Below are 139,580 nucleotides of genomic sequence, written 5' to 3' on the forward strand. Positions count from 1 at the left end.
CTGTCCAAGAATATCACTATATGAAAAAAAACATCATCTCAAAATTATTAAAATCTCTGTGGGAATTCATGATTAATTTTAAGGCCTGGCAGATTAAAATACATTATTATGTACACTCTAGTGCATCCTTTCAGATATTTTCAGAATCTGATTTTGCTCTCTTGATACACACCAATGATTCTACATGTATCTAGTAGATTGCAAGGAATAGATTAGCATTAAAGAGGCAGTATTGTGTTGTTAGGTTGTTATGTGTAACTTGTGCTCATACATTAAGAAAAATGTAGCTGGCATTCCCTTGGACATGACCAGACCCCTTAAAAAAAAGAGAAAGTTATTAATAGGTGGTTGTAATGCATTTGTAGAGCACCTCTGAAATTTTGACCTTTAGTACATTAACTGGCTGTTTTTATCCAGCTCCCAAGCAGAGTAAGATCTACACTAGCCTGCTTAGGAAATGGAAATAATGGACTTATTAGTAGGACTTGTTAAACCTTGCAATTCCTGAACATTCTACCTTCATCTCTGGACCTAGCTTTGCAACGTGTCTATGGGTCTAAACAGCAAAATCAACAGCACTCAACATCAAGAAGACAGAAAAATTTTTTTTTTATTTGGGACAGACTGACCAAATTGATCATTACTGCAAAGTCATTCCTTCACAGTTTAGCTTTGTAAGTGTTAAGGTTCCAGCTTCGGCCCCAGCAACTGTTGTATTTATGACTAGAAGTCTGAGGACCCATCTAGCATCAATTTTACATCATTCAGAAACATCCGTCCTGACAAGGTAAGAGAGAGCTCCTTAAGCCTTTTTAATGAAGGCCTGTTTTCTCACGTAATTCTAATGTAATTATCTTTGACACTCTTCTATGGTCCACCTACAGCTTGGTATCAACCTGTCTGAGTTGTGGGCACATAAACAGGACAAAGGACTTCGAAAGCATTATGGCTGACATAACCAAATCCCTCTGTCACTGCACAGTCATAGTTTATACGCTCAGAGCCCCGACTGGGCACAAGACCAGGCTGGAGTTCACGCCCAGTTGACCAGTCATCACAATTCCCATCTTTTTCACTGCCTCTGTTATGAAGATGTCCCCTCTCTTTCAAGTATTTCCCCCCCAGATACTGCACGTTCAGCTTTACCGAAATTATACTGTTTGTTTGCACCCATGGTCCCAGCAATCAGAGCCTCCCGCAGCAGAGATCTCTCCAGGTCATTATTTAATGTGGCCCCAAATGCCACATCATCTGCAAACTCTATCGTAATGATTTTATGTTTTCTTCCATGTCACTGATAATGTTAAACGATACACAGCCAAGAACCCATCCCTGCAGAACCCCACTAGCAACAAACACAGTCAGTGGTGACTGTTGCTTATAATTACATTTTCAGACGTATCTTTTAATGCATTTAACATGTGCCACATGCTGTAGTGTGTATTGCTGTAGTGTGTTAATCAAAATACTTTGAAGTACCAGGTCAAATACTTTACAAAAATTGAAGTATACTACATCAGTGTAATTATCAACTAAATTAATAATCTCATAAAAATGTTAGGAAGTTAGTTTTACAAGAACTGTTTTCTATAAAAACATGTTAATTGTCACTAATTACACTACATTGTCTATTAATCAAATCCTCTGTCAACGATTGCATTTCAAAACTCTGCACTGACATCAGACTGTGAGGCCTGGAGCTGATGTGCTCATGGTATTTACTCTTTTTTAAATATCAGCACAACGCTGCCTTTCTGTTTCTCCTCTGCAACACCCGGATTGTTTCAAAAATTATTGAAAATCACTGCTAACAATCCAAAGAGGTCCTTGGCCAGCTCTAAATAAAACATTTGATGATTTTAAATATCTAACTTTCATAATGGCTGCCTACCATCAGCCTTACATGCTGTTGGGAGTCCTCAGAAATAGTTCAGCAGCAGTTTTATATCATACGAATATAGACCTACTTTTTTCCCCAAATTAAAAAGAGAAAGATTTCTTTAATGCTTCCACCCTTTTATATTGTAAATGTTTATTTTAATGTTTCCATCTTATTCTTTAAAAACACCCTCCAGTTTGGACCCTTTTTATTCTTCTAAGTCTAAAAAGATTCTTCTTTTACTTTTCTTTTAACTCCTTTATCTGTAAATTTCCTCTTTATGTCCACTAGCTTTATTATTCAGTTTTCTGTATTTTTCTGCTTTTAAAGTATGTTCATTGCTATAGGCAACTCATTTTTTTAACTTTTTATTTTTGTTTTGGTATTTATAGCTGTTATATTTCCATGCTTTCTTAGCTCATACAGCCTTTCTTTCAGATTTCCACGAATTTGGTGAGGTAACTATTTCTCAAACAGTTTAAAGTTATCATTTATATTTTTCTGCCTAAATTACGTGACTCAGATATTTTAGGCTGTGTAAAATCCACCTTTTCTAAAGCACCAGACAGATGTATTGAGGGTTCCGGCTGTATTCTGTTTTCACATAACATGCACAGCCAATTTACAATCCTGAGCAGTTGTCAGATTTTATTTCAGACATAAATTTCTCTTCTGTTAGATGAACTCCAGTATAACTTTCACCATGTTGGATACAACTGGCATGGGTTTTTTATTTTTCTGGAAGTTATGAAGTTGTCATCCATGCTTTTAAAAAATTCCAAGGACATTTTAGTTCTGTCAGCCAGATACTTCCTGCACACGTCAATCAGATTGAAATCTGTTCCTCTGATACAGCTTTTTTCCTCCTACATCTTATATGTAGAAAGACGTTTAAAGGACTGGCCGTCCTGTTCTCTTGTGTAATTTGGTAGCCCAGAGAAGCTGTCAATTGTTACTTCATCTTGTTCCTTATCTGCTATACCTTTGATCATAAGTATTTGAGATCATTTCCTTCAGAGCTGCCAATGACTCAGAAGCAAGTACCGGTGTATTGATGCAGAGTGCTTTTCTTTCTATTCCTTTGAGTGCTTTTCTTTCTATTCCTTTGCTCATCTGGTTCTTCCTTAAAAAAAAAATTAAAAATCTTAACATACCAGGCATGAAGTTCTTTCTATTTCATAATAACCACTAGGTCAAATAAAAGAGCTATTTGGTAAGAGGACTGGGATTCAGAATCACAGGTTCTGTTGCTATTCATTCACAGAAAAATTTTCTACATAGCTTTACTTACAGACTCAGGACATTCCCAAACCAGGGCGACTGCCCAACATGTGCTTTGGTCTTATTGTGCAAAGACATAAGTAATAGAAAAGTGCAAGACAACGCAGAATCAGACTAAAGTGAGGGTAAATTACACAGTATTATTTTCAAAGGTGGCTCCCTCTCTGAGTGCCTCGGTCCCTGGTATCTGAGCAGCATGAGGGTATCTTCAGTCAGAGGCACTGTATATCCCATTCCCACCGTAATCTATTAAGATGACTGTAATACAGACTCTTGGGCTGGACTCATTCCCTTCTCTCTCAACCTGAGGTGTCCTCAAGGTAGAAGTCAAGCATTGGCCATGTGAACTCCACCTCCAGTCCCTACTGATGAACCCAAACTTAGTTGTGAGACTGTTTTTGCTAGTGTGGCTGTTTTCGCCCCTACGCTCCAATGCACCTGCTTCATAGAAGCAGAAATGGCAATAACAGTGGGTATGGAAAGAAAATACTGTGAGGGCTCTGACATCCAAAGGGATGAACACTGTAGAAGCATGATTATTAGACGTGCTCCCGCAGCTCCAGTGGGACCTTCTGAAAAATGTATAATGTCGCCCGTTGTGAGGCTCAGGAGCACTGATGACACTTAGCGTCTTGCAGGAACTGACCTATTGCCACCCATTAATATTTTTTTTTTGCTTTCCATTACCTTGGAGATAAGTTATGATGTCCGTATCTTACCCAGTGCAGCTCTGAAGAAAATCTCTCCCTCCTCTGCCTTTCTAGTTGCCTGAACCTTGGAGTTCAGTTGGGGAGCCCCAGCATTTTGGATGATCCCCACTGCAAAGCAGGTAGAAGGGGCAGGGCAGCTTTTTATCCTGTCACCCTCCCAAAGAGCAAAAGGGGGAAAGAACCTACACCTCTTCAATTGGAAGAATAATGTACGTATCCCTAAATAAAGATTGGAGAAGCTACTCTGCAAGGCATCAGATCAAGGGTTAGAACAAATTTGTGACAGCCTGCTCACTAACCAGATCTGAGTCTTGCATCCTTACTACAGTTGTTAAATAAAAGACAAAACAGCAGGTTGATGCGCTGTTGTGGTATCCTACACCACAGGGCTCATCTCCTCACCAACAACCACAGGAGAACTAGAGAGCCAGGAAAAAGGATGAAACAGTAGGGCAGTGATATAAGGTCAGTTTATACACAGTAAAGAAAACAGAATAAAATCAAAAAGCAGACATAGTGGTCGCTTCTTGGGATGTGTCTGAAGTTTTGCTTTTGAGCTATACTGCAAATTAACTGAAAAGCTCTTTTCTTTCTTTTTATTTTCTTGTTTGGTTATGTGGGTCAGAAGCTGAAGCAATATATACAAGAATGTAAGAGGGAAAGCTGAACGTAATCAGCCACAAAATGGAAATGAAGATTTGTCAGAGAATCACATGACAATCTGCAAATAATGCTTACAATCACTTTGATTTATACAAAAATAATTCTGGCATTGATGTATATTTTATTGCCCTTGAAATATTTTGAAGATTATTTTTTTTATTTAAAAAAACATACCCTGCAAGATCTCAAAGAGTCTGCAGTTTGGCTTTCTTGATCCACAATAAAAATGGCTGAATTTTTTTCTGTGTAGAAAAACCCAAATCAACATACCGCACCATCTGTCTGCTGCATCTCCAGGACTCTCTCCACTTCAGACAGACCTCCTCTTCCTGCCAAACACGTGAGACCTCATCTTCTCCACCAACCTGCCCATGACTGGGTGGGAGGTACCACTATTTTGTGCTGCTGCCCTGCACCAAAATTGAACCTGTTTCATCTGCCAGGTGGGAAGAATGAAGTTTAAATATATAGCATCTGCAGTGACTCAATAGGTGCATTTAGTGCTTAGCAGCTTAAATATCTCCACAAGGAGTTTCATCCTGGGTACTTATCTGTCAGTGACCCAAATGGACTAGAGAGGAGGGATTTGGGCATGGTGGAGGTCAGGGGGTGGATGTTACAGTGCTCGTGTCAGGAGGTGATAAGAAAGCTGATGCCGTGCACTTTCCTGCTCATCAGTGAACTGATTCACTTTGAATGGTTCATTTATTTATGTGACCATCTAGGGGGAAAAAGTCTTTAATTGCAGGCTCCATAATGTGTTCTTCGCATTAAATTCCAAAGTGCTGATTTCAGTTGATTCTGTTTAGAGGTCCATATAGTTTTGTTGGTGAGTTGTTCTCTTTCTTTAACTCTCTTGGTTTTGGTGACATTATATTTTTTATAACAGCATAAATAACCTTTGGAAAGCAGCTAAATTTTACTAACCCCTTTGTACAGAGGAAGAAGAAGCTATAACATTAAAAAAATAATGTAAATTTGCCCTAGTATGGTGTATGTAGGAATAAAGTATAAATAAATATAGGAATGACAAGGGAATTCTGTATTTTGGAGTACAGATCACCTTCTCAAGCCCTAGTGTTCATAGATGAAGATCCATATTTTTAACAAAGGTAGATACATTTCCTTCTCTTTTCCTGAGCCAAACTTGGACACAGCACGCAAGACTCTGTTCTCAGAGGTGGTCTGATTAGTTGCTTTGAAATTCCTCCCATGAGAGCTCGAATATCAAGGAACCGTGCAGTGCTGTTTCCTCATCGCTCTTCCTACCCTTCAGCAAGCTGGGTTTTCATCCCTCAAAGACATCATCTTTCCGTGTCTTTCCACTGCTCCTGTAGCTGTTCTTGCAATACCCAGGAAAAACTCTGCAAAAAGGCCATCCAAATACTTGCTGTATTTTTCTGCAGCCAGAGATCAGTCACCAGACTGCAGAGAGACCTCCATGAGGACTATGAAGCAAAGATCAGTCTTGGAAGGTCAGCTTTTCCCAACGTTAGAGAGGAGTTCTTCAGGAAACAAAGTCCTGTCAAGGATTGTTGTGACACAAGGGTGTTTATTGATGAGCAGACTTGCTCACATCTCTTTTCCAGAAACCCAAATGTTGTATATGACATGTGACTTGTCTTCTAGGTTGTGTACTACACTTAACCCTCTTCCAAGGGCAAGATGGAAAAAAAACAGTAAGGTGATATTGCTGTGCGGCTCAAGATTTTAAAAGCATAATAACTGTACTTTTTAGATAGTCAGGACTTAGTGAACCATTGAAAGTGACCCAGTTCATTGAGCGGAGCTGAACAGATGGAACTCCAGCCTTGCCATGCTTGAGTGACTGTCTGAACAATACAAAATCTTCCTTCAAAGCCGACTCCAAAAGCTTCCTGCCTCATGCATGTAACATTTGGGGATGTTCTGGTCACTTCTCAGTTCAGCTCACTATGTTTTGGGGTATAGTAGGCAACAGACTCTTCGCATTGGGCTATTGCTTGGAGTTTTTCATTAGGGCTTTTAAAATTTCAGCTGTTTTGTTTCGGATTTTTTTAAAAAAAGAATCATATAGTGTGGTCTTTGTTGGAAAATGTCTCACCAGGCTCTACCTCCTGAAATACAATGGCTATTTTTCCTTCTTTCATTTGACTTGCCTACCACCGAATACTGACAAAAGGTATTTACTGCATGTTTGTGATTTACAGCAAGCCTCCTGCTCAGTAACTCTGAGGGACACAGCGGCACAGCGGCCCTGTGGCTACCAGACAGAAACCACCAGCACCACCTGTGAGCTGGCTGCGACAGTGGGGAGATGAGGGGGAAGATAAAGTAATTATGGGGAAAGTAAGAATAAATATGGTCAGAAAGCTGCCATCACTTCCTACGGGACAAGAGCAGAGAAAGATGATGGATGAAAGGCTTTGGGTAAGGTATTGATTTGCTAAATCAGAGCCGAGCATGGCAGAGACCTCCTCTTGGAGCTGTAGTACTGCAAGTTCTCCTAATAGCAAACTGTCCAGGGCTCTGGTTCTTGCGGACTGACAGCAAGACGCAAGCTTGGGTGCAAGAAGCAAGTGCCTGTAGAAAGCTCTCTACTTGTCTTGGTTAGAAAAGTTTTAGGGTCCCAGTGTTTATTTCTTTTACGGTAAACTGGGAGTTTATGGCTTGGGAAGAGAAGGACCTGTACTACTACATCAAAGGGTGACAATGAAAAAAAAAAATAGTGAGCTGAAGCCATGCAACATGGAATGTATCAGATCAGATAGCCGTGACACAGATAGGGAAATACTCATACCACTGTGCAAGGCAAAGGCATCATCTGAAATACTGATGTGATTAAATCCCCAAAAAAGGGGCATGATCTGGGCAGGTACAGAGATGGGGTGGGAGGCTGATCAGGAGAATGGAGATCATTTTGTATGGGAGGCCAGAAGGCATTCACGTGTGTGAAAAACAAAGCCGCTTAAGATATATCTTTCCTCTGGCTTTATGCATCCACAAGGTGAGAAAAAAGATAAGCATGGGAATGGAGAAGAGCTGTTTAATCTAAAAGACAGTGTAAGCAGAAGCATACAGGGATATAGGCTGGTCAGGAGGGTTTCTAGCCAACTAGAAGGTGGTTCTGAACTGGAGAAAGCTCATTGCCTTCCTGCTCAACTGAGGCAAGCAAGACCATGTAGATCTCAATGGCTATTATCTGACATGGGTTCACACAAGGATGGTCTCCGTGACCCAGCAGGCCTTCCACTCCAGTCCTTGAATAAAGATGCCTGCGCCTGTAGCTAGTCCTTGGCAAAATCTTCCCTCTTTCCCAGACTGGTGTGGTGGCCCATGCCCAGAGAGGCCATGCAGACCAGGCTTTGTCACCTTTGCTATAGCTGTTCAGCAGATGAAGGGCTGTTACTCAAATGCTTTTCATTTGCACTGTGCTCACTGACTTTTCTTTGAAATAGGTCCCTGAAGTCTGTCTACATGGTAATGGTAGTTTGTAGAGGTACCTGTAGTCTAATTAACCCCAGTATCAATAACTGTTGCTAATAATCTTGACTAGGTCCTTGGCATGCGGGCAAGTTCCTGTCTTCCTGGAAAGATTCTAATCAACTTGTACAAATCTCTCCTTCTCCTGTTCCACTTTGTGTGTACAACAGTGAGGTTACAGATAGCTTTGCTGCACACAAATGGCTGCAGCCACATCTGTAACAGCACTCTTCATCACACAGCCTTGGTCAGCAGCCCCTCCTTGGACAGGCACCCCGTGCTGAGTCATGAGCACATCTGCTCTTTTTTGGGGACTTGGCAGAGATAACCTGCTGTATTACTTCCTGGCTGAACCACGAAGGGAAATTAAACGCAATGAACTTATTGATCATCAAAAACAGTAACTCACTGGAGAGGAGTTCTCCTCTAGTAGCTGTTAGCTCGGACTATAAAACACTGGAGGATGCTCCAGTGGCTGGGTGAGGTTTATATCCATCTCCTGAACTCAGCGAGTACTCCTGTTTGGGGCACTCTGGGATTTATAGGCACCAGGTGAGCCACACCATAGCCTTGTGGTAGGTAAGGATTATACAGGTTTGTTACCGTACACTGCTGCATGGCAAAGCTCAGGGTAAAGTGGCTGGACGGGATGCTGGAGTAGCCTTACTACTGCCTCGCAGCCCCATTTTCTGTCCTGCCTGAAGCGGGATGCTTGACAAAAGGACATCCTGGCTATGCTGGTCCATGCAGCCCCCTGCACCCTGCAGTCCGAGGGGCAGCCATCACCTGCCCCCCCACCATCAGCATAGCCAGGGATCGATTCGTCGGCTCATAACCCCTTGGATGTGCTTTCCTCGCTGGACAGGGGGCAGAGGAGGCATTGCGGAGCGCTCCTGTCCAGAACGCCTTCCCGTCCCGTCTTGGTAGGCTGCAAATTCTCTTCTGGAGGCAAATAATCTTTGCTAAGCCTCTGCCCCAGCCACAGTGGCATCCATTTAATCGACAGAGAGATGCAAAAAGCAATCATCTTGTTTGATCCAGCGGGAAGCTGGACAAGGAGAAACTACCCCCAGTATATTAATGCCTGGCATGAGCCTAGTAAGTGTTATAATTAGATGGCATTAATTAGTGCTGGAAAAGACTGTCATGTTTTATACCAAGCTTTTGGTTAAAAGATAGGAGCAGAATACTTTTCTTGAAAAAATTCCATGTATATTTTCTTGTTTTACTAGTAGGGATTTTTAATCAGTTGACTGAACTTGTATGTACTAGTTAACTTTGCTGGAGTTTAGTGGTTGTATTTAAAGCAGATTTTATCCTAGAATGATATTAATTTGATAGGATCCCTGATCTGTAAAACCATTGGTTATCTTGGTCTCTCCTGATAAGAAAAAAAAAGTGCCGAGGGTTTCCAGTTGGTGAGCACATTTGGGCAGAATCTTTCACACGTCACAAATTGCAGATGGGAGGCAGTGATCTCGAACATGCAGTCACATTGCGTGACCATCTGACACCTTCCATTTAGAAAAATAATACTTTCCTCACAGCATACGCTCCCTGCTGCAACCAGCACCAAAAATTATGCCTGGGAGAGCTGTTCCTCCTAGACTAAGGTCTTAAATATTTCTTAGGCTGCTTTTAAAAGATTCATGCAGCAGCACCACCTCACTCACATCCTGCTAAACCAGAGAAAATACGAAATTCTTCCCCAGACAGTGTTAATCACAAAATAGCTGAAAAGAACAAAAGGGGAAAAAAGACAGCAGGAAAATTATATACTCACACTAGCGAGGTGAACAATGGCAGGCTCTTGTTGTATGTGTAATTCAAACATCCCCATGTAAAACACCGCATGGAGTTATTTCCTATCACTACCAGTTTCTCAGCTGCATAAAATCCCACAACTGTGGGGAAGTTCAGCTTTCAAGCACCCTGGTTTTGTGCATAATTCCTTTTGACAATGTGGTGTACTGACGCTCATTCATTTGAAATAGCAATGACCATTTCAGGGTGTCCTTTGCTATATATTGAGGTGTCAGTAGTGATAAAAAAAAATCTTTACAGTTTAAGGACAAAGCCATGTGAATTTAAAGGCTAACACCTCGCACTAGCCTATTGTGTCCTCTTTGTTACTATGTCCCAGTAAATACCAAGAATAAAAATTAACCAACATGCATTCCTTCTACCAAAATGACAAGACTGACTAGGAACACATTTTTTAACCCGTGGTATTATCAGCAGTAAGGTGGTGAGACCCGAAACAGGAGGCACCTCCTGCTGTCCTACCTGACCTTCCCAAGTGTAGCTATCTTAAAGGCTGGGCCATGTTTTCCTGTTTGTCTGCCGAGCAGATGTGCCCCAGCAGCCACGTCAGCCAAGCACTTAATTTCTGCAGAGTGCCTTCCTCCCCACATCACACCGTCACCATCCCCTATCTGTGTTCCATCTCTATGCGCCCGAGTGCCACCGATATCCATGTAAAAGTGGTGCCCGTGTAGCTGTTAGAATGTCTTCCTAGATAGTGGGGCACAGGCTGGCTGTTGTACTGGGGAAATTTAACAAACTGGTGGTAGCACAACTGTCTTTCCCTGCTCTAAGCAAGGATTTGCCCCTCTGGCTGCCATGGATGTGATGTGAGCCGTGGCACAGCCCTGCAAGTCTCTCACACCCACCTCGGAGGGCTAAGTCAGGCCCCAGGCTACATCTCCTCCCAACACCCTAGCAGGGACTCCTCCAGCCTCTGGGAGTTTTAATAATAGTTTCATCTTGCTGCAGATTTCTGGCCGTCAGGGCTGGCCTGAGCCCACCAAGCAGTGTTACAAACACCCATCATGCAGAAATAGCAATTAGTGTCTGCCACCATGGGCCAAGTTTGAACTCATGGACCAGAGAAGAAAGGTTCTGTCTTCTGTCTTCTGACACAGCCTTTCAATGCTCTGAGACCCCAGCCGGCTCTTTGAGAGATTAACTTCCCCGAGCTCCCATCTCATACTTTCCAGCCCAGGCCTCCATAGACCTCCTTCTTCCCACAGCATTCTCTCCTGCGAGGTTCTCCTTGCTAAGCAGGTGTGATGCTGCAGCTGTGTGAAGACTTTGTGCTGCTTCCACAAGGCACGTGTGACATCTGGGCACGGTGTTACCCACTGCCTCGCTCCTGGCTGGGGATGGTGAGCTCCTTTGCTGGCAAAGAGGTGCATGCTGCACCTCTAGTGATGAGGTTACCTATGGTGTGTAGGTGGTATGTCTGCACCAGGACCTGCAGGGTAAGGAAGAAGGACCATGCATGGAAGCTGGGAGGACAGGGAAGCAGTGGTTCACGGCAGACAGCCAAGATCAAAGTGAGAGAGGTGTGCAACTCCTGAACTACTCCTCCAGCCACTGCTATGGACATGCACACCACCATGGCTAGTGCCAGCATGTCTCTGTGCACCGCAGCAGGTGGGTCTCACTTCTGTGGTGTCTTGGTGAGACAAGTCTGCCAAAATTACTCTCCTTGGACCCAAAAGTGTCAGATCCCGATGTACCCCCTTCCTGGGACAATTTAACCGGAATATGGACTTCAGTGGTTTCTTTTAACAATTTATAGGCACCTATTTCGATCACCACAGCCCGTGACTGTTGCCTACTGAGGATTACAGGCCTCAGGTTTAGTACCCAAAAACAAAGATCAAGTGGTGGCCCTAATGCTTTTCAGCAGAAAAAAAGACCTAATGACTTCCCCGTGGTGGCGTCACCTGCAGGGGGGAGCCCAGAGGGACTCAGAATGAGAACAAAGTCCTCCCTGTGGCTTGGGACAGCCTATGTTATTCTGGGGCAGACGGTTGAATACCCAGACTTTTCCCCTTTTTCTGATGTGTTAGCTTAAAAGTTGTGACCTGCCGCTTATATCTCATCCTTGCGCCTGCCAGGAGTCATCACCGTGGCTGGATCAGTAAGGCTGAGCCAACTGGTGAACTTGTCTCATTATCTCCTTGCCGAAAACTTACAAGCGTTACTTATTCTTGGATACTTGTAGTATTTACGCTTTTCCTACCCAGAAGATTAGCTCAGGCATAGCAGAGCTCAGAACACAAACCCATCTTTTGGCATTAACTTTGCCTGGGCTGGCTGTCATTTTACAGTAGTTGCACAAAAAGAGTAACTAGCAACAGCACTTACAAATCATAGATTATATTGTATTGGCTTAGCTCATATTGTTTGCTTTAAATTTATATTGTGCTTTAAATGCCAGACATTAAAATTATTAAGGCAAGGTTTGCCCTCAGTTTACAGCCCCTCTCCCCAGCAGCTCATAGAAGAAGCTGCTGCGCAGTTGTCCTCCTCTCTCTTTAGTTGTGCAGCAGAAGTCAGAGAGAGTGTCCAGAGAGTCATAACACAGCCTGGAGCTGTTTCACTTCCAGACAATGTTTCCATTTGGAAATCCAGGAACAGAACCATTAGAAAGCTGCATTTCGTTTGATCCACCTATCCACCCTGCCTCCGACCCCCACCCTAAATCCTTGATGTCTGTCTGGGTGCAGTGATGCAAAACGGGACTAAAAAGCCCCAGCTTGTCTTTGGCAATAGGTTTTTGTGAGTTGCCATCTAAGCCTGGGTTTTGTGAGTTGCCTTCTAAGCTTAAGGAAGACCATTCCTTTTTCTAGGAAAGTACTTTATTAATGTATTCTTTTTGACTGTTGTTATCCTCTCTCATGTGTTGCTTTGCATTTTTCTAGGCTATCTTCATGTTTCCTGTAAAACACAGTTCTTAAATAGCTTCAGCCGTGCATACAGAACTTTCTGTGGATGTTCTTAATCTGTGAAAACAAGATCTGTAGCAGAGAAACTAATGCAGCCCTGAGCACTGAGATGCCAGTGACACTTCTTCGGGGCCTTTAAATTGGTGAATATGATCTTATTTTGGCTTGTGACAAATCCCAGTGATGAAATGTCAGCAGTGTTTACACAGAAGTCTCCCTATCACAGACAGTGCAGAATTCGCCCTTTCCAGCACTGCTGTCAGGACAGAACAGAGCTGTTGTGTTCTTCTGTGAGGACTGGGCTGGTGGAAAAAGAGGAAACTGGTGTGGAAGTATTGCCAAATGCCGAGCTGGGGGGCAGAGACCCTGTGAAGCCGACTGCACAGTGTGATCAACTGAACAAGATGTGAGTTGCTTGAGAGTTGTCCTGGGCAGTTTTCCAGACACACCTGGTGAGGGCAACATCACAATTTGTCCAGAATTCCTCAGTGGAGGTTTGAACAAAAATCACAGCTGTCTTCCAGGCTCAACTTTGCCGTAACATGTGGGATGCCCAAATGTCTCAGCTTCTGTAGGATAGTTTAGGTATGAGACAAAGCTGGTCAAAGTTTCAGTGGGAAACTTGAAATATATTTTGCCATGTAACCCTCTGACTGCACATTAACGGCAGGTATGGTGGCCTAGGGACATAAAGGCAGACAGAGCCCATCCCAAGGAGCAGACAGTGGAAAAGAATCCAACAGGATTCTTCTGTTAAAGGTCCTGACTTTGTTGAGTATTAGGTATACAGTGTATATTATATTACTGCAATGACTGAAAAAGCCCATGAGAGAAGCAGAGGACCTGCAAGAGCAGGGAGTAGGTAGCCAGAGCTGAGCTAGCCAGCGGGCAGCAAGATGGGAGGAATGGTGGTAGTAGAGCACACTTCCCTCAGGAATAAGCACATCAAAAAGGCCTAGGAGAAAATGGGACCTGAAGAACCAGTTGTAAGAGAGCCGGTGGAGGTGTCTAAGTGAGGAGACCTGAAGGTGTCTCCACAGTGGGAAAGCAGCAGGTGACAGGTCCAATGGTGTCCTCCGTGAGGTTAAGGTGAAGAGGGAGGCAGGAGAGGGGAAAAGCAAAATGTTTTGTGAAGTCATGATGCAGATGAGTACTTTTTGTAACTGCAACAGCAGAAAAAAACACGAGGAAAGAAATGGATTCTAGGAGTGTCAGAGAGGTAAAAGAGTGGAACTGGTCCCCACGTGGGCCTGGGAGAGCAGAGAGAGGACCCCGCAGGTTTGTACGACGGGGAAGCACGAGGAGATGGCAGCAGCCCAGGCATGCTGATGAAAAACTCCTCTGCTGTCTCACACCTCTTGCTGGAAATGGAGATGGAGCTCTGGCAATAGCTTCAGCTGGAAACTGTGCTGGAAAATCACAGAGCCTCTCCCGCACTGCAGCAGGAGCAGTTTGTGAACTGTGTCACCCTGAGGTCAGGAGATAACGGGAGCAGAGGATGCCTTGCACAAAACAGGCAAACTTTGGGAGGCAGAAAGCCTTGTGCAAACCCGATGTTTTACTGTTGCTAACTAAAATCGCCGGAAAGCTGAATTGTAGGAATAGGCCAGCTTTGAGCTTAAGTGGCAATACACCTATAGGACCATAGGCTTTGTTGCTTTCGTGTAGGCTTTGTTTGGGGCAAAGAGAAGTGCTAGCTGTGCCCAGCAATCTGTGGTGCCCCCTGCACTGGTAAGGGAGGAAAGCGTTAACGAGTTAAAAATTACTTAGTCAGAGCTATTATCCTGACTCTTTCAGGGACTTTATTACAGCATCAACACCTTTCTTCTTCCAGATGTGCTGCACAATTCTAATTCCTCTGAAAGTTTAAGGTAGGTGCAGACATTTATCTGCTTGGAAAATTATGTAGTATTATGATACTCCCTATGTGAGCTCTGTCCTTAAATGCTGTATGGACACATCTGCCCTATAGCTCTTGATTCTGAAATGCAAAAGCTGAATTAAACATAACAATCAAAGGCAGTTGAGATGTGGCCTCTGTGTCTCAGCTCACGCTTTGGCAAAATACAGGTACCTTTTACACACAGACAAGTATGATAAGGCATAAAACTTCAAACCTGATGCAAGACACACCAAAATGCCAAAAAAATCAGTGAGAAAAAAAAAAGAGAAAAAATAAGCAACAGGACGGCTGTCAAAAAAAAAAAAGGGTGAAATAAGTATGTTATGAGTATATTAGAATGAGTACAATGCGTACATTAGAAAAAGAAATTTGCTGCATGGGGATGGAGGACAGGCACAGATAAGGGCAACCTGGTGCCAACAGGATCTTGTTGAAATGTCCCATACACTGTCCTCTGCTCCGCAGCAGTGGCTCGAGCAGGGAGCAGGCGCTGGAGGGGCTGCTGGCTGCCACAGGACGGGGCAGCCTGGCTGTCCCTGCCACCCGCCGCCCGAACGCTGCTTTCCAAGCGGGGTTAGAGTCAGGAGGTTGTTCACTCCCACGGGTTCATTAAATTATGTGGCTGCGTATCGAAAATGTTCAACAAACCCAGACGGTGTTGTTTGTCCTGTGTGATGTCACTGGAAAAAATAGATGAGTATGTTTTATACTGGGGACAGGAGGGCTGAGGATGTTCCCTTCCTGACACACTTTTCCTCTTTTAGGGATTTGCTTTAGGTTTCAAATGCCCTCTATAGAGAGAGAAACCACAGCCCTGTTCCTGAGGCTTTTGGGTATCCAAACTCCTCTTCTTGCTTTTTGGTCACTGGTTGTGCTCCTCGGAGGCCATTTCGTCATGTTGTAAGGTAAGACAAGGCTGTGACCCAGATTCTGGTCTCTTGGGTGCTGTGGCTCAGCTGCATATACTAATGTTGCTTGGGGTTTCACTGTTTCCACCCTTCCTACTGTTCTTGTAAATTTGATTTCCCACTGCAACACATAAAGAGCAACAATACGTGCTCCGAGGCATCGTCTCTCACCTCTTTGTCCTCAGCCATGAGAAAAAGTCCCTTTTTAAAGCACTTTGCTTGTATTAATTTGGCTTCTGCTCTTTTTCATATTTTTTAATATTTTCATTGCATTTTTTCTAGGATTCTTTTGCCAAGACCTTAGATAAACCACAAAACACTAAACAGAGCTGCAGTTACTTGCCGGGACAATAAAAACTAAGGGTCAAATGAAGAAGAAAACATCACTTCAAGGTAGACCTATAAAATCTTGTGCATTTCAGGGGCAGCGCGGCAGTCTGCGGTACAAATGTCTGAGTAACAGCTGGTCGCCATGTCCTACAAACACTTTTCCCGCTGCAAGTACATTGGAAGGTGTTTTTAAGGCCAGGGCTGGCTAAGGAGAGCCAGTCCAACAGGCAGCACTGAAGGGTCACAGGAGTCTTGAACGCAGGTTAATTCCCTGAGGAGCCTTTTGTATTTCACATGTCACAGTATTATTCAGAATTTCATAGTGCTTTACACCAAATAACAGGTTGTTATGTATGTGTGGTATTCTACATTTTTCACTGGTTCCTTAGTGGGCCCTCTCTGTCCCTCTCCACTTGTTTACTGAAGGGCAAGCAACTGGAATTACATATCCCTTGCGCTCGTCAACCGAGAGAACAAATTACTGCCTGTGTCTCTTTCTGGTTACCTACGGAGCAGGGAGAGCAAAACCAGCCTAGTGCCAGGCACGGCATTAGGGGATGATCCTCCTCTTCAGAGTCGTGGCCAACTTATTTATTGTCATGAGAGACAATAATAATGCTAAAGGTGAAACAGACATTGTGATGACAACTTTGGTTCCTTAGCAAGGGATAAAGCATTTTAAAAGATTCTAAAATATTTTCCAAAGAAATCACTTTGCCCATGACAGAAATGTGGCGACCGGGGTGGTAGGACACCACAGCTGAGGAATAACAGCTCGCCGCTTCATTCCAGTGTCTGGAAGGGACGTATGACCATCTGATCCCATTTCAGTAAAACATCTCCTATCCAAAGCTTGTGTCTATTTATTGTTTCTTCCTTAACAGCAGAAGAGAAGCTCCTGAATGTGCGCATCTGCCCCACACTAATGTATTTTAAAGGCTTTAACATTTCTGCCCGACACCTTCTCTGTGTGAAGTCCCTTTCTTCAGACAACTCAAGAAGACTTTGCAAATATTTTTATTGTAATTCCGGTGGCCACAGCGTAGGGAGCATTCAGAAGGATGCGGCTCACTGGGCTGGAGCCATGGGGAGGGTGGAATTCAGCCCCCCGCATGCTTCACCAGGCTGTGCCCTGCCAGGCTTTCTTCTGCCTTGCCTCCATGGAGCTGCCCTGCGCTCGCGAATTAAAAGAAAACTGCAGCCACATTACAGAGGCCAGCGGCATGAAAGTACAGTGCGAGAAGCGCTTGTCACCATGAATAAACAGCGAAATGCATTTTTTTTAAAGTTGCTAATTCCACTTGGCATTTCTGAGCCCAGCACTGGAAACATCCATCTTGTTAAAAAGTGATGTCATTTGTGACACTAGCAGTATTAGAAGAGACTGCAAACGAGTTTTCAACCCGCTTTAATAATGATTTAACAACCAGGAAAGTAATCAATATTTTAGGGATAAATTTTCCACTGTGCCTTTAGCAGGCTCCATTTCTGCCCATACAGAACCGTGACTACAGATCTGCAGGTGAAAATACCTGAGTGCACGTGTCAAAAATGTGTGCGTGAAATATTACACCTGCAACACTTACTGCCCAACACAGACTATATTCCAAACCAAATTAAAATCCCTTTGTCTTTCCCCAGTCTCTGATAAAACCAATCCCACTCATCTCTCTGATGAACCTCTAAAATAAATCTTTATACATGTTCTCTCTTACATATTTTTGTGTTTAAAAACAAAAAAAAAAAGCTGGGGAGTTGTTGGTATAGCGCAACATCTAGCACAAGGCACCATAATGTCATTTACTGATAGAATTGGATGACATTTGGATTTCACGTCCTGGTCACAAAATGAGATTACAGCATTCTAAACTGCTTGGGTAATTGATGTGCAGATGCTTTTTAAAAAAGTGGATAATCCAAACTGATTGGTTTACATGGAAAAAAAAAAAAAGGAAAAGAGCTCAGGTTTCTTCCTTTTTTAATGCTGATTCATTCTATGGCTACGTCACTGAAAGCAGAAGCCTTTCAATTGGCTTTGGGGTTTGTTTTGGTTTTTTGTTTGTTTTTGCTGAGTGAATTTTTCTTAGGCAATTTCACTCCCACATAAGAAATATTCTTATAAGATTATTTAATCGTAGGCAAAGTTCCTGAAAAGGTAAGTGTGGAATCTATGTCCTCCCTCCTTGGGAGAAATAGACTCATATTTTCTGAAGTAAGTAGTAATTAGATTATTCAGTGTCTTAAATTAGCCTTTTTTTTTCTTTTTTAGTGAATAGTGCTCTAAACTTTCCCAACCTCAGTCACTAAGAATCACTACTTCCCTCAAAAATTTGGTCCTGAAGCAAAATTCTATGTATGACCTCATTTCCCTAAGGATCTTTTTAATATATCATCAAGCTAGATGAATTGACTTTAGGCTCCAAAATACACACGTTATTATTGATAATAAGTCATACTAATGCTAATACTAGCATAATGAACTTTGGTTGCTTTATGAAAAGCTTTAAAAAAAAGATTATATTAGATAATCTTTTAGATAATTAGAAAATGATTAGATAAAGTATATCAAAAGGGCCAATTTCTGAGGGCCTTGCTCCACGTACATTCAATTCGTTAAGTCACATTCCCAGTTTGAAGATAATGGGAGTCTCTTTAGCTATAGCACTGTAGGATTGGACCCAAATTTTGGACACCACAATACTGATGAATAATTTTGCCAGCTTTTTTCTCATGATTAAAATTCTGCTGGGCATTTGGCAAGGAAATGTCTCATGGTGGTAATGTTTAAAATGATATGTTTAAGTCTGGTGAGAATAATTGCTACATTTTCATTTTAGAGCACATGTGATAAACCTGCCTTTGGAAACTGATGTTTAGCTCACCTGGAGCTGGATTAGTGACTATTACTAGGGGCAAGGCAATTGGATTACACCACGCAGGAGCTGCACTGAAGTTTAGCTCAAAACTTGAAGTTGTACACAGTGAAGTGTAAAAAGAACCAAATGACCTTTCACTTCTCTTTTTCTTCAGACCTTCTCAGTCTGGAGGTGGACCAGGTGTCACGAAGCACAACCAGGAAAGCCAAGACTGCATGGATGGGTTTATGACGGGGAGGCTGGGAGGGCAGGGAGGAGGTGGCAGAACTGCCAGGGAGCTGCTGGAGTCCCCACCTTGGGATGCTGGACAGAAAGCCTGGTCCAGAAAGCAAGCTGCAGGTGGGCACTCCTGGGTCAGGTGTGATGGAAAGCTTCAGAAGTGATGGGAAAGAGATGTGCGCTCAGGGAGGGTGCTGCATACCTCTGTCTTGTTGCATGGTGGTCAGCTTTGCGAGGAGGTTAGGTGGGAGGAGAAGGAGTCCCTCACCTACAGGATAGGTGCTGGGTGGAGCAGCACTTCCTAGCAAGTGGCAGAAATGAATAGGGTGGTGGTTACCAGCTGCGGATAGAGCACAGCATGAAATGGAGTCGGACTGCAAGTCCCAACACCGGGATTTTGCTTAAACGATGTGCTACAGTAATAGCTAGCTCAGGTGGGGGATCTGAGATGGAAGTTGACAGTAGGAGTCCCAGAAAGCTAAACATTTTCCTTCCCCTTAGTCTTTACTCCAGATTTATCTCAGATTTCATTTGAAACCAGAACGGCATGGAAAGGAATATCTTTTTTCTGACTACCTTTCACTAGTCCTCAGAAAACAACGGATATGACCCTACTAGTCATTCAAGATATTATTGACTTGGAGGATTTGTGTGCCCATATACATGTGTGCATGTGTGTGAGCAGGTATGTGAGATAGTCTGTGCTCCTACCCCTAGTAAGACGCACCAGCCTGATATTTCTAACCTGACACATTTTGAAACCTGTGAAGTAGAGAAAATGTTTTCTTGTGTGTGGTGCAGAGAAGCCCTTTTGGGAAGCAGAAAGGTTTAGACAAAAGGTTTACCCATTTGTCTGCATGGGTATGAAGACAAATGTTTCAGTCATCCTTCTGAGCCTGTTTCCAGTTATTTCAGTGCCTGCTTGCACTCTCGCAAAGATAAGCCTTCAAAACTTGAAGCAAGGCAATGGCACTTGCTCCTGGCAGAGAGGCTGATGCGGCTGCTGGGAGGTGCAAATGGTCCATGGTGCAGGCTGCAGCATGGTGTCAGCTTGTCCTACCCCCCAGCCGGGCTCCACAGCCAAGCCCGGAGGGGCCCAGTCCGCACTGGGATGGGAGATGGCTTGGGAATCCTTGGTGCATTGTGATGCTGAGTAAGCTCCAGCCTCCCACTGAATAGGAGAGAGATGCCAGGCGTAGGGTGTTGCCCTGGTGAGCTATGCAATCCACGCACAAAAAAAGGGATGAAAATTAATCTTGGCTCTCCACACTGGGCTGGTGGGGCTGTCCAGTCAAGCTGACACTGTGGTATGATGTTCTAGTCAGCCAGCAACGGTGGAGTCTTATTTGTCCCTCAAGAGCCCTGGAAGAAGTTATATTGAAAGGAACCTAACCAGAACACTCTGCCAGAGCAGGTTTCCACTGGAATATATTGCTTCCATGACTTGGCATCTTCCCATAAAATATGCCCCAGAGGTATTCACTAGGCTTCCTGCTGTATTTTCCAGACGTGTGAATCCACAGCCTCCCAAAGCTACCCGTTTCCCCATGTTCCCTCACTCTATTGGTCTAAACATCTGCAAAGCACTTTGCCAAACCAGAATTCTTCAAAAATTTCTCTTCTATAAGAAATAAAACAAGCCAATCCTACACCCCAGCAAGCACCCCAGTTTGGGAATTTTCATTTTTATTTGGAATAAGAAGTATTTTGAATATGTAAGCATCCTTGCATGACTCTGTTGCCAACTGGGAGGCAAATGAGGATATTTCGGAAGTCGCTGTTCTTAATAACTCTACCACGTATATGCCCTAGAAAGGAGGAGTGGGTATGAAGAGGAGTATCACGTCAGACGGATCTAGGAGTTCACTGAAGGGCAGAGAAGACTGCGGAGAGGAGACAGGCACAGGACTGTACAAACATAGACCATTAGTTACAGGCCACAAGGTTCATGAAGGGCTTCCCGTGGTCTGATTTTGTTGAAGGTGTGCATGGCCTTAGAAAGCCTGAAAAGTATAGGAGCAAGGGGTGACAAATGGTTTAATGATTACAGGATGGTACGCCACATCACATGTTCTTGGTCCTGACCCAACTTCTGACCTGTTACATGACTGTAAGCAAATTCTTTTACTGTTCCAGTCCAAATCTTGCAGTCTGCATCCAGGCAAAACAGTCACTGCAATAAAATTCTGTCTTGCTGAATGTTTTATGGGTAACCACAATAACACTGTTTCCTTCCTCTTGCCCACAGCAAGATCTTCTGGTACCATAGTTCCCTGAGGAGCAAGGCTAAATATGGCACGATTTGGCGACAGGCTGTGATCAAAATGAAATCTGAACACCAGTGTATAGCAGTAGTGACCCACTTTCACTCTTTATTTCCTCCTCTTGTCTGTGGTTCTCGAAAATCGCTTGCCTCTAGCATTGTCACTTCTTTAACTCCCAGCCTAGAAGATCTGCTGTGCCAGAGCACCCCATGACTCAGAGAGATCCAAAAAGCCTGAGCTTAGCAGCATGCCTACTGAACTGAGACAAATAAGATGAGCAGGTCAGTCTGACGAGCTAATCAGAACTCTCCTCTAGGAAAGATTATGCTTCCAGGACATACTCCACATATTGCAGAAAGCATGTGGAATAGAGCCAAGGCAGAGATACCAACTCCAGCATAACCCATGTTCCCTCAGTCTTGCACATCCTCAAGGACAGTTTGTCTTTTGACCTAATGCTCAGAACCTTTGTAAGTACAAAATCTCTTTCCTTCCCTTCCTTCTCAGTGGGGGAGCATTTCTTATCCCATCACTTTCTCTGGTCCCAACACTGGCGATTCTGCAGCTACTGAAAAAATGTCTCCAAGTGTCCAAGACAGAGTAGTTACAAGACAGACCCTCTGATATTCCTCACATCTCCGTGTGAGCCCGTAAGGCTTGTATTTGTGACTCTAGTGAGCCTTGGAAGGTTACTTAGCTGTGGCAATAGGACTGAAGTTACTGCTTCACTTCTCTGTCTGTCAGGAAGGTCACATGCTGTGACAAAAGAGCTGTAGACGGTACCTATTGAGTCTACACATCTTCATGAATGTGACTTCAAGTCCAGTAACACTGCCAAGGCAAGCATCCTCAAGTCATATGAGGAGAGGCTGAGGGAACTGGGCATGTTCAGTTTGGAGAAGAGGAGGCTGAGGGGAGACCTCATTGCCCTCTACAACTACCTCAAAGGAGGTTGTAGAGAGGTGGGTGTTGGCCTCTTCTCCCAGGTGAATAATGACAGGACCAGAGGAAATGGTCTGAAGTTGCGGCAAGGGAGATTTAGATTAGCTATTAGGAAGAATTACTTTACTGAAAGAGTGGTCATGCACTGGAACAGCCTGCCCAGGGAGGTGGTTGAGTCACCATCCCTAGAGGTATTTAAGAAACGTCTAGATGTGGCACTTCAGGGCATGCTCTAGTGGCAGAGATTGTAGGGGTTTTTTTGTGGATGTATGGTTGGACTCGATGATCTCAAAGGTCCTTTCCAACCATGAAGATTCTATGATTCTAGGATTCTAAGTCTGAAACTCATCATCCCTCTAATTTATTTTTTTCTTAGACACCCTACAGCACATTTCTCAGTCTTGAAAGCACAACAGAAGATTTCTGTTGAAGGACCAAATAAGCTGTTGATTTACATTCCCAGATTTTCTAATCTGAGCTCCTCTTACCTAAACAGCCATACCAACACTTGCTGTTTATCAGTAGTCTTGTTCAAATATCAAAAATATAGCATATTGGCTAAACAGCACTCTGGGACTGACCCACCTTTCAAACCTAGCGGTGGTCATATCCATTCCACGCATGGTTTGGCCTTCCGTGGCTTTGGGGCAATGGGAGATAACTGACAAACAACAGCCCCCCTCTGCCATGCTGCATACTGAGACACGGAGGTCTGGCTGGCACATTTGTGAACCCCTTTGGAAAACAAAAATCACACAGTCCTCCTAAGATGAGCCATTAATGAGGTGGCAAGATTTTGTTTTGCTTTGCTTCCCTTACATTTTGCTTAGGAGAATTAGTGCTAAGTCTCCATTTCAGAATTTTGAAGATTGCTATTTTGGTTTGGGTCACAAGTGAAAACAGCCTTTTTTAGTTCCATTCTTTAGAATTTTTGCGTTGGACAGGAATAGTAAGGCTTTGCAGATCAATACATACATGCTAAGGGAAGATCTGTAAGAAAAATAATGCCGTTCTTATCTGCAATATGCCTTTTCAATAAGACTCACCTACCACTGTTCTTCAGTTGCCGTAGCATTAAATTCACATGCAGGTCTAACGCTGAAAATAATAAATAAGCAGCAACTTGTGAGTGTGTGTATAGCATGGCAGATACTGGGGCAGATCGTCAGCTGGTGTAAATCAGCCTAGGTCCATTGACTTTAATGGAAACTTGCCAACTTACCCCAGCTGAGAATCTGATTATTGTTTTGCAAGTTCTTGCATTAAAGATAAGCGTTCGCATTCTGCTCCGTTAGACTGGTGTAAGTGGGAGAAACTTCACTGAAATCTCTGGAGTCTTGCTAGATATACCTTACCTGGAAAGCAGAATTCAGTTTGAAATCTTAATGACAGTTAAAGCAGTTTTTACCTCTACTACATTTCATCTTTTTCCTTTGGAAAAAAAAAAAAAAAGGGAAAAAGGAAGAACTATCAGGCTGTCATGGAAATTCTCAACAATCTTTCTTCTCTGACTCTCATTTCCAGGCTTTGTGCAAATAGTTTGTTTGATTTGACACCTACTGCACAAAAGGTTGCCCCTTCTGTTCTATCAAGGCTGGTATCAAGAAAAGAGAGAGAAAAATCGCACAGCTGGTAATACAGAGAACCCAAAAATATACAAAGACGTACCAGAGGGAATAGTCATCAACATAAAGTGAACAAGCACCCAGACTATTGATTACATGCTGCTCACAGAACACTAGGCATTTCTGCCAACTTCTTTCCACTCTTACACTGAGCTGCAGACAGCATGTTGTACTTTGCATCATCAGTTTTGATGAATAATGCACTGATAAACACTGCAGCCAATATTCTGGAGGAGCTGAGAAGCCAGATGTCATCTGGACCTCCAATAGTTTTAACCCTGGGTCTCTGACAGACACTGAAATAAACACTAGACATGCACCGCAGAATGGGCGATGCCCAAAAGCGAGCTTAGGTACGATATTAAGCTGGCAGGCACATGAAAAATGAATGGGCACTGTCATCCTTTCGCAAACAACTTCCAGAGGTGCTGACACAGTGAGAAAGCAGCACCCTGGTGTGAGCTGCTCACTGGAAACACCCTCCAGGTGCAGCATCCCTGGGAACGTAGGGGTGCCCAGACAAAGGAAGGGCTGTAAACTGTGTCGGCTCAGCCCTGCCAGCCGCTGCCCGGCTCCATTTGGAAGGGAGCAAGCAAAGGGCTCAGCAGACTCGGCCCCTTGGGGATGCAGGACCCCTGTCTGGAAGAGCACACGCGTTCTCCCGATGGCTGTGGGCTGGGTGTGTTAGGGTGGCAATCAGCCTGGCATCTTAGGGATACACCAGAGCCTTTCTGCTCACGGGCAGCAACACGCAGCGAGGTTCCTCAAGCCCTTGAACCTCATTTGGTATTTATCTTACATGTATCCTCACCAGTGAGGCCCGGCTTTTTTAAGCAACCTGTCGGCCCCCTAGGTCCCCCCACTGATAAGGTCAGTGCTCAGTGGTTCTCAGGCCCGTGAAGGTTTCATTTCAGTAAGTCTCAGCAGCACCATCTACCCTTTAAAATCTCACATGGTTTAGCAATACCATCAGTGTGATTATGCAGTTTTGGAAGTAAACTATTTTACCCACCCATCTCAAAAATCCAAGATCTCAGCATGCCACATAAGAGTAAAACTTACTTTTTTTAATAAACGAGGGGAAAGGCTCTACCTTCCCCAGAATTACAATGTAAAGGGCTCATTGCTAACTCAAAATTCTGTTTAAGGAAGATCTGCTTATATAAAAAGCCAAATTAGGCTCTCAAAGGCTGAGCGTATGCCTAAGCAACGGAAGAGCAGTTTCTCTCTGCTGGCACTGCAACATTGCTAGGGTCAGGAAGCCCCCTCATGGTTTGCTCACCAGGAGGAGGGTTGTATTATTTGAAGCATCCTAAATGTTCTGCTTTATTTTACCGCCAGAATTTCCCAGGAAAAACTGCATGTAGAAAAGAATATATATGTCTTAAATGCGGAGGGGGAGTGTTTTCCCTCTATTTACTTTCTCCACTTTCTTTTGCACCTGAGTAACCATTCTTGGCATAGTTGGCAAATGCTCTAAGACGTGCACTACTCCTGCTTTGAGGGGAAATCCAAAAATAGGTAACGTCCTCCTTATAGTGCTATTTCTTTTCCATTCAGCTTGTCAAAGAACTGACAAATGTGAAGCATGAATAAGGACCTCTTAAAGGTATGAAACAATCCAAGAAGAAAACTGGCATGCACCTGGGAAGTGGTTAAAACAAAGTAGTAGGTCAGGAAACGCTTACATAGATAAGGGGTTAGCTGTAAAAAGGCAGAGGCAGTGACTATAGTGGAATTTCAATTATACTGACATTGATGGGCATAGCAGTAGTGGAGTCATTAAGGATGGATGCATGTTTCTGAGTGCGGTACCAAACTGTTTTTTCGGTTTGAGGAGCAATCAACAAGACCAGGGGCTATTTTGGACTTAGTCCAAGGAAATGAAACTAGGTGAAATGAATAATATAGAAGATAATAAACCCTTAGGGCTAGGTTATAATATCATCAAATTGGAAACACTTCTGAAAATATTTGTGAATGGTTATAAAAGTACAATAATTCTGAGGATGGAATGAGTTGAAGAAAGTTGATTGGAATCAACTGTTTGTGGACAATAATGGAAAAGCATGCAGTATTTAAGAAATGGAGAGACCGCTATTTCTATTCAGTTTATTAGAAACAAAGTCAAAATGATAGCAAAAACAAGCTAATGTGGCCTCAAAAATGTAATAAAGGTATCAAAATGCTTTCCTTATTTAAAAGGCCAGGCATCCTTGAAAAATGGGAAGGTTTGGCAGTTTTAAAATGAATGAGAACAACATTGAGAGAATACCAACAATGAATAATATCCATTAAATATTTCAATCAAGACTGAAGCCAAGTTGCTCAAGTGTATGCATGCAATGTAAATGGTAAAAAAAGAAGAAGACGAAGGGGGAAAAAAAAGAAAGATGATAATGAAACATGGAGCATTCGTTCGTATCTATTTCCACAAATAAAAGGACCAGTGCTCAGGTTTTCATTCAGAGCACAGTTCCCGTGGCTGTGGCAGAGTGAGGATACAAGTTAGGGCTATTCAGAGTGTGCCCTTAAGGGAGTTGACGGCTGCTGGAAACCAGGATAACAACTCCCGTGCAGAAGATCTGATCCCACTCTTGCAGTGCTGAAGACCACTTAGAAGTGGCTGCGTCAGAGTTGGTGCAGGGTCTACCCTAGCAACCTGCTGGTTATTCTCACTTGCTGTGACAACCTGAAAGATTCAGAAGGAAGAAGTACATCTTGATCCACACAAATTGCTCCAAGGGCATGGTCAAATGATCAGAGAGATGGTTCAAGCACATGCCTTTCATTTCACAGAGAACAGCCTCGCACAGACACAGTCGGGTACTCTGACTCTCCTGGGACGGCCACAGCTTCCAGCTGAGGGGGGCAGCAACTTCTCCCAGCAAGTTAACTCAGCCCTTCCCAGTTTACCTATGTTTTCAGCTGCCATTTCTGAGGAAACTCTCTGTATCTTCTCATGAATGCCACAGTTTGTCACAGCAGAGAGGACCCTTTTCATTCTGCCCAACTAGCAGTGGAAGGGCCAGAGTCACCTGGCTAAATCTTACCCTGGGAAGCAAACCAAAGACATTGCCTAGTAAGAGTCTCTGCAGAGAGATGGACAGACGGCAGAAGCTTGTGAAAACAAGAAGCTGTGCGGTGGGTAAGGGGAATGTGCTGAGGGAGGTATTTTGCCTCTTCCTGGGGAGAAACAGGATGTCCTTGGTGAGACCATGCTGCAGTCAGCAGAGAGCCCGGCCAGGCAGGGACAGGGATGGCCATGCCTGACTGAGCAGCACTTCATGCCCCCGTAGGGATGTGTTGTTTAGCTGGCAGAGTCTCCTGCTGCTGTAGGGAGCCCGTGACGGGGATTGCTGCTTCTCCCAGAGAAGGAGGTGCCAGAGCCATCCCCCTTCCTTCCCCACAGCTCCATATTTCTCAGCCCACATCACCAGCCAGGCACACCATGAAGTGGAACTCCAACCTTCTCCAGTATTCAGAAAGGACGGAATTACTTATTTCAGTTCAATCTTGCAAAGTGGGGAGCTCAAGATGCCAAGGTGCTTTTTATATCCCAGATTTCAATGCATGTCTAGCACCCAAGCTCCAAGACAACTCTTCTTATTTTCCAGCATGCTTAAGCTGAGGACAAAATGGTGAATTGTCCTCTGCTGCACTAATGACTCACAAACAGCCTTAGAATCTAGAAGAAGACCAATTTAAGTGTTTGGTTTTTTCTTCAGCTGTGAATTTTGTGCTCCATTTTCACCAGGTACCCTCAGAACACAAGACTGCTGATCACAGAAAAAGGGCTTTCGGGGAGCCACCGGTTCTCACGTCGGTGAACCTCCTTGTAAAATGCTGAAACCACGCGTGGATGAATCCTGAGGACAGATGGCTTCTGGTTTTCATGGTTTGAAGGCTGAATCGCACAGTAAACCCCACTCTCAGGTTTCTATGATGAAGGCCATAGACGAGAGCAGACTGAGGAGAATCATGGACAGTTTCTGGACCTTATTGCGATGGTTCAGTGGGAATTAGGAACAATATCATATTCAACAGAGTTTTACACAGAAGTAAAAGTGGTACAGGACAGAGAGGAGTCACACACTTAAGCCACAGACTGGCAGAAATTGTGGTTTTGGCTTCAAAGATAAAGATAAAAAGTGGTAGATCTTGTCCAGTTACATGTTGCAGAAATGAACCCAGCCCATATTAAGTTTACCAGGTGACCCAAATAAGGAACTTGCTGTTTTGGGCTGGGGTGTTAAAGGTGCCCAAATTTGATCAAGATCAGTCCTTTGCATGTCACCCTTCACCCATCAGAGACTCCTCAGAAGGAGAGGATGACCCTGAGTGGAAGTGGAGTTTATTGCATGAATCCTTTCTCCTCAAACACTTTGGCATCTATCGAAGACTGAGCATCCCCCATCTCCCTGCGGCTGCTGCACCACTGACTCACATGCCCCACCGGAGCTTGCAGGACCCCTCCTAGCCTCTACTGCAAGCTAGCCTGAGGAGATGGTTCACACCGTGCTCACAAACCCACAAACATGGTGGAAACTTCGGCCCTGCGATAATGATCCAAATTTCCATAAGCCCATAAAGCACTCTAAAAAAATTAGTGGGGAGAGTGCAAGATCATGCATACCTGTGCAGAATTACTTGTTGCCTAGGCAGGGAAGCAGAGAGGAGGATGTAAGAGGAGTAGGAAAAAGTGCAACAGCAGTGGTGGTGCTGGGGCTACATCCTTCTCTCTAGAAAATTCAGAACTATGGAGGCACAAACAACTGTTCCCAAAGAAAATGGCTACTTTTTTTTTTAAAATGAAGTCTGGAGAAAACAAGATGGACAGTGATCTATAAAACCCTGGGAAGCTCAAATCAGGTCATCCTCCTTTTCTCCAAGCATCCATTTAAAGTGAGGAACAAAGAAAGGATTGCACAAGTGTCGAAAGCAGTGTAAATTTTTATTATTTTTTTTTTAAAATCCTACTGCACAGCCCAGCCGCAGAGAAGAGCGAGCCCCAGCCTTTGTGGCGGTAGAACCTGCCACATATTTGCCCTGGGTAATGAGCTCAGAGGAGGAGATTTGAAAGAAGACTTTGCATTGTTCGAGGAGGCTCTGGAGCAGAGGGAGGGTGGAATTCCATCTGTTCACTTCCGCGCGGTTCAGTGAGCTGCTTCACTTTTAATGGTTCACTAGGCTGTGACACTTAGCAGAAATTACGGTAAATGTTTTTTAAAACCTTTACATTATCATTTAAGAAGCCGCATGACAAGATCACTGAAAAGCTAACCCTTTGATCTCTGTCTCTTGTGAGGTTTTTTTGTCTGATAATGGAGACAATGTACCATGTGCCATTGAGGCTGGATAATGTGTTGGTGTGCTTATGTTCACTTTGCTCCCTGCCTTAACAGCATTCTCTATGGTGTTTTTTTTCATACCATTGCAAAAAAAAAGAAGATTATTCCCCTTAAAATCTATAGCCACCTCAGCAGTTCCCATATAGCTCTTCACGTGTTAGGAGAGCTGACAAACAGCTCGCACACCAACTCAGATAGGAAGTACCCTATGTTACCGATCAGGTGGAATTCCACTTTGCCTGCTTGAGTGATTCTTTGAACAATGTAAATCATTAAGTAAGTCTTTGCAATGGTGCAGAAAGGTGATGGGGGAAGGGAGCTCTATATCTTGTGCTTGTTCAATGCAATTTCACAGGAAGTCTGTTTATTTCCCATAAACCTTTGAAGAAGATGAAGTGGTAGTCAACAAGTTCCAGTTGACTTGAAGACAGGGATGGGAAGTCATGGTAAATTTTTGTGCATTTCTGTGTTTAATCAGCATTTAGGACATCCCTACCTTTTCTCCTTGCCATCAATTTTCAGCACTTTCTTGCATAAATCTACCTTTTCCATCTAGAGAAAAGTCTATGGAGTGCCTGGAAAACTTGGACCAACGATTTGGATCTCTTCACTGCTGTAGAAATTGGCCCTTTAAGTACCAAGAGAAAATCTTCATCAGTCCATACAAATGAAGTCAGACTCCCCACAGATCCATGGCTTTCAAAGCTTTCTGCCGCCTTTGCTCTAGTCAAAGGAAATTGTTTACAGCTTCTTTAGACAGACTACGCTTCTCTCTCAACTACACTGTACAGGCAGTATGTCTTAAAAAGAGGCAGCCTGAAAAACAAATGGAGGCTACAGGTTCCATCCCTTGGAGATCATTCTTACCTTCTCCAGCCTTCAAGAATTAAATATCAAAGCCTGCTTTGGAGTTAGGAGGCAACTATGAAGTGCAGATTTAATACCCTTTTTTTTCCTTTTATCAGTTCTGTCTGATCCAGGCTATGCGCATGACTTCCCAGCATGAGTACAAGCCCTTCACTACGTGAAGACATCCCATAGGAAATAGATATCTCAAAGATATAGGTTCTGAACTGGGATGGTGTCCATAGCACTGGCTTCATTGAGCTCACCTTTGACCAAGAAGCATGGTCAGCACACTTTACAAATAGGATTTTAGCCATCACAAAGGAAAATTCTTAACGTAAAATGTAATTAAAGTGAGTTCTTGATATAGCTCTGCTACTGTGTAGGGCCTCTTGCTGAAAAATGTCTTTTTTTCTCCTACAAGGTGAAATCTACCAGAAGAGCAGAAGGACGCTCAGACCATTTAGGAGAAGGTTGACAATCACTCCCTGAGAAGACACAGAGAGAAAGGTCACCAGAGAGGGAGAGGGAGAAGGAAGCAAGGACTGCAGCTGAATTTCAGGTAGAAATAGTAACCAAGAGGAAGAAAGTAGATGGGCTGGTTGGGATTCCAGCTACAAGTAGCTTCATATTGTCCCCTCCAGCTGCTGATTTGAGTAAGGCACTACTGACCTTGAAAATTTGCCTGACATCTAGAGAGAAGCTCAAGCAGAACTCATCTTGGCCATCACAGTTAAAGATAACAAGAAGAGGTTCTTTCAATATATCAATAGAAAAAGGAAGACTAGGGAAAATGTAGGCCCACTAACAAATGAGATGGGCGCCCTAGTGGTGGAAGACACAGAGAAGGCAGAGCTACTGAATGCCTTCTTTGCTTCAGTCTTCACTGATGAAGCTGTCCCTCATGAATCCCAGGCCCTGGAGGCAAGGGGGAAGGTCTGGAGAGAGGAAGAGTTTTCCGCAGTAGAGGAAGATCAGGTTAGAGACCACTTGGCCAGTCTGGACATCCATAAGTCCATGGGCCCTGATGAGATGCACCCGCGAGTGCTGAGAGAGCTAGCAGATGTTATCGCTTGGCCACTCTCCATCATCTTTGAAAGGTCATGGAGAACAGGAGAGGTGCCTGAGCACTGTAGGAAGGCCAGTATCACTCCAGTCTTCAAAAAGGGCAAGAAGGAGGACCCAGGGAACTACAGACCAGTTAGTCTCACCTCTGTCCCCGTGAAGGTAATGGAGCAATTCGTTCTGGATGTCGTATCCAAGCACGTTCAAGAGCAGGAAGTTATTGGAAGTGGTCAGCATGGATTTACCAAGGGTAAATCATGCTTGACCAATCTCATAGCCTTCTATGGCGTTATTACTGGTTGGCTAGATGAGGGCAGAGCAGCAGATGTCATCTACCTTGACTTCAGCCAGGCTTTTGACACTGTCTCTCATAACATCCTCCGTAGGAAACTGAGGAAGTGTGGACTAGACGAGGGGACAGTGAGGTGGATTGAGAGCTGGCTGTGTGACAGGACTCAGAGGGTTGTGATTAATGGAGCAGAGTCGAGTTGGAGGCCTGTAACCTGTGGTGTTCCCCAGGGGTCAATACTTGGACCAGTATTGTTTAATGTATTCATCAATGACCTGGACAAGGGGACAGAGTGTATCCTCAGCAAGTTTGCTGATGATACCAAACTGGGTGGGGTGGCTGACAGCCCAGAGGGCTGTGCTGCCTTCCAGCATGACCTAGACAGGCTGGAGAGCTGGGCAGAGAAGAAGAACCTAATGAGGTTCAACAAGGACAAGTGTAGGGTCTTGCACCTGGGGAGGAAGAATGTCAGGCACAAATGTCAGGCAAGTACAGGGGTGGGCCTGCTGGAAAGCAGCTCTGAAGAAAAGTATCTGGGGGTCTTGGTATACAGTAAATTATCCATGAGCAAGCAATGTGCCCTTGTTGCCAAGAAGGCCAACAGAATTCTGGGCTGCATAGGGAAGAGTGTGGCCAGCAGGTCAAGGGAGGTCATTCTCCCCCTCTACTCTGCACTGGTGAGGCCACAACTGGAATACAGTTGTGTCCAGTTCTGCGCTCCCCAGTTCAAGAGAGACAGGGAACTACTGGAGAGAGTCCAGCGTAGGGCAACAAAGATGATCAAGGGATTGGTGCGTCTCTCTTATGAAGAAAGGCTGAGAGAGCTGGGACTCTTTAGCCTGGAGAAGAGAAGGCTGAGGGGAGACCTTATTAAGGTTTACAAGTATCTAAAGTGTGGGTTTAAGGAGGATGGAGCCAGACTCTTTTCAGTGGTTCCCAGTAACAGGATGAGCGGTAACAGGCACAAGCTGGAACATAGGAAGTTCCGATCAAATATGAGAAAAAACTTCTTTACTTTGAGGGTGACAGAGCACTGGAACAGGCTGCCCAGGGAGGTTGTGGAGTCCCCCTCTCTAGAGACTTTCAAGACCTGCCTGGATGCGGTCCTGAGTAATGTGCTCTAGGCAATCCTGCTTTAGCAGGGGAGTTGGACCAGATGATCTCTAGAGGTCCCTTCCAACTCTGAAAAAAACATTCCGTAAATTCCGTAATCTAAACCAGCATAAATAAATTAAGTAAAAGCAAGCCACTAAATATTGGCGCCAGAGACATGTTTTGCATTGTTCCGTGCATCATGTCCACACTGCGCTCTGCCCATGATCCCAGATCACCCGCACAGCTTGGGAGCATCCAAACTGGGGAAGCCCTCACATCACACCGTTTGTACACTGGTTGTCTCTGGCTGTCTCTGACTTGTCTCAACAGAGACAGTGAGATTTCCCCCCCTTCACCCCCCTCTTCAACTCTGCTGTAAGCCCAAATATTTCTTTTCAAGCAGTGCCCAAGTCCCTGTCTTTTTTTTTCTTTCCCTCTTGGGGATTTGCAGAAGCTCATTTGAACTCCAGTGTCCCTGTACGGGTGCAGTGGCCAGTGAATGCTTTATGTTACAGCGACATGCTACCTCTCAATCTAAACGTGGATTCCTTCCTGCAGAAATATCCATATCTCATGAAGCTGGAAAAGCATGGCCAATATAGAGCAAATAAATCTATCTGCATGTGGACTTTGACTGGTATCAAACTGGCTCATTTATTGCCACAACTCTTTGCTGGGAGATTTTTGTTCTGCTGTAGAGCTGCTAAATTCCCCTTGAGTACTATTAGTGTTGCTGCTTTTTATGTCTCTCTCCATGACACTACTCAATGCAAGTTATAATTAACTCAGAGGAAGTAGAAGGGGATGGACTCTGTCTGTTTAGGGGGAGATGGGTACAGAACGGGAAAAGATCATGCCAAATAACCTTTGGGCTTTCTAGAATCCCCTGAACACTTGGGCCTTGGTTTTTTTTAGACCTCACCTTTCTACTGAGAGGCAGCCCAAAGCCTGTTGTCAGCTGCAAACTACAGCAATCAGGACTGATTTTCGGGGCTGAGGGAGGACTTGAATAACTTGACTTGTAAGACCTTTGTACTGGCCTTTTGCACAAGACCAGTTTTTAGCCTCGGAGAACTACAGAAGCCACCCCTGGCTGAAATCCTAGTATCAAAGGTGAAAATGTGTCTGTTTTCCAGTAACACTGGACAACCCGGAGAACAATTTGTTGCTTAACTATTAAAGATTTAAATGTCAAATGCGGGACCTGTCCTGACTCCCATAGATCCCCACATTTATGCACACAAGCTGGAGGGCTAGTATGCAGCTGAGGCATGCAAAGGCAGGCTGAGAGAGGGTAGCACAGCATTTCTGAAGGTGTGTGCACTTAACAGGATCCTGGCAAGGTTTTTTGCATTTTTTAAAGTACTGCATTGTGGAAGAAGAAAAGGGTAGAAAACCTAGCAAACTAGTGATCCCATTGCACGTGCCTTGGACACAGAAATTATTCCCCTAGCAGCAAACAGTGAATGCCAACAGGACCTTAGTGATCAGCTCACAGAATCCTTGGAAGTCAACAAGAAAAAATAAAGCGTCCTTCCCCCTGCAGGTACATACAGCCATAAGTAACCTCATACAGCTGACTAAACCTACCGAGTTCAGCAGGAGCACTCTCATGTGTACATTGCTCACTTGGGTCTCAGTAACGTACGCTCACAGTCTAAACAGTTCATACTTCTGAACTGTTCAAAAAGTGAGTTTCTGAACCAAGAAGCCATTTGAATAACTAGCATGCTATTTTGATCTGCATTCTAATTTGAAAACTCATCATTATTTACATGATAAACATAAATGGTGCATTTGGAGTTGTTATAGTCCATCATGTAAATCCGTATTTAAGCATTATGAAAAAGAGGATTTGTGACTCAGTAGATCATATTAGCTGTAGAGCAGCTATTCCTGTTGATCAAATCTATTTTCTTGCTGCCCAACATGCATCAAGTCCATGTGATAAAAAATCCTTATGACATATTTACTGCTGTGTGAAATTATGTGGTCATTTTTAATTTCTTTGTATTTTTCCTATAATATTCGAAGCAGCTTGGCATTCTCTGAGAACAGCAGTCTTACTCTAGGTGGCCCTACTTTGATCTCAGCTAGGTGACCATGAGTGATGAGCTCCCATAGGTTTCACAAAGGTTCCCACAAATATTTTCCCCTTCACTTGATGATGCTTGTGATGTTCTGTGGGCATGTCCTCCTCATGAAAAAACATGCCAACTCCACATACTCCTTTCCCAGCCAGAAGACATTAGCTCCATACTCATTTCCACTGTTTTGAGCCATTATCGTACTGATCCATCACACTTGGTCATCACAATAACCTAGTAGGATTTAGAGTTGGTCTCCTTGCCAAGTTGTTCTGCAAACCAATTCAGTAGAAATGAGCTCAGTGGTCTCTTGCCACAACTGCTGCCTGGGGTGAAGGTATCTCCCAAATGCTGGAAAGATCTATACAGCTGGTGCTGAAGGGAGAGTCAATAGCCCTTCTGTCTTGTGCGTGGCACTACATGCTTTTCTTGCTTCATGCTGGGCCAAAAAGACCAATTTCCTTCTTCTTGCTGTTGCTGTCCATGCTGCATCAAATACACGTGCATTCAGACAGGGCTTTAAATGTAAACTAGAGAGATCAGTCTCAGCATTTGGCCATGAGCTGGAAATTTTCCTTCTTGTTTCCAACCCAAGCGCAATCAGAAGATATCTGCGATTACTGCGATTTTATTTATATGGCAGAAAGTTTTGAGGGACTGTTAATGAGCTAATGTTTTTAGGATATTCTTAACTGCCTCCATTTTGTGTGTATTCTCCATGTATGCTGGGTGGGGAGATAAAGGCAGGTTTTTGTCCCCTCAGCCTCTTGCAGCAGAAGTACTCTACATTCTTTCCACTCTCCACTTAGGTCATATTTTTAAGGCTTTTTTTGCCAACTACAGGGAAAGAAACTTCAGTTCAGATCATCAAAGATTTCTAGAAACCAATATATTTATGAAAGCCAATGCTTTGTTATTAAAACTGAGTCTGTCCTTGCAAAGCCCCAACAGTTGTTGCTGCTACCCAAAGCTTCTAGAAGACCCCCACAAATCCATCCCATTTCCATCTTTGATGAGGACAGCAAATAGTGGGGTCCCACCCCCTGGGCTGCTGTGCTTTTTGACCTTCTTGGGTGAAATCTCTCACTGTCTGAAACTGGGAGGCGAGTCAGAGAGAATTGAAGGAACAAGGAAAAGGCAAAGACAAATGAAATGGCAAAATAAGGGCAACGTTCTGCCTAGCAGATGTTCAGTATTCCTACAGTCTTGTTACCTTTGTTTAAATGTTTGAATCAATGCTCTTAGTTTAATAAACAAAACAGATGCAAAATTTGCAGCTAAGTGTTAGAAGTGAATGTCAAGGCACAGCGAGCGATCTGCATGTCCCCTGGGACTGTGTTTTTTGGTCCAGGATGGGAAACCTGTTGTTAGAATTGTTCCCAGATTATATCCCACTGGCCCTGATTACCTTGATGTTGGGGAAATGTCTCAAGGGACGTAAATTGCCTAGAATCATTTGCAACAGCTGCCAGCGACTGCGATTCTATGTTATTACAAAAGCAATCTCCCTTCCTGGGAATTTGATTTGCAAAAATAGAAGAATTATTAGAAATAGAAAGAAAGGTTTTAAAATAAGATCAGTTTCCAAAAACCAGGCTCCCTCTGCCACTACCCTTTTTGACACGAGTATCCCTTACGCTCTCAAAGGGGAATAATTACAGAAGTGACTGTCACAAGATGGTACCTGCTTATGAAAAATAAATCTCTCCCTTGAATTTAGGCAGGCTCGAGTCAATATTTCTTGCAGAAGAAATCTCTCCTTTAAGCTCAGTATATTTTCTGGAACAATGGATATTGAATTGTGTCTGTTAATATAATCACTTGACATCTACCGTTTTGTATATTTCGTGTTCCAGTGAAACCTTCTCTGTATTGCTAATGAAATAATTTTTTTATGTTCTCAATAATCATTATTCTCTTTAATGAAAAGTTAGGGCAGATCTTCCAGTCCTTACATGTGGGAATAATTTCTACCCTCACATTACTTTCTTGAGTAACTTAAGCTGACTTGAGTGAATTAAACTTTTGTAGGAATGGCTTGTTCATAACTTAAGTGCTAATTGACATCTGTTTCAGAACATGACATTCCGGAATAAACCCTACTTTAAGACATTAATGCAATTAAGGGTTTTATAACAATTGGTATAATTATGTTTTGGGTAATAACTAATAAGTCATTGCAGTGGAAGGTAAGGTAATGTTTCCTGCCAGCTGCCTTCAAAAATCCTCTGTCAGAGACAGTGAGAAAGATCTGTCCTGAATCACAAAAAGCAGCTCCCACAATGTCGTGGTTTGGGCTGGTGAACTAAGAGAACAGGAAACACAATACTTCTTTTGTCTCTTAATTTTGAGGCGCAACTAATTCTAGTGCTTGGAAATTTTGGAGTTCTAGTATGACAAAAGAAACAAATCGTTTCATTTTAGTGCCTTTGCAACAGAAAAAGAATCAGGTCCAGATACAGCGGTCAGTCTAATAAATGATTAATAGCTAAAGTGAGCCGCTGGTACTCTATTTCCTATCCCCTGCTCTGCTCCTCTTTAACACTCAGGTAACTGTCAGAAAGGGACCCAGCTATTACAGATGACAAGGGGTAAATGCCTTCGTGTTGTCCTCCAAAGGTTAAGGTTTACCAACCTCAGTTGGAAGCCACAATCTCCAATAACCATTAATCCACTAAACTCCCGTACGAGTGAACATATTTATGGCTGCAGTCACTAAAGGGTGAAATAAAGATTAGTTTTTAGTTAGGAACGCAAAGCTTTTTAGATCAATACAGACCCACTGCTGAAATCAATCTAAAGTTTGGAATTTTTAAGTAAAGATTTACTGGGCTTCCTTGTACAGTTAATTTTCCAAAGGGGGAATAGTCTCAGCAATGTTACATAGTAATCAAATTGAGTAAACACTAGTCAGTTCGTAAACTGACCTCAGTTATGCGCATAGCAAATGAGTGTACAGCAATAAAAACACCCATAATGTGGATAGTAAATTTGCCAATAAACAGGTAAAGCCAAAATGCACATATAGACTAACATGATAAAATATTATTAGCTACATTTGCCTATTTGAAAACATAAATAATCAATAGACATTAATAATGAAGTTGTTCGTGCGTTTCTTTATTACTGTGCATATTAAGTGTTTCAATTATTTCTACTTAGTTTGATAGATAAATGTATATGCACATTTTATGCCTTGAAAAGAATATAGGATTACTCTTCAAAACAAAAGCTACTGTTTAGATGAAAGAACAAGTGGACTGGAAATACACAGCTTGTTATACCCCTCTGCTGTTCATGTTTGATGCATGTATACAATTTATTATGCAATTTCTTGAGATTTGACAAAGTAATTGTCTGGCAAACCATAGCTTTAATGATGGTTTTTCTGCTTCATACAAAAAATCTGAAGGTAGTGTAGGAAAATGACTTAATAGATCAGTGTCTATAAATGCTGTTAATGCATAGTATATATATATGTGCAATGGAAACCTAAGTTATTTTCTGAGTTACCGCACAATATGTTGTGAGATTCCATGTGGTAAATTCGTTTTTTGTCATCAGAGCTACTGCATGAAATCTTATATGTTGAGGTGTAACTTCCGAAATAACTCGGGTCACTGCCCTCGCTTTAGTCTTGGTGTCTGTCACCGGGAGTTCTTGATGGTGGACCAAGGGCTGTGAAGAAGCCTGGGTGTTATAATAGCGCCATGGTAGCTTAAAAAAGCCAGAATTTCCATTGTTAAACCCATTTTAAAGGGCTTGTCGCTTGGCAGTTAAAATCCATTCAGGTCTGAAACCAAAGTCAGGGTGCAATATATAAATTTCTTTTTAATCATATTCGTTTTAAATCATTGCGACTGTTCTTGAGGTAAGGAGCACAGAAATCCTAAAGTTTTATTATTTTGAACACTTTCACAGTCTTTTGTAACTTACATATGTCTAATTTTAAAAAATTAAATTTCTCAGCAGAGGGATGTTCTTCATTTTGCCTGTCTCCCGGTTTTATCATCGGTAAAAGACTATTGGCCAGATTCATAGCTTGTGTGAGCGAGCACTGGGTCCATGAGGACTGTCCCTTTACATCAGCAATGAACCCTTGTCTGATGATGAGCTGTACTTGAATGAAGTTAAAATGGAAACCTTTTTCATTTTTCTCCAGTGTCATTTCTCAGCCCTAGAATATTTGGGCTGTTTATTTATACTTTAGTGTAAATGAGTATGAGGTAATGGGCGGACAAGAAGATGTTATCTCGTGGGCAATAAGTACCTGAAAATCATCCAGGCAACTTGAGCCAAAGGAAAAAAAAAAGAGATGAAGTTCTGGTGACCGGGCTCCGACATCAAGTATCACTTTATTCTATTTCTTTTCGGTTTTTTAGAATTAATGATATATACCCTCATATCTGATTTTTTGCCTCCCACACACAGCTCATGAATGAGTTTGTTGATAACAGGGAAGGCTAAAGTCCTCTGGTACAATCCTCTGGTACAACAGAAATAGAGCTACTATTGATTTCCTCACATTCCCCATTTGGCACTATGGAAATATTCGAAAAGGTGAGGAGAAAACGATTTCCAGCTGTGAACGGTTGGCACATCCTTCGCGCCAAAGCAGACCACAGATGATCAGCTCGTATTCCAAAGCAGACCACAGATGATCAGCTCGTATTCCAAGGCAATGTCACTCAGAGCCAAATACAAGGATGTTTTTATTATGTGAACTAGATACTGGCCTGAAACAGCTGGCTGGTGACAGAGAGGACCTTGCCAGCCATTCAGTGATGACTTCTTTTTGGTTTCTACTGCCTGGGCCAGATTCGAACCAGGAAGCTGGACACAACTGTCCACTTTGCTGAGAAGCAGAGAAACACTTCAGCAACAGGAAGGGATTATTTTTCTGCTCCCATTTTCTCCCTATTCAGAATATCTGCTAGCAAAGTTCTATCTTCCCTGGTGAAAAAAATGTATTTTTACAATGCTACACCAAACCCAGGTTGCTATTTTGCAGTTGGACCTAGTGGAGGGAAGACAGAGGTCCTTGTTTACCTGGATAGCTAGTTGGGTTGAGTCGGAGTCACTACTGAAGTTCACCAAAATCACCCTCACCAACTAGTGAGGATCAACACCAGTTAAGGGAATAATATTTGACCTTCACTGGCTACATAAAATTAAAGATTACCTGGTTTTAATCTCATGAAGACCTGTTTCTATGTTTTGCATTTGTTTTTTTTTCTCTCGGCAAAGTAGCTAAATTGAGTTAGCGGGTTCTGACTTTAAAAATACAGTTTGGAATATGGGGGAGAAGCAGCACATTGACTTTTTCACAATGGTGAACAGGTGTGGTTACTGAGAAAGCGATGATACATGATCTCCGTAGAGAGATCACCTTTTTCCCCTCTGCAGCAGAACAAGACTGTACTATTTAAACACAGGCCTACTATTTAAGCAGCCAGGTCAGAAGGTGCCCTATGTTATCTTAGAAAGACGGAGTAAAGCAAGGGGAGACCATAAACCTTAACTTGCGTTTCCTTTGCTTTTTTATACTAATGTTTAACTTGTGCCCCCCAAAATATATTAACGAATGTCTTGGTAGTCAAAGCTAATGCCACATTTTACCTTAAATCATTATTTCCTCATGAGGGCGTCGACATCCAGTTAGCCCTCTCTGCTACATCCAAGGGGAGGGGACGATATTGGGGCATTTGAAATGGAGCACTGCGGGGAAGATTTCAGTCCCCAGAGCACTTAGATGTGATGGAGAACAAAAGTCTTTGTCAGCAGACTTTGCTTGAAAGGGAATTAAAAAATTTTTCGCAACTCTTCTCTGCCTTAAAAACTGTTAGTGCTCCCTTGGGGCTTGTGAGAGCCACGTTAAACCTATGGATTATGTATTACTTCAGTACAAAAATGTACTCTAAATCTCGCCACTGGAACCTAGCTAGTTCCTGTTGCTCTGAAGCTTGCCCTTTCCCCTGTGTGTCTCAAAATGCTGCCTCGAAAAAACAAGCATCTGGGACGGAGCGCTCTCCCTCTTGGGGATGGCTCCTTGCAGAGCTCGACCATGACTTCAGAGCAATCGCAGTGTCACTTGCCACCAAGGTATCCTCCTCCTAGTTTTGCAATGAGTCCTGTGTGCACCAGGCTGGGAAAATTCAACCAAAGCAAATGGCGAATGCAGACACATGTCCCATGTCAGGAAAGCATTCCCTTTGAAGGGAGCACTTAAGAATATGCTTAAATGCTTTCCTGAACAGAAATGGACTTAAGCACAAGAGAGTATCCCTTAATTGGGAGTTCAGTGCAGACACAATCACTAAAGCTCGTATTATGTGCCTGAAAATCGAGTCCCAGAGCGTAAGCTTTTCCGAGTGATGGTTAGAGGGTTCCTAGTTGTAGCATGGTTCTGTACAGAAGGATTTGCTTAATCCACCTTGCTTTTAGATTGCAATTTCCCCAAGCTTAGCTGCTTCTTTTAACAGTTCTGAGTTTTGCTCCCCCCAAAGTTATTTTAATGATGCTTTCAGAGGCAATACCTTATATTTTGATTTTTCAGAAGCTACTGGTTTTCTACAAACTTTATTCATATCATCTTGACTGCACAGCATTGCATCGAATGATTTTTTTTTTTATGTAGTTTACCCTATTGCCTTTTTGGGGACTGCGAGAGGAGGAAGAACAGTTTGTCTTTTGGTGCTCTTGGGATCACTCATTTAGGGTCCTGTTTAGCAGCTCCCAGTCCATCCCTACCAGAGCTTTGGGTAAGCAGGGGAAAAGTTTGAGTACTTAATGGCATTATGACTCCTTGTTACAGAAAAAATTCTGTTCTGTATACATTCAGGCATAGAAACAATACTTCACGATATGTCTGTATGTATACATAAAACCAGTCAGTATTCCTGGAGGAATCTCAAAGCACCAGGCAAGCATGGATTAAGCAGGACACAACACAGGCCATCAGGATGCCTGTGATACCTCTGGGGCCAGTTGTGCCAGTCTCTAGAGCCACACAGTTGTGGCAGCCACTGGCATAACAAGCGTAATAGTAAACATTCAAAAATATCCGGCTGGGGGTGGAGCTGGGCAGATGTGCTCAGCAGGGCCGATGGACCACAAGCTGGGAGAGCCTTGGACTGCACTAATGAAAACCCTTTTTAGCATTTGCTAACTGAAGCACAGAGATATTAAAGGATGCACCTGGGTCAAGGTTGCTACATCTATATTGTTAGACTCAAGATAACTTTTGATTTCAGGTCTCTCTCCCTCCCAACTCCTTGTAATGCCTCACATGTCCTCTGTTTCCAGGGAAAAAGCCTCAACAGGGAACAGCCAGGCACCTGTGAGCTTTGGATGGCTCCCAGGCTCTAACCCCAAAGTGTGCAAGCCAGTGTAGGTACAATCGTTGTGTGCCAGTGGTGGGAATCCACATGTCCAGACTCGTGGGGCCCTGGCCCCTAATCACTGCAACCTCCCAAGAACTTCCACTCCTGCCCTACTCCTAAACTGACACTACTTGTCAATGGATGAAGTGGGTAGTTCATCTGTACTGCAGGAACAGTGAGGCTGTGATGCCAGGTCACTTCAGAAGTGCGAGCTTACAAACTTACACACCAGAAACTTCAGGGTGGACTGCACAACAGTGTTTGGCATGAGTAGCTATTGGCAACAGCCAATACTGCTGTTGCTCATCTATTTGTATAGTACTTGTACTACAAAAGGCACGTGTGTCCTCAGATCTGTCCAAACAAATAGTATGGCATTTTGCCCCACAAAAATGATCCAGCTTACCTGTAGTCTTTACCACTCTGGAAGGCCCCCAGGAGAACGTTCTTCTCCTGAGTTGAGAGAGACCATCCACATACAGGTGGCTCTGGTGAGCGCTGTCATCTCTGTTCTACCACGTGAAATGCAACAGTGGCAGAAATGCGGACTGTTGAGAGAGTTCAGCAGGCCAGACCACACACAAAAGGCAATTGCTGTACCCCAAACAGGGGAGCCAGCTGAAGCCCTGTTTCCAACAGCAGTCTCAATGACAAAGGGGCAGGTGTTCAGAATTGGCACTTATTTTTGTTCTTAATAATTAAGATACTGCGCATGTAACTTGATTTCTGAGCTGTGCCAGGATATCAGTGTATATTGCAACAACAAAATCTGCAAAAAAAACCCCAGAAAACATCAGTTGTTGAGAGATATGTTTCATATTACAAGCACAGATAATAAGGGGGTTCTAAATTTCTCTTTTTTATAAAATTACTCTTAGTGAAAAGTGTTTACTGTGCTTATTTATTGAGTTTGTTCCCTGGGATTTTAATGACAATGCGTTATACTTTCTTGATGAAGGCCCCTTCTGCATGAGGACCTCTTCCTTTAATTGCAAGATGTGACTCTCTTCCTTTGGCAGTATTGACCTTCCTACTACCATCCTCTGCAATGAGGCTTCAGGAAGTTGAGGAGTTTGCGTGGAAGGAAAGAGACGAGCTAAGGGAAGACAAGTAAAAGCACAACATCTACTAACCTCTGGCTTTGAAAAGATGAAAGCATGGGCCACTGCCCGCTGATGTTTGGAAATCGTGCTTAGGGATAGAGCCCTAGAGCTATGACAGGGAAGGCTCGGGAGTTAGTATGTGTTCGGTGCCTCGGGAGAGATGCTCTTTGCTCCCAGTGTTTTCCCTGAAGTCTGTGATGGTCTTAGGCTTATAAGGTAGAGACATGAAGTCCCTGCTTAAACCAAGTACATCTAGTTTTGCTCCACAGGGAAAAAAAAAAAAAAACCAACCTGTAATTTTACATGGTGCAGGTCAGAGAGTAATCGCAGAAGAAAAAAAACCACGCCATTTTCTGCTAACAGCTGCTGCCTATAAGGGAGGAACTTTAATTTTCTATTTTGCAGATATAATGTATAAAACTTTGAAAAGTATCCAAGTGAGTTAGAAACTTTGAAGTCTCCCTTCAAAAGTGCTCAAGACCATTTAGAAAATACCATACCCAGGACTTCTGGAAATACTTATCCAACGTAATTCATGAGTGACCACAAAGTATATATATAAGTAAGACTGAACTTTATTTTAACTTGAGTTAGTGTAGCAAAGGTAAATAAAAATTAAAAAGGTCCTTTCACAAATGAGCAAAACATACCAGTATGCTAGTCCCAGAAACTTGCTACACATTGGCACAGACATATTTTGGCAGCTTACAATGGTATAAGAGTGTGTGACACATCAGTCAGTGAAAACTGATACAAAACCCCATGGGGATTACAGCCATTACAGCAGTAAAGTTCAGCAGCACAAGCATGATATAAAAATTGCTCTTCCCATCTACTACAGTTGGGAGACAACTCGCCTCACCGAAGACACCAGCTACTATCAAAATGGAGGCATCTTGTAACTCACATTTCTCTTCACCTGAACAGTCAAAATCTGTGTGGCCAACAGGGTACAGCCGAGAGGAAGGGGAGGCACAACAGGAGCAAAACAAAGAAAATGGTTTTAGAAGCAGCATATGATGGTGTCATTCTGTTGGGAAGAATACCATGCCCTAAAACACCAGCTGTCTAATCTCTCTTGGAAATTTCTTGCAGAAATAATTGATGTCCAAGGGAGGAGGAAGGGAGCTATCTGGTGAGGAAAAACAGAAAGGTATGGCAGAATTTCTTTCAGTTCCAGTCCTTTGCATTCCTGAGCAATCTCACTCCAGCTCTGTAAACGCATTGGCATCCTTGGCCAAGTCAAACAGAAAGACCATAAGATCTGGCATTCAAAGTTCCACTCCTGGTGTGTATTTGATTTAACGGGAGCCTGAGTATTACCTGGGAAAGGGGATGGCGCTCATGGCTTTCACACTAGGTAAAACTTTCTGTAAGTGCTTGCTCCAGTCTCCTTTCATGTGCATTTCATTCAAGGGCATACATTCCACCTTTTTTTTCTGTTCTTTTTTTTTTTTTGACAATTGGAGGTTTGACAACAGAAGAACAGAGCTATAAATGTGAGGGTGCAATATATCATGAGATAAAGTGTGGAGAACATGTCCTCTACTGAAATGCCCCTTGGTGGAAAGAAAAAGCCCAAAATGCCTACAATGAGAATACCTTCTGCTTCTTACAACTATAAAGGAGTAAAAGCCAAAACAAAGCCCCAACCCATGGGCCGTGCTGTGCACGTTTCTAGGGTATCAGCTCTGGCAGAAAGTTGAAAGGTTATATTTGTGAAATAGCAGCTGCTTTCCTGCCATTTGATTCAGGCTTCTGCATTGCAAAGTCTCGAAACCGAAAGACAAATCTGACAATATGCTAATCTTCCAATAAAAAAAAAATGTGACTTCTGAACCCTTATCTGTTGAAGAGCTGACAGTGAAGTTCAGAGACGGTTGTCTAACCAGACAAAACGATAGAGAAAATATGCCTTCAAACAAGATCATAAATCTTGAACAGTGCAGGGGAACAAATGTAAAGGGAACGTTTTACCACTAACACCATTCAGTAGCCTCACTTTCTTTCTCTCCCCTCCACCCCTCCAGCCTCATCATACTTGCAAGGAAGGAGGATGTATCCTGTCAAAGCAATAATATAAATACAAGGGGCATGGGGGGGTGGGGGCCAATATATTGGGTACTGAAATCAGACATTATTTCCATCACATCCGGGGTGCGGGGGGAGAGCAGAGACACAAAACAAATACTGTGCAACCTGAATAGAACAGACTTACCCCCCCCCCAGCAACACACACACACACTCGCACACAAAAAGTTTGCATATTGCACAGGGCGCTTGAAGATCATAAATCTATGCATGAGAAAGATGTAGTGGAAATTTTTGGGGGGATTAGAGTTTATTTTTGTCATCTCTGTGAGACAGCTACTCATTCATCCAGATCACAGCTAAGAAAAAAGCTGGTCACAGAAATTAGCAGTTTCAGCTCAGCAGCAAAGTCGCCAGCCTGTGAAGGCAGAGAGAAATTGACTAATTAGCAATGCGCACTAAAACTTGACGGTTCTTTATAGAGAGAGAGAAGAGAGAGGGAGAGCGAGAGGGAGGGAGGCGGGGGGGGGGGGGGGGGGGGGGCTCGCTTTTTCCCCTTCTTTCTTCCAAAGATGTTTGAAATCGCAGTCATTTACGCTCGACAATTTTTACAATAGCCTTGAGCCATAATTTTGCGAGTCTCTCCAGCATCCATCCCCCTGTATGGTCTCTCTCCACTGGCCATGCACGACCGTTTCTCTCCCCAACCGTGGATTTCCTATTACTCTCGTTACGACTCACTGAGCCCCAGGCCCAAGGATAATGATGTGTTGTTTCTTGGTAGCATAATTTGTCACACGTACATTTTTTCTTCTTCTTCTCTTGCAGAAAGCTCTGCGCTCTCTCTCTCTCTCTCTTTCTCTCTCTCTCCTTCTCTCTCTCTCGTACATTTTCTTGCTGTTGCTAATTCATGGTGATCAAATGATGTACGACAAAATAAATTGTAAAGAGTGACTGCTCCGAGTTGGGAACCAGAAGGTTTTTTTTTTTCTTTCTTTTCTCTCCCTCTTTTTTTTTTTTTTTTTTTTTTGGAAGGAGCGAGCAAACCTTTAAAAAGGAAGGACAATTGATTTTTTTTGGGGGGGAGCTTAAGTGAACCTTTACTTTGGCAGCTGGTTGTGGAGCAGGTAAGTTTCTGGCCTTGTGTCTAACCGTCTCTGTGCATTTTCTTGTGTCTCCCGATTTGTTTGTTGCTGGGGGGGGGAGAGGAAAGGGGTGTCTGTGTGTGCGGGTGTGTGTGCTGGAAGTGTGTGCGGGGGCGGCGGGGGGGCAGTTGTGTAACGAACGCGTTTGCAGAATAAACTCCGATTGCAAGAAATGGGCAAAACGAGGAAGAAAGAAGGGGAGGGAGAAAGAGGAGGAGTGTGTGTGTGTGTATATATGTGTGTGTGCATGTATGTATGTCTGTCTGTGTGTGTGTGTGCGGTGCCGGGGGGGGCGGGGGGGGGGGGAATGACCGGGTCCACTTAAAGGGAGAGGCTCCGGGAGGTTTCTGTAGCCGGCGGCGGGGCGCGGAGCGGGGCTGAGCGGCGCCGGGGCAGGGGAAGCGGCTGCAGGCAGCCCCTCGCCGTGCCGATAAATGGGGCGGGGGGGGTGGGGGGGAGGACGAAGGGAGGTAGAGGAAGCCCAGCGAGGAGCGACTGAGCGCGCTGCAATGGCAGGAGCGGGTCTCGGCGGGATCCCGCTGAGGAGGAGGAGGAAGAGCAGCGGCGGCGGCGGCGCTCGGCGGGGCGGGATGCGGCCAGCGCGGGTCGGTGGCTGCGCAGCCCCCGCAGGTGCGGCCGCGGTTCGGGGTTGCCCCGCCGATACCCCCCCGCCTTCCCCGGGCTGGGCACACGGGGCCGGGGCGGAGGAAAGGGGGGGATGCGGAACGGGGCCCGGCCGGACCGAGGGGCGGCCGGCCAGGGCCCTGCTCCCCGCCGCCCCTGTCCTTCCCCCAACTTGAACTTCACGTAGTTACCGGAGTTACGGCAGCGGCGCCGTCTGCTGCGAGGAGGAGAAGGGAGCCGGGCAGGACAGCGGCGGGCGGCCCCTCGCAGCTCCCCCCCTCCCGGCCCCGGGGTGCGAAGTATTGAAAACATCCTCTCCCGGCCCCGTCCCCCCCGCCTTGGGGCGGAGAAGGCGAGGTGGGGGGGGTCAACTTCGCTGCCGGGCAGCGCCGTGGTCCCCGCCCCGGGCACACTGCCCCCCACCCCCCCCCGGCCCCGGGGACGAAGCGGGTCCCGGTGACGCCGAGTTGCCAAAGCGGGCGGAGGGGCCCGGGGGCTGGCAGGGCTGCTCGCCTTCCCGGCAGAGTTTCAGTCACTTGGTAGTTTCTCTGGGCATCGCGGAGTTTGATGGGGGAAGGGGCGGGGGGGGATTATTTTGTGCGTGTTTGATTGCTGGGGTGGGGTGTGTTTTTTTGGGTTTTTTTTTGCGGGGGGGGGGGGGGGGGGAGCTCAGCTTTGAAAACGTCCGCGGTTTCCTCACTTTCCTCACTCCTTCCTTGGAGAACACCCAGGAGGGTGGAGAAGGCGGGGGGGTGGGGGTGGGGGGGCGAAAAAATATATCTCTTCCATCCCTCCCAAGTTGCGGCCCCTCCGAGCGAGCCCGCCCGGGGGGGAACGGGGGCGGGGCGGCTCGGCGGGCAAGCGGGAGACGGTCCCCCGGCTGCCCCCCCCCCCCCCCCCCCCGCCCGCCACACGGCCGGGATGCGCCCTCCGGGGCCTCTAAAAGCTCTGTGTTTATTGTTGTGTCGTCCCGTGTGTGTGTGTCCCCCCACCCCACCCCGCTCTCCTCCCCACCCCTCTGCCCAGGTTGGAGGAGGGTTTAAAAGGCAGGTGTGTCGGCGGCCGCTCGCCATGTCCAGATCCGGGGACAGGACCTCCACCTTCGACCCCAGCCACAGCGACAACCTGCTGCACGGCCTCAACCTGCTGTGGAGGAAGCAGCTCTTCTGCGACGTGACCCTGACGGCCCAGGGCCAGCAGTTCCACTGCCACAAGGCCGTGCTGGCCTCCTGCTCCCAGTACTTCCGATCCCTCTTCTCCAGCGGCGGCGGGAGCGGCGGGCACCCCCACGCTCTGGGGCTGGGGCCCGGCGCCCAGGACGGGCTGGGGGGCCCGCCCAAGGAGCCGCCGCCGCCGCAGCCGCAGGAGGAGCCCGGCACCCCGTCCTCCTCCCCGGAGGACAAGCTGCTGGCCAGCCCGCGGGCCATCAACAACCTGGTGCTGCAGGGCTGCTCGTCCATCGGGCTGCGACTGGTGCTGGAGTACCTGTACACGGCCAACGTGACCCTCTCGCTGGACACGGTGGAGGAGGTGCTGTCGGTCAGCAAGATCCTGCACATCCCGCAGGTCACCAAGCTGTGCGTGCAGTTCCTCAACGACCAGATCTCGGTGCAGAACTACAAGCAGGTGTGCAAGATCGCCGCCCTGCACGGCCTGGAGGAGACCAAGAAGCTGGCCAACAAGTACCTGGTGGAGGACGTGCTGCTGCTCAACTTCGAGGAGATGCGCGCCCTGCTCGACTCGCTGCCCCCCCCCGTCGAGTCGGAGCTGGCCCTCTTCCAGATGTCCGTCCTCTGGCTGGAGCACGACCGGGAGACCCGCATGCAGTACGCCCCAGACCTGATGAAGCGCCTCCGCTTCGCCCTCATCCCGGCGCCGGAGCTGGTGGAGCGGGTGCAGTCGGTGGATTTCATGCGCACCGACCCCGTCTGCCAGAAGCTGCTGCTGGACGCCATGAACTACCACCTGATGCCCTTCAGGCAGCACTGCCGGCAGAGCCTGGCCAGCAGGTGAGGGGGGCGGCGAGGAGCTGGGGGGGCGGGGGGGGGGACGACGGCACCTTCCCTCACAGGCGGCTCCTGGCCGCGGGAGGTTAGGGGGGGTCCCCGCAGGGCGCAGGGCCGAGCCGGCGGGGGCCGGGCAGGGAGCCGGCGGGGGCCGGGCCGGGCGCCCTCCGGCGGGGCAGGGGGTGGTGGCGGCGGCCGGGCCGGGCGGCGGGAGCCCGCCCGCCGCGGCGGCTGAAGGGCGGCGGCGGGGTCGGGTCGAGCTGCCCGCCCCCGGCACAGCCAAACTTTTCGTCCCCTCCCCTCGGCCCGGCGGGGCCGCGGCGTGTGGGGGGGGGGGGCGTGCGTGTGTGGCGGAGGCCGCGTCCGAGGGCGGGAGGCCTTCTCGGAGGCGGCCGGCGGGGCGAGCGGCCGCGGGGCCCTCGGCTGCCCCGGCCTGGTGGTGGCGGCGGCGGCAGGTCCCTCAGCCGTCGTGGCTGATCCGTCGGGCTGGCGAGTGAATGTGGGGCTTCAGCGTGCCTGTGGGGAGCCCGCGGCTTGGGAACCTGTTGTAATTCATTTATTACAGGCCATATTTATTTATTACACACACCCCACCCCACCCCCCCCAGTGTTACTCCTTAACAAGGAGTTGTGTCTTCGGGGCGTTTTAAGCTGTGATACCCAAGTCCTAAATCTAATTAATTATCTTCATAAATAACCGCGTTACTGGCGCGCACCCTGGTATTTGCTGATGTTCGGGCGATGTCCGTATTGTGCGTGGAAACTTGTGACTTCATAGTCCTTACATCCATGACATGTCAGTTATTTTCATTTAATAAGGTAATGAATCATGATGTCAAAGACTGACAATATGAGGTTGGTGTTAGGGACTGAAAGCACAGGATGTAGTTTAAAGAGCAGTAAATATACCTGAAATGAAGGGGATATTTATTTTTCTCCTTTTATATACTTCATTTTGTTCAAAAATGGAAAGAATACCGTCTTCCAAGTATAGTGGCACGGTAGCGCAGAAATCAAAGCACACTTTGTATTATTCGGCTTTTTAACTAATAGGTGGATATTATTAATGACTTAGCAGCGAGGAAAACTAGTACGTTATTAAATATTTTAGATAATACGCTCTCTTAGCATTAATGCAGAGGATTCTTTATATCTTCATGTAATGGGTACCCTGATGATTTAACTTTGGAAATGCTGTGCCTTCTTTTATTATCTTTGGTTAGCTTGCTGTGTTAGTGTTTTGTCGTGCTTATCACCTTGCTGTCTAACCTATTCTCACTCCAAAAATCCTACAGTAAAAAACGAACACCAGCATTTTGCAGTGTAAAGTATTTTTTGAGCTGCCGCCGTTGTAGCTGGCGCGTACCCTTTGCATTTCAATATTCAAAACTGTTGACTTTTTCAAAAATGCAAAAACCCACCACCACCTCCTCCGTTGAGATTCTGCACACCGCCGGGGGCATGCCGGGGCTCGTGTCCTGGTGGATTGCTGAGATACCAGCCGGCTTGGTTCAGTGAAGATACCTTCCAGCTTCACTGGTCCATGTCATTTGAAGGATATGTAGTGGTGTTCTGACCACTGAATGCTTACAAGTGTCATGGATGCTGCAAGAATCTGATACCCCTGGTGCTGGGAGCTGGCTTTGCCTGTAAGCGGGAACGTACACAAAAGGATCGCACTTTAAGTAGACCTAGATTAGGCTCTGAGTCACGCTTACTTAATGATTTACAGGGGACTCCAAATAGCACAAATAGCATGTTTTTTATTTGTAATAGGTCTGCAGGTCTGTACAGACAGTGGTATTTCAGAGACCCTTAACCGTAGCGGGTGAAAACCTAGCATCACCTTCTCAACTTTAACGTGTGTTTAATGACAGCGTCGTAACTAGCTTCTCTTGGTTGAGTTCTTTGGGGGTGGTGAAATCAGAGCAAAAACATTTAGATTTATTTATAAGCTGACGCTAGAACTTACTCAAAATGTTAAAATGTTGGAGATGTTGAAATGCTCTGTGATACAGAATGCAATTGCTATATTTTCATTTTTGGTCTTGGATAATGTTCCTGGGAATTCACAAAGGTCACAAAGGCCCATCTTTGGATCTTAATCACTTTCAGATTTCATCAGGCTGTGTAAGTGTACAAATGCCTTCTTAAACACGAACGAAGAAACAAGAGAAACATACCCAAGCCTAGAGAGATTTCCAGACTTGTCCTTCCTGTTACTCATAGTTTCTCTAAAGTTGCAATTCTAACAGGTGAACACTCATTCAGTACAATTTTTTTTTAAGGAAGAAAATCTACAAAGACTTCCTTAAGTTACTAATTTGCAGAAGGAAATCTTAAAAGTAACAAACAGTGAAGTACCTTGTGCAAATAGATAAATATTATTACACAGAGAAGGACTTTAAAACTTTGATTACCTTTTCTGTGAGCAGTGGTGACCTTGGTAGTTTGGAATTTGAAGTTTAATGAAAGGTCATTCACAAAAGATTCACATGTCTTTAGAAAGAGATTAACTGTTCTTCTTGTGCACTGTAATATCTACTACATGGTACAGTATGGCTTGGTGAGAAATAAAAGCAGCAGAGTGCCATAGCCGCCTACTAACAGCCTGTTGAAGAAATTAGGAGAATCACACTCACAATTAGAACTTGCAAATAACTTTTCTGTGTTTTTGCAAAGAATAATTATTTTTTTTTTGTAACGTGCTACTTTAAAAAAGTGTGTACGTACATATCCATATGCACAATACCACTTTGGAGTGCTTTGGAAATGGGGCTACTTAACGTTTCTTAAGCAAAACAAGTATAATAGGAAGCTCAAAATATGGTGATTCTCCTCTGAAATGTAACTGTAAAAAAAGCACTGGTTGTTTCTTTAAGCTTGTTCTTTATGTGGTAAATCACATGTGCTCACTTTTTGGCCAAACACAAGTTTTTGTTGTTGTCAGGGCTGGAGGAAGGCGGTTTTGGATCATAGTAGTCAGTCTGTGCACTGTGAGCAGGATCATTTATAAAGTTTGTGCTACAGGTACAGATCCTGCAGCCCAAGTGATGCTGGGGCTGGTAGGTACCTGGGTTGTGTTTTGTGCCGCAGTGAAAAAACTCTGTTTACCTGCAGGTAGAGCAAATTTTTATTTTTTTTTTTTCATGAAATTTCCTGAGGAAACACTTGAACACCCTGATGCATTTTTTGTAAAATAATTTTTCAAAGTCCGTCGACTAAACAATCATCGTTTAAAAAATTGAGGAATGATGTTCCTGATTTATGAACCTTGACGTGTATTCTGAGGCTTAGGACTTTCCCACGGTGGGGAGGGTGTTTTGGCTCTGATCTGGCGTTTAATCAGGTGCTCAACTCTAAGCAAAGTTAGTAAGTCTGTTGACTTTGACTTCCCTTTTCCAGGTTCATGCTGGAGCTTTCTGGCCTCTGTGGTCCTCACCTACCATAGGGCCTCAGCACACAAGCCGTTATTAAAGGTTCTTGAGGCACAGTCCGTTTTGACATCAGTAGGAAAAATCCCAGTGGTTTGAGCATGGAGTGGATTTGGCCCATCATGGTGACCGTGAACATTAGACTTAAATTGTGTTTGTCTGTCCCTGAGAGACACAGGTAGCTCCCTGCTGTGTCATGTTCTCTGTAGTTTTGGGAAGGAAATGCATTTAGATAGAGGAATGTTCATCTTCCTGTTATTTATCTGACTCTTGGGACTTCACTGGAGTATTGAGTTGATTAAAATGTCTCTGTGCTTTATTGTGTAACATAATATATTTTATATAACACATGGCATGTGTTTTCAATTTTTAAAAAGTTCTGGGTTAGAGCATTACCATGTTGCTGGAAAGAATTTCACTTTTGAAGATGAGTGAGCTAGTGAGAATTATTATTGCTTCCATGTTTACTTGCAACAATGAAAATGGTTAAAAACACATCACTGCTATGAAATGCCTGGCTTTTAACTTTAGTTTTGCTTGTGCTAATGCACAGTATAGCTGTAGACAGAGAACAGAGCAATACAGAAAAAGATATTTAAATTGTGGGGCTTATTATTAAATGTTTTACATAAATTTTTTTGCCTTTTTATAGACATTGCCATGATTTTATGGTTTCGCTCGCCTGTAACAATTTACGATGACTTCTGTCCCAGATAGGCATGAGAAGATAGGCTGGGTGGGAAGAGGCAGCCCCTTACAGCCTGGGAGTTGTTTTGTCGGCTGCAGGACACACGTAGCTCCTTTCCACATCCATGGGCGTTTGGGCTGGCCTGCTCCTTCCAAGATTTGCAGGCAGAGCAGCAGTTAGATGTCTGTACAGCTGCATCCAGTACCTGAAGGCAGAGGGGAGTTGAGGAAAGTAAAGCTGTGAGAGAGGGGAAAATGCAGAAAAAGAAAGGAAAGGAATTGAGATACCCCAGGGGAGAAGCAGGACGTAAATAGCAGAAGCAAGGAAGTACAAATGAGGGAAAAGGGGAGAGAAGAACAGTTTTGAAGGGAGAAAAGTGAAAGAATAGGATTCCAAACAGGAAGGGAGACAAGCAAAACAAAAAAGACCCAGGCAGATAAAAAGAAAAGAGGGAATGAAACAAAAGGGGGGAAAAAACCCCCCACTAATTCTTGGCAGAAACAGCATCAGTTGTCGATAAGAACTGAGTATTTCAGTTTCTGGAAAAGCTATTTCAGATGTGGGGGAGGAAAAATGGCCAGGGATCAGGCAAGTGACCTGAGATGGGAAAAGTCGTAGGCAGGAAATATGGAATTAAAGAGTAAAAGAGAAAGGAGGGAAATAAAAAGACAAAGAGATAAGAAGGCTAAGCCTGACCGTGCTTTTTTCTGGGTTCAGCGATGTCCCAGCACGTTACAGACCCAGCTGTTTTTTTTGTACTTTTATTCCCTGGACTGCTAGACCTCGGGGAGATGAGAAGTGCAAATTCTGGTCCTGCTGAAGCTAACTGTATAGATTTTTATTTTTCTTTCATTTCAGTGGGGAGATGGTGTCATCCAGACTGTTTGGTGTTAGGCAATATTAGTGAAAGTGACAGTAAATGAAACAGTGACAGGTGATGAAGATGATAAGACCAGTTTTCACTCAGTAGAAAGGTGGTAACTGTTGATGAAGAAGGAAAATGTAAAGCAATGAGCAGCATGAGACACTAGCATTTACGTGGAAGACACACATACCCAGTCTGTTTTACTATCTACAGAGGAGATTAAAAATGTGAAGAAACTGGTTACATCCCTTGGCGATTAAATAATTTCCTTCGTGAATATACCACTTGTCTACAAATCTCACTGACTGTAGTTCAGTTTGACCTCTCTTTCTGCTAAGATTTTTTGTAGGATCCCAGTAGGGCGTTTGGTGGTTGATAAAAAAAAAAATGTGCTTATTTTTTCACGGAAATAAATTGTTGTGTGTTCTAGTAACAGCCACCTGCCTGTCTCTTTGTGATCCTGACACCAATATTTGAATTTTTAACTAATATTCTTACTCATGGTTAATTGCAAGTGAGAAATATTTCAGACCCCAAATTAACATCCAGATAAAAAACATACCTTAAAATGCATGTGAATTATTAACATTTGCATTACGGTGTGGGTGAAGTGAATGTGAAGCTCCGGTTTATTTTACTGGGCTTTGGATCAGGTCCTACGTGCCTGAACTAATATCAGTAAATTGTGCCTGTGCCAGGACTCTCTCGGCTGAGCTGCGGAAGGGAGACTGACACATTAGAGGCTGCGGGGAAGTGAACCACAGACCTATAGTCAGTTTAATCCTAGTTAGTCTCACCTACTTGCCTTACTTGCCTTACGTGCATTCATTTGCCTTAGGAGCCAGGCTAGTGCTGAGGTGTGAGTGGAGAGATGTCGAGCATCCAAGAGGGAGGGAGGCAGGCCCGGAGCTCAGATTACTGTCAGGGGCAGCACCATTGTCCAAAAAGGAGTGCTGTGGGTCAGGGCAGTCCTTTGAAGACTACTTAAAATGTGTATGTCCTGGCTGGTAAAATCCTTGAAACCTGTGGTAGCATTGGTGATAGCCAGTTATAGTACTCATTAGGAGAAACATAATTTATAAAGAGTATTTAATGGTCTTTCTTATGGGCAACCGTCTTCCAACAGCTGTAGATGGAGAAAGGGTGCCAGGTGTCACATGTGGGTACTTTCCTTCCCCTGCCAGCAGGTGTCTTGGTCAGAGGTACTAGCTGGGGTAGTCTCCTTTGTGAACTGCCAGCCTCTCCTGATTTATGTCCTTAGGTGACATATAGTCCAAATACCTCCAGCTCCCTCTCTACCTCCTTCCCTCTTTTGCTCCAGAACATCAAAATCCCCCACTTCAAAGCCTTCAAAACCTTTTGAATGTCCAAACTATTTGTTTTCCCTTATCAGTCTGCCTCATAGGCTCCTCCTTGCTCCCAGGCCACTCTGACAGATAGGGCTCTTCCCCACATCTGTCCTACCCAAGCTTCACCTCCGCCTGCTCCTTCTTCGATCCTCTGCTGCCGTGGCCCCTCGCTCCTCAGTGCCCCTTCCACCAGGCTCCCTACCTCACACGTACTGATGCCGACTGCTCCAGACCTCTCAGCTTGGATTTCCAGAGGCCGCTGCAGCTGGTTGGGCTGTGCTGCTCCTCGGCTTTCCTGCCCTTTTTAGTACTTGAAGCAGCTTCCTCCCTCTCCAAGGCTGCTACAGCCAGCTAAGCTGGTCCTTCTCCGGCAGGAGTGACGCCTGCTTTTGCTTCTTGCAAAAGGATTGGGAATGCAGGCGCAGGCTGCATTTATTAAAATTCACCTGGCAGAATACTGATGGCGGAGTAATGCAAGATGTAAAACCTGGTATAGCTGGTGCTGGTGCACAGGGTGCCAGTGGGGTTGCTGTTTGCACCTTTCTCCCCTTCTATATTGCAGGCACACAGAGATGTATCTGTATCTCTGCTCTTTTTCGGAGAGGGGAAGTCTCACTGGATCTCAAGTCGCCTTGTTCTAGAGGGAAAATGAAGATAACTTAGAAAAAGTAATCTTGCTAAGCCACTCAAACCGAGGGCAAAGTGCCTGGGAAAATAGTAACTTCCTTCTCAAATGCTGTACTTCAGCAAAGGTGCCACTTTCCACCACCTGCGACAGCCTGTGCAACTCATTTACAAATCTTGTGGGTTCCTAAAAGAGTGGATCTGTCTCGCATGAGGTCCTGTGCTGTTCTTACCTGTGCTTTGGCAGCACTGTCTGGGACTGTCCTGTCAGGGAGAACGTGAGTCACAGCTGGTGCAGAGCCTCCTGGAAAAGGAAATTCCCTCTGAAACAAAGTCCTGGTATGAATTACACTTAGGGTGTACCGTTTACAAATGGGGTGCTGTAGGATCATGGTGAACATCACACAAACCTGTCTGCCTACATGTCCTACATGAGGCTTTTGTGGTTCGCTCTTTGCCTGATGCTCATCCCCTTCGCATGGAGAGAGAAGATAGAGGAGAGGGTCTTTGAAGGCAAATGATGGCCTGGGGTCACTGTAGTTTTTTCCTTACAGCAAAAGAATACGGAGTCTGTAACTGCTGAGCAGTAAATGGAACAGAGCTGCGATGCTGTAGTTGTTTGGATTTATACTCAAAGAAAAAGTACAGTGAGCCCTGGGGGCAAGGGGAGTGAGGAGAGCAAACCTGGAACACAAAATCAACAGAAAATAATTTGCCAGGAAAAAAGCTTTGGTTCTGTTAAACTCACGTTATGGAAAAAATCCTCATAATCTGTAAAAACACCATTTTATCTTTTCAAACAACTCTGCTCTGAGTGTTTTGCAAAAAATCAGAGCAGTTTTGTAACTATCAGTTTGTTGTCATCCTTTGCAAAGAATGGCCAAAAAAGATTGAGCATGGAAGTTAATAGGAATCGTGGATGAAAGTTTTGAGCTGGACTCCACCACTCTGTAAACATCTCTCTGTTGTTGGTTTTGTTGAAGCAGATCATGATAAACCAGTATTACTGGTTTGCCAAAGGACCATCTAAAGAAATTACAGCATATGGGAAGTTGAAATCCATTAGTAGATACTTCCTGGCATCATTTTTCATATTTGATGCCTTCCTCAAATTTTCTTTTAAAGACTGTCATGCCGAGTACTTAGTAGTCAACACTTCTTGCTGTATTCTTGGAAAGCAGACAATAAACTTTGAGCAAATATTATCAGCTGCCAAGTTCAATGGAAACAGGCGGTTTGCACTGGAGCTGGAAGTAAATAGAAGTTGGTGCCACAGCTGGTTCTTCCTGTCTTCCCTGACAGCCACCTCCTTTCAGAAAAAAAGAAGCAACACTGGAAAAGGTAACCAGTTTTAGCTTGGGTGAGGCAGCAGCAAGTTGTGTTTCTTCTCCTTGGCTTCCCAATGACAAGGAAGCTTAGCTGGGGAGAACACAGCCTTTGATGCCGAGACCTCCTGGCGTCATGGATGTCTGATACAGAATCAAATAAAAAAAGGAACTTTCTGACTTTTCACAGTCTGAAAGTCAAAAAGAAGTGTTGACTGAAATTTCCAAGGGAAAAAATGAGGATTTGACCAACCTGAAGCATTCTATAAACATTTCCATTCTACCACCTCTGTCTAAAACTAGAAAAAAAAAAAAAAAAAAGGAGGAGGTGGGGAAAGGGAAAGCAAATTGAGAAGGCATCTAGCTTTGACATTTTATTCAGTTTTATTTTTAAAGGTATTCAGGTTCAAGGGAATTTCTTTAAGATTTTTCAGAACTGCCAACAATATGGAAAATCAGGTTTTTTGCATAATTTTGCCAATAAGATTCATGACATGGGAGGTTTTGTGACTCATTTACCAATATAAACTTTGGTAGTAAAATGCCTTTGATTCAAATCCCTTGCAGTGGTTCAGATATATATGGCTAGTAAGGATGTCTTTAGCATTCAGATCTCCGTGGATTTAAAGACTTGTGTTCAAATGCTCTATTTGTGTAGGTATCATCTCTATAGAAGTACTATTCATGGTCTCCCTAGGCAATGCATCTGTAAAACCTGTCTCAAGGTGTAAGAAACAATGGTGTTGTGTATGGATACAGCAACCTTGGCAGGACTCTGTATGGGAAAGCTACTGAACATCTTTCTGGGGAACTGTACCAGTCTCCTGTTAACACGAAGAATAAGCTGGTAATACAGGGAGACAAAAGATAAGAAGGATGTTCCTGTGTGCTCCTCCCAAAGGTGTGCTGATTGTAGATGCCACGCTTCCAGGTTAGCTGTTTAACCCTAAGCTATCTTAGTTCAGGGGATCTTACCCGAAAAGGAAGGGGCATTCACTGTAAAAATCCTTCAGCTAGAAAAATACGCTAACTCTTCAAGATTTAGTTAGAGAACATTCTAAATAAGTAACAGCAATGGGATTGGATTCATAAAGAAAATTTAGAGCTCCGAACACATTGTAAGTTATTTTAACACAGGGAATGGAAAATTACTTGGCACCTGTAGAAACAAAAGCATATAAAGGAAATTTTAACTTGTCAGATAACTTTGCAACAGTTAAGCGTGGCCTGTCAGACAAAAGATTCACTTACCCTTAGGCTTTGGCTTATTAGATAGAGGCAAAAAGGAAAGACTGTAGTTGGAGCAAACAGGGACTCTCCTTTTTTTTGTCTATGAATTTAAAAAAAAATAAAAATAAGGCATTGGACAAAAATAAACTTTTGAGTAGGTTCCTAAGACAAAAATGGCAATCAATGTCTGTAGCAAATAATTCCCAACTTAGTATTCATGTTCTTAAACTTCAATCTTTCGGTGGTCAGCAACATGTATTAAATGGGCAGGAGAGTGGATGTCTTTTAGGCATTGACAAACCTCTTCAGTGAATGTTGTGGTGAGCTCTGGTGCAATGAAAACTCATACTTGAGGCTGCCTGCTAAGCATGCCCCCACTGACAATGAAAAGAAGAAAACCAGAATCTTCATGTCACAAAAATGAACAATAAGACTGGTTTTCAGTTCCAGTATTAATAGGAGGGTTTTTTGCATTATTTCGGGTGTGCCTTGGGCAATAGGTGTGCTTTAGGAGAGTCAGAAAACTCCATTCATAAAGCAACATTCATATGTTCGGCATATTTTTGAACATATTTTGAACCTCAGAACTAAATCATTTCTTGGTCATAACTTACAAGTGACCTAGATAAGCCTCAGCATGCTTTAGGTTTTGACGGAACTGAAGTGGTGTTTTGGGTCTCTGCCCAGAAGGAGAAAGAGGTTCCTGTTTCCTTCAGAGTTCCAGCAGAAGTCTGGATCTGCAGGACTTGGTCTGGCGGCTGTGAGAGCTCAGGTCCTTCCCCTGGCAGTGCTAAAGGGTTTGGAAGGGATTCTGTATGCGTATTTACCTATAGGCTGTGATGATCAGTAATTTATTTTATGTGATAACAAAGGCTTGCAGAATTTCTCTGTCCAAAATAAATTTTACATTGTATCTTATGGCTTTCATCAAGTTCATAGTTAAACTCCTGGATAATGATATTTTCTCTCTATTAAACGTGTGTTGCTAATCACGGCTATCATTGCAGTCAACTGCAGAAGCCAAAATCCATTGAAATAAGCAGTTTTCTTATGATGCTTTTGTTGCACTGAAGTGCCTATCCAGGAGTGTGGGAGGTAGTTGCCAAAGATCTCATCACACGTTTTGTGATGGCAGAACAGTTTCTTCAAGTCATGGACAAATGGATGCCTGAGGCATCAGTTCAGATTTGCAGACCACAACTGTAGTCCCCGTTACATTTTTGTTGAACACAGCACTGCTTCAGATGCCTTTTTTGAAGAAAAAGGTTGCTAAGGACCATCCTGGTTTCTGAAGATTAAATTAAGTCTTTAATGTTAACAAACAAAAGGTCTGCAACTAAAGTGCTGATTGGGACAGTGTATTTGTCTCTTTGTCTGTTACCTTGAGGCTGGTATCTAAACCACGGGGCACTGTTTTGTTTCTGCCGCAGGTTAATACAGCTACTTTTTCTGAGATTCTTGCTACTTCTTGTTTTGATAGTATCACTGTGTGTCAACCTCCAGTTTCTCAAATCCTTTGATGTAATGAGGTTTGTGGATGTAAGCGAAATTCACCACCCATTCACCTGCTCTTGCTGGATTTGTGTTGGTCTTCTGGCGGTTTTTGTTTGTGCCTGCATTCAGTGAGCAAATACCTGAGGACTGATTTGGCTCTGCTGCGTTTAAGGTCAGCCCTCAAGCAGGAGCAAGGCATCCCGTGTGTGTGAGGTTCCTGGTCCAAAGAGCCACCTGGCTCGCTCCATGCTGAAAGCCTATATTAAAATAGCCTATATTAAAAGAGAACTAATGATCCAGGTTTTTGGTTTTTTTTACAGCCCTGAGTTAAGGTGAAAGTATAGTTGAATAGTCTTCTTTTTTCCCATTTATTACCGTGATCATCTGTATGTCTGTTTCCTTTCTGATGTGTAACACTACACCAAATGCATTAAGAACCACAGGATTGCCACTTCATCATTGTATTCTTTCTGTTTCTTTGCGTTTGCTAATGCAGAGAGGGGAGCCTGATTGCATTGTTTAGAAACTGGAAGAGGCTGGAGCAAACCTGTTGTTTGGTGGGGCTTGTTTTCTTGCCAGCCTTGGTAGAATGAACTTCTACTAACTGCCCAGATAAGGAAAACCCATCAGTGAAAGATTGATGGATATGCTAATAAAGAAAAACAATGTACAAGCAGAGTATTTCCCATCCATGCATTTTCCATTCGCATGAGGTTGAAAAAGAGCTTTGGGTGGGAGTGGTTGTCAGGAGTATTGAGGTCTGTTACTGTCTTTTCTACTGATTCCTTGTGAGTTGATAAACTCTCTTGGGCTCAGCATTTTGCCCTGTGTATTCATGGTTAGTTTAGACTATGGACTAGTGACCTGAGTTTTAGAGCTGGTGCGCATCCTGCTACCTTTGAAGTGAGCAGGATTTAGGTATGCTGATGGGTATTCAACGTCTCGGAGAACAAAGCCACTTATATGAGTTCTCAAATGCCTAGGTTGGTGAGCCTGAAGGAAACGATACAAATTTGAAAATGTTAACTTTAAAATATACTTTGGTTTCCACTCTTGTAAGAAGACAAAATAAATTTCACACCACATGGGATACCCAGGAACTTAATTAAGGTGAATTAAGGGGTTTAGAATCTTTGCAGAAGAGAAATTGCAAAGTATGAGCATGGTAACAATACTATTCATCAATAAGAACTAGAGTTTTTGATTCTAGGTATCAGAAATGCTTTCAGGATAAGATATGCGTAAGTTTATCTCAGCTTTTTGCCATGACATCAGCCTCCCTGGTCACGGTTAACATTATTTTAGCCTTCCCTGACCAGGACCCACTACTATTAATTGAACACAAGATGATCATAATAGCCTTGCTAGGGACACTGTGAACCACAGTATGTAACTGAGTAGTATATTACACTGTGAAATAAGGACTATGAAAAGAGAGCGTTTCAGATATAATGCATAATGTTTCACATGGTAATATTGAGTTATCCAAATAGCAAACATGTAATAATGCAAGAAAAGGAGAAACTTTATCTTGCCAAGGTATTACATATCTTTTTAAATCCTGCCTTCATTGTAGTGTTTCACTGAATTACATTTTTATTAATATTTGGAAGAGTCTTCTGCGTATAAGCGGTGATCATTTCCATGTCTTTCCTATTTTAGAATGTATTTCAAGATTTTAACAATACTGCTCAGTGCAATATGAAACACAAATATAATGTAATAAAGAAAAAAAAATTCAAAACCTAAAATGTAGCGATTCACACCAAAACTTAAAAAGCAGAATTGGCTGCAAGAAAACACATCTGTTTAAAACATGCATATCTTTAGTTATTGTATTATCTTTACTTGGTTCACTGGAAGAGTTCTCAATACAGATGAATTAGATACTTTCGAGTAAAAGGACCCATCTCTTTTTTGCCACGTGAGAGTTCCCTGATCTTTTGGTAGAGCCTGTGCTGGCTATTAAGTTCTTACTAAACTTTTGTTAAAGAGCTTCTGTTCATGCTACTTCCCATTTTAAACATGTGAAAATACTAAATCTTTCTTAAACATTCCCATATAGCCGTGCTACTCCATCTCAAGAAACAGTGGCTTCTCAGATTGTTTAGCTGAAAAAGTAATGTTAAGGATAGTTGCAGCTGCCAAAGTCTGGAAACTCAGAGTTACATCTGACATTTCATTCTTCACCTTAACTATCGAGCCTTGGCCATTCATTGGTTTTTCACAGTGCTTTGGAGTTAGAAGGGAGTTTTACAGATGAAAGATGAAAATCAAAATAAACTCCTTTATCAAGTAAACCTTGCAAGGGCATTGTGAATTTCACAATACACAGGGAGTTGATTGTGATATAACATACAACACAAGAGGGTTGGAATAAACTATTTATTCTCTATCGTTAGGGGTGGCCATGCATAACTGACTTATGGCTCTGGTTTGCTCTGCCCCTTGTTACGTGTGCAGGCATCCCTAACTCATACCAAAACCAGTTTATCATACTCCTGCGTTGAATAGTTTTTATCAAATGTTCTCTCATTAAAAACTGTACTGGGGAGATCGAACATTTGAAGACACTACCAATGCTTAGGAAAGCTTTCCACAGAGGTTGATCTCACTGAGTGGAGTCAGTGCCGACAGCGACAATGAGACAGTTCCTGATACTCTACACAGATACAGCCTGGCGGGCAGGTAGCAGTCATCGTTTGGCAGTACGTAGCAGTATGGTGTAGAGGTTAAAGGCTGGCTTGTCAGAAAGCCTGAAGGATTGCAGGGGCTCCTCCCACATCAGGAGCAAAGCAGGGGGGATAGGACAGCATTGGACAGTGTCCTTGCCCCCATGATGTAGCTCCTTCCCCTGCAGCGAGGGTTTCGTTTCCTCTGGGTTTCGTTTCCTCTGCTGTCAATTCAGGACCTTCCCTGAGCCCTAAATCCATTTAAAAACAAACAAGGCCATCTGCCAGATAATTCCCTGGCCATCCTCGTGATAGATGTATCTGCAGTCTGTGGTTGTCTTTTGGTCAGCCATTTGAAAGGTTTTATTCATAAGCATGGTTTGGATCGAGCGTTCAGCTGGGTGCTCCCTCCCTGAAGAAGGTTCCTTTCGGGTAGTGCGTGTAGCACGACCTGGTTCATTTTACCCAGTTTTCTCAAGAGAGGATGCAGTCCTGCTACAAATGCAAATAGGTGGGTGCTCAAGATTCATTCTAGGTGGTAGTGGGAGCTAATCCAGTGATGTGTCTCAGTGGTGAAGCACCCGCTGCTGGAGTGCGCTGCTGAGATTGGAGCTCCTGGGTGGAGGTTTGACCCTGCCGTGTGCAGCCCTGTAGTGGTGGGCTTTGGTTCATGGCATTCTGTACTTTTCTTGGCCAGGAATGTTTGCTGCAGACTGACACACATATTGCTACAGTGATGTTGTCGTGCTTGGAAAAGTGTTGGTGTTTGGCAAGCGTGCTTTCCATCAAATGCATGGTCCCTCTGCACATGCATTTCTATCGATGCATTTTTTCCAGGCTATGTCACCTTCCTACTTCGCAGGAACATTTTGAGCGTAGACCTTTATTTCAGCGTTATCACACCCAAGCTTAGTATAACTGATGAAAGTTCAATTATATGCGAAGTGACTATTAAAGCATCAGGGCTCATCTGGGGGTCTGGGCCTCCCCTCCCCTTTTCACTTACAATTGTGCTAAATCCCTTAATGTTGCAAAGAAATTGTACATTCATCAGGTGGAGCGTTGGAGGCCAGGGTGCAGATAACCGCTTTTACTGCATATGAGACATTGCAGTCCTGTTCTTAAGAACTGCCAGGCAGATTGGGAATCACGGTCACGGTTAATAGCAGCGAATTGCCAGCTCTTGATGGGTGGGTAGTCACTCCTTTCAGTGGTTGCCCCCTGGGGGAGAAGGTAGAAAAACAGAGGGAGGGAATTAGAGTGACTTTGCACAGTTGAGCAGGTTCATGCCGCTGGATCAGTGGCAAGCATTGGCAGGGCTCCACTCTGGGGAGGCTCACAACAACATCACAGTCTCATTTTTACCAATTGGTGTTGCTATAGCCAGTGGTGCACAGGGGGAGAGCAAAGAGAAGGGGGGGAGCCGGGGGGGAGAGTGAAAGCAAGAGTCTGGACTAAATTAAACAAACAAAAGTGCTTGTAAGTAGCATTTAACCCATAACCATTAGCCCAGTGCTGCTAATTGTACTAAACTATATATCTGAAGTTCAGTGTGTGATTAAAGAGTTGGCTCACAAACTCTCTGCATAACCTTAATTTTTTCAAGGTTCTTTGAGTGTAGAATGGCTTATAATAATGATTTTGACTAATACGATTTTTGACATGCAACTTTAATGCTTAACCTTAGTACAACTCCAGAGCATTTCATGTGTATTCAGCTGTAAAGAGTGATGATTTAAAGGGATAATATAAGAAAAAGGTCGTTCTAGAATGAACCTCTAACAAATTGCATAAAGGAAGCTTATTATTCCGTGAGTAGAGAGATATGCAGCTTTTCTGATCATTTTTCTGCTTGGCTCAAAAAATTGTTGAGACATGATTGGGGAAAGAAACACAAAAAATGAAATAGAAAACTGCAAGCAGTGAACATTCTTTTGATGGTTATGATTTTGTTGCCACTAAAAATACTCCTCAGTAATGTGGTTGTTCATCTTTCCTCTTGTTTTGGGTGAAGAATTCGTTCCAATAAGAAAATGCTGTTATTGGTTGGAGGATTGCCTCCCGGACCTGACCGGCTACCCAGCAATTTGGTTCAGTATTATGATGATGAAAAGAAGACGTGGAAAATACTGACAAGTAAGTGGTTTATTTTTGTACAGTTGTCTTGATGAATTTAAAAACATGGTTAATCAAATTAGACACTTTATTGATTTGTTTCTCTTCAGAGATTTGTTTATGTATCACAAGGGGCTTCACAATGGAGCAATAAATTGAGATTGCAGAAGATGCTAATTTTATAATAGGATAGGCCTAAATTAACATTGGCTTAAAATCATTCCAGTAAGTTTTTTAAGTAAACTTGTAAGTCTTTCATACTGCGACATGAATACATGCATATTTATGTACATAGGAATAAAATGTGGTTTAGAAAAAAAAAAAGCCAACGTTCAAGACAGTTTTCTCAGAGTTAGATCCCTGGTAAGGCATAGTACTAGAGCACACCTTTGATTCTCTTTTGCATTTTCATTTCTTTCTTCCAGCTTTATCTGTTGTCCACAATCATTAAAGAAAGGTTTCCTCTATACTGCTCTGTGTCCACTGCTCACAGAAGCATTGGTGGAATATATCAGCTACAATAAACAGTGCATGGAGGCTCCTATCACAAAATTCCTTCCCACCTTCTTTTAAAGGTTGATTGTGTTTTAGAGGAAGCATTTTGCCTCGAGCATCAAGATTTGGAACTTATTGTTATGTTGGTTGTGATTCCCAGTCTGACTTGGTCATGGAATCAAATCATAGCTTCTTGAGTGCAGCAGGCTGTGTGTGCATTAGTCCCCTTGTGGCTAAACTGGCTGCATTGGTCAATAAAACTAAATTTTAACTGTCAAAATTGCCCAAAGCAGTATAGATAAAATAATAAATGAGCAATTTTGATCCATAAATCAAAGCCATACTTCTAAAACTGGACAACTGGTAAAACCTGGATTTCCTAATAGAGCTGCTTTTTTTCCCCAGTAAATACCTTTTACAGAATTCTCTTCTTCCTCCCTTGTCCAAAGCCCTTTAATGGGGCACATCCACGTTAATATTTATATACACAGGTTAGGATGAAAAAGAATTAAAAAGACTGCTATGATGCAGGACTTGAAATTATGCTTTTGCAAATTGCTTTCTCCCATGGAAAATCAGGAGCCTTTCTCAGAGTGGTGCAACATAAAGACTGCCTAGGTATAGATGCCCTGGACTAATAGTTGAGGGTATTGTGTAAGGATGGCAATTAAAAAAGGTCATATGAACTGTACATTAGAAAATTTTGCTGCATCTGTACTAGGGAACATACTATGCTTCACATTTTTCAAAATAATGAGATTTGATACTTACCTCTGTATGCTACTTCTAAGAAAATTCTGAAGATGGTAAGTCGGTGAAAAATCAATGATATTGTGTAAGGTAGAAGCGTTCAGGTTTTTTGAATTCGTTGTGTCTAACCCAGTGGCTCACCAGGATAGGCAGGAGAAATGGATCTATTACTTCAAGGTCTGAACTCTCCACTAAATTAAAGTAAAAAAAAAAACTTTATTCCCAATCTTACCTGTCTGTAGATGTGTCAGATTTTGTAAGCATGAAATTTATTCAGTTCTTGGTTACTTACGTTGTGATGCTGTCTCCAAGACTGTGGGAAACTGGAGCCAGAGGTTTGATACCTAAATGTTCTGGTTAAAAATCCGTTGCTAGTATCTGAATAGCACCACTGTCTACGATGGTATTGAGAGGTGTTTCTGAATAATTTCATGTAATTTTATCGAAAGAACATAGTCTTTTCTGTGTTACCTCTAACAAGTAGTAGCAAATAGAAAACAAAAATTCTCTTTCCATTCTGGTTAATGCATGGAACCTTCTGTGCTGTGATTAAAAGATAATGCTTCTGTTACAATCCTAGCTACCTCATGTTGAAGCACTTGGTCCTCAGCACTGGAAGTCCTGAAGGTCCCAGAATCTGTCTCAGTGTTGGCTGAGCCAGTGGCTGTCAAATACACAGCCCTCTCATGACATGAGTAATCCTTGTTCTTACCAAAACTGCTAGAAAAGGATGCCCACTTGGCCTGGACTACTGTTCGAGGATGTCTTTTCACGCTGAAAAAGGTTGTTAACAAGCATGATTTCTTAGAAAATACTATTACCACTCACCAAATGGTAGCAATTATTATTTTTTTTTTAAAGTTTAAATAAGAGTTTCAAGTATCCCCTGCTTTATTTTCTAACTTAATGTAAGAGAGGATGGTAAGTGGAGACAAGTTGGAATAGAAGTTTTGTCCTGTCCTTTACACAAAACATTGAAGGACTCCACAGCATAGGAGTGCAGGGACTTGAAGAACTGCGACTGAGCAGTTTTAGGGAAGACCACAAACTAATCACATTATAACATGGCAATAGTTCAGTGCAGTCATGGTGTTGTATCAACATACTATGATATTTACAGTGTGTGGGTATTTAAGGACATTGTTCTATCTTTATTTTTCATGTACTTTTTGCAGTTTAGGAAGAAGTATTTTTATTTCCTTCCTTTACGCTTTTACCTCTCCGAGAGTCCTCAGTTTTGGAAAATAATTGGTCTGTTTATTTTTATCAGAGATGTACAATCAGCGCGAAGGAGGAAGGTTGGTTTTTTTTTCAGTTTCTTTTTCACTTGTTTAGACAGTGCTGTCAGTCCTGAGGTTGCAGTTCACCCTCAGCTCATCAGTGCAAATGAGGAGTTTGCTCCCTTGTGAACAGGGACAGAGTAAAAGCTGTGTCCTGCTCGCAAGGTTCTGTGATGGGAAGAATCTCAGACCTTGTAGTCCGGTATTTCGGGGTGTTCTGTCTTATTATTGCGTTAGGTGTACTTGGTTTCCTTCTGTACTAGCAAACATTTATGAAGTCTTTTCTTTAACCTTCTACCCTCCAATAGATTCCCCCATGCACCAACAAAACGCCAGGTTTCGCACTTAGGGCCTTACTGATCCAATGTAAATGTGCACAGAAATTCCCCTTTCCCTCCTCCAAACCTATCTACATTGCTCATTTTCTACACTCTGTGCCAGTGGCACTTGGGAGTAAGAAGGGTGTAAAAGAAGCTTGCAAACACTTAGTCCTGGGTGCAACACTGGGCCATGGAGCAGGAGATGGGTGAGAGGAGACTGAATCTCCTCTTGTCACCCTCCACTGAGAGAAGCCCCAGAAGTTATTCAGCATGGCCTACAAACCCATTTCAGGGGGAACTGCTTGCATGTTGCCTTTTTCCTTCTCCGTGTGGAGAGCGGCTGTTGCAAATGCTCAGTTGCTTAGGGCTCTGTGTCCTGCCTTGTGTGATGCGTAAGGAACAGGAGAAGATCAGCCATCAGAAACTACTGACTCCCTGTAAGCCGCGGTGCTGCAGTTGGAGCTGTGAAGACAGTTGCAGGTGGAACAGCACAAGCTCTCGAGTATGACAGCTCAGCAGAGTAGCAATCTCATTTTGTTCCCGCGACAAGACTAGATCTATTGGCAGGGGATACTGCCCACCTCTCTCTGCCTGGCTACCCAAAGCACCAAATGCATCAGTACTAATGGGAGTAATTCTAAAGGTATCAGGAAAACAACTTGCCTTGTTCATATATCCAGAAGAGGAGGGGAAGCATGCACCCATTTCCAATTTTTTAATGTCATCATCTATAGGCAAGAATGCTATGGCTCAAGGGATTGGTAGATTTTTCACAGCCTAGTATTACTGTGTATTTTTCCTGTCTGGTATTTCTCAGAGAATTATTTTTTCTGTGTTGCCAACAAAGAATAGAGACAGAATAAAGACAAAACCGGAGAAAGTAAGTGGCATTTTACAAACATTTTCTGCTACCTAATTTTACTTGATGTGGGCATAATCCTAATCTGAGATTGTGCGCGTTGCTGTATAATTTGGAACGTTTCCTACTGCCCAGTCATGCCTGAGCAAAGTAGAGGCTTTTATAGACTGTATGGCAAAATGCAGCGAACGGATCTTCACTGCGTGATTTCTTTTCAGGCTTGCTTACACCTGCACCAGCATCACTTCATTTTTTAACTGGGTGCTACCTGTGTCACGTAGCAGCAGCAACAGGCTACCACTGCCAGTGGCACAAACTGAGGGGCCGATGGGTGTTGGACAGCCCTTGGCAACAGCAAAAGTTCTGCTCTATTAATGGGGTTTCATTATTCCGTAATGTTTCGCGGTTCTCATAGCTGCTTACTGGATGTGGGGCAGTGGGGGGGGTCGCCGCCGTGTCACCACCTCATGCCTCACTGCTCACAACCAGCCACTGCTGCTTTGGTTTTAATTACCAGCTATGGTCCTGCCAGGAGTCCTTGTTTAATCCTAGAACTCCTTTGGTTGTTTGTTTTAACTGCAACGTTTAACATTAATTAAACTTTAAGGAAGTGAAACAATGTTTTGTTTGTTAGAATTATTCCATAATAATTGCAAGTTTCAAAATCCGGAGCCTATAAAGATTTTTTGTGTTCAGAATTGCATAGCTCTCCCAAAAACCCTACTGCTAAGGCAATGATGTATTACTTTCACTTTCATTATATGTTTTTAATCAGAGCGTGACTTCACACTAGACAAAGCGATGCTTTATGCATGGTCTCCCTTGTTTTTTGCTAAAATCTTTTGACATGATTAATTTTACTTTAATGCTTTTGTCTTGTTGTAATGGTAAAGATGATGGGTATAAACCAGGGCAAAAAATACATGCTTTTCTGTCATAATGCCTCTAAGCATTTAAAAAATATATTAAATGAAAGAAAAAAATATCACAGGAGACTGATCCAACTGGAATTAAATTTCTTGCTACGTGAACAGAGAATGCAAGAAATAAATAAAAATGATGCAGTCATTGTTTTAGTTTTATTTTTTTTTGGTATTTTTTCCATAGCAATGTATCCATCTGTCTGATTAGAAGCGATGAATAGGAGAGAAATTGTGTCTTACAGATTTCTAGGTGTACAATGAATCCTCCTTTCAATGCAAAATTCCTTTTTCTCTAAAGCACAAAAGGGTAAAATATTGGAAACGTTACTGAACTCTTAGACGGCAGGTTCCATCCATGTGAAGCTGCAGCTGCAGCAGATCTTTCTTTCATATCGGTACTTTGTTTTTCAGAAAGATGCTAATTGTAACATTCCTTAACCTCCCTAGCTAACCACATCATCTGTGTAAAGCATGGAAGGGATTCAATGACCATCAAAATAGTGGCAAATGCATGTATGGGCAGTAGTGCATTTATGCTTCATTATTGCACTAGGTTTGGATTTTAATCCAATGTGAAAGCCAATGTCATTGTCCAGTGAAAAATATAATACAGGTGGTATATTTGGATAGGAAATACAGGGCAATGTCCAGAAGGTCACCAGACTGGAGACTTTAGTCAAGATGACCAGTGCCCCATTTCTGGTTACTTCTTTTCCTAGTTATTCCTTAGTCTTAGTTTAGTTATCTTTACCTTCCTCCCCTTTGCTAGGTGTACTTGCCTCTGCTGTGTTTGTTCCATGTGTAAGGACAAACAATGAATCAGGCACTTCGATTTCCTTCTCCATCTTTCTCCTTCATGCCAGCAGCAATTGCACAATATCAAGGAGTTGTCATTTATTTGTATTCCTCTGACTGGCTGATCATAACAAGCAGCTGGTAACCTTTTCATCCTCAGTGCTCTGACAAAGGTGGTCTGCTGCCTCCTTCCTTCCCCAGGTTGTCTGTGCTTTCTTTTTCACATGAGGCAATCTCCACTGCCGGTAGGCTGGTCTGAGTACAACATCTTTTGATTTCTGTCACTCCGACTTTTTGAATTTCCCTTTAACACGTTCTGTGACAGTACAGGCTCCTCTACAGCAGTCCTCCATCTTCGGTAACAACAGTTTGAATGTCAGCCAGCACTGAGGCATACTGGTGGTTCTAGAAACCCTTCCAGCATCATTATTTATGCATTTAATCCACAGGGAAGTCAAGTAAAAGGAAGGTAGAATGGTTTGCTTCATGTCACAGTCGGCATCAGAGAACCTGGGTCACTCCACTCCCCAGCCTACGTTGTTTCTGCTGGAATAGGTTACATTTGTTTCTGTTTTCTTTGGCAATTCTGTGGTGCTCAGTTGTATCAGCCTTTCCTGTACAGAATGATACTTTGTCCTTCCTGGGCAAATTAATAACAAAAGTCCTCTGTTTTTTCTGAAGTGGCTTTGGAGTCACTGAGAGTTTCTTGGTCCTTCATATCTTGGAGAGCTTTATCCAGTTCTGTCTTTGGTTACTTAGAAGACAGACAATATGAATTATGTGCTCACATCAGAGATTCTGGGAGAAAATTTCAAAGACATGTGTAAGACATAATGTTTAAGTACTACTAGATGCCTATCATATATTGTGGCTTTGGAAATGTTACATCTTTTAAGTAAATAAATTCATCCACTGTAGAGCTTTTACTTTTTAGAAGAGTGATAGCATGTTAGAAGGAAAGCTTTCCTCCTTCAATTTACCCCTCACTAATTGGTAGCTGAATAAAAGAAGTGATGTTCGCAAAAAGTGAGTCGGGTCAGGTGGACAGGTTAAATCTCTTGACATATGCCAGTTATAATTTCTTCCCTCTTTTTTGTCACTTGTGAGAATAGCACACACGTTAATCAAAAATGTGTCCTGATGAACACTTCTTGGCAGCCCTGATAAATTTCATCTCTCTTACTCCATTTATCCAGCAGTCAGGGATGCTGCAGCTACTGCTTCAGTGCTGTGTCGAGGATGGTTTCAGCACTGCATTGAAAAGCTTGAGCAAGCATTAGCTTATTGCTAAGGCAGAAGTCTTGATATTATCCATAGACAGATTTAATAAATGTGGTAGACGTATGTAGAAGTTGTACATGTACACGTGTACATGCTCATATGTATCCTCCTTCTTAAATAGACACACTGATTGCATTAAAAGGTAATTTTAAACACAAATTCCACCTGTATTTTTCATTCTTATATTTAGCCCCTTTTAAAAGGTTCAAAACCAGGAAAACAGTCACAAAAGAAGAGAGATTCATATACAGAAAAGTTGACTGATCAGTACAACTATCCAACTTTAAGCCTGGATTTAGGAGATTTATTCAACGTGGTCAGACACATTGCCAATAAACCACACACTTTACAGATACCGGGAAGTGAGAGTATAGAAGTGAGAAACAGAAATATAGTGACAAGTATTTTTTTACGTGTGACGTACTAGAGGTTAGCCACAACTCCCATTCTGAGGATGATGCATGGGAATTCAACCATGCAAGTGCCATTAATGGTGCACGCCTGTGTGTCTAAGAGCAAGGCAGAGCTCTAAGAACGAGTGAAAATGTAGCATGTTCTCACAATGAATGCTGGATTTGCGCCTTAAATACTGTTTTCTGCTGCACTACCATTCAAGATAACTTTCAAGGAATGTCAGCTCTCTTTCTGTGCATTTTTCTTTTTGATTACAATGTTGTGAGCTTCTGCTTTTACCTAGGTGTTATTTGACTGTGTGTGTCTTTTGTGATAACCTCTGCACTCTGTGCCTGGCTTGACCAAGCAACCTGTTCACTTCACCTCAGAGAATGAAGGGCTAGTGTAACTAAATTAACTTTTATTATTTATTAAAAAAATTAACTGTTTTTTTTATCATTTCAGTTGAGACTTTCTGCTTATTTATCGAGCAGATTGCTCTGCATATTCCCCTCTTATTTGTAAGTGTGGTGTATTGTAGATTCTGGGTAGCTTTCTCTTTCTGTATTCCCAGTCCCTTTATATCTTGCTATGCTGTGTCTTTGAAACAGCCAGTCTTATCATTGCATTCAGTCTGTTTGTGCTAAAGCCCTCAGTAGTCTTTCAGCTTCTCTTTCTGCCCTTTGTTATGGATCTGTGAACGCCCATCTCTCTGGAAACCAGGCTGTTCATTTTCTTCTGCATACACAAAGATGCCTGAATCTACTCACCTTCATCCTCAGAATCTCCACCAGCAAACAGTTACTTTCCAGTGGAGTCCAGAAGTGTTACCCGAATGTCCTGTTCTCTGCCTCTGGTCAGCCAGGAACGTTTGTGGTTAAAAACCTGAGTGAGACAAGGGAACAAGGCACAGCCTTGTTCCAAGACAGTGCAGAGCTGTGGGTGGCCCCAAGTAAGAAGGCAGCAGGTGTAAGACAGGTGAGTTACCAGATGATCTGTGCCATTTCCACAACAGATGCTGGTGTCAGGCTTCTGTAGAGACGTCTTACAAAAAAAGCTGCCGGTTCCTGGAGATGCCACTCCCTGCCATATCCTTGCAAGTACATCAGAACCTTTGACTCAAAACTTCCCTCCTGGATCACAGAGCTTACCTTTTCCTACCTCATCTTTCAGTTTGAGTTACGCATCTTTACAGATGGCTTGAGGATGACAGTTCCATTTTGCAGCAACTTCTACAGCTTTGTTCCAAGGCAAAATGAAAACAAATTCCGTCAAATGTTTTTGCAAAACCAGTGTTGTATCAGAATGTCCCTTCTCATCTCAACATCTCTCGTGGGTTGGTGAAAAGGCAGACAGTTGAGGTTCAAGTCCCAGCTTTGCAGTTTTTAACTTATGAATCTCTCCTGTGTCCCCAAGGGTATTTCACAGCCTCACCAAAAAAAGTTTTGTCCAGCTTTGCAAGGCTAACTGCAAACCAGCAAGTGCGTAGCTACAAATAACAAGTTGCCGCGACTTTACCGCTAAATCCAGGTGAGCAACAGAGCATAGGTGCTTGGACTTAACGTAGTCTTAAAGGATCTGCAACATTCCGAGTCATCTCAGTCTATGGGCATCATGTATCTGCTGTGAACACACGTATCCTGGTCCAGTAGGAACTGGGAGCTGCATTGTCCTGTCTTCTCTCCAAAGCAAGTATCCCTACCTGGCTAGGTACAGATTTCAGTAAAGTCACTTAATTTCTACTGAAAGGAAGTATTGTCAAAACGGTTCTCACCAGATGTGTTTCTGTAGGTCCCTTAATACTATTTTGCCACTGTCTCTAAAAAATCAGCCATCTGGAATGAGTTCCGCGCAAAATTACATGGCATTGTGTGAATTTAGTGCTCACCGCAAACACGGCTTTCTGTTTCTTAGCTGATTTCGGGTAAAATTTATGTGTTTATTCTTATCTAGTTGCTCTGGGATTTATGTAGCATTAATAGGAGCTAGGCATGTATGGAGATGAAAATGAACTCTGGTGAGTTTCTAGTTGCTTACTTTAGAAAGCATTCCCTTTTTTTCAGTATCTAATGTGACATATTATTTATGTACAGATGGGTTGCATACAGTATGGCAAAGCGCCGCTAGCTGGGCAAAATGTAATCATAAAACATTCTCATAGAAATCCTGACTTTTTTGAGAAATTGATACATGGTTTATAAATTTCCTCCTCTCAAATGTTCTTAAAACAAAGGGCAGTTTCCTTCCAAGAACACAATTATTTGTAACAGAGATTTCAGAAGCCTGCCTTAGCTTTCTCAGTTTTGTAAGTGCTATTAATGGCAAGAGGTACACATTTTGCATCCTCAACTTCATTTGCTGTTGCATGTCCTTATTGTGTTGTGGTGGCTCGTTGTTAGTAGGAAGTTGTTCTCTTTTCAATTTTCCTCTATTTTCTCACAGCTTGATTAAGTTCCTTTCTCCCTTTCCTTCCCCATCTTTTCACCCTTCCCTACCCGCCCCTTTACTCCTGTACCTTCCCTCTGTTTAAGGCAGAAATAAAATTTATTATGGACTTAAGAGGGTTTTTTTTCTAAGCTTTCTGTCTCCTACCAGGTGTTGTATGAGCTACTGCTTTCTTTTAACTGAATGCTGGAGTAAGTATCTGCAGGAGCAGAATAATATGTCTTTATGGGGATGGGTTTTGGTATGTTGTTTTGTCATATTTATATATTGTGATTCTACTCCCAAATGGGGATTGCGCTACTATAGGGTATGCAACTGCAGAATGACTGTTCACACCGAGAAAAAAAGTGTTAACAAATTGAATAGTAATGAATTAACCTGCAGAAAAAGCATTTTGCCCTAGTACACAGAAACCCTGCATAACTAGAGCATATAATTTTAAATGAAGCAGGCTCTAGGAATGCCTCAATGGGTGTGATGTCGACAGTAGCTCATAATTCATGGATATGAATTATGGCTGAATATCAGGAAAAAACTTCCTGACATTGAGATCTATTAGGTTGTGGAATAATCTCCCATGGGAAATGGTGGAAATCCCATCGCTTAAGATCAGACTGAGCACTAGGAAAGGTACAAATTCTTGCCTGGCCTCAGTCTTTTAGGGCAAATGAATTAATTGCTTTAACATATGCCTTCCCGTCAAGCTAGACAAGTGATGTCCTCTAGTATTTGCCGGGCAGGAGCAACAAAGGCAGCTGTAGTACGAGCTACCCTGCCTTGCCCTGTGACCATGCCTCCTCTGCTTGTGAATAGATCACCCCCAGGGGTAAAAAAAAAGAAGGGGTGACTTCGAGCCCCCCAAGAGCTGCCCTGGAGAATCGCTGTGCTGGCTTTTTGGGGGCCATGGCGTGTGAGCTGGGGCTCCCTGCCCAGCCTGTGGCTCTGCTGCTGAGGGCTCACATCCACCCTCCCACCGAGGTGCAGGATGCCTCCAGTCCTCCGCCTGCGTCTCCTCCAGTGCTTCCCTAAGACTCCTTCTGCTCTTGTGAGATACCTGCAGGTAATGCACATGAAGGGGTGGGAGGTGCTGTCGCAGTCTCCCAAAGCAGTCTCTTCATAACAGGGTGTTGAATGCATTAAGTCATGTCACAAGAGTGTTTGAGGGTGCAAGGCCTAATTAGGTGCTATCGGTGGACTGGGGTGAGTGGCAGAAACTGATGTGGAGTGGTCTTGTCCGTAGCGTCTGTGGGGAGAGGTGTGTGAAATACACCGGGCTGTATTTTTGGCCTGGAGAGGGTGGCTGGTTTCCCGCTGAGGTGCCTCAAGCTAACCTCCATCCGTATGAACTGCCTGTGAGGGCTGAGGCATGGGAGCAAGCCCAGCACCCCGGCCGTTTGGCATGAGAGACCAGGATCCTTGAGAGTAGTGAGAGGGACCACGAAAGGGAATCGGGATCTTTTCCACTGTGTAAACATATGTTTTCCATGATGTTTACCTGGGCGGGTAAACCTGCCCAGGCGCTCACTGAGCTCAGCAAACACCCAGCGCTTCCAGTGGCCGATGCAAGCCTGTCGTTTTCAGTAACAAATTATCTGTGACTGAACAATTTTTAAATTTCCCATTTTGTTACAAGTAGGTAATGTATTTAATGCACACAATTTAGCTTTAATTTGGCGGGGGGAGGGGGAAGTCTTCAACTCTGGGATTAAATCATGCTTGTTTTGTTGTGAGTAAAAACAAAATAGATGTGAGTGGAATGACTGTTTTGAAGTGATGACAATAACCAGCACCTTAATGTATATGGGTAGGTCAATGCTTTGAGTTCTGATTATTGAAAAAGAAAAAGAGGAAAAAACAAAAAAGGGTTGACTCCAAAACTTGAAACTAGGAGATGGTAAATGCTCCCCCTGGGTTAAGTAGGAAAGAAAAAGAGAGAGAGGAGCACTTGCATTACTTTCAGGTGGGGGGAGGCTTGGCAAATTATGTTATTAGAAATCATGGAAATAGATTTAAATAGAATTAACATGATAAGTGATGTAAGAGCCGCATTTCTTCTCTTCCCTTCCCTCCCCCCAGTTTTACATGCAGAAGAACAGACTGTATGGCTCCAAAATGTACTCACCAGCAGCTGCTTGCTTGCTGGTCAAGAATTACAGCTGCTGTATGCGCACAGCCTTAACAAACATATACACCGTATGTAAAAGATACTTTTTGGATTGAAATGACATGAAAGGAATGTCAAAGACCTGCCAGATCAGAAAGAACCAGATTTTCTTTTTTCCTAGATGAATCATTACAGACTAACAAAAAAGACGTTCAATTAAAGGTCATAGAGCAGTCTTCTGCCCTCATGCATGTGAAAGGCATTGTGCAGGCATAACTAAGGCAGAATTTGACTCCCAAATTAACTCATTTGCTGGATGCAAAACTGAAAGAAAATCCCTATGACCAGCTTATAAGTGTGTATAATGAAAAATTACAACAGCAGAAAAATGTATTCGTATCATATCTCTAATTCAGCAAAGTATTAATTACACTGATGTTCAGCAGTGTGTTTAAATACATGCTTAAGTACTTTATTAAGTACTTTACTAAGTACTGCCTGTAAACAACTCTGTATGACGGTGCATTAACATAGGACAGAGTTTATCTGTATAGTCTCTCCAGAGAACTACAATTATTTTAAGCACTGTGGCAGCCAGCAGCACAGAGCTGGGTCATCTGTGGTGTCCAAATCCCAGCCTTCTGGCTAGTCCCCATGCAGTCCTTGTCTCCCAGCTGCATTACCACTAATGTCTGCACAAGCTCATTCAAACTTTGTTTTATTCGGCAGAATCACAACGGCTGGAATCAGCTGGGCGTTTACTGGCTCCCATTAACTTCAGCCACACGAAAGAAAGATACATCCAGGGCAGAGGTGGCCCATGTAGGGGTTTATACAGGGCTCAAGCCTCCAACTTCAGTCTTGTTAATGTGCAGGGTGTGTCAGGGCCTTTCTGCACGGGGGCAGAAGGTTGGACCCACTGTCCTCCTGTCAGCTCTTGGGCGTTCTCCAGTGCAGCTCCAAGAAATGATCATTTCAGCGCTCAGAAGTTTGTTTTTTCTTAACAACAAAGATTTACTACAACAATAAAGCCCTGACACAGCAGCCCTTTTCCTAAAGTCATGATTTGGCTTCACCCCAGCTGCTCGATTTTAACAGCCTAACCTCCTCTCAAAAGAGGCAGGGCTGCCCTGGAAAGGGCTTTCCCTCCAGGTAAAACAGCACTGAAGCAGTTGCAGTCACTTGAGGGCTTTCACTTGAACCTTTCAATATTGGAAAAGAATTCATTGTCCTCAGAGAAAATAAGTGGTTCCTTAGAGGAGAAAGTCCTCTGGCTTTACACGGCACGAAACAGTAGTGTTCAACGGGAATGAAGATACATCTTTAAATAATAGAAGAATTTGTTTGAATAATGCTAAACTCCCTGTTTCAGGAGAAAATGTTTTTCATAGAGAAAACTTCTATCAATCTATCACCTTCTATTGATTTTGACCACAAAAAAATTCTTCCAGGGCTGGCCATTTAACCATACGATACCACAGTTATTTGCCTCTGCTTCTGAAGTCGCTAATTACCTTTTTGCAGTATGCAAAATGCATTCCTGAGAGGTCTGCGTTTCCCCTGACACTCTGAGGCTTTGTGGGGTGCTGGACCTGCCCTCGGGTGCACGGCCGGGGATGGACAGTCTCCTCCTCTTTGCAGAAGCAAGGCTGTAGAGGTAGCACCAAAGTACTGGAAGACTTAAAGATTGTGCACCAATTCTGTGTGTAAGGAACGCCACGGAGGGTGCAGGCACGGTGAAGTTCTGGTTTTGGTTGGGTTCACTGGGTGTTGAGTAGTTGGGCAAGGAGGACAGATGCCAGAGCTCCCCAGTGGGTCTGCAACTGGAATTTGCCCAGGGTGGGCTCCAGACACTGGTGCAAAAATGTCACATAAGCGTCACAGGAAAAAAAAAAACAAAACCATGAGCAAGGGAGAATCTGGGCTATTAGACATAAGAAAAGTGAACTGTGTGGACCAAATTCATACCACTCCATACAATCTATGCATGAAGTCTATTATGAATTTAATGTCTGTTCTACTTTAAAATGATTTGTGGCTGTCCACTGGAGCAACCCACGGACAGATACTAAAAATTTGGAAAGAAGTATTTGATTTATCCACTTGTTGATTCTTTTACATGCCTTTGTAACATGTTGTTTCTTGTCATCTTTGACCTTTAAAACAAAAGAGAACCTGAGAGTACACCAGTTGGGGCTAAGTCAGTAGCATGAAGTTAGTTCAGGTATCACTACAGCATACCATAACAATTCCAGTACTCACAGTTCTACCGTGGGACTGTCCCTCAGAGCCCAACAATAATACCACCCTTGGTTGTGCCTCTAAATAAAGCCTGAGTACCTAATTCTGATTATTTCAAGGAAGTTGCTGCAGAGTTACATTAGCAGCATTGCCAACAATTTTATCTCTGATCTTGCACATTTAGTATATTAAGACAAAGTTTTGTGATTCAGCTGATTATTTTTTAAATGGGAGGTTTTGATCTTACGGTTGAAAATTAAAAGTAAATGGAAAGTAAATTGAAGAACGTAAATTGAAGGGACATCAAGCATATGTAGTGTCTTGGATTTAGTGGTCTGGATTGTAATTTTTGAAAATGTTTTGGGTTATCAGCACTTGTACTGTAGAATAGAGAGCAAATAACTACGGCCTAAATGACTAAATAAATAAGTAATGTGATTTGAAGACAAGATTTTTGCAAAAATGATTAGTATTCATGTTTATCAAAACTATGTTTATGTACCCTGGTACTGCAATAAGAATTAATGTATTTGTGAACCTCCAGTGACATTGATCTCAGCAAGTGTCCCAAAAAGGTTTTTGTAATTACTCAGAGGTTCTACCTAACGCAGAACGCCAAAAATTACTACTTTATGTCAGAAAACAAAATAAATCAAAGGGCTCATCATTTGAAAGTCTACATACAGCTGATCATATGGAGCCGTCTTGGCAGATTCAATGTCTAAAGCTCAGCTTTAAGGACTCTATGGCATTTTAACAAAGGTATTTCTCTAATACAAACGCCACACTACTTCTTGGGATATGTACAGTCAGTGTAAAACTTCAGGTTTTGAACTGTATAAATAACATACACTGGCACAAGGAGTAGGCTGATTTCACCAGCTCATTTTGCAGATAGTTGCTATTAGTGTTTGTTTGTTATCTGTGGAATTTGTTCTGAGCCTAAATCCTTTGCAATTTTGTTATGGTGAAAGGATTGCAAGAGATGCAGTTCATCTGCTTTTCTCCAAGTTAGGGCCCACTAGTTGAGCCACAATGCCTGCTAGTGTTCATGTTCCTAGGTGCTTACAAATGTAAGGTGAAATGCGCTCTTTTAAACAATCTAGTCAGTGGCATAAGCTAGTTTAAGCTAGTGGCTTCTTCTAATTGTAAGAAACTAGAAGCAATTACTGCAGCCCAGCTGACAAGTGGTGACTTCCACAAGCATGGTGCTAAACCAAAGCAATTGCGCTGATCATCTGTTCATGCTCTGTAGTATGAATCAAAACTGTTTGTATCAGTAATAACCTAATTTGTGTAAAAACACATCTGTTTTAGCCAAATGTGGATCAGCAGTGTCCGTATGAATAGATATGAGCAAATGCACTGCATTTGGAATAATATTCTGTCTTTTTTAATATATAGGAAGACTGCAAACTCCTCAGACAGGATTGGTCTGTATTAATGTCCGCTAATGATGTACTGTGTATTTTGACAGTGTTTTTACGATGAATTAAAAAAATAGCTCCTCAAGTGCACTTTTTGGTTTTATTTCCTTTGTGTTTCTGTTTCTGCCACATGTTTTTCATCTGTTTCTCTTTGTGAAAATCCAGATTCATCAGGAGTGAAGGTCAAGTTGAGTTTTCACCTGCAGGGTACGTGACAGAACATACTGTTGGGCAGCACAAATCTGGCTGCCCATGCTCATCTCCCAGTTCAGAGCTGAGGTGTAACCCTGCCTAACCCAGTGCTGCATTGCCATTTGGGTGTATGCCCGTGTGCGGCTCTTTCACGATGGCTTTTGAGACACCAGCAGGGATACAGGCCTGTGCAGCGCCAGCTGTGACAGGCTGCAAAATGCAATTTATCCCATTGCTGGGGTAAAGAGGAGAACTGAGGGTGTTCTTACCCTGTCAGTAGTGCTGCCATGTGTTAGGAGCATTCCCAACAGCTGCCCTCAGGTGGTCTTCCTCTGCTGAATGGAAGGAAGACTTTCTCTACCCATGCCAGACAAGGAAAAGACTGACTTCAAAATGATCCTGCCTTTTTGCTATCTTTCTCTTGGCCATGGAGAAGAAAAATAAGAGTCTGCAGGAGCTTGCAGGGCTGGGCCAGGTCATGAAAAGGTGCTGTATAGGGCATCTAGGGTATCTGTGTTTTTGTGGAAGGCTGGAAGAGGCTGGAAGAGGACTGCTTGGTTGTATTTAATATACAGGTTTAATAATAAGTAGTGTTACTGGGATGGATGATGCCTTGAGAGGGACAGTTCTTCTTGTAAGCAGTTGGGAAAGAGTGAGAGAAAGTGTAATTTGGCAGCGGTGCGTACGCAGGTAAATACCAGTCCCTTCCCACATTCCTGATGGAATAGGCATGCTTCAGCTCCTCTGTGCCTTCCTCAAATAATCGTTCTTTAGGGAGACGAGAAGAGAGCTGTAATATGGCCACCTTTACGCCGACCAGTTTGGGATTAACCTTGAGTAAAGCACTGTCTTTCCATTGGAAGGGAGTGACTATTTTAGAAAGGAGTCTTTTCTTTTTTTTTCCCTGTAATTCTTTAGGTTATTCTTTTGTATCACAGTTTCCTCACGTCTTCTTTCCCCTTCCTTACCCCCGTAATGAGGAAGCACGCTCTTTGTCAAAAGCAAGCATGTTGTTTTAGCCAGCTTCCAGATCGTTATTAAGAGAGAGAGGGGGAGAGATTTGGCGGCGTATTGGTGGGGAAGGGAACTGTGCCTGCTCTATATTTCACTGGGACTGGCGCGCGGAGTCGGAAAGCAGATGTGTGTGGACTGCCAGCGAAACTGCTGACTGCTCCTCGCGCAGTCTGGCTTCGGGGAGCTGAGACAAGAGAAGGCAGAGCAGGTATGACTGATAACCCTGCCAGAGCCTGAGCACCCGCCATGCCCATGGCAGGCAGCGGGAGCCGGCGGGGGCTCAGCATCCTTCAGGATTGATGCTCCGAGCGTTTGCTGGGGTTTGTGTACTCTGTTTGGTTTCATCCCTTTCACGCCGAACAGGAGGAACAAGCAGAAGTTAACTGCTTGGGAGGAAGCTGGCTATGGCTTTTTTTTTTTTTTATGCCGCGTTTCACCTCTTTTGTTTTTTTGGTTGGCTGCAAAACCTGAAGCCAAAAGATGATGGAAATGCCTCTCCCGGGGGAGGGGGGAGCCGAGCACTCCGCACCCCATCTAGTGGCTTAGCCTCAAACTGCCGGCGGGAAGGGAATGCGGCAGGAGGAGGAGGAGGTGGAGGTGGAGAAAGAAGAGGAGTATAAGGAAGGCTCCTGCACCTCTGGCTGTGGGCTGGGTAGGCTTGGGACTCTGGGTGATCCAGAGATGCTGGAGCAGCTGCGGGGTGAGGAAGGCGTTAGCTGCCTCTCAGACACAGGGTGGATCACACACAAGGGACTTCCGCCAAGCTCGAAAAGAGCGTTAGACAGTGATATAGCAAGCCCTCCGGAGTTACGAAACGTGAGAATTGAGCTGCTTCTGCAGCCTTAATTTGGCCTCTGTTTGCATAAGCCTAAAGATGCGATCTGTAATGGTATCACATACTACTCTTTGTCACATGTCAGTGCACAGAAGGGACTGTGCTGAATTTCTCCTCACAGTATTTTATTTTCTCTGTTGTTCGGCAAGTAGGTCCCATCTGTCACAGGCTACTAAAATCTTGTGAAGAAATGATTTTTTCACAAGGTTTCCTTTGTAGTTTTCACAACAACAGGGGCCAGCTGCTTCATTGTCACATTACGGTATTTTTGCACCATCCTCATTGTGAGGAGCGTGGTCTGACATTGTTCCCATTTTGCAGACAAGGAACAGAGATGCAAGGAAGTTCAAGGCAAAGGTATCCTTTATTTTGGGGTGTCCATTTCAAGACCCCTCAGACCTTGGTTTCCAGACTGTTTCTCCCACCTACCTCAGGTGCAGCAGTGAGCACAGAGAGCTCCTGCATATCAGACACAAGGATCAGAGCAGGCTCTCCAAAAATGAAGCACACGTAATTAGTGTTCTCAGAACAGGGGAAATGGGTCACTGTGGAAAAAATTAGCTTAAGGGACTTGACTAGCACCACAGTAAAATCATGTGGCAAAGGCAGGAACAGGATCCCATCCTCCAGCTCACAGCACCTTAACTGTGAGAAATACTGTCTGCTCCTGCAGCCCCCAACATCTCCCTGCACACCTTCCAGAAGTGAAGCAACTTCTTGCAGTCAGAGGTCTTGTTCACTTTTACCAGCTTCATTCATAGGGAGCCTTCATCCCCTGCACTGAGGCTGTGGCCATGTGGTAGGTGAAGCTGTTGCTGTTGTTTCAAGTTCCTTTCCACCCAAACCCCATCCCATGGTCCTTTCTCCTTCTTTATTTCAGCACTGGAAGTCAACTTGACTCCTGGATGAGCCTGCTCAGGGCATTAAACCAAATTATTCTCTTGCTTTCTGGGTTATTTTTCCACCAGATTATTGCTTTGAAGGGGTTCACAGAGGGGTGCCGAGGAGAGACTGTGCAGGCACGAAGCGGGGCCTGGATTGCCTGGGCTGTGAGAGGGACAGGACCACAGCAACGCTGGGTTAGACCCATTTAAATGGTTTGGTATCGTGTGCTGAGGTTGTAGTTTCACAACTGCAATAAGCTGATGCAAGCTGGTGCTGCTGCTGGTACATCAGTCCTTCCCTTCTTCTCACGGCCTCACAGATTTGGGTTAAATTCAATGTACCTTAAAAAAAAATAATGTGCCTTCTTGCTTGTTTATTGCTTGACTGCATGCATGCATCAGCCATCACAAGGAGTGATAGGACCTGGGACAAGAAAGGGCAGAAATGTTTCTTGCAGGGGCAGCTTCTGCAGGTCTCTGGTGTTCATGGGGCTGAACCTTCAGCAAGATGGGCAGTTGGGAAGTATCATGGTTAGCTGTTTAAGGACCATGCCAGCATAAACACAGAGGTGCCAGAGGAGATGTGCACTGCAGCCTTTCAAAATGGCAGTCCATAACTTCTGAGTGCCCCACATCTCAGTATTTACATAGACTTGGAGGTGAAAATGCCTTGTCAAGGTATGCTGAGAAACAGTGCGTCATGTAGGCTGGCTTTGTAGATCTGGTGTACGCTTCTCTGCCTTTTGAATTTAGGCAGTTGCGGGTGTCAGCAGAGGCTATGTGTCCTGGGAACCAGGAGGTGCAAACAGCCCAAGTTTCCACCCAGATGTGTTGATAGCGGAGTGTGAAGTGTGCAGGACTTGGGGCTCTGGATCAGTATGTGCTGCTGTATTTGTGGATTTTGCCATCTTTTGCTCCAGTCCCAGTCCCTTCTGCCATGTCACCTCCAACCTGACACGACCCATCCCTGTCTGTTCATTTCAGTTTCATTCCCATCTCTACCAGAACCTGGTCCAAGCCACAGTTGCCGGCACAGTGAGTCCCAGTTTCAGTCATGCAGACTCTGTGTCTCAGTCCTCGCTTCCCTTCACCTAGCTAACTGAAAATGATACTTTCATGAACAGTACTGTTTGCAAAATTAACTTCTTCAACCAAAAATGCAAGCCAGTTGAGGATACTTAGTAATGTATATTTTAAGTATTTGGGATTGATCACAACGACTTTAATTTACTCTATTGTACATGTTGAATCCTGCAGTCCCAGAATGGCCTGTGTTTTAAATTAACCTGACCTTTTATCCTGTTTGTCAGCAGTCCATGAGCATGCGCTAGTGTGTGATTTGTGAATTATTTGTGATTCTGTGTGAACGTGGTTCAGCCCATGAATTTTGACACCTCTTGATTTAAATAGCAGCTACTTGTGCTATGATATTCAGCTTGGTATTTAGTTTTAAGAAACATGGTTTTGCTTCTGTTGCTTGACTGGATGCTTTCTAAATCCACAAAAAGTTTTTTGAGGACACAGAACAAAATTTCTGGTATGAGTGCTCATATGGAGTGAATTTTTCTGATTGTTATGATTAGGCATCACAACACGTTTTTCATAGCAGTTTTCCTGAAAATATTAAATGGTACTATTATTATAGAAAGCAAAATAAAATTAACATAAATTTAGTTCAAATCAATTAATGGATATTTTTTTTTCAGATATACATTCCAATTTCATCTTCTGTGTGTAGATTTACAAAGTCAGTGATCTGTGCCAATTTTACATAAGTATGTAGTTTTGCTGCCCAGGTCAAATTTCCTTTCCTGAATTTGAAAATTGTCTGTGGGTCTTCCGTTTCCCTTCCTTGGGAGCCCATCTGTGGGGAATGGTTTAGAAGAGCAACATTTCTGCCCAGTTCCTGTTGGAGAAACCAGTCTTTGGTATTACCTAAGTTGTGTCGATTAACTCCTGTGTTTCTTTCTGTATTTGCTTGCCTAGTCATTAGTGCATTTTGGAGTGGGCTCTTACTGTCCATCCTAAGCAAAAGGAATATTATAAGTTATATTTAATTCTGTCCATCATGGAAAAAGTGTCAACAGTAAGACACTTGTTTTCTGGTACTCGAACAACTATTTTGATGGTGATGAGAATGTTAAGTTCTGGCAGGGCATCTCCAAGTGCCTGTTTTCTCAGGGTACTAGTAGGGACATGCAGAATCGAGGTAAAGTCTGGGCTGCAGTCCTTGCTCAGGCAGCAACATTCCCACTGATGGGTATGTGTCAGGGCATGGTGGGGCTGGTGGCTCCATGAGGACAGGCCTCAACATAGGTCCAAAGTCCATCCAGGAGACAAGGCCAAAGACTGGGATGGAGATGTGCTACAGCATACCTACATGGGGTCCATCCAGGCCTAAGCTGAAACGGGGCTCCTACACCCATGGGCAAGTGATGTTGGGGGAGACCCCAGGCTGGGCAGGGCCAGTCCTGTTGGTGCCCTCAGCACCCTGAGAGTATGTTGTTTGAGTGGCCTGTCCATTAAAGATGAACTCGGCCTTTTTGTGGTCCCTGGCAGGGACTCTTGAGCTTTCTTAGGCAGCCTAGGTATGTTAACGTAATGCTACATGGACATGTCTACTTCTGCATGCTGTGCTTGGGCATGCTGGAAGTTAGGCATGTTGGTGTTTCAGACTTTTCTTAAGATACCTTCAGGTACCCAGATGTCTTCTGGGAAAGAAGGCATTTTTTAAGCTTTTTTCCTGGTGGTAAGCATTGGACAGATCCTTCCACCCTCCACTGCTTTATGTCTGGTGCTGTAGGTATATGCTGGACTCTCTTGTAAACAAGCCCTTTTGTTTGTATTTAAAAAGAAAAGTCCAAAAATCCGTAGCAGTGCAATTCTGAAGGTTTCAATTAATGTGTTATGACTGAGCTTAAGTGTATCAAAACCGCTGTTTTAATATGGTAAAATATGGGCACATCCTTCCTCCACGTAGAGTTTTCCAAATGGAAGATCACATTTTTCTTCTTCTCCTGGAATGACTTCAAGACTTAGTGGGAAGAAGAAAAACTTTTGGTTGCTCGAAAGTAGTATGTTAGTCAAGAGTGGAGAGCAGCATAGAAACTACTAAGACTGAGAGAGAAAATAGTGAAATATTTGACTTTTGGGGCAGTGGAGTACGATCTTGCTGCATGTGATGAATTCTTTTAAAGACATAGGTCCCTGAGCAGCACCAACAGGATCTAGCCAGGAAAACACAAGGAGTGGTTGTGGTTGTCCTGAGCTTGGAGGATTACCTTCAGAGGAGACCAGGAGAACATGTGCATCTCAAGGTCAGGTAGAAATAGAGCCACGAATGGATGCAACTGGTTGCAAGCAGTTGGGCATTAACACACCACTCCTGGCTGGGGTCTTCCATCCTGTGGCACTGTTAGAAAAGGGAATGCATGTCCTTGAACTGATGTCTTGGAGGATCTGAAAGCCTCCAGTGGGACAAAATAGTATTTCTTGCTGGAGCTTTTTGGCAACTCTGCAGTGGCTTTCTCCCATCAGGGACTATTCATCATTTCCTCCATGAGGAGATTTTGTTGTGCGAAGTGTCGCACATGAATGTTTCATCATGAGACTGTTAGGATGTGACAAGATGTCGTTCCCCAGTAATGTACGTTGGGCTCTACTTTAGAGACCATAAATTCAGGCCTGAGTAGGTACACGGGCGTATTCTACTGGGGAGCAACCATCACTGAGGTAACATTGCGTAACTCACAGTGGTGGACAACAAGTGTCTCCTGATAAATGATCTGTAGGAATTGTTGGGGCATCTGGGTGGCCGGGGACAGCCTTCAGCAGGTTGGTGGGTGAGTAGGGGATAACAAAACAAGAGGAACTGTCGCTTTGAACCTCCCCACAGGACCAGGCATTGCATCCCCCTGCTCTGTGTCATGACAAGGAGTTTGGTGTATTCACTTCCATGGGCTTCTCAGGTGCCATATCAGCAGTTCGGCTGCACGAAGTCATTTCCATGGAGAAGGTGGCAGGGGGGCCCAGCAGAGAGTGCATAGGTCTTGCTATACACTGTGTGGGGAGGATTGGGTCAGGATTTTGGTACAGGAACATCAGTTTTTAAGGTGGAAATGCAGTATTTTCCTACTTTATCCAGTCACACTTGATCCAAGTAGGCAGCTTTATTTTATTCTTCAGATGAAATCCAAATGTGTGCTTGCAGCTTTGAAAATATATGGGTAAAATTTGTTCTTGCAAACAGCCAAATGTATGTGTTGCTGAAAAGCCAGTAAAACTTTCTGTCGTGGTGTGAGTTTCACCCACGGAAGTAGACATGTCTGTACTCGGAATTTGCATCCAAGTAGCTTGAAAAAAATTTATTTCAGGGGGAAGCTGATCACTCCAGCTATTCCTGATGTTATGTTTGCCTGATCTGATGCTTCAGCATGAATTTAAGTGTCTTATTTTAGATGCTCACAAATGAAAAATTTATCCCATTAAAACAATTAAACTGGGAACCCTGATGAACAGGCCTGGCTGATGTTATTCCAGAGAATGTATCAAAATAATAACTCCTGACATTTAAATGAAAAACGTGATACTTTCATTAGTAAGAAATATCTTCATAATGTGAAATACCTTAATTAATATGAAATACCAGTCACCATGTTGTGAATGATTCCAAGGAGTTTCGTCTGCTCAGATAACTTTTTCGTAGTGCTTATGTTGTCTTGAATTGAGGGTAGGTTTGGGCTGGCATTTTACCTTTGCTTACTTGCAGCCTCAGGTAAGTAGGGGCTATGTCCTAGATGAACTCTGCTGGCCTGTGTCCGTCTTACCCGTGATGGCTTGAATGGAGTTGCCACAAAACTGTCACGGCGATGAAGAGGTTGTGAAGTTTCTAGCTGAGCTGATGGAGTTCTCTGTGGTGCAGCTGGACCAGAGCTATACCAGTTAGTTATTCTCAAAGATGACTTTGAGGCACAGTGCTTCAGCCTGATCATTTTAGGATTTTCTGCTTATGGTGACTGCTGTCCCAGGCTTCCCCCACTCCATTGAGCTCACACTCAGATTGGCCTTGGTGTGTTACTAGAAAACATACTTCCCACGTATTTGCTTGAATTTGAGGTGAGAGGGTGCAGTTAGTCCATAGGAATGTTGACAGAGGTATTTGCCATCTACTGTTGATTATTCTCCTTTTTTTACTTTGTTTCGTTATCTTTTGAGCAGAAAATACCAGTGGGTGAAAACCTGATGCCTTTAAAGTCAATGGCCAAACTCCCACCATGTTCACCGAGGCTAGAATTTCATACTTATTGTGGTCAGCTTTTCCCCACAGTTATTAAATAACAAACAATTGAAGTGAACAATACACAGAGGAATCCTAGCATTTATTTATATAACCTCCTTGGTGAGAAATAACAAGTAACTTTCAGTAACAAATACATAAATTATGTATGAACCAAAGAAAGGTAGACGGTATCTGATATTCTGTTCTCAAGAAATATTTGGACCGCCTGTGGTCTGGCCAGCATTTTGGGGAGAGGGTTGGGAATGAAATTAATATCGTGCCTCTGCCACGAGCAATTCAGTCTCCTAAAGTGAGTTCATAGGTACCTTCTGTACTGGAAAGAGAACATCATCTCATGTTACTCTGCCCTCCAAAGAGCCATGGAAATAACCGGTTTTCAAGTAGCAGTAGTTGAATATTATGTAGCCAACAGGTTAGGCTGTTAATATTGTGGAAGGTCATTATTGACTCCATACATACTCTGGTAATGGCATCCTGGTTCTGGCAACACGCTCTTCTCTTGCGTCATCTTCACAGGTCATTAGAGATGATGAGCGTGACTTCTTAGTGTGTACTGAGTCTTCAAGGGACTATGCTCAAGCTGTGCAGTAGCTGAGAAAGAGATTTCTTGGATTTACTCACAGTACGGCCTGTATCCCAAGCAGCTGAACAGTTCAGGGCAGTGAAACATCTACAGATTTTTTTTTTTAAACTTTCAGTAGAAGAATCGAGTGCAGTTTCTGAAAGGAGTTTTTAGCAGAACAGGAGAATGGCTATGGGCTGTATCACAGCTTTCAGATCTCCTGGGACCAGAGCTCATCCCTCCATCTGTCTTGAGAAATGCCATTCCTGTTCCCTCTTCTTCCCTGCTAGTTAGTCTTGAAGTGACAATAGACAGGGGAAGGTGGGTTGTAAGGAGAAGGAGGAACTGATGACGCCTTGATTAATGTATGGAGAACAACCACATGCTGCTTCCTAAATGTGCAATTGTTGTGCAATTGTGAAACTAAGCAAAACTGGGTGAGACGAACAGCACACATTATTGTTTGTTAGGTGAGTGAAGTGTGCCGCTGTCACCTCTGAACAAAAGTTGGAGGTGCCTTTGCAGCATCATTACATCTGGGTGACCTCGTAGGCATTATGGTTGAGAGCATTTGGTTTCATGAGCGTTTGGCTATAAGCTGTAGACTCTGTTTTTGAAAGTAGATCCCAGAACATTATATGGTGCATTTCATTAACTAGGGTTTGGCATATGTGAGGTGTTTTTGCCTGGGACAGTTATCCTGATGTGCAGAGTGCTGCTGTGTCTTTTCCATCTGCATCTGAAGAATGTCCATGAGTGTCACCTCCTGCACAACGTCCTTCATTTTTGTGTAGTGAAGTATTTCTTAGCAAACACCACTGCAGCCTTGGACTCCACTGCCTTCCAGATCATTCTCAAGTATAAATCACCCATTTGGTTTTGACCTTGAAAGCTCTGCATGTTACGTATCTGTACGTGAGCAATTGCCTCCCACCTTCCTGAGGGTCTGCTGCCCATCATACATAAATTGCACGGGAAGGGTGTTGTCTTCGGTAGGGCTGCTTGGACTCATTTGTGCTCTTGGTCCAGGAAAGCACAAATTTGCTAACCATGGGCTTCCCGAGCTTTAGGAAGTGTGTGTGAGGGGCAGGGGCTTGGAAGAGCTGGTTTCTGACCGCTCCGACTAATCTGTTTGTATCTGTCCGTCTCGTAATTCTCTGGCACCTATCGCCTCAGTAGCTAAGAGTGTTTCTCAGGTGACCATGGCTTTTTTTCTTCCTCTCCTCTTTTTAATAGTCTTTTCCCCTTCCTTTTAAATGGGTCTTTAATAAAGTTGAGAATTCTTGCACAGGGTTTTATAAACATGTGTTATTAAATTTTAAATCTGTTTTGAAAGTGCCTCTATCCTACTCCCTCCTAGTAAAGTGACCTTTTTAAATGGAGGGAAGTGGGTTTAGATGACAGTCATGATAAATGCGGTCATGTTCACTCAATAAAATAAGGCCCAGTGCATTTGAGGATAAATCAGTGAAATGTACAGCCCCACCTGTCTGTCTCCATCATTCATTTCCACTGTCACTTTCACAGTGGCTGATGGATCACAGTTGCTGTAAAATTAGACAGCCTTTAATCTCATTTCATCCTGATTAGCTTCTCCTTACCCTTTCCCTCTAACTCACTGACTGACACGCTAAAAACTCACACCGGGCTGTGTTTGAGCGTGGCGTACAAACTTCTCTTCAAATACCCTTTTTGCGGGGCAGGCAGGTGTTCCACTGAGTTGAAATCGAAAAAGGAGAAGATGGGATTTTCACATTATTAAAGCAAAACAGCAGACAAAGGCTTGTATAAAATTAATGAAAGCAGCAGCCTGGCCAGACTATGTGGTGGGCCAAATTCTTCCTGTTACACCCTGGTAAGCCCAGTGAGTTTGAGAAGATTGTTCCTACAAGAGGCTGAACGTAGCACGCTCACTGCCATGTAATTTTGACTGTATCTATGAAAAGTTGTGTTCTATATGGGTGTGCGTTCACAAGGAATTACAGTTTACAGCACAAGTTTTCTGGTGCTTTCAAGGGGTGTTTTATAGTGGTAAAAAAAAAATTCATTCCCATAGTTTTGATTTCTGTGTATAACTCATGATTCTGAGGGACCTTGAAAATAGTCAGGGAGAAAGACTGCAGCGTTGGCGATTTCAAAATTTCAGTGCCAAAACTCCTTCCGTCTTGGATACCCACAGTATTCCTCCATCCTCCTTGTTTTCTCCAGCTCCGTGGGCAGATTCATGAGACTGAGAGCAGTTTTCCCCAAAGGTCTGTGAGAAACAAAGGTCATACTAAAGGTCTTCAGTGTTTTATTGCAGTCACCTTTCCTTTGCAGGCCCAAATTCTACAATTCTACCCTCCTTTCTAAGGCAAGCTTCCCTTTAGCTTTCCCATGAGTTACGGTTGGTAGTTTGGGTCATTTGGGCCCAATCCCCTATCAGTGGGAATGTTGCCATCAAGTTAAGTAGGAGTCAGGATTAAGCCCTTAGTTTTCAAGGTTTAATTATCATCGTAAGTGTGGGAGTCTTACTGCATAGTTTATATGCATGGGAACAGCAGAAAAGCTTAAAATATAATTTTTTCCTCTACTGGCCCTGTTTTTGTCAATATGGAGGATAAATAAATGAAAGTGTTTGCAAAAATGAAAACATAAGACAATGTGAAAAATATGCATGTATGCTGCCTGCAGGCAGTTCTTTTGATAAACGCTAGATCTCTCCAGTCTGACCAATGGAAGAGCCTGGTTGAGGGCACAACCACTGGCTTGGACCTAATTGGAAACCATAACAGAGCATTGGATTAGGTAAGAACTGAAGTCCCTGCAGGCTGATCCTGGGGAGTCTCTTCCTGAGAGGAGGGGTCCCCAAAAGCCTTTAAGGCAGACAGCAAATTTCCCATGGGAGACCCAAATTCCTTCTGTAGCAGAAGCATCCACAACATCAAGGGAAGTACTGGGTTTTTGAGAGAGAACGTTTTAAAATGAGAAAATATCTGAGATTATAGAACGAGATAAATACGACATGGGGGGTAAAGGGATAGCAAAAATCTTTTTCATTCTTTCATCCCACTGTAGGAATCTATAGGTGGTATAAAATCTCATGCAGTGCCTAATATAGGATTACTTCCCAGTTACGTAAAGTATACTAGTAACAAATAACCTTAATTAATGAACTTACACTGTACCTGGCTGCCCAATTTAAGAATCGCTTCACTTACATGACTTGTAAGAGCACAGACTATGAAAATGATATTCGACCTTTACTAGAAACAAAAAATGTACCTTACTTATTCATCATTGCCTTGGCAAAAACTTCAGTAAGAAGCTTAAATGAGCCCACTTGATCTTTAAGAAAATGTGTCCTAAATAACAAAGCTGTGCGTATTTCTTCTTATTATTATTTGCATATGCTATACTGCACAACTGCATTCTGAGAAAAATAAAAGATAATAAAACAAATGAAATGAGAGATATATCACCCAAAATAATCCAAGTGTGAGATAGGCTGCCTCTTTTTTTTTTTTTTTTTGGCATTGGCAAAAGAGCACAAAGTAAGAGCTGGCCCTGAGTCATATTGATTTCCCACTGCACTGGTTTCCTAAGTGCTCTGTTGATCCGTGTCAAGCAATAAGTTCCCTGCCTGTACATGCACATCACCTCCCCATTTGTCCTCACCTAGATTTAAGGTGCCCATATGATGAGCTGAACAAGGACATCATTTTTCCTACTGGTGTCACTGGGCCAAAACTACTCTATGTGGTATGATAACTAATGCTGTGTAAGTTTACATTTACTATATAATATCACAATAGTGCTGTATGGCACTCCACAATAATATGTACGTATTGTGTATATATATATAAGCCCTTATTTCTGTGTCCTAGTACTTGCAGTGGAAAATGTAAATTTAAAAAAATTGGTTATTGCGACTGTAGTTGGTCCACAGTAATTCCGACACCTCCAAAAAAAAGGGATATTGCAAACCTAATGCCACAGTTTTGATCTTTGTTAACAAAGGGCTTCCTGATTAGATGAATAGAAAATGCGTGGTTGTGCTGCTAATGACATTGTACAGGAAATTAAGCGTATACATTTGGAAAAGGCATTAAATCAGCAGGACCTTAATTTAAAAACTTAAAACTGTATGGAAATGCAGCTTGTTCATTGCTGTGTAATAGAAAGCTACTGAACACACTGACTCTTCTTGTGGAAACATTACCAGCAGAACAAAGCTGGGCTGAGGTTTTTTTAATGTTTCCTAGCGTACTAGGTTTCCTAGCATCTGCTTATTTTCAGGCAAATATCGAGCAACTTCATCCTTTTTTACAAGTTGTTTTTAGAGCAGCACATACAGCAGTTGGGCAGGTTGGGGGTGGGGGCACCAAGGGACAAGAATTACAGCTTTTTTTCTCAATTATTTTTGAGATTGAATAACATAAGATTGGTAATAAGTGGCTTTGTCTGCTGCTCGTTCAGTGGACATGCATGCTTGGGGTGATGCATTCCCCTATTATTTCATACAGATTTAATCCCAGTGTCACATTTTGTACCTTCGAAAATACTTGATGGAATCGGTGCCCTGAGCTGACAAAGAATTCTTGCTTTACTTCTAGTTATGCCATATAACAGCGCCCATCACTGTGTCGTGGAAGTGGAAAACTTCTTGTTTGTGCTGGGAGGAGAAGACCAATGGAACCCTAATGGTATGTATAGAATATTAAAAAGCACAGGCAGCATTTGCCTTCCTGTGTCTGTCCATCAGGTCAGCTGATGTAGTCAATAGCAAGGGATTTTGAGAACCCTCAGCCTAATTGTTGAACCTAGTAAAGGCTACTTTTAAATATTGATGTAATAAATATCTGTTACTTTAGCATTAGCATCTCTGTCATTCATCAGCTCCCACATCCCTTGAGAAATGCCACAGGCAGCAGAACAGACTCTTTTGAGTGCATGCACCAGGCAGCAGCTGTTAAGAATTTTAACCTTCATTTCCAGTCTCCTTCCAGTCATAATATAATAATGCAGTTGCAGTAGATGAATGCTTCTTTTCTATTGTCAAACCAGATACTCGCAGCTAAAGTTGTTAATGTGTTAATTATCTAGACTCTGAGATTCTTAAACTGGTCCTTTTTTTAGTCTTGTGCAAGAGCTTCTCATATAGATTATCTGCTGCTACCTTCTTTGATTTGATTACTTCATAAATTTACCGCAAAGAGAAATTAAACAATTTAACAGGCTTCTGAGCAAAGCAAAAGGAGAATACCATGCCTTGCAAAATTCACAAAATTGTCAAGACATTGTTAAAAAGCTTGCACACGAAGAAAGGGTTGTAGTTGTAGCAGTCTGTGTAACAGAGATAATTATGACTGAGAAACCATAAAACAGCTTGCAGGTACACATTTTTACTTTAAAACACCAGAGGATCCAGCTGAAATTACATATACTGCATATATTTTATTGTGAATGCCCCATTTCAGCATCTGCACTAAACCAAATTATAGAAAATTGTTACATCTGTTCACTTCCTAAAACCTGAGACAAACAATCCAGTCCACCCTATAAGCGTATTTCCGGTGTAGTTAAAAATATCACTGAACGTCTTAGGAGAAGAACCCTTCAGTTCTATTGTCGAATCTCCTTTATATTAACCAGGAGATAGCGTCGTATCATTAATGACAGTTATTGTTAGGAACACCAGCCACATCCAACAACTGAGGGCCCCTGTTGTGCTTGGTGGTAGGCATATGGATAATAAGGGACAGACCTTGTTCCAGACAGTTGATAATTAAGTGGCCATGTCACATGAAGGATAAAGGAAAAGAAGTATAAATACCCACAATTTAAAGATGTGGAAACTGAGTCGCAAGGTGACGGAAAGATGTTAGAAGGGGTACATAGCCTGCATCTTTGGTAGGAGTCGGGCACAACTGTTCATGAGATGGGTAGTACCTTAGGTCTAAGGTCTCCTGGACCAACTGCCGAGCTGAAGATGTTGCTGAAGATGTCTGACAGCTTCCTTGTTCTGTGAATACCAGTGCTGTGATTTTTCTGTAGAGAAGATAGGAATAAAAGAGGTAGGAGTGTTGCTGATACTGATCTCTTTACGAAATTACCCTGAGAGAAATGGATCTTACTTCTCACAAAAAGTGGACCTGAAAATCATAAACTACATCCTGTGCTGTTGCTGGGCTAGTTCTTTCTTGGAATAGGTTCGCTCTAAATGTGCAGCTACACGGGAACTGCTTGCACGTACCTGCTTGAATTTATGTGAAGGCCTTTGTCTGCTATCCTCATAGCACAGAAGGGGCTTCAGATGGACGTAGCAGGAACTGTCTTGCCAGAGCATTACAAGGCTTCCAATTGGAATGAGAATGTGCCAGGTGTTTTTCCAGTGGACAGAATTATCCTTGAGATGGGGGCAACGGAAGGAGCACCATACATTTCTTTAGCCATTGGACCGGCAGATTCTTGAAAAGCTGGGTGGACCCGGAGGAGTGCCCATGCCTCCTCCGTGCTGCTCCTTGACTTCCTGACAACCTAGAGAGCATGGGAGACATTTTTTCTCACTTCTTCACATCCTCCTATGGCTGTGCCTTTCCAGTCACAAGGGATCCCTGCATGAGTAAACGCTGATGAGAGCAGGTTGCAGAACACAGACATGGATTTAAGACCAGCCTTCATAAACTTTAGAGCCCTTCACCTTTTTGGCACGGCTGCAAAGACCTTCCTGTAGAGCGGAAATGCCCATTGTCCTGATTTGCTAAACCTGATTTCTGATGACTTGTCACATTTTCTGTGTTCTGACAGGTGCTTCCTAACATGTATAACCTCCTGACTGGAGGCAAAGGCAAAATAGTAGATAAGAGTTCTCTTTGAAACTGAAGTCCAAAATTAAACTGGATTCAAACCAGTTACAGCAGGTAGCATAAGTGGGTCATCAAGTCCTTTTCCTACTGTCACAGGCACCATATAGTCCCATTTTGTAAATTTTCTAAGCTCCATTCGAAAAGCAGTTGGATTTTTAGCCCCTGCTATTCCTGTTGGAAAGCTGTTACAGAATCCAATTGCTCTAAATGACTAGGAGCCTTATTCTAATTTCCAGTAAAATGTATTCTTTGACTGTCTGAATCACCTTGTTCTCATGCCAAAGTTGGCCTTTAGCTTAATAGTTTTTCCCCTCCTGGAGATTTGTTCCTTTGATGTATTACAGACAGTGGTCCTATCCCTTTTCAGCTTTTGTTTTCCTAGGTGCAACAAGCCAAGTTCTTTGTCTCCTGCCATCAGGTAAACTTTCTGTTCCTCCATTCACCGTAGTAGCTCTTATTTGTGCCTGTTCTAGTTTGATTTCATCTCCCTTCCCATGAAGTGGCTACATTTGTAATCTGTATTCCCACTCTAGGCTCACTATACCCTTCTCTTTCTACCCTGCGCTACAGAATCTTCTACATACATGGTATTGGTAGTGAGTATGTGTATGACATGTTATGTTAGGAGGCCAAGGTCCCTAAATCATAGCTTTGTGTGACAATTAAAAAGCTGCTCTATAACCAGTGACCACTTAAGTCCCCAGTAACTCTGAAAGAGGTAGTGAACACAGCAGCATTAAAACCTCCTGTTAGAAGTCCAAACTTATGATCAGTACTTCTATTGTTTCGAAATCCTGCTTTTTGAATTAGCAATATATTAATAAATGTCTTAAATAGTGAGACCTAGAGCTAGTCAGGTGCCTGCTGTTACTTGTTTACTGTTTATTGAATCTATAGCTCTTATGCCTCTTTTTCTAAACTGTCTGTATAGACTAAAGAAATTCAGATAGGGACCAAGAGCAAAGCCTCACTTCACTAAACCCAGTGGCAAAATGCCCAGTTGCCCTTCGTGTATGGGGATCTCACCCTAGGCCTTGAGATGTGTTTGAGTGGTGCTCAGCATAAAGGACTATGGTCCTCATTAGGCGCCATGCTGGAATTGAAGGGAATTGCTGCATTATTCATCAGCCTTCTGCTTTACCTTCTCATATAGAACAGGCTTATACATAGCGAGGGAATGAATTTGCTTCCAGTCGAAGTGGTCAACATGGTTTCTTTCTCTGTTTCCTTGTAGAACATGATCTTAGTTTATTGCGAATATAAATTCTAGCTGTGTCATTATTCTTCTCTACAATCTTGATGGTTTATTTACACATGCTGAAGTAAGTGTGGAATGAAACAAGCAAAGCGAGCCAATCCTACAGAGGCTTTTCCGATGCAAAAATATGCACCTTGTAGAATACCCAGTGACCATTTATAGAACTGTGACCTACGCAGTTGGGTTATTCTGCTGGCCTGTGAAGCCTCTAATTCAATTTTTTAGTCACACATACATAAACAAAGGTTTCTGTTTCTGAGATCCTCATCTGTTGAAGTCTCAGGTGTTACAGGAAATTGCCATACACTCTCTTGCTTCAGTTTTCTTGCTTTGATGTCAATCTGCATGTAAAATAAGGTGAAATCTTAATATCGTGAAGACATGAATACAGTTCTTGGGTTCAACAGCAGGGATAAGCTAGTTAGCTGGTGTATGTTGCTCATGTTTCATATTTTAGCTAACACACTTGGAATAAAACTCAAAGAGTGTATTCGCCCTTCGATGCACATGTGTAATTCCTTCTAACTTAACACTGAAAGTACATGGTAGAATAAACCATCTAGTGCAAACACTGCATACCCCATGCTGATGGCTTATGCAGCTCCTGGTTATTTGCACAAGGTTTTTTAACCGTGTTCCACATAGAGATGATATGAGGAAAAAGAAAAGCGTATGTTCTCCCTTTGATTTTTTTAGCTGACACAAAATATCTGTTCATAAAAATACCGTGGGGATGCCCTCTTTTAGGCAGTAGTTTTGTTTAGTGCTGTGATTTATTGTGGCTGTGAAAGTACCACAGCATCTACAAGTAAATTTAAATACACATTTTCAAGATCTTATTAGAGAGAGCAAGAATAATCTCTTACCTGCTTTTACTGCTAACAATTGCTAATTCAAACCTTGCAGTGCCCCATTTGTTGAATTATTACTGTACACATAGTGTAATCATACATTGCTGTAAAAGGGGGAACCCTTCATAAAAGCTGTCAATTTGTGAAGTATATGTAATATATATATTACAATCATGATGTTAAATACATGAAACAAACAGCTGAGTGTCAAAATAATCTATCTTTACAGGGAAACACAGTACAAACTTTGTTAGCCGATACGATCCCAGGTTTAACAGCTGGATACAACTTCCACCCATGCAAGAGAGGTAAAAACCTACTACTACATGTTGTTCAATATATGTTTTATCATCCTAGGAGCAGCTAAATTTTGTCGTAGTTCTGGGAGTAAGGAGGCCTACAGAAGCATTGAAAATACCGAGATAAAACTGCAGCATGCAGTTGCGTCCCATTTGTCTCCTGATTTTTTTAAATTTCCCAAATTCACAACTCCAGATGCCAAATCCCGCAGTGCTAACTCATGCAAAATAACCATGAATTTAGTGCAATTACTGGTTGCCTGAGTACAGTCTGAAGGATTTTTCTGAAGTCTTTGCAGTGTCCCGTCATGTTCCCTGACTGAAGCGTCATGATGAGTTTGCAGTAAATAAGCAGTATAGTCAGGTCTCTGATAGGGAACTGAAACCTTCACATGTTGGCCCCATCCTGTTTCACCACACCAGCCATGAAGACCTCTCCTCAACATGACTCACTTCGTCAGAGGACTCTTAATCCTAGGTGGTCTTTGAGTGAAGCTACTGTCAGCTAATGTGTATTAGAATAGCTTACATTTTAATTTTCACTGTGTACCGAAGAGCAGAGGTGCATGGAGACTTGAGCAATGACCAGTAAAGATGGTGTAAACTTCACTCTGTATCCCAGATTCTACCGTGGCAGGTAAAAAGTCCCCCAAACCTGAACTGAATGATGCATGTTTCCTAAGAAAAATCTCAAAGGCAGAAGATCTAACGTTATTATGTTGTTTTGTGAAAGAGCATTCAATGTCCATCCTTCAGTTCAACACTCAACTTCTCATAGATGTACAAGAGATCTCACACCACCTTCCTAAGATGCTTTCCTTATTCCATGTGCTGTTGGTATTACACCTCTTTTTCTGTTGGCTGCCCCCAGTGTTCGGGTGTCTGGCAGTCATAAATATATCGTACTCAGTGCAAACGTGCGATTCAAGGTGTGTATTATGAGATGCATGGAAATATGGCTGTCCTTTCAAATTTTCGGAGGTAAAATGTCAATCTGTAGAGTTTTTGAGTGGTCTTTGTTCAAGGTTCAGTGTGATTGATGCAAGTCCATACACAGACCCATGTGCGATGCTTGTCACCAAACAATACTGCATTGTACCACTGCATGAAAAGCACAAGTGGAACAGATCTGAGGAGGTTTGATGTTGGAGCTGAGTGAACTGATAAAATTAGCCATATAACTAGAGATAAGAAGAGATCACAATTCATCATAGTCTCTGGCTTCTCCCTTCTTCCTGCCAGCACTGTGGGGCAACCCCACAATTGGGTTATTTACCTTAAAACAGAGGGATGCCTTCCCCTCTGGTTCAGGTCCCCAGACTGAGTCACCACCAGCTCAGGTGTTGGTGTGGGGGCGACAGGAGGTGTGCATGAGATTGCCATGTAGGTAATCCTTAGTGAACCGGCAGGCCGACTAGTGTTTGTATGGAGCCTGAAGCTCTTCTGTAGAGCCCAATCTGTGTCCTCGTTAGGCCAGCAAAACTCTTGAGGGGTGTGTGTGGCAGCTTGAATGGTTGGGTTTATTTGGCTGAAAAACCTCAGAAGGCAGAAGTAGGTAGTTGGGGGTTGGAGAAAGCAGACAGTAGGAGTTTTTCCACCTCCCCAGTGGCCAGTTGCGTTTCACTAGAAAATCAGTTCATAATCACAGGTGCCAAATATGACTTGCCTTGTGCTCTGGTGGAAGCTGCCGTCTTCAGCCAGGAGTTAGAAACTGCTGCGCATTGTGATTGCTTAGCAGCTGCCCAGTAATAAACTCTAATGCATTAGCATCTCAGCGCTTCACAGTGTTATTTAAATGTAATGGTCCACTCATACATAGTTCCTTCTGCAAGGGGCTGTACTATGACAGCGTTAATTGTCACCTCTTTTGTTCAGGATACAACCCGAACCATTCTGTGATTCTATGATAACTCAGAGGCTTGCCCATTATTTTTCTATCAAGGCTCCTAAGCATTGGGGCTGTTGTTGGAAAACAGGGATTTTCAAATGACTTTCTAAAATGTTTTTAATGGTTTATTTGCTCATTCCTAAGGACTTACTCAGAGTTGTTGCAGCCTTTAGAGGTAGGGTCTGGCCACGTTTTTAGAAGATCATACAAACAAGAGAGAGCTTTTATGCAGTCTCCTTTCCCAGCTCCTTTAGTCAGATAAAGTTCCCATTAAAGTCAACGGGCTGTTTTTTTCCCCCCTAGGAGCACAGGGTCACGCCCTGTCTCTGCTGGCATAATGCAGGCACCATTGACAAGACAGACTGTTTAATGGGTTTTTCTGAGTCATTATGGTCCATCAAGTCAAAACCTACTTAGGAATTTTAGTCTGAGAATAATTGGCTGGATAGACTATAATAGCTCCTTTGAAATGACTGCCAGGTAAACGTGGGTCTCATTCACAGGCAGTATATTCTCAAGTTGAAAATCTGTATGAAATATTTGATGAGTAAACTTTTATCTCATATGCTAAAATCCATATCTGATTGATTTTACTGTGTGAGCTATAAAGAAAAGTCTAATCCCGTTATGGATTCAGAGCCATCAGTGTATTTTCTTTAAAACCAAGTTTGGTTTCTTTTCATTTGAAGAACATCTCAAAAATACATGCTTTTGAAAAGTATGTACTATTTTCAGGCGTGCATTGTTTAGAGAAGCAGCAAATGACTCACCAGCTTTTGAAATACATGTCTGCCTGATGATGCAATGACCATGGGATGCTTTTTGGAGAGCAGTTCAGTTAGACTAACGTGCCTACTGAAGGAGTGGTCTTTGTAGCAGATGTATCTGAACGTGTGGCCTGAGCCTCAGCTGGACACCTCAGTCAGTACTGTTGCATTTTGCCAGCTCAGCCCAGAGCTGGACAAGGTGTGTGGAACATAATAACATTTAAAAGATCTTTTGTTTAAAGACCAGCAAAACCCACAGCATTGTAGCAGGGCCTGAAGAAGCATAAGTGGAAGTGAGCAGCTTAGCATCCTCACTGGGTGAACTGAGAAAAGAAGCTGCAGAAAAAGAGATAAAATAATTTCACATTTTATTTGAGTCTTTGCCTTCAGTAATAGTAATGTTAACACTTATTAAGATGACTTCAGTTTTTAAAAAGCAAAGCATACACTCTAAAAGTGACTCTGAAATCAGGTCCAGATATTGTGATGATCAGTAGTAGCATTGGTAGTCTTAAAACTCAGACTGGTAGTTGTATTTCTGGTTTTGGGGCATAAATTCATCATCTGTGGAAATCGGGAAGAAACTCCTCACTTTTATGCATGTGTACTTACAAGAAAAAGTTAGTTGGGTTGATTATTAAGTGAAGGCACGTGAAGGAAAAGCATTTCAGAGACCAGTCATTGACTACTTGCGAGCCCTGAAGAAAAGCACAAAATAATTGTCTTATTGTCCATATTCAGATCCTGAGGTGCATTCCAGTTATCTGATTAGAATGGATAGCGTCTTCCCAGTTTTGTGGGGAAAGTTGTTGTTCAAAGATTGCTGTAGTACATTTTAATCTGAATCATGTTTTACAGCAGTTTAAAAAATCACTTAACAGCATGCCCCTTACTCACTGTGTCGTTGAAAAGTAAAAAAAAAAGCCAAAAAGCTTAAAATATTAATGACAGGAGCTACTGAGTGAATATTCACATCCAAGCAGAAGAGCAAAGCATGCTGACGCTTTCATTTTTGCTCCTTATAGTGACACTGTGTGGATGAAACCAGGAGTACATGTACAGAACAGTGTCAGTGCAAACCCAGTTAAAACAGTAATGCCTGCAAGTTGTAGCTACCTCTTTTTATTAAACCTGAGCTAAGAAAGCCACGGTGAGAGCAGTTCGTTAATGGGTTTGTCAGAGGAGGTGTGCGAGGACAGACGAGCTGATGCATGAGCACCCCAAGCACTGATGACAGGCGTCTTGTGGGTTTATGCCTTGCAGCTGCCAGAGACAAGAGGTTCGTAGAACTTGTGCCCACCCGTGCAGGCTCTCTGATGTCTAAAAGGATGTCACCCTTGCAGCTTTTCCTACTTTTGGGGACGCTATGGGCTGTCTTGCCTCCGGCTTGTCACATACTCATAAGAAGCATGTAGGCACTTGATTGCCTCCAACACCTATACCCTCTGTCAAATTAGAGTGAAGTCAGCCAGCAGGTTTTTGTTGAGGAGACAACAGTCAGGCAGACATGGGTACACGTACAGTGTAATCAAATAAGCTTCGTTTCCGTAGAAAATCAGGCTAAAAACATAGATGCACAATTTGCTGCCCGACCATGCAGAGCAATATATGCCATCAGCTTCTATCTGCCCATTGACAGATAAATTAAATGGTCTTATTTAATTCGTCGGTTTGAGCTGGAGGCACTTAGCAGTATTCCTGTCCTCCTGTTTGCATCTGTGTTTTTTCAGTAGCCTCATCCCTGTGGTGGTTTTCCCACTCAACAAGGGGTGCTGTCCTGTACCTTCCCAAGTTGCCCATGTGCAGGCAAGGTGAAAGCAAAGAGGTAGACAGGAGGTGCTCAGTGCCCCTGGCTGGTGAGGAGCCCTCTCAGGTGGCACCAAGTCCAAAAAGTAAGGCCAGAAACAGGCAACATTGCCTCAGGTCTGCTCCCTGAATGCCCAGCCAGCCCTGCTGTTTCCATGGCTGTATCTTCGTGTCTGCCTGACCTCTCCTCCTGACTTATAAACCACCAGCCAGTCTCAGCCACATTCAACAGAGGGAAATGTCTTCAAAAAGTTAAAGCGTATTAAAAATGTTGTGAAAATAGGCAGCTGGGTAAAGGAAAGAAACCATATTGGTGCCTTCACTGAAGGAGATGCTACTGAACGCATGCCGGGTTAGATGGCAGGTTAGAGACTTGGCGCACCAGGCTTTGCTAGCGCACCTGGTCATGGGATGACTATAGGGAAGCCTGGGGAGGAGTTGGGACATACCAGAGCTGTTAATTGCGGGGTGATTTGCTCTTTACATGGACCACCGCTCATCCTGAATGCCTTGCAGTGGTCTGCAGGACCAGGCACTTCACGGTGCCGAGTGACCATCAAGCCCCCAGGATTCACCATGTGATTCAGGAGTGCAGTATGCGGCCACTCCTGGATTCAAATTCAGGTGCCTGGGCAGGAACCGGAGTGCATTGTGTCAGCCACGGAGCGGGGTTTGGCAACCTGCAGCCGCACTCCAGCCTGCCTGCTTGGCTGGAGCTGTCGGAGCTAGACCTTGCCTTCTTGTCTCTGGGCTCACCTGCCACTCCGGTTTCTCCCAGGAGAAAATTTGAGGTTTGGGACTGCCAATTCTCGCCATTCAACGTTTTGTACAGGTCTTCATCCTGGCCTGGCTGTGCTCTTTTGCAGTTTTCTTTCTCATGTCATTGCAGCTTAAAATTAAAAGCCTCTACCCTAGTAAACCTTCCTGCTGCTGAATAATCCAGCGAGCTTTCCCTGAAAATGGATTACACCAAACAGGGTCTCCCAAAATCGTCTGCTGCTCTATTTTTACTTCAGCAACAGACACTCGCCATTAATTTTGGAGGCACGAGGAAGGCGAACTACTATATGCCTAGCATCCCGACCAGAAAAAGTAATTATTTTCCTGCCTACCTGAGTTGCATGTGAAAGCGGACAAGGTGGCTCAAACTTTTCTCAGGGTTAGTTGGATGGAGACAGACATCTTTTGAGTTAAAGGGTGGAAACGTAATATTGTGCCTAGCGTAAGGAAAGTTGTTCTATTTGCAGTACTGCAGAAAGAAGAAAAAAATGATAATTGAAGAAAAATTTTGATGATGTGGTTCTCTTAGTAAATTGGGAACAATGACCCTTGAAGGACCATAAAGAAAGTGAATGTCAAGATAATTTATTATTGTTACATTATCTACCTCATTTTTCACTTTGTCTTACTGAGTTGTTACATCCCTTACAAGGTAATGCCCCAAACATTAATGAGCACCTTTTTATCTTTCACGGGTGTGAAAAAGCAACAAACAGCTTTGAAAAGGGGTATTTTCTGCCAGGTTTATGTGTGCTTAATTGTTTTGACACCAAAAATGAAGTGTTTATTTGACGTGGAGCACGTATTTGATTAGCGAAGCAGCCACAGTCTCTAGGATAGCTGTAAGCACGTGAAGCTCTGGGCACTTCTCTCTGAAGTAGCGTTTGAAGGAACAGCTATCTTAGTTCAGGGAGTCAGCTGGAGAGGGAAAAAACATGGTTGACGTGGCTAATTGGTTTGTTGTTGGCTTGTTTTGTTTTGCTCTGCCCTGTCCTCCAGGAGAGCCAGTTTCTACGCCTGTCGCCTTGACAAGAACTTGTATGTAATCGGTGGAAGAAATGAAACTGGCTACTTGTCCAGCGTGGAGTGCTACAATCTGGAGACAAACGAGTGGCGTTACGTGTCTTCGTTACCGCAACCGTTGGCAGCCCACGCGGGAGCTGTTCACAACGGCAAGATATATATTTCAGGCCAGTGTCTTTTATAATTACTGCTATATAGAACAAAAAAAAAACAAAAAAACCCAAACAAAACAACAACAACAAAAACCCCAGAACCCAAAATCATAGAGCTAAATTCCTGCTGCAGCGCAGTGTCTTTATTGACATTAATTAACCGAGGTATATTTACTTGCAGGAGGTGTTCACAACGGAGAGTATGTCCCCTGGCTGTACTGCTATGACCCTGTGATGGACGTCTGGGCCCGAAAACAGGACATGAACACAAAGCGAGCAATCCACACTTTGGCTGTAATGAATGATCGACTGTACGCAATTGGAGGAAACCATTTGAAAGGTCACATTTTTAATAGCGAAAAAGCATTTCAGTGTCCCCTGCCTCCTGATAAAGAATATTTTTGTTAGACAGTCATTGTTAAATACATTAAAAACCAGGCAACACAATTTAACAGGACACTTGAGCCAGCAATTTTAAAAACATTTTATGCAAATTATTTTAAAATTATAACAGTACATTAAATATATGAGTAATGAATGCTTTAGATAATAAAAATGGGAGCTTCCATTACTCAAAGGCATGGACAATTTGTCATTACCAAGAATTCAATGAAACAAACAGATTATTCTTTGACCCGAAAGTACCAGCAATATTTTCCTCTGTAAATCATTTAACAAAATGTGGAGTTAGAGAGAGCCTTATTCAGAGCAACACACAAAAACAAGCTCCTGATTTAATGAAGAGAAAAAAAAACAACAACCAACTCAAGCCATTAAATATTAGGACTAGGCTCTTTAGATCCCTTTTTAATATTAAATGTAGCTTGTTAATTATAATTCTTTTTAGAGGTCTCTTGTTTTCATCTTTTGAAAAGGTCTCATATTAAAATAACTACCGCTTAGGCATCTGGTATTTTTGTCTTAATACCTACATGCCGTTGTTATTACTGCTAAAGAGATTTTGCTTAATCCAGCCACTTAGAAAAAAAGCACAGCTCCTGCTCCTTTGTCCCCTGACAATATTTGACAGTTTGTATTCCCTTTTTTTTTTCTTTCTCCTTTCTTGCTTAAAAAAAAAAAACAAAAACAAGCCTCACAACAACAAAAGAGAAAATTGTAAAGAAAAAGAGAAAGTGACGTTAACTGCCAGTAACACCAGGCCAGGTGCCTGGATGACTCTGGCACCCAAGTCCCTGAGGCTCTGAAGCCACATGCTGAAGATCCAGGTGCCTGTGGAGCACATAGGGGACGAAGTCGCAGAAGTGAATTTTCGCTGGCAAATAGTACTGGGGCATAAACTCCTGGAGCCGGGTGCAGGGCTGCTGTGCCTCCACTCCCCAGCCCCAGTTGTGGTGGGTGTTCCTGGACTGGATTTTACCCCCTGGGGAAAAGGGGTCAAAGCTGCCCACGCATGTGCACCTGCAACTGTTGTAGAGGTTGCAGAGCTCCACAGCGTTGGCTCTTTCTCCTACTAAAGTAGAAGTCAACATGTCCCACCCCTCCTATAGCTAAAGCACGTGCTTTTGTTTGCGTAGGCTTGAATTGCTTCCATCCCGCCTTCTCCTTCTTTTTTTTCACACAGTTTCACCTACCATCCTCTGCGAAAGATGCAACTTCTAATAAACATTGCATTTTTGCCGCTACACCTGTTGCCCTAGGTGCCTTTGTTATCTATGAATTGGTTGACGTTGTGAGAGGTATTTAACATCCAGGCTTCTGGGAAGCTGCCGGCTCTCTGGTAGCAGGGCTTTTTGGAAAACTGCTTTATTCTGTACAGTGAAACAAAAGGAGGAACTGCAAGGAAAGGGAGGGGACTGGAGTGTGGATGAAATACTACAAATTCTCCAGCTGGGTGGGAATAGCAGGGCTCCATGGCAAAGCCCTCCGTTGTGAAGCTGGATCTGTATACTGCTGTCAGCAGTGCATTTACCGCATCGCAGCGAGCCGTGTGCTTACTGCAGTTCATTACGGAGCTTTTGACAGATTCTGGGCGTGCTGCGGTGGCCTTCCTATGGCCTCTTGAAAACTTTACAGCAACAAAAAATTATTTCATCGTAACGATTCATTCCTTACATAAATAACACTCTTAAAAGCAGCATCATTGTGAAATACCAATATCACCAAGTGCCCTTTTCCAGAAAATTTAACTTCTGTTTTCTGTCATACCTTGATGGAGAAGACAGGATTGTCAAGTAAAGCATCCCAGCGTATTAAGAAAGCCATAATTGTACTGCAGTGCTCTGTTAGGGGAAGTAGTTTGAGATAGGGAAATGTCTAAATATTGGAGCAGGAACCAGGAGTCCTGGGTTCTATGTCTGTGTTCAGCTCCCTTGATTGGTACTAATTGATACAGCCTGAGAGTCTTGAGCTGAGACCCATCTGCCCTTTGGTGATTACAAAGCAGTAGCCGCATGGAGTCTTTTTTGGTCTGTCAGGGAAGGATGGGACCACCATTGTGGGGTTTTTTTGTTACATTTTCTGTCACCTTAAAGACTTTGTCACATCACAGCTACTTGCTTAGAGTACATCTTAAATCAGCTTGAAAATTGAAGCTGGTCCCAAACATCACATCCGTCATGCTAAGCACCTTGTCCCGCTGAAACCAAGTGGTGTCAGTTGTCTAAGGTCTACCTTCACTTGTTAGGCATGGATTTCTGCACGAGATTTATCTGTTGACTTTTGAATAGATTAGATCTGCTGACCTTTGAGAAAGACTGCCAGGACACTCTTTTCGTACACGTTCAAACTTGCATTAGCACTGATGGATGAGGAGGAATGTTGCTTGAATCTGCTTTCATCATCGATAGTTTATTAATGAGTGTTAATTTCTGATCTGTTCAGATTTCATTTGTACTTGTAATTTGTAGAAGACTGTAGAACTAATGGTGAAAGCTTTCGGCAGATTTATTTGAACTGAAATAATAGGACATTAACATTACAGAAGATGGCTTAAATGTATATGACAATATTTTCTAGAAGAAAGTTTAACAGTGACACTATAATTGTAATAATTATAATTGTAGTAAATTTAACAATAAAACAAATAATAAAACAGTATGTCATAATGCACATTTTCCATTCTCAATGCCCTTATCCAGGTTTCTCCCATCTGGACGTAATGCTTGTGGAATGCTACGATCCAAAAGGCGACCAGTGGAATATTCTCCAGACTCCTATTTTGGAGGGTCGCAGTGGCCCTGGCTGCGCAGTCCTTGACGACAGTATTTACCTTGTCGGAGGCTACAGCTGGAGTATGGTGTGTACCTGCTTTCTACAGTGACCCTTCCGTTCCGTCTGAGCCCTTGCGGCCCGTCTGTATTTCACTCAAATGGGATTGAGAGGAGACAAGGGATGAAGTAGCTGCAGGGGCTGGTTTTGGTTTGGTTTTCAACTTGTGCAGAACATGGAGTATTTTTTCAGCTTTGTGCTTTTCTATTTAGATGAGTTATTATAAGATTGTGTTCATTGATATGGAGTAATACAAAAATCAGGTGTAATTTGGCAAAAGTGATTGATAGGATTGCCTGCCTATAGCTCTGCTTATAAGGTGCTTGTAAAGGAGCCTGATTTGCAGAGGCTGGGCGCTCAGCCCATATGAAAACCAAACCTCTTGAAGGGCTCCTAACTTAGGGCCCAAAATCATGAGTCACTTTTGAACTCCTGAAACGAAGTGGCTTTTGGTCTTTAAAGCTGATGTGTGACTTGGATTTAATTTAGGCCACATTTAATATGACTTTTTGTTTTATTACAGGGAGCTTACAAATCTTCTACTATTTGCTATAGCCCTGAGAAAGGGACTTGGACAGAACTAGAAGGAGATGTTGCTGAGCCACTTGCAGGACCTGCTTGTTCGACTGTCATATTGCCAGCCTGCGTACCATACAACAAATGATAGTCAAGGAGCACTGACACGAACACTGATTGCATTTGGGGAAATAATGACGGGTGACGTAAATATTTTATTAGGACAGGATTCCTGTTAAAGCAAAGCTACCATAATTGACCCCTTATTCCATATTTATGCTTTAGGAGCAAACTAAAAGAAAACAAAAACCAAGTGTTGTCCCATCTCAGATAGATGCCGGTGTCTTACGAAGCAAGCAGCTAAAACGCACCGAACGTTACATGCTGACAGACTGCCATTTCAGACTGATTTTAACTTTTTCCTGCTGCAGAGATATTCCTCACGTCAAATTTAACTTTAAAAAAAAATGAAGGCTAAATGTTCAAATACAGCCTGAAGAGGCAAGATCAGTATTGTGCATTGTATCTACCTGCATGTGATCCGTGTTGAAGTCATGAGGATGTTGTTTTCATGAATGCTTCAGAATTCAGATAGTGAAAAGCTCACACTGCATTGCAGAATTGTCTCCTCCTCTGTAATCCTAACCTACAGCTACTTCACATGCTCTGCAAGCAACACAGCATCAGAAGATTATAGAAGGTAAAGAAATATCATTCAGTTTTTGCACAGCTTGGCATCTAATACGCTCTGCCTTCAAAGTCCCCACGTGTAAGTGCAGCGGAAAGCAGACTACAATGAAAGCCATGCTTTACAGAGCACTTCTTGCAATAGCAGCTTAGGGATTAGGATCAAATTCTTCTAATCACGCTCGTGTAAAGTCAGAGTCATTTCACTGAAATCACATGGAATGACTGTTCTTACATGAGTACAACAGAAATTTGGTCCTACACCTTAAATTCTGGGTTCATAAAGTAAGTTATTTCGGCAGCCACTTCACGAAGCACCAGAACCCCTACTTACTTTTCACTAACCCGTTAGATAGGAGCATCCATGCTAGTTGCTTCCAAAGACAAGAAGTCTGCATTTAACTATAAATTTATTACTTTGGACTCTTAATATGCACAATTTTGGAGAGATGCTGGTTAGTAGTTAAAGTACTCCTATGTGGTTGATCTTAAAATGTAGTCTGAGAGGTGTTTACTATTGATCCAAAGTAATATGAGGCTAGACTTTCCACTGCCTTATAGCCTGTGTAATTATTTACACATTGCGAAGCGAGTTCAGAACGTTACCACATGGGACCAGCAGCATTTCGGACTCGCTTCATGAACTCATAGTTGCTTGCACAAATCAGGCTCTCCGTGTTTTAAGCTTACGTCTTTCTGTCCTGGCTTTGCAAAAGCAGTGACAAAATCTGAGCCTGGTTCCTCACCACCTTGCAGTTAACATAATCATCTACACCTCAGACGAGTATATGCGTTGTTCTTCCATTGTGGTTTACTGGTGCTGCATCCATTACCCTCAGGACCGTCCTCTTCGCTGGTATAAACTGACGTTGCTCCATTCAAGCCAATGGATGCACTTTGGTTTATGTCAACTAAGAATCTGGCCTTTAATTTGCCTAGTTGTAACTGGCTGCACCAGATCAAAGGCAAAGGAGACTCAGATCCTGCATTTTCAAGCCTGCCCATATCTTTTGCGATAGGACTTAATGTCAGTGCATTAAGCAAGGAGCAGGCAACTGCTGGAGGTTGGTTTCTGCTGCAGAGGCAATAGACGGGAGGAAGAATTCATTATTTGCTTTGCGAAATAGAAAGAGGGCGAATGTACACAGAAATTACACTGTATATTGAAGCTTGAGAGCAATATAAATAATGGAGAGCAAATACCATGGGACTGTTTCTCTCTGGCATCAGTCCAGTTTTATTGCAGTGCAACTCCCTTGCTTGCAGCAGAATTACACAGTTGTAAAATTGGAGTAATGCAGTAAAGACTGATACCATACAAATGCAATAACCCAATTGATGAGGTAGCTGCACGCCCGGAAAAGAATTGTTTAAGCAAAATAATTATCTGAAGATGCTAATATTTGAATGTGCCGTTGGGGAGTTTTCCAGTGAGCATCACTAAGGAACTCATAAAGGTGGAGTGTATATCCTGAAATCTCAATCCATTTCTACTATATAGTGCAATCTTAGTTGGTTTTGTATTTATTTATATTGTTCAGATCCAAGGGATCCCTTGTAAAATATATTTGGTGCAATCATGACTTTTTTTTTTCCTTTCCTGTTGAAAGTATATAAATATAAATATATATAAAAAGGAAACTGTTAAGATACTAAATGAGGAAGCCGTGAATGACATTTAAGATCAGGATAAGGTCTGCCATTAAACACCGACTGTCACCTGTCTCCACTAAAACGTACCATTTTTAAAGGATATTTGTTGTCCTTTTAAGTGGTTCTTTTTTTTTACCAAGATAATTTAAAGATTTATGAGGACTGTATGTAAATCTTTCTATCTTTCAGGAAGGCATGACCAAGGAAAGTGCTAACTGAATAAGACACACAAAGGATGTAAATTTTGTACAGTACTAGACTGTGTAAATGAAGCTTGCTTGTAGGGGGGAAACTTTAAATAAAACTTTATGTACTAATTCAACTGTCTGCCATATTCCTACTTATAAAATGTATGTATAAATAATATCTACATTAAATTCTTTGGAACTTTTTTTATCATGTAGATGCGTAAACTTCTTTTATTTTCTGGCCGTACATAACAGATTTATTGTTCTCCGAGTGTCATTACTCAGTGCTTGTAAACGGAGCGACGCAGTAAAATGCAGTGAGTCTTCCCCTGAGCTCACGTGCCTGGCCTGGGCTTCCAGCAGGGAAAATCCCCTCCTCTGCCTGCCTGCGGGCAGGGTCGGAGCTCAGAAGCCTACCGGAGCGATCCTACGCCTGTGAAATGCCTCTGCCTTGCCCCGCTCGGCCCGTCCCTCCCTCCTGTGGTAAGGTGAGCGAAAGGGACGCCGCCCAGCTAAATGCCATCTTGCTTTGGGGAATTTAATGCTAGTTGTGGCAATTTCTTCCCTCTTCAAAATGTCCCTCCTGTGGTGACTGACCCTTCTAACTATTGGTATTTCCGTTCTTGGAGGGGAAGCCCGGACACAATGTTGTGGTTTTGGCTGAATTGGCCAGTGGCCAGCGACAGATGCTCTCCCCAAACCTCTCGCACAGGGAGAGGAGGAGGAGAAATACAGAGATTTACGAGTTTAGAAGAAACTAAACTACTTTAATGAAATATTAATAATAAAAAGGAAATAATAAAATAGATACAGTATATACAACACTGTATTAAGCTCCCAGGATGACGTCACCGGCAGGCACTGCGAAGTCCCAGACTGGATTCCACAGCTGGAGTCAGGAACCCATGGATCGTGATCAAAGGCAGATGAACAGACACGGTCCTCCTCAGACGTCGTCCATTGAAGAAAATGACTGACCCTTTGATCCCTCAGCTTTTATACTGAGCGTGATGCAGATGGGATGGAATACCCTGTTGGTCAGTTTTGGGTCACCTGTCCCGTCTGCTCCTCCCTGCAGGTGGGACCCCTCTGCGCTTTTCTGTTTCTGACCCTCCAATGGGGCAAATAATGAAATTAGCTGACCTTGGTTGTTATAGCAGTAAGTATAAGCAAGAGCCTCTCTACGTACCACTCCTTGGCACTAATTGTAAACATTGGTTTTATCACTCTGAGAACAAACTGTTTTCGGCACAACATGCTGTTAATTTCAGAGAGTTAGAAGAGGCCTAGCTAAGAAGTAAAATTACTGAACAGAAAGTTGGTTCTGTTTTACCTCAAACCAGGACACACGGGTGAGCAGTGGAGGAGCTGGGACAAGACGTATTGCCAGGCTAAGAAGACAAGGTAAAGGCAGGGGTTTTACCGGGAAGCAGAATCGTTATCGACAGCAGTTAGTGTACTACATCTATGATTTATTCATGCCTACCAACCTTTGTCATGGACCAGAACCTTCCTATGCAGACCAAGTGGGTGCACTGAGCAAGCAAAAAGGCACTCGTGGACCCCCGTGCTTCTAGCAAGCATGAGCTGTGCTGAGAGCTCAACGAAAGAGCCTGGTCTAACGAGGGGGGATCAGTCCTCTTCAAATCTTTTAGGAGGAAGGGAAAAGCGAGCCAGCAGCAACTACAGTAAGACAGCACAATGACTAGGACTGTTTCATTAATGACTTTATTTCAGAAGAGAAAAGAAGGAAGAGAGATTTATGCATATTTTTTAAAGTAATGTGGGAGAAGAAGGAAGAGGAGAAGCTGTAAGCAGTGGGCAGAGAGACAATTTAGAAAGAAAGGGAATGAAGTGAGAAGGAAGAGGTAAGAACGAAAGGAAAAAAATAGAAAACTAGAGCCTTCAAGAGGAGAAAGTGGGAAGTTCTTGTGGATCGAGGGCACAGAGAAAGTAAGGTCTGGAGTAATGAGGAAGGCAAATACAGTTTCTGAGAAGCACACATCAGACCAAGCCTGGAGAAAAATGGCAGGAGATGCAATACAAAAAGTGGAAGAGAAACATGAGAAAATGCAATAAAAGAGGACATGAAATAAACATGAAACTATATAAGCACTTGGTGATGGTACTGTACCTATTTTCTTCATCATTTCCAGCGGTCTACCTGTCAAGCAGAAGGGTCAAATCAGCAGAGTACTTCGGTGTTGCAGTGTTCAAGCTTTCAATGCGCAGACTTCAGCACAACAGAAATCATGAGAAACCTCTCTGCGGTGCCTGGGCTGTGGCAGGCACCCAACTACAGCCAGCACCTGTGGCAAGAGAGGAGAGCTGCCGCCGGTGGTGAGGAGCAGAGGAAGAGCAGGTGTGTAGATGTGCCGCAAGTCCCAGTCCCCACTGGACTTTTCCAATTCCAATTCACAGATGTCTTTGGGAGCCAGATGCCTGGACTGTTCCTCCCTTCTCCTTCTCTGCTGTCTTTCCTGCTAAATATTAATCTCTTTCTCCTTCTCCTCAGCATGACAAACTTGCCTAGGTACTTCTGCAGAGCTGGGCCTGGAAAACAACAGACGGGTGAATGGAGCTCTTCCCCTGTTCCTGAGCTGTGGTCCCATCCGCTGCCCGAGAAGCGTGAGCAGGCTGGGTTGCTGCTGACTTGCAACCCATATGCATGCCCTTAAGGAGGGCAAAGATGGCATTTCAGAAACAGGCTTGTCATTGATCTTAGCACTGTCTTGAAAGGTACTGGGCACCTACCTCCCAAAAGCTGGCATTGCATTCCTTCACGTGTTTGTCCCCCTTCCCGCTTTTAATACAATGATTTACTCTGCTAGCTGCATCTGTGAGGCAATTCCTGGGAAAAATCCATGCCAAACCTCATTATATGTAGTGGTTTGTATTGTATTATAATCACTCACCAATATACTACTGTAGTTCTCTTGCTTTTAAGGGACAGACCATGTTTCAATTTAAATGGAGCTTTCCGGGTACAGACAAAGGAGACAGAAATCCCAAACAGCGCTAAAGAGGCCAAGACAGTAATTGCCAACATACACACTCCCGAGCAATTTAAGATACACATTCTCATTTCTTTTGTTAGTGCAGCAGCGGAAAAGAGTCAGTGTTTCAGCCTCTCAGGTCCGGACCAAGAAAGCGGTGGCGGCAGCGCTGGAGGTCAGGGTGGTTGGCGGGAAGGGAAAGTACGCTAATGAATTCTGGAGGGCTTGTAATGCCATAAAGGATTCAGTTAATCTGCAGCATAGATGTTGATCAGCGAAACTGAACCTAACTCTCTGGACCTTGTCAGATGTATTCTGTGCGTGTCAGTGTTCCACACCAATTACAGATTTTAGAAGATGCTCTCATGCAAAACTATGTGCCCTAATATATAAGCCAGCTCAGATGTAACTAAAATTAAAATCTGACTGTGGCAAATCTCTGTGATCCTGATATATGAAAATCCAAATAAATGATTTGTTCCCAGAAATGAAAAATAACTTCAGCAGGAAATTTCAAAATTACTTATGCAGGATTAATCCAGTTCAATGAATGCATCTTGTGTTGATTAATAAAGCATTCCTGAATTGCAAAGTAAAACGAGAGGAGACTTCTGGTGCTGATATATTTGTGTATTTCTGAAGCTAGAGAGAAATGCGCGCTTGCAAGAGATGTGGTCAACCAGTGTAAACAGAAATTGAATACAAATAGTGATTTTCTAATTGTCTGTTTTCTCCGTTCAGCAGAAAACTACCTTTGTGTCATTGATCCTTTCTGGAAGAACACAGGTACTATGTTACCTGCCACAATATTGAATGAGAACAGGGCATCTAACATGATTGTACAATGACTCCAATTAGCATCCAGAGGACATCTGCAGTCTTATCTAGCAAAGAAATGCAAAACTTGAGCTACTTTCTGCTGATTTTCTTGCCACACAGAGTAGAAATTTGGGTCAAGTAGCATTAGCTTTTGTGATCTGCTGACCTTGAATTTAATTGGGCTTAGAGGTGAACAGATAGGGAACCTATTTAGAAAGAGAAAACTAGGGAAGGAGATTTAAACAAATGTAGCATTTTCCCAAATGTTTTTTCAGCATCCCCACATAAAAAAACATCAATTGAATTTATTTAAAGTGGTCGCGTCACTTAATCTAAAAACCTGTTCTTCAGTTTGGAGAACGACCTGCAATCACGGCAGTGTTTTCAAAAGGAATATTTACTAATGGCTGAGGTATGGTTAAACCTTATGGTTTTACCTTTAAGAAATGGTTCCTCCTATCACCCTTAAACATCTTCCAGAAAACTACAATGGAATGATCGTATTTGTAAAGCTGGCTTAGTGCCTCGGTATCTTGTGTGGTATTCAGTTACTGATTCTTTGCAAACTCGCTTCCAGTTTTGTTTGCATTTGTGCGAAACAATTCCGTTTTCAAAAAGCTTTGGCTGATCAAGAATATTTTGTATGAATGGAGTAAGTGGACTTTAGACATTTCACTGTGAATAGTGAATATCAAGACTGATGATCCGTTGCATAAACAGTAAAAGAAAAAATTGTTGCTTCCTTTCTATTTAGGGTTTTTGAGAAAGGTGTTTAAATATACACGTACACATTTGCACCTGAAAAATGCCAAGTTCATAGGCCATAGCAAGGACTGCCGTGACGTTGTTTTTGCTAAAACTGTAAACTCAGTAACAGCACAGAAACTTGGATGTTTTTCTTTAAAAACCACCTCTTTAGCTGCAAAGATGCCATTAGTCACAGCAGGGAACATAACCAGAAGGAGGATGTCTGTAACTATAGCAAGAGAGCACATTAAACCGTAGGTCAAAATCACGACTGACTGATTACCTTCAGGGTGAAAGTAAATCTTCAGACTTGCCGGAATGGTAGGAAACGGGACTGACTGGGGCTTGCCGAGGTCACCCCCTGCCTCCCCCATGCCATGGCCGGGCGAGCGATGCCCAGCGCCCTCCCAGCAGACGTTTGCTGACTCGCCTAACCTTCGTAGCAATGTGTGACGGGATGTAGTCACCGTCATCATTAGAAAATGCCTCCTAATGTCTAGCTTAAATGTCTCATTAGTTTAAAGAGACGATTCCAGGAAGAACCTAAAAGAGAAAACAAATATTTTCCAAAAATGTAAGTCCACAATTAAATAATCTAAAACTTTCACAAATGACAGAACCTTCGAAGCTGCTTTTCCTTCTCCTGCTCTCAGTGGATAAGGAGAACTGTTTATTCCCATTCTCTTTCCAGCAGCTTTTTTTTGCAGACCCAAAGACTACCAGTCTTCACTTTTCTCTAGGCCTGTGACTCAGTCTCTCCTCCCTGACTGTGGATTTCACATCTAGCAGCAGCCTAATTTTTCCCTTTTTAGCTGATCTCTAGCTGGCCCGCATCTTCAGCTGCGCACTGACCAGTGCAGAGGAGACCAGATTTCTGTCTGATTTGCAGGAATGCAGCCCAGGGTTGCAATGGACTGGAGCTTTGCAAGGAAAAAGCCTCATTAGTAAGCCTCCCTGTAACTTGCCCGGGCCAGAGATGGTCAGACGGATATTTTGGCACTATTCAAGATGAAACATCCTCTTTTTAACAGCACTTCCACTGAAGATGAGGGTGAAAGCCATAATCTGGCTGGGCAGGATTCAGGTACAGAGTCCAATGCAATAAGCTCTAGTGAATGGCGTTTACATACAGGACTGCATAAAGACTAATTAACCTGCTGTAGGAAAGTGTGGCACTTCTATCAGTGGCTGGGCACTCGGAAAAAAATACTGTTTTCTTTTAAGCTCTTTTGCTTAAAAGAGTACAATAAAATGAAAGACATTTGTGAAGAATTACGTCTGGCAGACCACCACCTCTTGCGAATTATTCTCCAAGCATTCACTTTTGCCATGATATATTCCACTGGTTTCAAGAGCTACTGAGCACTGCCAGTACATGAAATGAAAAGATACAAAATTTCTCCAACAGCGGTCTATTTTGAGTAGAACAGGGGTGTCGTGCTCTGGATTCCCTCCTCTTGCTTTTAGACGGTGGCTCGAGCGAGAACAATCTTCCTAGCTATATGTATTCATGCTTCTAATCATAAAACCACCAGCTCTCCTGTTTGTCCTGTGAAAAAATGTTGTTAGACATCAACTTCAGTTGACTCCAGTGTGGTTGTTTATTCTGAGCGCATTTACCATCTCTGTGTCCACCCCTGGCCCTGTAGTTCAGAGTTTAACCAGAAAACCTTTTGTTGCAATCCTTAGCGACGCCGGATGTGGTTACTGGGTCTGTGCATTCAGGGTTGTAGTAACACTGGCCATTCCTCTTACAGTGGGAAAAAACAAAAATAAAATGGGTTGTAGCCTTGGCCTGCAAAGTGAATTGTGTATTAGACTCCACATCTAGTGCAGCCGAAGTGTCAGTGAGTGAAGGCTCAGACTAGCCTGCACCCTGGTCACTATAAACCTCGCATTTCTACGCTAGCCCATGGGGCAGGCCACGGGCTGTGTGGCTTCAGTCCCTCCTCTCTCCTTCCTTCCCTGGAAATATGTGACAACTCGTCCAAATGTCCCTCTGGGTGCCCTCCCCCAACAGGAGGTATTCCGTGGGCTGTGCCCAGCCCTCGTCTTCCCAAAGGACCATCGCTCAGGGCTGGGCAGCAGCGCTGGCATGGGCCACGCGGCAGGGACTGTCACTGTGCCCTGGCCCTGACCCTGAGTCAAATGAAGCAATTAAACTATACTGTTTTAGGGAATGAACCGTGCAAACATTTTAGGACCCAGCTGCAGAACAGAATCGGCGCCCTTGTACTTCACCAGAGGACACTTATTGATAGCTATGGAGAGGACTCACAAAATCATTTTTCAGACCTGGAACAACACTTAATAGATGAGAAAAAGAGTCTTCATTCTGTACTCATTGGTTCCAATTAGAGGATGAACTGTCCTCTATTTTCCAAAGCGTCTTTAATTTTGAATGGGTTTCTCATGGACGGTGGGCTACCATAGGCAAATCTCATTTTGACAAGTACTAATTATGGACAAGGCAGTGGCAGACTGTAATCTCTGTCATGAGAGCTATCAACAGGGATGCAGCGAAGGCTTTAACAGTGGGTGGCAGTACTCTGGGTCAAATTAATCACCACCATAATGACAATGAAATCAGTAGAGCTTTGGGATGTTAAGTTTGATAAAAGAAGCCATTCTGTTCTCTGTCTGGCTATTTACATTTGCAGCCCGGCCTCAGCTTCAGCTAATCCTTTGTCACGGTGTTCAGGGCTGGCTTTTCTTGGCGCGGGGGACAGAGAACAAAGAGCAGCCCCCCTTGCAGAAGCAATGTTTTCATGTCCAGATCTGAGTTGCTGCAAGTGGGTTACCTAAGTGTGAAGCAGACAGCCCCAGATTTGCACAGGCTGCTCTTCTGAGGCACGTGAAAGGACTCAAAAATCTAAGTGGAATTTGGGGGGGATGCAACCTCGGAAGTGCTGATGTGCATGAAGTCAGCTCCGTTTGGCTTTGGCTTTTGTGAAAGAGCTTTAGGAAGGCCTGTTCTGCCTCCTTTCGCCACGGCCACAGGGCTTGAGGTCTGAACAAGCACTCTGTTAGAGCCCGATACAGGCCAGATGAAGAGACATGCAGCGCGTGCAGACACAGCTAAAAAAAAAGAAGTTTCCAGCACTAACCAGGTGAGCCAATTCTGCATGTAATGATGCTACACTAAACATTTTAGCCCAAGTCAGCCTTGCCCTACAGCTATGTATGGGCTTGCTCACCAAGAGCGCTTCATACTGCTTTATTCTGCTTTAGATACATGTTTCATGCTCTGCTGCTAATGGCTGTTTCTGTAATACCGAGCCTTGGAACATTTCTCAGCACCCGCACCAACGCGCAAGCTTCCCTCTGGACCCCCTGAAAGGACACGGGCAGGGGACGGACAGAAGCTGCCGCCCTCACCCACAGCTCTTCAGGCTGCACAACCAGAGCAGGGGCGCCCGAGGCGTCACCCAGTGCATCCCAACAGGCTCACGTGGACACAGACCCAGCGACAGGCTGGGCAACTTGTGTACCGGTGTGGCACAACCATGAAACACCTCCTCGCTTTGCCATGCAGGCCTCCCCCATGCCCTGTCCTACCCCACTCAGGTTTATCTCCCCACGTCCTCTGCGTCTTCTGACAACTTATCAAATATTGCTTTGATGAGGGTGATGTAGCCCAGCTTTTTGACCAGGGCTACAATGCAGAATTCTCATTCTTACATCCACAGCCCCATATAATAGGCAGAATCAAATGTAAAACAATGTCTTTCCGTTCACCTGTTTAGTACCAGACTGGTCACAAAAATATGTAACTACCCTAAAATCCGAACAAACTGCCAATCACCCGTTTTGGATCCATTTTGTAACTATGCAGAATAATCTATTATTTTATTAGAGCGGTTAAAGGAGATTTAGAGGCAGGAAAGAGCATGGTGACTTCCAAGGGAAGAGTGAGTGATTCAGTGCAAAAAGGGTAAATTTCATCTGCACATTCTTAACTGCGAGGACATTCTGCACATCTCAGGAGTGCACTAAGTGGTGCAGTAAACCAGTAAATTAGAAGAATGTAAATTCTTTAGTAGGAATTGCACGCAAGGGAAAAATGCTTCCTCATGCTCATATTTGTTTTCATGAAAATAATGTACGCTCTTCCTAAAATCATACTGGTACAGAGCTGAGTAAGACATCAAAACCAGTAATAGATATTACACTGGACTAAGAAATGGCAATGACACAATTATCTTCCGTGTTTCTGATGATCGCTGCGATAAAGCGAGGAGCTGGCGTATTTAGAGCCTGGCACTGAGTAGGGAGCCCTGTAGCTCCCTTCCCCTCTCACTCTGTCTGTCTTATTTATCTCTCATTAAACTAAATTGTGTTCTTATTGGCTGACTGACCTCTGATATTGTTATTAATTGATTTATATAGTGCCTTTTGCAAGCCTCAAGGCGCTTCAGAGAATTGCAAATATATATAGGGATCACTTCACCAATCATCTAAGTGCAGCCACCTTTGGGGTGGAAACCGGTGGCCATTGCAGTGGCACTGGAAAGACTTGGGGTTAGAAAAGAAGGCAGACTAGAAGCAGAGCCAGCACTTCTAGCAGTCCTATGGCCAAGCAGCTGCCTTGAAATCACAGAATCACAGAATGGCAGGGGTTGGAAGGGACCTCTGGAGATCATCTAGTCCAACCTCCCTGCCAGAGCAGGGTCACCTAGAGCAGGTTGCACCGGAATGCGTCCAGGCTGGTTTTGAACATCTCCAGAGAAGGAGACTCCACAGCCTGTCTGGGTGGCCTGTTCCAGTGCTCTGCCACCTCAAAGCAATGAAGTTTTTCCTCATGTTGAGAAGGAATTTCCTGTGTTCCAGTTTGTGCCCATTGCCCCTTGTCCTGTCACTGGGCACCACTGAAAAGAGCCTGGCCCCATCCTCCTGCCACCCACTCTTTTGATATTTATAAGCACTGGAGATCCCCTCTCAGTCTTCTCTCCTCCAGGCTAAACAGATCCAGGTCTTTCAGCCTTTCCTCGTAAGAGAGGTGCTCCATTCCTTTGATCATCTTTGTAGCCCTCTGCTGGACTCTCTCCAGAGTCGGACTGGAAGGGTCAGAAATCTTTAAGAAAAAATACTAGTTCTGGCAAATGATGAGTTGACAGAGCATGTTCAAAAACAAGCGTGAAGCAGAATATTTTCATGGTGAATTCAGTGCCCAACAGTAGTTATGGTACAGTCTGTATTTTTTCATGAGGTCCTGATGACCACAGGGCATTGTTCCCCCAGAGCTTCTGCCCAGCGCTAGCCCTCCTGGCAGCACTGCCTGACCTCCCCGCTGGCTTGCACGCCCACAGAGATGTGGCCTTTGTCCCCAGCAGCATGTGTCTGCAAGTCCCATGGTGGCCAAAGGACCGCTGGAGGTGCTGACACAAGCAAACACCACGTACAGGCGTGATCATTGAATGGCTACAGGGAGCCAGGCTCCGTGCTTCCTCCTCTCGCCACATCAGACGCTTGGAAAGCTGACACGGATTTCAGGCCGGAGCCTGGGGCCGCCTGGCTGTCTGAGCTGTGTTTAGCTCAGGAGCCAAAGCATCCCGGCCAGGGTGCAATGGCTGCTAGCACCACTTCTGCGCTTCCTTGATGCCTACACCGTTATGTGTGACAAAGAGAAAAGGTTAAGATAGGCTAACATGCTCTTGGTGGCCACCAAGAAAGGAAAGGATTGCTCACAACAAAAACTGGCGCAGATCTTCTCCACAGAAGGGCACCTAGTCCTCCTTTCCTTACCCTTGGTGGTGACTCCCAGCACCACAGCAGGACCACATCTGTGGTCCCTGTGAGCATCAACGACAACTTCTCAAATGCGAGGAGACTGTAGTTTTTCAGTATGAGAGCTTGGGCATTCACAATAAACATTTTTAATACTTTCCCATCAATTATAGATGAGAGGGCTTTGTGTTTTTCCAGAATATTATAGTTTTGTCTTCATTTGAAACATCTGAATGCCTCTAATTAAAAAAAAAAAAAGTCTTTCCAAAGGTGCAAACCTAACAGAGAATATCAGAAATATCTTTGTTATGTTAGGTCATTAAAACTACTTAGACCTGAGTGAAATGCATTGTATAGGTCTGAAGGTTTTGATCCCTTCCCCATTAAAACGAACCCGGAATATGAAAAAGTGCACCCCTTTCCAAAGCAGAATTAATTTCACTGGCTCCATTAACAAGCAGGTCTGCTCTCGTCTTATCTTTCAAGAATTCTATGCCTGATTGCATTTATGTTCTCATTTAGCATCTCAAAATGGGCACTTTCTTTCACGAAGGGTTAGTGCATGACTCACCCGCTTAGTTAATCTGACTAATTAGCATACTGTCACCCATTAACAGCATTAGAACAACAACTGTAGCTCTCACTACCTTGCTGTCTGCAAAACAGACCTCTTCTAGTTTGCAAGGACATCAGTTGCTCCCCATCTTTTGGTAACCATGGGGTTATTTATCACACTAGCGCAGGATTTGCAGATAGCTCTGGAAGGGGTGATATAATTCTTAATATCCTGCAAAAACCCTCAGCCCATAATCTTTCCTGGTGACTTATTGGAAATTATTCTAAAATTAAGTCCTTAACTCTGCAAGAAACCTCTCTGGCATCTGAGCTGCTCCCGTGCACCTCTTCCAACTTGACTGAAAGAAACTGATGGTGGAAATTAAAGAAGTTTCTCTTACGTATGATAAGTCACAAAAAGTGTATTGATTTTAAATTTTTCGTACTTCAAACAGCCACAGCAGTCTTGGAATTATTTCCCACAGCTATTCTAGGTGTATCAAGCCATGCTCAGACAGAAGTAAGATTTGTGGGTCTTTAGAAGCGTAATTTTCCGGGAAGCATGCCTTGCTAACCAGGAACATTTTTATTCATGGAGGTGACGCTGGGAACAGCAGGTTAAAACACAGAACTAGGGAGGCCAAGCCAGCGACTGCCAGAGCTCCTTAAAACAACTGCAAAGTGCCCAAGGTGCTCAAGGAGATTTACACACCTAATTTCAGCCTGCCCCAAATCGGCTGAAAAGCTGTAGGACCCAGATAGGTGTGAATTTCTATTATTTATCTCGAAGAGCTGTTCACGGGAAGCCTAATTATGGTCACTTAAATGCCAGGACAGTTAATCTTTTCACTTCTGCTCACCGTACCAGAAATCCCTATCATCTAACAGGCTTCCTCTGTGTTACCAGCACGCCGGTGAAGCCCACCTGTATCACACGCCTTCACTCCACACTCCCGAGGAATGAACCTGCGGCCTGCGGAGGCCACCGCTGCCTGCACAGCCCTCGGATGGTCCTCAAAGCATGACAGGAAGAATTTCATCTCCCTTTCTGTTAGCATGGAGCTGTTGGGTGCTGGTGTTTGGCTGGGTTATTCAAGTGATGCTGGCTTTGTTGGGTGCCTCGGAGCCAGCGCTGGCACCTGCAGGGTGTGCAGGTAGGTACTGGAAGGCTGCTGTAAGGTCTCCCCGGAGCCTTCTCTTCTCCAGGTTGAACAACCCCAACTCTCTCAGCCTGTCCTCATAGCAGAGGTGCTCCAGCCCTCTGATCATCTTCATGGCCCTCCGCTGGACCCATTCCAACAGGTCCATGTCCTTCTTGTGCTGAAGACTCCAGAGCTGGACACAGTACTCCAGGTGGGGTCTCATCAGAGCGGAGTAGAGGGGCAGAATCATCTCCCTCGACCTGCTGGCCATGCTTCTTTTGATGCAGCCCAGGATGCGGTTGGCTTTCTGGGCTGCAAGCGCGCATTGCTGGCTCATGTTGAGCTTCTTGTCCACCAGCACCCCCAAGCCCTTCTCCTCAGGGCTGCTCTCAAGCCATTCTCCACCCAACCTGACAATATCACAATATTTTATTGTGATACTTTAGATATATTCACAATATTTCAGAACAATATCACAAGCTTTAGAAATCTGAAATGTTTAGTGGATCTGCAGGTTTCACCTTTGAGGACAGAAAATCCATTCTCTAGGGAGGCTGACGGACAATGCCAGAGCTCATGCTGAGTGAAGTTTCCATCTGCTTTGAGCAAAAACTGAGCAACAGATCCCCTGACCGAAAATCCCTCGCAGAGCGTTGGTCCCCGCAGGAGGTGACGCTGCTTGCACACCCCTCCCGCTGCACAGTTGTGCCACCGCCACTCGTAATGACCGTCCCTGCTACAGCTGAGGCTGAAAAGCGAGAGCGCCTAGCACAGATGGAACACCACCAACACGTCTCAGGAATCTGCGTCTTGGTTTCAAAGTGCCCCTGATGGTACTGACAACAATTTTGTCCAACTCACATTAGCAGCTAAACTAGTTTCAGGACCAGTGGAGGGCAATATTGCTTTGGCTTCCTAGAATAAAGGGACCTAGGCACCAGCTAGGGCACTGAGCTGGTGCGTGCGAGGCAAAGCCCTTACTCTGGGCACAGGATGACTCTTTTTTGCTCCACAAAAAACACTCCCCAGGGTGTACAGCTACTGGTGCACCAGCACCACCTTGTGAAATGCCTCGCCCCCTCCCAAACACCAGCTTGCTGTAGAAATCAATGCTGTTGTACAGGCACCATGACCCCAGACCAGTGCACAGGGAAGGACAGAGGTGGAAGCAGCTCCAGGGTGAAACAGATTCTCTGTATGTGCCAGTCCTCTTATGACTTTTGTTATTTTCCTCATTATGAGCTTGACTCAGCACCTAAAAATTTCGCAGTTCCGCATTTAGCACAAGTTCAAGTCTAAGTAAATATATAAAGGTCAAAAAAGGGGTACTTAGTGGAAATGCAGTCTAGTTAATGCAGGACCTGAAGTACTTCTGGTCTTGAGCAAACTGTTCAGAAGTTGAAGTCACCAAGCCCGCGAAAGTAGCAGGTGACTTAAAACCTTTGCCCTTTTTTAAAATAGTTCCTTAGACTCCTTTTGTAATATTTAATCCCTTATTTTAACATTAAGAAGGAATGCTCATATTTTGTGTTTCCTCTCTGAGCCGTTTTGAACCGATCTTGCAGTGACGTGATTTATTCTCATATATATATATATATAAAAAAAAAAAAATATATATATATATATTCCTCTCTCCTGTTTGAGACTTTGATTCATTAAGCTTTTCCCTGGAAAGAAGAGCTTTGAACTTGTGCTCAGTGAAGAGCTGTGGCGTTTCTCCTTTTTCATCTTTGGCATCTGTGGCCAGTGATGGCTGTTAATGGGTACCCCTGGAGCAGGGGGCTGCTGGGTGACCGCTGCTGCTGGGGTGGCGAGTGGGCTTGCTGGAAAGACAGAAGAGCAATGGGGCTGAAGGCTGGTCACATAGAGATGGCAGGGATGTTGTTCGAACTAGGGGCAAAGCTGGGGTGCCTGAGGGCTGAGGGGAAATTAAAGCCTAGTGGGGGTTGCAGCGTAGAGGTGGGCTTTGTGAGGAAAAAGGTGAGGTTTTTCCCTTCCTCACCCACTCACCTCCTGCTGCCACATTCCTGCCTTGTCCCGCTTCTGCTGTGTCTGGGGGACCACAGCCCCCATGGCGGCTCCCACAGCAGGTGCTGGCACAGCCCCGGCACGCACCACCAGCAAGCACTGACAAGTCCTGCCATCCAGGCTGCCATGGGGCAAATCTGTCAGGAGAGGTGGTATCTTTGGTTAGACCTGCTGATTTGGCTGTAAAGACAAGCTTTCTAGCTTTTTCAATCTATTTGCAGAGAAATTTTGCCTCAAAACTTGGCTATTTTTCCAGCTATATCAGTTGCTCCAAGAAGAAAAAATAGGTATAATTTCCTCCTGCAGCCAGACATGTCATATCTGTAGACCATCACAGCTACAACATGATTAGGAATTTAGAACATGCCATTCAGTGTGGGCTGCAGATCTGTGCCCGCTGAAATGCTGTCCAAGAGCCAGAAGTGTGCACCTCAGACCATTTTTGAATTGCGATCTTTGTGTGTTCAACCTTGCCTTTACAGGGAGCAGAATTTATTTACACAGCACAGAAAGTGATAGAAGATTGGAATTGAAGTCTGGAGAGCCTTAACTTGCTATTGGGGTTCCTTTTTTGCATGAGAGAAGCATCTATATTATTTATATATAATTATTAATGATAGGATAGCAGCAAAGATAAGTGACTCAGTGGAGGCCAAGTAATTTCTCAAAAGCCACGGATTGACAGAAAATATCTCCACTTCATCTTGAACATGTGACTGCAAAGAACAGGTTGGCAATGCAAAAATCATTCCTCTTATTGATCCATTATACATCCATCTTTCTGAGAGAGTCTTGATGTTAGAAATGTTATTGAAAGCTTTAGTGAAGACCTGAAATCTTTAATCACCATATATGTCCTTCAAAAACCTGAAATCAATTGGGCTTTGAACTTTTTGTCTTGTGATACAAGCAGGGGCCTGGTGGAACCACCAAGGTTTGGTTGCTTTTTTATCCCGTGCTGCGATACTTCTGTCCCAAGGAGTCCCATATTATTGCATTACATGTACCACATTTCTGGTTCCAGAAGACAGGAGGGAACTCCTGTTGAAAAATTTCCACTTTTTATGATAAGAGGTGCTCGATGCTCAGTGACCCTAGACTTCAAGAAAGAAGTTTACTGTATTTACGAAGACTTGCACCCCTGCATATCCGCAACTCCAATCAAAATGGGGGAACAGAAAGAGACTGTAGGGTTATGTGACTGTTGGCACACCACACAGCATGAGAATGTGTTGGTCTTACTGTACTGAAACCAGTTAGTGCCTCTTGTAAATCCATGCCTGTCCATCTGCTTAAATTCACACACTTGCCAATAGCCCCGCTGAAGTCAGGCTCAGCATGCATTGCAGGGTTAGTCTAACTCGCCTGTGAAGAGCTGAGAAAGAAGACATTCTTCTCTTCTATTACATTTAGAGTTACATTACAAAAATATTGAATTAGAACTTTATTTGGATAGAATTATTAATTGTCACATGGATCTGTAGCTCATTATATCAGTGCATCCAATTATCTTCAATTCACAATCCAGCTGGCTTATAACACGTATCACAGGGAAGGACTTCATATATCCTCAAATTCTATTCAGAGATGTCTGTATTCCCCAGACAAAGGTGACTTTAGTGAAAGAATTGCTAAAATTTTGGCTGTTGAGACAGTCACAGAGCGAAAGTTTATTGGGAATGGTATCTCCGTCTTCTGCAAAGCTGGCACAGGCTTCTCATCAGGGAGAGCAACATACAAGCATATTTCTACTCCTGTCTGGGGAAAAACAAAAGGGAAGAAAAGGACAGTGCTGGATTGGAGCCAAGGTGTTGATACACGGAGGATAGAGGTGATGCTCCTGGGAAAGGCCCTTCACCCCAGCATGATCTCAGTCTGTCTACCTTGCCCTCCCCAGCCTGGCTTCCTGGGCTCTGGATTAAGCAGCACAGAGAGCAGGACCGTGCTGCTTTCTGGGCTCAGTAATCTGGTGGTTTAGCCAGATGCCTAGGCTGTCTGTGCAAAGGGTCGGTTCCCGCACCATTTTGCCCAGGACAGGAAATTACAACATTGATGTTCTGATACTGAAGTCCTAGTATCACATCCAGTGGCTGAAGACTGCTTTGAGTTTCTTTTATTATGCTGATATTTAATCCAACAGACACAGACAGACATCATAAACAGGAAGGGACTTGGAAAGACCATCTATCCACTCATCAGCTATGCCTAATCTTCCCTGAGCGATGTTTGCTAACTAGATCTTAACCCTAACAATGAAGATGCCAGCATCTGCCTAGATGACCCACAATAGTTCCCTCTTGTTGCTCTCAGACATTTCCTAATACCTAAACTAAATCTCTCCTGATGAAATGTAGACTCCTTACTGCTTGTTGACAGGTTATTGTTGCCCTCTTTGCGATTATTCCTGCCCTCTTCGCGATTTATGTTTTTGAAGATGGTTAATGTCTGCTTTAATTTCTCCCTTCTTCACATCAAACAAGCCTAGTTCCTTTAATCTTGCCAAAGAGTTCAGAGGACAATAAAGAAAATGGCTGGATCCACCTTTTACTTCACCTGCATCTTTCTGAAAGTGCTCAAAGTGTTCAAAACTGGACACCGTTCTCCAGCTGAACACCACACCTGCACCGAGGAGAGAAAGAAAACTTCACGTACGTTGCAAAGTGCCTTTTTTTAATATAGTCCAGTACAACATTTACCTTTTTTCCTATCATTAACTCATATTCACTACAACTTCCAGATCTTCTCCATGACTTTTATGCTGTTTCAGCTATTCCCAGTTTTGTGGCTTTTGGAGTGCAGATTTTCCTTGCTGACTATAGGGCTTTTCCTTATGAACTTGCACAATAGTTTGTTCTCATCGTCTTCTCCAAGATACTGGGTATAGTCTGGATCCTAATTCTGCCTTTCAACCTCTTTGCAGCTCTCTCAGTTTGGTGTCTTCTGCAAATTTAACAAATACACTCTATTTCATCAACAATGAAATTCACTCTGAATGAATATTCAACAGTCAGTATTACCAGGTCCATGACAGACCTCTGGGACATTCCCCCTCGAAACGTGCTCCAGTGTGACAGAGATCTACTAATTATTCCCTCTAGGTTTTGAAGTGGTTTTGGACTGACATATCAAGACTGTATTTCCCTTACTTGCTCAGGGGGATTCCACATTTAATCATGACACAAGTCTCCCCAAAGTCATGATTTGCGGACTCTTATTCCTTCTTCCCTAATCCACAAGGCCTGTTACCCTGTCATAGAAGGAAATTAGACTGGTTTAATACAATTTGTACTTGACAAATCCAATTTGTCCTTGCAGCTAGTTTATTTTTTCCATGAGTCTCTGGCTCTTCCTTTCCCTGCTTTCTAATGATAAGCATTAGGTTTATGATTTTCCAGGCTTATCCCATGTAACATATCTGCCACACACTTTCATTACTTCTTTGCATTTCTAGCTTCTTCTGAAGGTGAGATCTGGTCAACTTCACTGGTCATCAAGCAGCACCCTTTTAAGCTGACACACATCTATGCGCTTTGTAATGTGTGAGATCAGTGTCTCCAGAAGAGCTTTGGAGCACTCCCTCAATGCTAACTATTCTTATTTCAGAGAAAATATTGATGCCTACACTTGTGCATACACTACAGCCACAGTTGCCTCAGTTTCCACAACCACAGCACCACTGTCGACTTGTCAGCTCTGCTATGGTTAGCCATGGCCTGCAGTAGTCCAAGGTAATTCTATTGCTCAACTTGAACAACCACAAACTACAAATTTCAAAGAAAGTCATCTGTGAAGCAGGTCACTTCTCAGATTTTGATTTAATTTAAGAAAAGTCATGGTCGCAGCATAGCACAAATAACTGCAGTCTGTAAAGTTCAGAAAAGTCACGTTTCATAGTCTGCTTCAATTTTGTCTCCAACAACTCACTAGCCCCTTTGTGCCCCATCCTGGCTTCTCTCCTCCCATTACACCCATTATACCAGGTCCTACCAATGCCTCGTGAGGCACAATGTTGGAAAGATAAGCAAGGTGGAAATGCCAGGGTGTTGGAGATGATGGATGACGCATCTGTGAAAACAAGGTAAGCGGAGTTGTACAGAGTAGCAGATGGGGAAGATGGGAGTTGTGCATGTGACCAGGCAGCACAACATCAGCTCCCTCAGCCATACTCCTTTAAAAAGTCCTAGCAGTGACTTCAAAATTTCTGGTGTACAAATAACCAGAGAAGGTTAACAAAAATAATATCGAGCAGAATAGCATTCCCTGAGAAATTGCCAGTTTCATACTGTTGGACTGTTCTGTGTCAATATGAAGCTTCCAGGCAAATTGGGAACAGACACATTTTAGAATTGCAAAATTAATTATTTGATTTCTGTTGGAAGAGGAAGCGAGTTTGTCATGCAGGTGTACAACCTGTGTGTCCCACTGCAGGAGTCTGTTTTGCTAAACAAGGCACGTGGGCCTTTCTCAACATTTTTTTACTGTCTCTCCAAATGACATTCAATTGCTTGATCAATATTTCAAATGATGTGCCCAATCGCTCTTTCACCTTTGTGTGTGTGCGTGGACCTGGATGGAAGTTTGATTTGTTTTAACCGTAAATCAAAGAAAATGTTCTTGATTTAAAACAGAGCTTGTACTTAAGAGAGGCATGTCTTCAAGAGGATTAGGCTGAGTTAGAACTGAGCACTGATCATTTCATACGTCTGTGGCACAACTGCATCTTCTGCTACATCTCTCTTCAATAGGTACTAAACATTTATGTTCATATAGCTTCCCTCCCTTCCACATCTCCCCCTAGATTTCTTTATTTTTTTTTTTAGCGGGGTAGGGAAAGACATCATCCGTGTTGCTTAGGAAGCTGTAGAGGCCAAAAGACAATTTATTTATTTATTCCTGCTTGTTCTGCAGCTACTGCTCTAATAGCTCATCAGAGGGTGTGAGCTACTTAATTACATTTCACCTTCACGAAGTGTTTTATTTCAAAGAACAGCATGAGAATACTAATCCCCAAAGTAAGGCTAACCATCTCGTGAATCAATGATGTCACCAAAAAATAAAACATGGGATAAATCATCAAATTTCCTCAGGTATATTCTACCCTAAAGGCACATTTCAGGCACTCTTGCTCCAGATTCCCATGGAGCTGTGACCACAGTGATGGCGGGTATAAGACACTTTGTTATCAGTGGGCAGCCTGCTGGCGCTGGGCTCAGCCAGAGCTCGGCTGTGCTCCCCCTCCCCATCGTCCAAACCACTTGTTCAAACTCCCCTAGCTCATCTTAAACATCTTAACCTGCATCCAAATTATCTTGGGAAAACAATCAAAATGAAAATGTTTTCCGTGTATGCTCATGGGCAAAAATATTTTCTTTCACTGGGCCAAGACGGAAGCCATATACCGTCCCAGACTCCAGCACCAACGAACCTACAGCTGCTAAGTGGCAGCCAGCAGAAAAGATGCTGTGACCACAGTGACCCTCTCAGCCCTTACAGGAGCACCATATGGGCTCAGCAGCCTGTGACCGGACATGGGCCCCAAAGCCTTTGATCCTGACAGAAAGAAGTACTGATCCCGGAAACTACAGGCCTGTCAGCCTGACCTCGGTACCGGGAAAGATCATGGAGAGGATCATCCTGAGTGAGCTCTCAAGGCAAGTGCAGGGCAGCCAAGGGATCAGGGCCAGCCAGCATGGGTTTAGGAAAGGGAGGTCCTGCCTGACCAACTCGATCTCTTTCTATGACTGTGTGACCCGCTTTCTCGATGAGGGGAAGGCTGTGGATGTTGTCTACCTGGACTTTGGTAAGGCCTTCGACACCGTCCCCCACGGCATTCTCCTCGAGAGACTGGAGAATCATGGCATAGACAAGTGTACCCTCCGCTGGATAAAAAACTGGCTGGATGGCCGTGCCCAGGGAGTTGTGATTAATGGAGCAAAATCTGGTTGGCGGCCGGTCATCAGTGGTGTCCCTCAGGGCTCAGTTTTGGGGCCAGTCGTGTTCAATATCTTTATTGATGATCTAGACAAGGGGATTGAATGCACCCTCAGTAAGTTTGCGGATGACACCAAACTAGGTGGGAGTGTTGATCTGCTTGAGGGTAGGAAAGCTCTACAGAGGGATCTAGACAGGTTGGATTGATGGGCCAAGGCCAACTGTATGAGGTTTAATAAGGCCAAGTGCCGGGTCCTGCATTTTGGTCACAACAACCCCGGGCAATGCTACAGGCTTGGGGCTGAGTGGCTGGAAAGCTGCCCGGCAGAAAAGGACCTGGGAGTGTTAGTGGACAGCCGGCTTAACATGAGCCAGCAGTGTGCCCAGGTGGCCAAGAAGGCCAACAGCATCCTGGTTTGTATCAGGAATAGCGTGGCCAGCAGGAGCAGGGAAGTCATCGTGCCTCTGTACTCGGCACTGGTGAGGCCTCACCTCAAGTACTGTGTTCAGTTCTGGGCCCCTCACTACAGGAAAGACATAGAAGTGCTGGAGCGTGTCCAGAGGAGAGCTACCAGGCTGGTGAGGGGTCTGGAGAACAAGTCATATAAGGAGCCGCTGAGGGAACTGGGCATGTTTAGTTTGGAGAAGAAGAGGCTGAGGGGAGACCTCATTGCCCTCTACAACTACCTGAAAGGAAACTGTAGAGAGGCAGGGGTTGGCCTCTTCTCCCAAGGGAATAACGCCAGGACCAGAGGAAATGGTATAAAGCTGCAGCAAGGGAGATTTAGATTAGATATTAGGAAGAATTACTTTACTGAAAGAGTGGTCAGGCACTGGAACAGCCTGCCCAGGGAGGTGGTGGAGTCACCATCCCTGGAGGTATTTAAGAAACGTGTAGACATTGCTCTTCAGGGCATGCTCTAGTGCCCAAGATTATTGGTTTGTGGTGGGGTGTTGTGGGTGGTGTTGTGGGTGTGGAGTTTAGTAGGTGGGTGCTTTTTTTTTTTGTGTGTGGTTTGTTTTTTTTTTTTATGTGGTTGGACTCGATGATCTCAGAGGTCCCTTTCAACCACTAAGATTCTGTGATTCTGTGATTCTGTAATCCCAATATGTCTTCTTTCCAGGGCTGCCTTCTGTAGCCAGTGCTTTTATGGGACTTAGATGAGTTTTTGGTGATTCATAGTACTTAAACTACCCAAGAGCACTTTTTCAATTGGAAAATTCACTTGAAGTAAATGCATCATCAGCATGATTGTCCATGCATGAAAGAACTACAAGCAAAACAATGAGCACCATTTTTTAAAACCTACACTTAAGCCAAGAAAAACTGTTATCATGAACTATTAAAAGACCTTATTTTTCAGTTTCCATGAATCTCTCATGGAAAACATGGGTTATCCTTGTCTCTGCATCTTTTATTCTGAGAATCCCAAATTGGAAATGAAAAAAAAAATAATGTGCACATTGTTTTAGAGTCATTAACATGATACATAACAACATAAATTATATTATCTACACCAGATTAAGCTACTACTGATTTAGCTTTATTCTTGTATCAGTCTTTTCTAGGAAGAAGCCTATAAAATCTAGGCATTGAATATTCTTATTATTCTCTTTTGTGCTTTCAGAATGCTAAATATAAATAAAATGCTAGTTAAATCTCCTAAGGATTAATGGAAGATGCTCTGGTATCTGCCAAGTGCACTGTGGATTTGAAGAATATGTCAGGTACTTAAATGAAAATGGACGTCTGCATTTTTGACATTTATCTGAAGGAAAAAAAAATCTTTCTGCGGGTTATGTGTGTGCATGTGCCTATATGGCATTTTCACAGATGATTTGATAGTGGTACTTCCAAAATATTTCTACTCCTAATAGCATCAATGCAATCTTTCACTCTTACTCCATTGTGGCACTGTTTATTTATTTATTCACTTAAATAGATTTATATGATACATAAAAAAGGTCTATCCACAACTCTGCATGCTTTTGATATATAGGAAAATACAGTCAGACTGGTGAAAACAAGTATAAAACCTGCAACCTCCATTAAATCAGAAGACAGTCACTGAAAAATAAATTACAAACTATTCCCTGCTCCAGACAGTCAGACAACCTGCACTAACCAAGACCATGAGGGCAATTTGAGAAGGTGACTTCAAATTGTGAGAGCCTTTAAAAAGGGGCGCACCAAGCCCCCAGCTCTGAGTGCCCTGACCCAGCTTTGTGCCCCACGACTAATGGGGATGGGAGATGGGTCCAGCAGATCTGAAGGCCAGAGGAACCAGGTGATTTCACAGCTGAGTGGTACAGTCCAATGTGAGAGCTCCTCACCAGGAGCTCGCTGCTGGCATCACGAAAAACAAGAGGACGCATGCTCATGTTGCCCCTTGGGTAGGGTTTGGGGGGTGGCTGGGTGTTCTTGGGCATGGAAGAAGAGTCCTGCCCCGGAAAGCTGATTCTGGGGAGTTTGCTAATCAAGGCTCAGAGGATTAAACGCCACCACCAGTGGATACTGGAGTCTCTCCTCCCAAAATGACGCTCCACAGCAGGGAGCAGGGCTGTGGCTTTGACTCTGCCTGTTACAGCATGACAGCCACCTTGGGGCTGGAGTGGCAATTACAGATGTGGAAGAGGAGCATCTGGCACAGGAGCTAGCAGGACAGGCCATGGCAGGACACAGGAAGATGGGAGCAACCCAGTGAGTGACAGCCAGGGGAGGTGAGCTAATGCCTACAAGGTAGATGGAGCATCTTTGCCGGTTTACTCCTGCAGCAGCTTTGCCTGGTGAACTTGAATTGAAATACGGATATTTCTACTGAAGATGATTCAGATGTAGACTATGTGTTCTCAGGCTTATCTATAAGCAGACTGCTTGCATGGTTTCTTCTTTGTTTCCATTACTAGATAAAAAAGTAGTGTGAAGAGTACATAAAAGCTTTCTATCAAAACTGTCTGTCGTGGCCGCTTGGCCTTTGGTACGGGACCTCTCTAAGTCACATACTCCATTTTGATCTTCTAAAAGTGCTGTAGGAAATCATTCCCATAAACTGTGCCTACAGGCCCCTGTGACGATGAATTCAGTCCTTCACCTCTACATCTGCTCTGATTTTCTACTACCCATCCACCTGATTTGGAGATCAAACAGCCACCTCAGCTCCTGACACTACAGGTGCTAAGAAAAATCAGAATAAGCGCGTGTACTTAGTCCTTACATCTTGATAATAACATATCTTTCCACCTTCTCTTCCTATTCCAGGGTTCTGTTTGTGATACTGTTTCTCAATTCTTTTTTTTTCCCAAATAATACAGATTCCTGTGGGAAAGTCTCATGTAGACCTGTTTTCCACAAGGAAAGAATAGCGTAGGCAATTAGATGGCTGCTGTTTCCAGGTGGATAAGTAAGGGCACTTTCAGATTTTGCTTCCCAGACATATCAGACATATGACATTTGGCTAAGAAAATGGGGAGCAGACTGGAAGGTAGGCAGGGATGCTGTTTACCAGGATGCCTGCGCTTCAGGAGATATGGAAGGTAAACATGGGAGGTAACTTGCAACGTGCAAACCAAAAAAAAGCATAATTTTAGCCCAAAATTCTCTTTTATCATACACACACATAAACTCTATTGGAAAATAAACTGAATTCTGCCATAGTTGTCCGAGTCCAAGGGCTTCCCATGGCTACAGATGACTCATACTATACCTTAAGCTAACTTTGCATTTTGAAATGTCCAAGAAGCCTAACTAGAGCCATCTGAGGCCATAAAAATCTCACTACAGAGATGAACATCATGATGAGTATAAAAAAAGTATAAAACTTGGACTTTTTTTCCTTTTTTTTTTTTCCTGTGTCTGCCAATGCTACAAATATACCTTTTTAACTCCTACGATGTAGCACCTTTACCTGGGCAGGAGAATCCAAGGCAGGCAAAGAAGGAAAGATGAGAGGTAGGGAGGGAGAAGTGAAGACGACCAGAAAGTCACTGAAAAGGTGGAGTTGCGCGAATATTGTGTGCCTCTCCCTCTTGGACATCAGCCTTCTCATACCCTCCGTATACCTGAGAAATAAACAGATGTTATTTATTTCTCTGTAATGTATCAGAATCAATTCTTCCTAGTTGTCTTTGCAACTGAAATATTTCTCTCTGCCTTAATCGTCTTTCACTCTGGATACAGAAATCTTCCCATCTTTCACTTACCCGTCTTGCTTCTCTTCAATCAGCTGAAACTGTGGTTCTGGTTACTGTGACCATCTTGCTGTCTCTTTTGAACATACTGAGAACTTGTTTTCCCTAGTTTATCAGCCTTGATTTCTTCACTTTGCCATGGAGAACTTGTTGGCTTCTCTCACCTGCCCTATTCTTGCAACCTTTCCCACTCCACCACTAAGCACTACTTTCTGCATAAAATATTCTCCCTTCTCCAGTTCGTTAAGCCACTGACCTACCAAATCTCTCCTAAATCTTTCCTGACCTGCACCGCTCTTCCGCATGTGCAGTGCACGTACTTGCAGCGGGATTGTCCCTCCTATATACCGTAGCCACACGTCTCTGGCTCTCAGCCCATCAGATATCTCAATCCCGAGAAGCGTTTACTTATTTTTTCTTCTCTAGCAGAGCACGTTCTCAACGCCAAGGAAATAATATCAATGTGCACTGCATGCCTTTTGCAAGGCCAGCCTGAATTCCCTGCATTGAACTGCTTTACCTACTCAGATTCATTTGCCTTCGAAATAAATTCTATTTTGTAAATTTTTGCAGCAGTGCTTTTGCTAGGAATATAGTGCCTCACCTTTCCCTAGTTTTAAGCCAATATCATTTATTTAACCATTTAATAAAATCAGTATAATAAAGCATCAGGACTACTCCCACACTTTTTCTGTTAAAACCTTAATCCCTTTTTTATCAATTTATCATCGTAACACAGTTTTGTCAATATTAGTTAAATAATTTTCTTTCAGTTTTCTCCTATAGTAGATTCCTTATTTGAATAATAATTTTCAAGATGAATATAATTCTGGAAATACACAAAAAAAAACCCTGCATCAAAAAAATCCTTTTAGCATTTTCCTCCGAAAAGATGTTTTCTCCCACCAAACACCCATGTAATTTTTAAGGTCTGGTTGTTTCAAATGAATCCTATTCTTATTAAAAAATGTTTCAAGTTTTGTTGCAGAGTGACAAAATGCTTATTTGGTAGTTCCTAACAAAACGCTTAATTTTTATTAAATTTAGAGAAGAGACTGCAGGCCATAGGAAGGACAACCTGACAAAGTTCCTGGAAACTCAGAAAAACCAGAAGCTGCTAACTTGCATCCTGCAGATGGGCAAAGCATATAGCTAAAAAGAGTGAAATTGCGAAATTATAGACAAGTGGCCCCATGCCAACGCCCAAAGACTGGGATTTATCAGTAAACACACAGAGGTGAAAACCTAGTCTTGATGAGTCATATCAAACTTAATTTCCTTTTCTCACAGAGTAACTGTCTGCTTAGACGGGAGGCACCTTAGACTATGCTCTTGTCATTCTTTTTTTTTGTTTTATGTGCATTCTGATGGCTTTTGAAAGGCAAAAAATGCAAATGTAATATAAATAAGAGGTACAGGAGACACCTGAAACACTTCTGAGCGGTGCGGAAACTCCCAGGCGCGCAGCTGGAGGTGTTCACCCAGGCTGCGCAGCCTCTGCTGCAAGAGTTCACTCCCCATGGTCAGCAACCGCCTGCCCAGGGACATCACCTCATTGCTCCCCTCCGCAACCTAGCACATAGAATATCTCAAAAGTTTCTGTCTTATCAGACAAAATAGAGTAATCTTTATGAAATATCTGGAGGGTAAATGCATCTTTTAAGGAATTAAGCTTCTAATATCTTATTTTCTAAAGCTATGTGTAAGCAACAAAATTAATTACTAAATTTCTGAGGGTCCATCAGTTTCCATTTAGCATTCGTGCAGCTAGATAACTTTTTTAAGTTCCTGTATATTAATTTAGAAAAGTAATACTGAATAACAATTTTTAAAATCTTGACCAGATAATTAAGCAGCGACCCAAAGAAAGCACAGTTCTGAGTAACGGGTAAGTCAAAGTGGCTCTGGGAGGAGTGTATGTATTTAAAGCTCGTACTTCTCAGGCTGTTCAGTGAGCAAGGCTGACGGTGAGTGACTGACAGCAGTAGATCACTCAGATACTCGAACTGGTCAAAAGTCTGGTTTTCCAGAAATTTCAGGTTTAATTTACAGAGTACTGGTATTTCAGTAATAGAGATGAGGCAAGCTCAAGCTAAGGGAAAAAGTAACATTTGTGATCCTGCCATAAATGTGAATTTTTCTGAGTGAACTTCAGGTATGATCCGGATTTTATTAACTATAGAGATGGCAGTCAGTATGGTCTCTTAAAACAGCTATTTCTCCTGCTGCTCCAGATTCAGGAAAAAAATCATACTTTGCAAAAGGAGCTGCAGAAGAACGACTACCTTTACTGATATGGGAACTCTAGTATTTTTGATTGTAAAAAAGTATTCTTAAAGTTGCTGAGTGACAATTTTACTCGCAAATTACTAAGTATTCGCAGCTAAAAACTTATGTGGCTCCAAGAGCAAAGATGTTGAGACAGGGCTGAGGGCAACACTTCCTTGGTCTCCCTGTTGGTCTCAATTTTAAGTTTTTGAAGAGGTCAGGACCCCTGACTAAAGCCTTGGATTACTTCAGTTTGTTCTGCTAATATTTGTCTTCCTTATCAGTAGGTCAGAAATGTGACTTTGAATCTGGCGGTATCAAAGGATACTCTAACTGAAGATAATAAGCTAACCCAGTAAGCAATGATGAGCTCTATTATTAAGGAAAATAAAATTAAAAGCCCCTACAACTCTGAACCAAGTCACGAGCAGCTATAAACAATGGGTACCTCATGACAATCACTTTTCAACAGAGCTTGCATCAGTAACGCCACATTTGAGTCATTCTGACTTGGAGAGGTGCCCTGCTCTCTGATGAAATCTTAAAAATTATATTCCAGTTTAACAGTGAATCCTGTCTCTTAAATAACTAAAATACTTTACAGTTGGCCCAGAAATTTCATTTAAAGATTAGTGAACCCTGATTTGCCTATCATGAGTGATTTACCTCACTTTTGGCTACTCAGAAGTGGTTTTATCTTAACACTAATGAAAGCAAAGAGTTTCACTTCGGTCACTTAACAGAATCTATTCAATGAGTAATCTTGACACGAGTAGTGACTTAGTACTGAGGATTTTAAATCCAAATTAAACCTCTCTCTTTCTTCTCATTACCATTTTTAGCTTATACCTTCAGCTCAGGAAAACTTGCATGAATTTGCCGTTAATATTTGTAATTGCATTAGTATTCTAATATTCCATCAAAATAATTTCAGATGGAAATACATTGAAGCTCTTTGTGATATTTTGTAAGCTTTATTTCATTAAGGAGGCTGTGGCATCTGTGACAGTACCGCTATGTTTCAGAAACAGGGCTGTACTTGAACGCTGCTGTTTCTTCATCCTTGGTTTATAGTTACGTTCGTCTCCTTAACTGTTGGGTTTTTTTATAATGGTTGCTTGCAAGAATGTTCGAAGCAGACTTAGTGACAAGATTATGCTGGGTGTTTTGCATGAAATACACTGCTGAAGAATCTCTCTGCCTCCTTCCTACATTCAGAGCACTTTCTGTAACTGTAGTGAAGGGTTAGCCCATCTTTTGCCAGGGTTTGGCTATATGAAAAATCAGATACTGTAAAAATTCATTGACTCATCAGGAGACACAGGGGTAATATGCCACACTAAAGCAACCTAAGACACAAATCCCTGAACTTGTGTAAGCATTTTGAGAATTAAAAAATACAGCATTATCTTGTTTGCTCAAAGTCCTCCAGTAGTCTGAGAGTAAACTGAGCAGTTATTCCTAAACCGAACATTTCCACTAAGAAGCAAAAATGTATCATATCTGTAAAAGTAACACTAATAATTTACAAGTATTCATTAAATTCTAATAATTCTAGTCATTTTTCTGTGTGAAAATGAAAACGTCTCCCATCAAAATGCTATTAAAAATTATGCCATTATTATTACTATTTATCACATTACTGGAAAGACAGAATCAAAGAAATGGAAGTGAGCAATCAAAAAAGCTGAATGAGAGGCAAAGACACCCTGTTCCAAAGACATCTCAGGGAACATCATGGAAACTTTGTTTTGTGCTTTGCACTGATTGTCTTGTAGCCGCACTGTCATTATTTTCAAGTGATTAGCTTCATTAAACTAACTTTACTTATGATTACCTCTATAAATACAGTAACAACGTACAGTTTACAAAGATCCAGAACTTTTCTATAAAGCATGAAACATGTATTTTATAGAACAATTAAATTTCAGTCATTGAATGGTAGCTTTTCAAGGAGCTACCTTTTAAATGGTTTTAGTCGGTGGTAAGAGATGGAAAGACTGTCCCCTTGTGGATAGGAATACAAGGAAAGTGATACTGTAACTCCCTGATAGCAGCGGTAGCCCTGGGCATTTGGACTTTGGTTAAGAAATTACCTAGAATCCTGCCTTGCACATTGCTCATAAATCAACACTTGAATGTAAAAAATACTACGCAGAGCCTTTCAGTTTAAATTGGTTGGCCTGACAGACAACAGAGGGTAAAGACAGCTGATGTAGCATCATTGCTAACACCATCTAACCGCTGTCGGCCCCGGCAGTGTTGCCCTCATTTGAAGAAAGCTGTTTTGTGAAGAACAGCTTCAGAGCAGAGAACGGGAGAAGGCTCCACAATAAGGACAAAGCCTTATGTTATATCTATAAACCATCCATGCGCTGCCCACATGCATGCTTCTGCCAAACCCATGCTAAAGCACCCATACAAGGTGGAGCGCCAGCCTTGCCCTCGCTCCTGCAGCCGCAATGGCGGAAGGACCGGAGCAGGATTGATTCGCAGCTGGCTGGAGACACCCGTC

General features: G+C 43.4%; 1 protein-coding gene across 3 annotated transcripts; it reads left to right on the forward strand.

Annotated features, from left to right (window-relative positions):
- The first annotated feature begins 46,150 nt into the window (after positions 1–46,150).
- On the forward strand, positions 46,151–111,256 carry KLHL14 (kelch like family member 14). 3 transcript variants are annotated; one of them, XR_008465149.1, is made up of 10 exons: positions 46,690–46,825; positions 47,846–48,828; positions 64,521–64,642; positions 93,316–93,405; positions 97,907–97,985; positions 104,217–104,407; positions 104,574–104,732; positions 107,491–107,648; positions 108,144–108,836; positions 110,666–111,256. XR_008465149.1 is itself a non-coding variant. In XM_054193570.1 (9 exons), the coding sequence occupies exons 2-9, from the start codon at positions 47,891–47,893 to the stop codon at positions 108,282–108,284; spliced, it is 1,878 nt and encodes a 625-aa protein (XP_054049545.1). In that variant the 5' UTR covers positions 46,151–46,177; positions 47,846–47,890; the 3' UTR covers positions 108,285–111,256. The 3 variants fall into 3 exon arrangements, 2 of the variants coding, with proteins under 2 accessions (XP_054049545.1, XP_054049543.1); XM_054193570.1 differs by lacking the exon at positions 46,690–46,825 and adding an exon at positions 46,151–46,177 and having other exon boundaries at positions 108,144–111,256; XM_054193568.1 differs by having other exon boundaries at positions 108,144–111,256.
- Positions 111,257–139,580: the final 28,324 nt, after the last annotated feature.

This window comes from Rissa tridactyla, chromosome 2 (genome assembly GCF_028500815.1).
Source record: "Rissa tridactyla isolate bRisTri1 chromosome 2, bRisTri1.patW.cur.20221130, whole genome shotgun sequence".
Lineage (NCBI taxonomy): Eukaryota > Metazoa > Chordata > Aves > Charadriiformes > Laridae > Rissa > Rissa tridactyla.

Bases quoted from the DNA above. Each gene is read 5' to 3' on its own strand.
- KLHL14 (XM_054193570.1), top strand. From the start codon at position 47,891: ATGTCCAGATCCGGGGACAGGACCTCCACCTTCGACCCCAGCCACAGC. The intron at 104,733-107,490 runs GTCACATTTTTA...GCCCTTATCCAG, and splicing joins TGGAGGAAACCATTTGAAAG to GTTTCTCCCATCTGGACGTA. The intron at 107,649-108,143 runs GTGTGTACCTGC...GTTTTATTACAG, and splicing joins GAGGCTACAGCTGGAGTATG to GGAGCTTACAAATCTTCTAC.